The sequence below is a fragment of the Phocoena phocoena genome, chromosome 13 (genome assembly GCF_963924675.1).
Source record: "Phocoena phocoena chromosome 13, mPhoPho1.1, whole genome shotgun sequence".
NCBI classification, from domain to species: domain Eukaryota; kingdom Metazoa; phylum Chordata; class Mammalia; order Artiodactyla; family Phocoenidae; genus Phocoena; species Phocoena phocoena.
The window spans coordinates 76,288,385-76,431,977 of record NC_089231.1 but is presented as its reverse complement, the minus strand read 5'-3'; the positions used below and the strand labels follow the sequence as shown (position 1 = coordinate 76,431,977).

General features: G+C 48.4%; 1 protein-coding gene across 1 annotated transcript; it reads left to right on the top strand.

The window, feature by feature from the left end:
- The first annotated feature begins 41,013 nt into the window (after positions 1 to 41,013).
- On the top strand, positions 41,014 to 84,511 carry TBX5 (T-box transcription factor 5). Its single transcript, XM_065889875.1, has 8 exons — positions 41,014 to 41,160; positions 42,791 to 42,885; positions 45,005 to 45,124; positions 45,960 to 46,107; positions 49,657 to 49,809; positions 57,470 to 57,561; positions 73,954 to 74,180; positions 83,934 to 84,511. Exons 1-8 carry the CDS (start codon positions 41,014 to 41,016, stop codon positions 84,509 to 84,511), a joined length of 1,560 nt encoding a protein of 519 aa, XP_065745947.1.
- Positions 84,512 to 143,593: the final 59,082 nt, after the last annotated feature.

Sequence of the window (143,593 nt, the reverse complement as noted above, 5' to 3'; positions counted from 1 at the left end):
CTCCAATGATTCATCTGCAAAATGGGGAAAATAAGAGTTACCACCTTGTAGACTTTTTTTGAAGGATTAAAACACATAAGTGGTCAGTAAATGGTGGCTACTATATCATCGTTATGACTACGATCATTAAGACTACATAAGACCCAAGTTCAGCTTTCTCCTGAGAATCCTCTCCCAGCTCCCAAACTCTCCATTTTCCCAAAAAGAAAACAAATGAATCCATTAAACCGTATATGCCTCAGCCCTTCCAGAAAATAATCAGGAATACACAACAGTCCTGGATAAATTGGTTGGAAATTAACTCCTGGTAGATAGGAGAAGGAAGCGATATATCTATTCAATGTTGATTTGTCTGACCACCAAAAATATTCCTTTTTACGGACCTGCTGGAGCTTTATAGATTAACAGCCTTGGCCCAGCACTCAGGCACTCATCGCCCCGACCCCGGCAAAGCTCCCCAGTCCCCCGGAGAAGGTGTGACTTCAGACAAAATGGTAAGGATGAGGGGGTGGGGGGCGGAATGCAAGCCTGTGTGTGAGGTGATTGTAACCAGAAACACCTCGGCAGGCATCTCGCTGCGGTCCGGAGCGGCCGCTGGCAGGCAGCCGGGCCGGGAGCCGGGAGCCGGGAGCCGGCCCGAGGTGCCCTGGTTCGCCGCTGACCGCCCCTCCTAGGCCTGGACGGCGGATAGCTTATCGGGCCCACTCCGGGGGCGCCCGGTGCAACAACCGGAAACGCGGCTGGAGGCCAGGGGTTGCTGCATGGAGCGATTTGTGGTGCGGTGCGCGCGCGCCAGCGTTTAGGCTCCGAGCGCGGGCCTTCGTCCATCCACCCTCGGCCAGGTAAGGCATCAGGTGGGTGGGGAGAGACGGACGCGCCTCTGCTCTCAGGGAAGTGTTCACTTTGGGCCAGTAAAATGCTGGCAATTTAGGGGCATCGGGGAGGTGGGAAGGGGCTGTGGAGGTGGAGAGCCAAAGCAGGGATGCCAGAGGTCAGTGCAACCTCGGAGCATCTGGCCTTCAGGGTGGGGATGTCACGAACGCAAGGAGAGGAGAGACAGCGCTGGGACCCAGGCTGTGCACCCCAAGTTGTCAGTGACGGTGCGTCTGCTAGGTGCGCCTGACCTCCGATACGCTTTCGCACAGCTGGCCGGAGACTCTTGGGCTCAGGCAACAATGTTCTGTTCCGCTGCGCGCCAGCGTGCATTTGGGGGTACCCGTGTGTTGGGGTGGGAAGCCCTGAAGTAGAGGCTGATCGTGGTGCACTAGGAAACGCCAGGGATTTGGAGTCTGAAGCCCTGAGTGTGAGTCCAGGTTCTCCACGTTTTACTGTGCACTCTTGGGCTGACTGTTTAACCTCTCTGGGGTCCAGCCCCCTCATCTTGGAGGGAGACATTCTAAAGGCAACTAAGTGGGTTATTGGAGTTTAGTAAAATGATGATTTGGAAGATCGTTATAAAATAGAAAAAGCCTTATTTGGCATTGTCTATTATTATTCGAAATTTGGGGTACTGTCTAGAGAGGCTCTGGGATATGTGGTCCCCTGGAAGGAGGCCAGGGCAGGATCAAACAGGTTGAACCATAGCCTGCTTCTGCTCTGAGCAGGTGTCCCCAGACTCGACTCGCGGAAAGACGTTTGGGAGGAATGACGTTGGGAGGCAAGAGTTGCAGACTTCAACCAAGTGCATCTCCAGGCCTCTTAACTCCAGCACCCCTAACAAGTCGCTCGGGACTGGGCCCCTGGGAGATCGCGGCCAGAGCCCGGCCCCCAGCGCGTGGTCTCCAGGGTGCGCCCGGGCTCACCGCGCGCCCTCGCACCGGGCTAGCCGCGCGCTCCCGCAGCGCGTCGAGTTCACTCGGGACAGCCGGGGACCCGCGGGCAGACGCGCAGACAGACAGACGCCGCGGTGCCGGGCGGTCTCCGGCTGCGCCCGGGTCTGCGAATCAAAGGAGGGGCGGGCGTACTCCTCTCACCCTCTTACCCTGCTCCGCTCGCCGGGGAGCCCTGAGCGCGGCTCGCACGAGTCAGCTCACGTGGCCCCCGAGCCCCATGGCGTCCTGGGGTCCCTTCCTAGGGCACTGGTCAGGGTTTACGCTCCGTCTCTTCGCTTTAAGCAGGGGACTTTCACCTGCTCAGGGACTCCGAAAAATTGTATGCAAAATCGCCTATTTAAGTGCTGTTTTTTCTTTCTTTCTTGGTGCGGAGGAAGTCCATTTTTAAAATCTGCTTCTCAGTGGGATCCACATTCCCCCAAAGGTTAAGAACCACCTCGCCCCACCAGGAGCTCCCGATCTTATCCTGGATGCAAGGTGGAACATTCTAGATTTTGTGTTCTCCTACATATACCTTCAAAATCAGTTGGCTGTGAAAGAGAGTACACGAGTGCTCGCGCGTGCGCGCGCACACACACACATCTCAAAAATGTCTCTTCCAAAAGTTTAAAGGGAAACTGAGGCTCAGAGAAGATTTTCTGCTAGCTCAGGGTCAGACAGCCAGTTAGAGGCTGGAAGCAAAGCTCAGGCCCCTTGGATCTTAATCTAAAGCTCTAAGAATCCTGAGTGTCCTGAGTCCAATTGTTACTCTTTAATGGCGCAAGCTAACCTGGTTTGAAGGACAAAAACTTGTGGAGCGTGCGGCTACCAGCAGCACGGGGAAGGTGAAAGACCCAGCTTAGCTCTTTCCTTAATTAGAGGGTTTTTTACCTTCTGGATCCACCGAAAAGCTAATGAAAACTGAGTTTTCTCCAGAAAAATACACCAATGTCTATAATTTTGCAAATAGTATCCAGTGCTCTGCAGATCTTTGATGGTCACCCATGTAATCATGTTAAGAACCTTCATTTTAACTGATCCAAAGATCAGGCCTGGGGGAGAGGCCGACTTGGGGGGACCCCCTCTGCGCCCGCTCTCTCTGAAGAGGCTTGTCCCCGGGGATGTACTGGATACTCTACACACGTGTACACATAGACACAATCCATCAGCACACCCGCATGGGCACACGGCGCAACCATTGGCGTGGTCCCGCAGACCCCTGGCTACGCACCCACAGCCAAGCTGCGGGGCGCCAGGAAAAAAGTTCAAGTCCCCAGCCCACTGCCAGCTCAAGTGGTCTTTAGCACCCAGGCCCCTTTAGCCTCATTGTTTATCCATCTGAACGACTCCCCTTCCCGGCCCACTCCCACTCCCCCCCCCAACATTTTCCGAGGTCGACTATAAAAATAAACTATTTTTCCTTGTTAATAAATCTCCGCCCGGCGCCCTCTTTTAAAGAACTCAAAAAAAAAAAAAAAAATCACTGAGCCCAGCGCGAGCGAGCAGAGAGATTAATCTCGAAGCAGGATTTATGTGGCGCGGGCATCCTCAAACAATTGGAATCATAAAGTGAAATGAGATTCGGAGGCGGGTGGGGGAGGGGGAGGGCCTCAGGAACCACAAACACGTTTGTGTAGCTAAACAATGTGGAAACTCTTAAAGACCCTTTTCTGCAGACATCTTGCAGCAACGGCGCTTCCCTGTCAGCCCGCGGGAAAGGGAGAAAGATATATTAACTGAAGACACGATCTAAAATTACTTATGGGTTTTAAACATGCGGGCAATGGGGGCGGGGGTGCTGATAAACTGTTGTCCATATTTCCTTCTCTCAGTGTATTATTTCCAAGATATTTCCCCCCCCTTCACAATGTCCCCTCTCTCCCCGCCCCTTCTTTTCTCTCTCCATTCATTACGTTGACTAGTGTGCAGCGGCCGAAGCCTGGCGGGACTGGAGACCAGCCGGCAGGATCCTGGCGTGCGCCTATGTGCGGAGCGCAATTGCGCTTGTGCGTAAAGACGCGGGTGGGGCGCACGGCGCGAAAGCACAGGGGCTTAAATCGGTCACATCCGCCTCTGGGCTGACCTCTCTGCCGTTACCTGCGGACATTCTAGATTTGTAGGGGCTCTAGGAATTTCGAGCAGCATATTTAAGAGCGGCCTTGGGCAGGGGAGACTTGCCCTTCTCTCCTGAAGAGTAATGGCGCAGGAACACACGAATGCCCGAGCAGTTATGGGTCCCAGGCCTGATCTGTAAATTTAGAGCTGGCTACAGCTCTTCCAAGTTTCCAGTCTTAGTCTGACTGTACTGCTTAGCTTAAGGTGTTCAGCTAGGGGAGAGGCGGACCCTCCGTGTGGTTGGAAGGACTTGTGTAGAATTATAGTAAGTCCGAAGAAATGGGTGGCCACGGGCTCAGCACCCTGGAGCGATGCCCCAGAGCAAAGGACTCACACGGTCACCAGAGACCTGCATGAACCAGGCAGCCTGAGTTAATTAGCCTGTTTGAGCTCGTTTGCTCGTCTGTAAAATGGGGACATAACAGTACCTACCCCTAATAAATGAATATAAAGCTCGATGAAAAGAGTAGGTGGTCAATGAATGACAGATGTTTTTTGTTATGACTGAGTTTTTAACAATGACAGATGTCACTTGTTATGACCGAGTTGTGAGACCCTGGCGGGGACCACTAGGACTGCCCTGTTATTCTACAGAGGGGACGTGAGAGACATTCAGTTTCTGGGAGGGAATTATGATACACTTAAGATTGAAACCCTGATTTCTGGATTCATTCATTGATTCAATAAACATTCCATCAGTTTCAGCCTCCATTCTGGGCCCTGGGGGCCCAGCTGTGACCAGGATGGCCCTCTGTCCCATCCCGCAACCCACCGATCACTAGAAGAGACCGTTGAAACCCACAGTGTCTGATTTGGTGCTGAACTCTCGCCTGCGCATTTCCTTAACGCCTTTCTGGTCACAGCTGGGGCGCTGCAGACGGAGTCCTGCTCTCGTGGGGCACACAAACGTGGAAGTCACTCTCACACACACAAAGGTAAAAAGAAAAACCCGCAAAAGGCGGAGACGTTCTCCTCCACCGAGGACGCCACGGTGGCCGCCGCTCAGCGCCAGCCTGGGACCCCCGGAGCGCAGCTTCGCCCAGGCCGCCGGCTGCTGCTGTCGCCCTCGCGGGGCAGGCGTCCAGCAAAACATTTCTAAAAGTGTCTGGGCCCGATTCCGGAGTGTGAGGCAATCCCTCCGGCCCACGCTGCCGGAGGACCCTTTATTTAGGCTCATTTCAGCCGGGCAGCTCTCGTCAGCGCCACTTATGTCATCTTTTCTGGGTGCGCGCGGGCAACTTTTCTCCGCTTACGCCCAGCGACCTTCTCTGAGTGGCCCCCACTTCGGCCCTGCGGAGCCAGGGATTTGCTCCCGGGGAGCGGGGGGAGGGGTTGGCCGCGGAGAAAAAGTGGCCGCCGCGACCGGTGTTCTCAGTGCTTCGCGAGTGTGGCCGAGGAGGAAATTCCAACTGAAACCGAGCATTTTAAATTAAAACAGAACGAAAAACAACTACACTTTTTTTTTTTTTTTTTTTTTTTTTTTTACTGTGGCTCGAAATTGCCGCCTAGTTACAAATTCTCCCATCTTGTGTCTCTTGAATTATCCAGGCGAAATTGCCAAGTATCCAGATGTTATCCTGAATTTTCCAAAAGTTCCTGGATTTACCAGGCGGTCAAAATCTACTCTTATGCGGAGTAGACTGTATTAACAAGAGTAAAAGGTTCCATCCACCAGCTATGACTCTGAAGGATACACAGTCTCCTGAATTTCCCAGATACTTCGGGAGTGTCTTCCTTTGCCAAATTTCCCAGTGGCCCCGAGGTTGGGATGGAAGGAGAGAAAAATGGATGTGGTGTTGAGGGTGGTGAGCAGAGCTCAACTGGACCTCTTCTCAGAGCTTGTGAGTTTCAGGGTGCTTTCATGGCTTAGGGAAGAGCCTCAGCCTCAGCACCAGGTTTCCCAAATGGATGTTCAGCCCCCTCCCCATATGCACACGCAACTCCCCCACGCGCACACAGACATAGGAAATTAAAGCGCTCCTTCTGGCCGTGCAGACATTAATCCTCTAAAATTTCCCCAAATATCCAGAAAATTAAGTGTATACGGGAGAAGGCAAACTGAGGCCAGAACTTCGAGATAATTTTCTGATTTCCTTTCATCTCCATTCTCTCGAGGAAGGTGTAGAGACACGTTTTATCGTGAAAGGCAAAAGGCAAACCCCAAACCCCCGTGTTTGTCTGCTTTATGCAACTCCCTCCCAGCACTTAGCAGCCTCGAGTTCCTCAAACCCAGCCGAGGTGACTGGCTAGTGGGAGAGGCAGGTCAGGCTTGGGGATGACTTTGTCGACGTTTTCAGCTTCGCAAAAGACTGTCAGATCTCACCCGGAGCGGATGTGGCTTTGCAGCCGAGGCGCCTTCTGATTCTTCCGTTTCCTGGAGGGGCCCCCGCAGGGGAGAAGAGGGTTTCTTCGGCAACTCTGTCTGACACAGCCTAAGGATAGAGGCCGATGCTACACTAGCAAAGCACGAGGTTTCACCAACAATTTGGATATTTGGAACGGAAAACCCGCGGCCGGCTGGGGGGCGGGGGTGGAATAATCCGGGCGAGCTGGGTCTTGACTCCCCTCCCTGCCGTTCATCTGGAGGATGTAGATGTCTACTCGGAGGCAGGAAGGTCTGAAAGCCAAGACTTTTTAGAAGTCCCCTCCTCTGGGGCTCCTTGAGGATTGGGGTTAGTTATGGTCCTCCAGTTACGGGGGGACATTTTTGAGGGCACAGGGGTGCCTTGAATTTTGCAGCTGGAAAGAGGGGATTAAACAGTGTTCGTGGTTGTCCCCCTGGTTGTATGCTGCCGCCAGCAGCATACAAAGAGGAGGGAAGGTTAGGATATGTGAAGGGGCCATCCTCTGCTCTACTGTCCCCAGGGAGACTGTGATGGTTCACCCAAGTCACAGGTGAGGCCCCAGATCACAATCGTGGTTCCAGAGACTTTACCATCTGGGTTCATGGATCTCTGCCCCCTTAGAGAGAAGATGCTGCGTTTTTATTGCATCCCAAGGATATTCCTAGCCCCCAAATGTTAAGGATACTCTCACTAGAATCTGTTTCCCACCAGCGGTCCCCCACCTACCTATGGACTCCAATTGAAGTGAAACTCCTTGGTATGGGGTTGGGAATGCAGTTATCAAAATTCAGGGTTTTAGAGTCCCAATACCTGAACCGTATTACTCTCTTACTTGCTGAGTGACTGTGGGCAAGCTATTTAACCTCTCTGAACTCCTCATCTGTGAACCACGATAACAACGCTTCCTTCACGTGGCTGTTAGGAGGAACCAGCCGAGGAAGGGGGCAGGAGGAGGGGACAGCCATACCAAGGTCAGGTCTGATGACTGAGTTCTCAGCCAGAGGGCTGCAGAGCGCAGGCTAGCAGCGCTCATCTTGGCCGGATGGTGCCAACATAGTAAAATAATGATGGGCTATTCCAGAAACAGCAGTGTGTGGTGTGGGATATCTTCCTACCTCAGCTGAGTGGATGGATGTCCGCTTCTCACTGCCAAGCCCTAAGCTGTGGGTTCCAATCCAAGCCCCGTCCCTTTCTAGCTGGCTAACTTTGAGCAAGTGCCTTCCCCTCTCTGTGCCTCACCTGCGCAGCAGGGGTGAGTCCTCCCTCTGGGGTGGTTGGTTGTGTGGATCAAATAAGTAGGTGCCTGGCACATGGCAGATTGAGAGATACAATATCACAGCACGTCGTAACAAACATGTAAGCAAGCCTAACACAATGTACACATGCTAATGGAAGGTAAACGCGGTATAATATCCGATATTACGATGTGTTATATTGTATTATAATCCTGGGCACACGTGTGCGCGCTGGGAGGGACGGACCGCCTTAGCCAGGACATGCTTCGCCATTGCAGTGCCTGGGTGGGGGGACACTTGGGCTTGCTCTACCACCTTTTCTCCAGCGGTTGCCAGCTGGGGTTTCACAGCGCGCGCCAGCGCTTGGCAAAACGCAAGAACTTTCGTTTTCTCCGCGTGGCGCTGCTCTGAGCCGGCTTCACCCCACCCGCGACGGTTTTAGGAGGCGCCCGGACGCGGCGAACCCTTGGCTGGGTCCGGCCGTTCTGGGAGGTCTCCAGCAGTCCACGGGCACCAAGGAGACGGTGCGTCGGAGGAAATTCGTGCCTGAGCTCGGCGCAGTGCTATGCAAACACCCGCCGCTGCTTGGTTCGCGCCGACCTCCGGGAACAGGAAGCTTGGTGGAGGCCAAGAGAGGACCCGAAAACACCCACCGGTTCTTTCCACTCTCTGCTTTCCCGTCCACGCCGGGAGCGGGCAGAGCCCGCTTGGAGATGGCACGGTCGGAAGCAAGGCTATTTTTCTTTTACGCGCTGCTTCTCGGGACGTAGCCAGTCCCGCAGATGTGCACTCTGACCAACCATCGAGAAAAGATTTGGAGGAGCCCTTTCTTTGGCCCTGTAAAGGCAACACACACCCACACAACCGTTTGCAGCGCTAGAAGCATTGGCGAGAACACCAAATCGCTTGCATGCTGAACAATTTGCCCAAAGAATTAACACCCACATAGAGGTGGCTTGCGCACCCCAGATCCCAGATCGTCGGCACAGGGGCACGGGATTGTTTGCACATCGATGATCGTTTGCGTATGTTGTCTGCACTTTCTGGCACGGATATTTATATTCTATCTGTAGACAGAATCACCTTTTTGCACACACAATTATTTGCACGGGCGTTAGCGCGCATACACGTCATTATATTCACTCAAATCAGGACACACCCGCGGCCATCGCGCTTGTGCGCCGCCCTTGGCGCGCACACACGCGCAGACCTCAGGGTGTTAAGAGGGAGGTGAGGTCGAGGTCTCTTATCTTCTCGGGAAAGGCCCAGGGTTTGGAGGAAAAAACTCTCTCGGGTCTGCGTTGGCTCTTTGTTGTCCCTGTTCTTTTTTTTTTTTTTTTTCCGGACAGAGGTCGGAAGCCAGACAGTTTCCCCGCTAGGAAAGACGGGGGTGGGGGCGGGGTGGGGGACGGGACAAAGGCCAGGCAGCGGGTCACCAGTTTTGAATAGAGGTCCAGGAACGGTTCTAGGGTTACGGGCAGGGCTGTGAGCCCCGAGTCTTCGGAGCAGCCTCCCTGGCCTCCCCGGGGCCCGAGAGCCAGGTGGAGCCGGGAGGGACCCAAGGCCTGAGCTCAGAGGGCCGAGGAGCTGTGTTTATTTTCTAGTTATTCTTGGCCGCCTTCCACGCGATTATTTGTAGCAGCGCAGGGAACTTCAGGGAGAGCTGGGGCCTGGGCGGGGGTGGGGGGGCAGATAGAGGTGGAGGTCACTTTGCCAGGCCTCACGAGTTTTATGGCACCGAAGCTCACGCTCGGAGGGCGAAATTACAGGCGGCATCAAAATGTGTAAATTATAGGTTTGTGTTGTAAAGAGGCCTAAGCGCGGTCGCTGGAGAAAGGCGGGTTGTGGGTTCCAAGCCGACTCCCAGTCCGGCGCCGCGCGGGCCAATGCGCCGTGGGCGTTTGCGCACTCCGTTCCCAGGCGCGGCAGCCTGGGCGCCGGGCCGCTGGAAGAGACTGTGTCCCAAACCGGGTGGCCCCAGCAGCCGGAGAGAAAGAGACCAGGCCGATCTGCGGCGGCGCCCGAGGCCCTAAGGTGTCGCAGCCAGAATTGGGGGAATTGGGGCCCTGCCTCCCCCACGCACCCCGCACCCCCATCGTCACCGGAGACGCATTTTAGCCCGGCTTGCTAACTCTGTTTAATCAAAAATGGTTTTATACGCTTAGCCCTGGGCAAACGCTCATTCAAGAAGTTAGATGTCTGTGCGGCTACAAAAGTGGAGTGCGTTGGAGACGATTTCGGCAACATTTCAGTTACGGGCTGTCTTAACTTCATTTCTCATCACTTAGTTTTTCCTGGATCTCTTCTGTTTTCTTTTCTCCTTCATGTCTTAACTTTTTCCCCTTCTTCATCGCTTTTTCTTACGTTGCTTCCATTCCCTTTCTCTCCCCTTCTCCCCATCCCTCCTTGTCTCTCTGTCACCATCATTTTTTCTTTTCCTTCTATTTGTCCTCACCTTGGAGATATTTCGAGCCCCTCTTCTTTGTAATATCTTTTTCCTTATTTACACTATTTTGCATTTCCCTTTTATTCTCACCCCTTTCTCTTTTTATAGAATTACTTTTTTCCCCTTCTTTCCTTTTTCCTTTCTACTTGGGTTCTCCACTTTTTGGCACTGAATGTGCAGCAGTTGAACTTAAACTTTCTTGATTATAGAAAATCCGACTAAAGCAGGTCCCATTGGCCTGGAGAAAAGCAGAAAGGGGGAGACAAATAACCTGCAGAAGCCCTGCATTTGGTTAGCACCAGCCTCTTCAGGATCGGGTGTGTTGGAGAGGAGAAGTGGGTCGGAGGATGAGTAAGAACTCGAAAGTTCCATAGGCAACGGGACTGTCCACTTGGGTGGGGGTAGAATACCCAGTTATCAGCGGTCCACCCTGTGTGTTATCAACCACGTGTACATACCAAGGTCTGTGCACGTCTGCCGCCCATTCGATTCCCATCTTTGTCTGATCTGAGAACTCAAGAGAAAACCTTGCCAAGAGTTAGCAAGAATTTCAAGAAGAGAAACAAACCACCCACTGTTAAAACCCTTCTGAGACCACCTAGCTCCCTTCCTGGATGCCAGATTGCTATGTTTTTTTTCCCCCTGTGAGCCCAGGTCTCCCTCTTCTCAACAGCGATTCGTCCATTGTTATATTTATTAGGTAAATATAAACCCCATAAATATGCCTGAATGAAAACCTTCATGTTCCCTAATATGCCGTGCAGAGCCACCAGCATTCATCTTCCAACCATTTGACTCCTTTGGCTTGACAGAGAGGGTAGGAATTCTACACTCTCGCTCCTCGTCCTAAGCGATGAGAATATTAACATCTGACCATTGTGCCCCCATAAGTAGCCTCCACCCCATCTACCTTTCCAAGGCTTCCTTATTAAGAAGTCATTTCCTCCCAGGCCTTAAACTCAGCCTGCAATTCAGACCAGACAGGGAGAAAATGTTGACATCTCTGAGCCAGTGGCAACACCAGGGTGATTGTAGCCTCGTGCGAGGAGAGGCCCCCTGGGGACCCACGCTGGGAACTTGTGCTTCTAGGGATGGGGAGACACACACGTGTGCTCCTGTGTGGAGATCAAGGAGGTGACTTCCGGGAAGGAAGTACTGGTAGCAGGATGACTATTCATTTTCCTAAGCACATACTCTTTAAGTCTGGCCTTCTGGAATGACTGAAGCAGCTGGCTGGTGAGCCCTATTTCTGAAGTCATTGATTGCCTAGCACTCACGAAGCTGGAAACCAGTAAGAAGATTGGTGAAGATGAAAATGTTTAATTAACTCGCAATGCTAATGAGGATGTGGGAAACAGCCACTCTCGAACACGGATGGGGAGAGGATACATGGTTACAACCAGTATGGGGGCAATTGGGTATACCCATTAAAAATGGGAGCGCACGATCCTTTAACTCAGCCATTTTCTTCTGAGGTCTTGGTCCTACGGATGCAGTCATACATACGCAAGATGACACATGTATAAGGACAGTCAATGCAGCACTGCTGTAATAGCAGAATTTGGTAAGCGATCTGATAGATATTAACAGGGATCTGGTTAAACTAATGATGGTAAAAGGAGCATTAAAATATTATGCAGCTAGAGAAAAGACGGAGGGCTTTCTGTATGTCCCGATAAGAAAAGATCTCTAAGGAGCTTCCCTGGTGGCGCAGAGGTTAAGAATCCGCCTGCCAATGCAGGGGACACGGGTTCAAGCCCTGGTCGGGGAAGATCCCACATGTCGTGGAGCAACTAAGCCCGTGTGCCACAACTACTGAGCCCGCATGCCACAAGTAGTGAAGCCTGTGAGCCTAGAGTTCGTGCTCCGCAACAAGAGAAGCCACCGCAATAGAAGCCCGCGCACCGCAACGAAGAGTAGCCCCCACTCACAGCAACTAGAGGAAGCCCGCATGCAGCAACGAAGACCCAACGCAGCCACAAAATAAATAAATAAATAAAAAATTTAAAAAGGTCTCTGAGATGTAAGTAAAAAATGATTAAAAGCGAAGGGCAGAATGGTTTGTAAAGGATGTTTGTCATTTGTCAGAGGAAGTACAATTGCATGTGTGTGTACAATTGTGTGTGTTTAGGCTCTACAGAAGGGGATACAGGACCTTGTCACCCTGTCACCATAGTTACTCCCAGAGGCTAACTGCATGGTTGAGGGAGGAAAAGTTACTTCCGCCGTATAGTCTTTTCTACGTTTTCAGTTGTTTTGCCTTTTGCATGTCTGTACCCACAGTGACTTTTAAATGAATTGAAAAAATAATAAAAAGTGGCTGTTGTTCACATGGTCATTTTCCCAGTAGCCCCCATATTGCCATCTTCTGTCCTCCTTCCCCTTCCAGAATAATAGTCACCATCTGATGAACACTCGCCATGCGCAGAGGCTGGGCCAACCACTTTTAAAGCATTTCATTTCATCCTCACGTCCGTTCTCCCAAAGAGGCATCCTTAGCTCCATTTTACAGGTGGGTAAACTGAGGCTCTCAGAGACAAATCTCCTGCCCAAGGTCACACACTTAGTAAGATGCTTTCTATCCCAGAGAGCCTGTTTCCTAAGCCAAATAACTGCAGTCTGATCTCCTCTTTGTCCACTTTTTTCTTTTTCCAACTCTTCCAGTTCCTGTCCCGTCCCGTGATTCGCACCCCATCTCGCACCACTCACAAGTGGATGAGTGCAAATAAAATACTTGAAAGAGAACAAATAAGTCCAGACCAAGGCAGGTCAACTTGGTTCCAGTGTAAAACCAAAGATAATTTGCTAGAATACATGGCAGCAGATGGCATTGAGAGGTGAACTTGAACATGGAGACAGAGGCAAGTCAGACACATCCCTCAGCTCTTCACAGGAAACCTACTCGGTGCTTCAGGAGGACTTGGTCCCAAGTCCTGTCCTTTTCTCCAGTTCCTACAGCCGTTCCCATAAATCCTAGCTGGTCTTCATTCCTGGAGCCAGCTCTAAGCCCTGAGAGGTAATGGGGTGTGAGAATATGGCTTCGGAAAATTGCTCGGTTAATATCTGGATGTGGGGCTAAGATTCCTGTGGGGAGCCCTTTAACTTAGGAGCCGGGGCCCTTACCAAACTTCCTCTTATCTGAGGACTGGACTTCTGCATGTGATGCCTTTCAACTTCAAATGCATTCCTTTCCTACCAGAGCAATACCCCAGGAAGATACCAGGAATCCTATTTTTTGGCAGCTGGGACTAACTCATGGCCAAGTCAGCAAATAGCTCTTGAGCACCTAGGATGTCCAGGGTGCTTACTGCACACCCAAGATATTAACACGTGTGTTAGTTTCATATATACTTGCATATTATAAAAATTCAATTTGAGCTCTTTAAAAAGTTACACAGTGAAAATATGTCTCCATCTCAGCTCCTTCCGCAGTCTTCCAGTTTCCTTCTTTCCAGGCAATCCCAGCTGTGGCTCCTATCTTGTATATTTTCTGGACATAATCTATGCATGATTAATTTCTTCTTAATTGAAGCTTTTAGAGTCAATGAATAGCCATGGCCTACTGGGTAGGGGCCCAGGTGCCTGGGTGCACATACTGGGCTGTGACTTTTTTGTTCTGGACCTCTGGTAATTTCCTCGACTTCTCTGCCTTGGCTTTCTCATCTGTAAAATTGGGCTGATACCTGCCTTAAAGGTTTCCTATGAGGAGTAAATGTGACAAAACACGCCAAGCATCTAGGATTTTGCCTGCCACAAGGAAAACGTGCAATGAATATTAGCTTTTAATATTAGAATCAATAATAAATAATCGTGCTCCATTTGCAGCGTTTCTGCCCTATTCTCCTTCACTGGGTTCCTTTCTCACGTAGGTCATAGTGTCTTAGACCATAGCTGGAAAAATAACTGAGGAATTAAGTTTCTACCATCAGAGGAACAATCTTACAATTTGCAACATTTGAAAAAGGGGAAAGGATGCTTCTCTAATCCTGGCTTCTTCTAAATAGAGAGGTGGGATGGGGGGGTGTTTTACAAAGTAGAACTGGTATTTCCGTTACTACGTGTGTGTGTGTGTGTGTGTGTGTGTGTGTGTGTGTGTGTGTGATACCAAAAGTTGAAGGTAATGCCTGAACCCAGAATCTGGTCCCTTTGAATGTGGGTCAGATTCACTAAGGAGCGGAATCTGCATTAAACTTGAAAATGTTTGTGGTCATATTAAAAAGTAGAGTGGCATTTACAAATTTAAATAAATTTAAGGCTGAAACACACTATAAACTATCAACTTTTGAAATGAATTCTTCTGGATAAAAATTCATTCCCTTTCATAGGTGTGTTCCAGCATTGTTTACTTAAATTGAATCTTATCTCTGCACCGTGTTTTTTTGTGTGGCCATTGGAAGATGGTATTTCCCCTGTATCCCTTTGGGACAACTGGCAGGTTGGCAATGGAGGGCTTTCTCAGGCCAGGGTCTGCGGTTTAGGGCGTGGCTGGAAGTCTCTGTACCTTATAGAGACAAACAGTGAATGCTGGGTTCCTCCCTGGAGATGTGTTTTGAAAATGATTTCATAGTTCTTTGCGAAGACATTGTACCGTCGGATGGTAAATGATGCTTTTTTCTTTTTTGGTCATCAGTAAGTAAAATTTATCCCTCCTCCCTTCCAGGAAAGAAGCCAAAAACATAAGAGGACAGCAAGATCACAAATATGCTGAGTGTGAACTTCTTATAGCAGCATAAGCAAAAACTCTGTGTGCTTTTTCTTTGCACTTGGAAAAAATTCTTCAAATACATGGTGCATAGATTAATAGATCTAATTCCTGTGTACTTAACACCCAGAGAGAAAACTTCACATATTAACATGTGGTCATATTCATTTCAAGTCTTTTTTTTTTAATAGCACAAGTAAAATATTATAAAGTTGACGTGCTTTTCCCTTTTCTGATCTCATCTCCATATTTCTTCCTCTCCTTAGAGGTAACCATGACTGCAATTTTGGTAAATACCAGCAGTCCACATTTTTATACTTCTATAAAATATGCACTTCTCCAAAAGCACTACAAAAATTTGGTTTGTACTTTTTAAATTTGCATGAATCTCATATTCTGTACATAGTTCTCCAGTTTGCTTCTGTCACTCAATGTTATATTTCTTTCTTTTTAAAAAATGTTAATTTAATTTATTTATTTGGTTGTGCTGGGTCTTAGTTGTGGCCAGTAGGCTCCTTAGTTGCAGCACATGTGCTTCTTAATTGCGGTTCGTGGGCTCCTTCGTTGTGGCATGGGAACTCTTAGTTGCGGCATGCGTGTGGGATCTAGTTCCCTGACCAGGGATCGAACCTGGGCCCCATGCATTGGGAGAGTGGAGTCTTAACCACTGCGCCACCAGGGAAGTCCCATCAATGTTATATTTCTGAGTTTAATTTGTATTGGTAAATAGATATGACATGTAATTGCATATATTATATAAATATATAATCTTTAGTTGCTACATAGCAATTTATTTTAGAATAATAATTGCGGCTGACACATGCATAGCACTCTCCATGTGCCAAGCACTGTTCTAGCATTTTCTATAATGAATTCACTTAATCCTCACACCTATGAGATAGCTGCTATTATTATTCTCATTATCCAGATAAGAAAACTGAGGCATACAGGGTTAAGTAACTAGCCCAATGTCACTTTCTCTGTTGACGGATATGTAGATTTTTTTCCCTTTTTTCACCACTGTAAACAGTGATACAGTGAACATCTTTGTACCCGCTTCTTCTTGTATCCCAGTCATTTTTCTGTGCGCAAGAGTTTCTATCAAGTAGATACCCCAAAGAACTGCTGGGACTTGTACACTGCTGACTTCACGAAACATTTTCCGTGTCACATTTGCATATGTGACCTTGGGCAGCCCTTGCTTTACTGAGCCCCAGTTTCTTCCTTTGTAAAAAGGGGACGTAAGAGCTAACTTGTAGGGACTTCCCTGGTGGTCCATTGGTTAAGACTTGGCCTTCCAATACGGGGGTGGTGCAGGTTCAATCCCCGATCGGGGAGCTAAGATCCCACATGCCTCACGGCCAAGAAACCAAAACATAAAACAGAAGCAATATTGTAACAAATTCAATAAAGGCTTTAAAAATGGTCCGCATCAAAAAAAACCTTAAAAAAAAAGAGAGCTAGCTTGTAAAAGTTGAGGTGGGGATTAAAAGAGCTATACAGGTGGTAAACACTCAGTAACTAGTAGCCATGATAGTAGTAAGAATATTACTGCTGCATTAGACTATGGCATTGTTGGCCAGACTCTAATCAAGGATACACTTTCAAAAAAAAAAAAAACATTTTCCAAAGTTAAATGATCTCTAGGCCCAAACTGGACAATTCTTCTTAGTTGTTATCACTTTATAAGCTTGAAAATAAGCAATAGGAATTTCTGTTAAATTTATATATCAAACAACCCAGAGTGGGCAAAATGGAGCAGAACCTTGAACTACAGAACTGGGCCATTCTGGGCCAGACGATGACTGCTGTGTGACCCTAGGCAGATCACTCGACCTTTCTGGGTGTCTAGTTCTCCAGATCTCAAGGAAAAAATAATTTTACTTTTTAGCCTTGCAACCTAAGGCTGCTGTGAAGAAACATAGACGGATGGACGGAGGTGATTCCTTTTGAATTATTGAAAATAAAAGATCTGATGTATAAAGATATTATTTTCTGTACCTTATATTTGTCTGGACGTCCAGAAACCATTTTTCTGTTGCATACATATCCAAAACATTTCAGAAAAAGAAATCTTAACTTTTGAAATTGGTTTTCCTTAGGAGATAAAAGGAGCGCATTATAATGGTGTGTTAGGGAATTTTTCTCGTTACTGTGCCAATTTCTGGTATGCGAAAATGTTAAGACTTTGTTTTTCTACTTAAACTAATTTAGGTAGTAAAGAGATGAGAGGCAGAGGAAAATACACAGATGCAACTCAATCCAACGGTTGTTTTGCAAACAATTGGTTACTTGATGGAATTTAATTAGTTGTTTTCACAACATCTTGCCTGACCAAATTCATTCTTTCCTTTGCCTCTCTGCCCCACGGCCAAGATGTTATAACTCCAACTAGTTGTGTTTGAAATTTCTTCAATCAGTTGTCAGCTAAATTCGGCTTCTTTTTATATCAAGATAGCTCACTGGTAGCTTAAGTCAAACCAACTGGCTTCTCTTCAAAGTGGTTCGTCTGAGGCTTGAGGCCACCGGAAATGCTCTGGCCTTGCTCCTAGCTGAGACCCCACTGATGTCAGTTGGAGTTGGGCCATTTTCATTTGCTAATAAAGCCCCAGAATCCATGGTGAAGAACTGATGAAAGATGCTGGCTGCTGTTGGTTGCAGGGAAACAATGCAACATCTCCTCGGGGGAAGGGAAAAAAATCAGAAGTAAACGTAACCAATGGTCCAAACCTACTGTTTCAGCCGAGTCCTAATGGTATACTGGTTGGCTTAGTTTTCCAGAGATGATGTGGGGATAATAGGGTTGGGGAGAGAGCGCGCGTGAGAGAGAGATAGAGAGAGAGAAAGGGAGAGAGAGAGAGAGCCAGAGCAAGGGAGAGGGAGAAGGAGAGAGAGAAAGAGCGAAGGAAAAAGAGAGAGATTGAAAGCAAGGTCAGTGATGAAGTAGATGTTTTTTATTTGTGTAAATTAGCTAGGAGAAGAAAGGAGACTGGGCATTACTCAAAGACAGAAAAGGGAGTTTGTATCCCCTGGTGGGGTAAGAGTTAGCATGTTGTCAGCGGTGTGTGGGGTAGTTGTATCATGTCAGGCAGAAGAACTACTTTGTTGGTGTCGTTATTTGGGGATTAAATACAGTTTAATGAGATGTATGGGTGTCAAGCTGACAAGGAGTGGTGTGGGGACTTGGTACTGCGTTTGTGTGCATTTATATATTACAAAGGTCATTCCTTCCTCAAATCTGGTCCTTATCGAACTCACCTTATGATTTTAGCCTTATCCAAGCACTCTCTATTCTATTTTCTTTTTATTCACTTTTCTAGACCTGAATATCTACTTTGGGCTCATTCTGAGCCCATGAGTTCGGTGGGTTAGTCTTTTTCAAAAATAATATGCATGAAAATGAATATATAAATATTAACCTGTTTTTTTTTTCCTAAAGTTTATCTGGTTACACTTCAAAGCACCTTGAGAATGGCCAAAGTATGGGCCACTTGAGGGTGATGGTTAAAAACATAGGATTTAGAGGGCTTCCCTGGTGGCGCAGTGGTTGAGAGTCCGCCTGCCGATGCAGGGGACATAGGTTCGTGCCCCGGTCCGGGAAGATCCCACATGCCGCGGCGTGGCTGGGTCCATGAGCCATGGCCGCTGAGCCTGCGCGTCCGGAGCCTGTGCTCCGCAACGGGAGAGGCCACAACAGTGAGAGGCCCGTGTACCTCAAAAAACAAACAAAAAAAACCCCCAAAAACCACATAGGATTTAGTGTCAGACCTGATTGAAATCCCAGCTCGAACATTTAGCAGCTTGTGTAACTTCATTCAAGTTACTTAAGCATTTTGAACCTCAGTTTTCTCATCCTTAAAATGGGGATGATCGTGTCATCTTTATGGGGTTATTGTGAGAATTAAGTAAGATGAGGCATGTAAAGTGTCTGCACAGTGCCTGGCACCTCCTTCGGTCCTCAGCAGGTGAGTAAATGTGTGTTGTGGACTGAACTGTGTCCTTTAAAAATTCTTACGTTGACTTTCTAACCTCTGGTCCCTCAGAATGTGACTGTATTTGGAGGCAAGTCTTTTAAAGAGGTAACTAAGGTAAAATGAGGTCATACAGGTGGGCCCTAGTCCATTATGACTGGTGTCCCCACAGAAGGAGAGACTAGGACACACAAAAACACAGATAGAGGGAAAACCATGTGAAGACACAGGGAGAAGGTGGCCATCTATAAGCCAAGGAGAGGACCCAGAAGAAACCAGCCCCACCAACACCTTGATCTCAGACTTCCAGCCTCCAGAATGGTGAGGAAATCAATTTCTGCTGTTTAAGAGCCCCCCACCCCTCAGTCTGTGGTACTTTGCTATGGTAGCCTGAGCAAACTAATATAAAGCATATAGAATATCTATTCACGGAAGTCTCTACTTTATAATCCTGGTGATTAGTCATATACAGACATGGATTTAGGCTCTATTTAGAGCCAAGATGATGACACACAAACAACAAAAAAATAAGAGTGGAAACTGGTTTGAAGTACTGCCTTCTTGTTGCCTTCTTGGCAAATTCACAGCAATGCTGTCATCCAGAAATGTTATCACACGAGAAGGGTGACTAATCCCCAGTGATTCTAACTCATCATAATTTTAAGGTAAAGATTTTTGCATTCGGTGAAATGCAGTCATTTTTAATCAGGCTGAAATGTTCTAAAGAGCTTCTGGCCCAGATTCGTGGTTCAAGATTCAGTTCACGTTGTCAGATGTTTCTGATGGTTTCTCAGGCCTGAGAAATGCATGTTCATCTAAGAATCTTTTTTCAGCTACTCTCTCTTGGCAAATGTCATTAACCACCCCCCCCCCCCACTACCACATGCCCTTCCAATCACCAACTAGACTATTTATATGATTTAATGAATTCCAAAGCAGTTCTTAATTGTGATTACAGGCCAGTCTCTATACACTTTATTCCCATGAGCGATGAACAGATCTGGCAAAGTTGGACATGCAGTGTCATGCGTCATGGATGTTTGATGGTTTGAGCTTTCTGTAAACAGTGGTCAATGAAGGCTCATGAACGAGAGTGCTTGGGCTGACCCTTCCAGGCCAGAATGAGATGAGAATTTGGATAGGCAGAAAAAAAGAGGAGAGGCTATTTCAAGCAGAGAGGAGAGGTTGAGAAAAATCAGATGTCATCATATTGTAATCGTTTGTTACATGTCCATCTCCTTATTAGACCATGGTGAGGCCATTGAGAGTAGGGACTGGGTCTTATTTGTTTTCGTACACCTGTCGCCAAGCAGAGTGCTGGCAACCTAGTGGCCATGTAACATAGCAGTAATTGTCAGGACCCATGCAGTTCTCAACTTAGACCACTCAATGGACAGAAACACAATTCAAAGTGGCTTAAGTGAGAAAAGAAATCAAAAGGAGAGGGTTTTATTGCCTCTTTAAATTGGGAAGTCTAAGGGCGTGTGGGCTTCAGGCAAATTTGCATCAAGGACCTCAACAATGCCTCTTCATCTTTTGGCTCTGTTTCCTTCTCTGTGGGATTCATCATCAGATAAAGTCTTTCCACATAGTAGTTACTGGATGCTCTGGGTTTATAACCAACGAGTGCTCACTTTCTCTCTCTCCATATATATATACGGATACCTTTATATACACATGTAGATACGCACACATAATTTTTAATGAACGGTCTAAGTTAGAGACATTGTTTCTTTTATTCTCAATGCAACAGCAACCATTTACTAAAAACAAGGAGGTTCTCTTATGCAATCACAGCACGGTTACCAAAATCAGAAAATACAATATTGATTCAATACTATTACCAAATCCACACTTCACTTCCATCAGTTGCCCCAATAATGGTCTTCTTAGTCATCCCGTCTCCTCTGCCCCAACCAGTTCAAAATCCAACCCAGGATCATGCATTGTATTTAGTTGACATGTGCTGCTCTCTTTCAATCTGGAAGAATTTCTTAGCTTTTCTTTGTCTCTCTTGACCATGACATTTTTGAAGAGTACAGACCAGTTGTTTTGGAAAATGTCCCTCCATTTGGGTTTGTCTGATGTTTCCATTTATATTTTTGTGAACGTAATGTTTCTTTTTTTTTCTTTCTTCCTTTCCCTGCCACCATCCCCGGGACTGCGATGGTGGGAGGGAAATTATCCTTTGGATAGCGATGGCTTTTTCACTAGAGATCTAATATGGCATTACCCCAAACCTTTGGCTCCTGTGAGCTCCATGGAAGTGGGCTGCGAAGGAAGCCCGTCAAAGATTCCTGTGTTACTGGCTCATGGTTTCTTGAGGCTCGTTGGCCAAACTTTTATGGGTGCTGGGTTTTCAAAGACCATGGGACGTTTTGGAGCTACCTTAAGCCCACAGGCCATTTTAGGTCATCTTCATCTAGGTGTGTCTGCTTACAGGTTTGGGTTACTATTAAGATTTGTTCAGGAAGACAGCCTTCCTGTAAAAACATAAAGGTCTTTGGTTTCCTTTATTGAATCATTTACACTCAGACCATTTCCATTGCTTCATATTCCAACTTGTCTGAATTGACTTCGTACCCTCTAATCCATTCCCATAATTGAGGTTTTACTCACAGGCTGCCCTTACACCAATTATGGTGGAGTTCTGAAGCGATTCTTTATTAAATCACATCACTGTGATTTAATAGGAGCCTCAAGTGCTCCTATCCGTAAACAGGAGACAATAACAGTATCTATTTCCTAGGTTGCTGTGAGGATTAAATTTGAGTTAAAGCAAGTGCCACATTTAGTAAAATGCCTGATACAATGCCCATACTCAAATCCTTTTCTGTAGCTCGAGCTATGCATTTGTATGTGTATCTGTATCTCTATTTACCTCTCCGTAGGGGTAGATTCCACCCTTTACTCTGCAAGTAAAACCCCGCGTGATCCTTTCCAGAATTGCACTGGAGAGAAAACCAGGGAGGATGCAATTGATACAGAGTTGTCCAAGCCCCTTATTCATCTGTGGTTGAGCAGCATGACATTAGAATATGAGCTTCTTGAACGCAGAGATGTTTACTGATTTTGGTCACTGTTGCAACTTCAGCAGAAAGAATAGTTCTGGGCACACAGTAGACGCTACCAATATTTGTTGAAACTGCAAGCCCCTCCTTGGTAGCCTTGGAGGTTGGAATAAGATGGAGTTAGAGTATTAAATGAATTCCAGGTATAGCTCAGATCTCTTCCAGCGGGTCTGGAGAAAGGGGTGGAAAAGATGCTCTCAGCCTTAGACCTGTGAAGCATTAACTAAGTGCCAATATCTGAGCTGAAGCGGGGTGTAAAGGGAACCGCAGGGAACTAAAGCTCAGTAAATGCAGTCTCATGGGTGTCTTCATCTGATTCACCGCTTAGGATTGAAATTATGCTCGAGCCATTGTGTTTCTGCACTGTGCCAGCCATGCCACAGGCCTTACTTACAATCCTCAAAATCTCCCTGCAAGGTGGGTGTTCATAGTCTCAAGGCTTCAGATAAATCGGGAGGCAGAGGAACAATCTACTCAGGATTGGCTTTTTTTCCCTCCTGTTAAAAGGCCTGAACGCTTTGTTGTGGGTTAAAGGAAACAAGCTTTCTCAGTTCTACACATTCTACACATGGACCACAGAGAGGAAGAAGGATGATTTTATCACATCTGGTGGCCCTCTGTCAGTGGCGTGTTAAGTGATAAACATGAATATCTTACTTAATCCTCTTAGCAATCCTAGAAGAGAGGTGCAAGTATGTCCATTTTGTAGAAGAGGAAATGAGGCTCAGAGAAGTTTAGTAACTCACCCATAGTCACCCAAGTCCACTAATGCCCTTCACAGGGGAACCGGCTGCTGAGCTCCACTGGAAACGTGCTTCGTGGAATCCATGGGTGGTACGTGAACGAAGGCAACTGCCCAGGGCTACTGAGATGCCAAAACTGGGCAGTGGCTGATACGAGTGACCGCTGGTTCGACCCTCTGGCCATCTAGATCCAAGCAGACGGTAATGACTCTCAGCCAGAATGTGGGCAGAGAGATGAAAGGCCTTAGTTCAGATTTCCCAATCCTTAAGCCAGCCACCTTGACTTTAGAACCATTCTTTGAACCGTCTTCAAAATCCAGCGTGAGAGGAGCTGTAGAGCAAGACCACCCCCTATTACTGCTTAATAAGTTCCTGGGGGTCTCTTGGTATATTGCTTCCCCCCAATGGTTTGCTTTTCCTTTTAAGGGGTGTGAAAGGGGAAATAAGGCTTTGGTATAAATAAATGGATACTAATATTCTTGGGAAAAGAGGACGTAGTCCTCGTGACCCACGTGGGCTGTGCAAACATCTTCCTTCATTGAAATGTAAGTTGTTCCAGGTCAGTGACTGGGGTCTCGTGGCAGATGGTCAACACACATTCATTCAATGTCTTTTTATGTAAATTGAGTCGTAACTACCTGATGAGCTACAGGGGCGGGGGGCGGGTGTGTGGTGGGAAAACTGGACCGCAACAGCCTGTAGCCGTGTTGTCCCAAAACGGTGCCCAGGTATCTCCAGGTGTTTGAACCAACACCCTTGCTCTTGGCTGTTGAGATGCTGAGGACACAGTGCAATCTTAGCTTCATTCACTGCCACACTGCAGACGCTTCCTTGGGAACGCAGCGTGAGCCGGTGTCTCACCTGGAAGTTTCCTCTTTCCAAAGAAGCGTGCCCCGCCTTTCCCTAGAGATTTGAGTCAAGTGAGCTGAGGCAGAACTTTGGGGTGATGTACCTTGCTTGACAAGTCTCAGCTCCAAGACTGGCCTCCAGAACCGTGAGATAATATATTTCTGTTGTTTAAGCCCCTCAGTCCGTGGTACTTGGTTACAGCAGCCCTAGGAAATTAACACAGCCCCAGAGGAGAGGGAGACGGTGAGGACGGTCCTGAGAATAAATGTAACCCAAGCTCAACTGACCCTCTGCACACAGTACCTTCTGCGGTGGCCACATCTGTGCTTCTGGTGACTGGGGAGAGTTCAGGGTGGCTCATTTCAAACCTCCCCTCACAAGAGCGAGTCAAAGGACATGCCTGATTAAGATTAGGATTTTCTTTGCTTGGAAAGACCAGCTTGGAATTTTACTAGCTCATCTGGAAGTATATGCCATACAATATGTTTGCCGGCATCCATGTACACATGGAAAGCATCTGTTTATTTTTAGTTACAAGTTAAATATCAGATACAGATCTAGGCCGATGGTTACATCGAATTCATCACAATAGCTAACATTTACGGATCACTCGCCTGGTAGCTTTTCGTGTATTATCTCATTCAAACCCTCCTAATAATTCTAAGAGGGGACACAATTATTATCTCTTCTTACATGTGGGAATACTAAGTCCTAGGGATGTCAGACGCTTGTCCTTTTGGGCAGCTCTCCCTTGGCGGAGCGAGATGGTTATCAGCGGCACTAGGCTTTCCATCCTTAAAACTCTAAGTCCAGTAGACCGAGACCTTCTTTTTTTTTCTAATTGAAGTATAGTTGATTTACAATGTTTCAGGTGTACAGCAAATTGATTTAGGTATACATATATAATACATATAAATTCTTTATCGGATTCTTTTCCATTATAGGTTATTATAAACACTGAATATATCTGTGCTATATAGACAGAGATCTTCTTTTTCCAATATTTCTGGCAAAAGTCCCACAGTAGCCTCTGATTGGATAGGATTTGGACACATGCTCATTGTTGAACCAATCACTGTAGCTGGGGGATGGAATATGCTAATTAGCCACCTCTTGGGTAATTGAAGAATGGGTTGCTTCCCAGGGGGTATCAGAGTGCTGTATCCAGAGGAGGAAATGGACGTTGTCTACTCTGGCCTGATAATGTGTTCTACAGAAAAACCTGCTGTAGTGTTTCTCAGAAAGTGCTCACTCATCCTGCCTCACTAAACCCAGATCTATGTGTTTCAGATTAACCAGGAAATTGTTTCAATGTAGACCTGACTTTATAGGAACTCTCCCCGACTCCTTGTCTCCTCCAGTTTCCATGGTCTGAAGCCAGAAGCGCCAATCTATTTCTCATGCTTTAAATAACCAACCCTTGAAATTAAAGCCTGAGAATTTGCAGCTGGAACCTTAAAACGTCTTTCCTTAAAAACTGGAATGTGTGGATAGTCAGGGCTGGATTTGGCACAAGACCTCGTATCAGCTACCTACTGCCATGATAGTGCCGCGTAACAAATAAGCACTACCACCAGTGGCTTACAACAAAAACGTTTATTTTCGCTTATGAGTCTATGGGTTAGCTGCAAACGTCTGCCACTTGGTGCTTACTCAGATGCTTGTGGTCACCTTCAGTCAACAGGTGGTTTTCCTGATCTTGGCTGGTCTTTCTTATGTATCTATGGCCTTGGCTGGGACAACTGGGCTGGCTCATCTCTGAGTCTCATGCTCCAGCAGGCTAGCCCTGGCTTCACACGGAGAAGACAGAGGGACGGGATAGCAGAAATGTACAAGGTGTTTAGTCATCCCATTGGCCAAAGCATGTCACAGAGGCCAAGTTCAGTGTCAGTGTGGGAAGGGGTTACCCAAGGGTATGGGTATCAGGTGGTGGGCAATGTTTGGTCCACTACCAGGAAGTGACAGGGTCAGGATTTGAACCTGTGGCAACGCCTGGGAGCTGAGCCAGCCCACACAGCCAGCTTCCTCTCCAGGCGTTTTCTACCCCAGATATTTGCTCTCTCCTCAGTTCCTGGTCACACTTTGGGTCCAGATCTGCTCTAGAAATAGAAATAGAATACAAGAGTGCCCTCATCCGTGAGCCCAAAAGAGAGAAGTGGAGAGATAGTCTAGAAAAATCAGTTTGGGAAAAGCCCAGCAAATGTTCCTTTTAAGCTGACTCTTCACTCAGCTTCCTAAATCTCCCCTCTCACCAGAAGCCCAGTTGTCCTCCTCCCTGGCCCCTGGGAGCCTCCACCCAGGGAAAAACAGGAGGTCAGGGGGCGGGCGACAGGCCAGCAAGATCAGCGAGAAACAGCTCTTTTTTTTTTTCTGCCGGCGACGGGTCCACACCCAGGGTGCATAAATCCTTTCTTTTATTTTTATTATTATTACAGCTCAGGGTCTAGCATGGGCCATAAATGGATTTAAGAGGCTGCAAGAGTATAGAATTTAATACAGTTGGCACCATTAAATAGTGGCATTGCAAACCCACTTGGAGAAGTGCGAACCCTCCCTCACCACCACCCGCCCCCTTCCCCATCGCCTCTCACCTCCCTTCTGATCCCCAAAATCCTTCTGGCAAAGGTTCCCCCCCACCCCCCCACCCCCACCCCCCGGCAAAGGGGGAAGGGCAGAGGGGAACGGGGCAGACGCAAGGGCAGAGGCAAGCGGGGAGAGTGTCTGCAGCCCCAGTGGAGACGGCATTGGGCAAATGGCCAATTAGGGACATTGGGGAGATGGGACAGAGCTTTCTAGATAAGCATGGTTTTTTATCAGCCTATAAAAATACCACTTTCACTTATCTGCTGGCTGCTTGTCCAGGCTCCTGGGAACAGATGGAAGGGGGCACAAAAGAAAGGCCCAGAGGACATGGGAGGGACAGTCCAGGGTAGGGGGCATTTGGGGCAGGGAGAGAGGAAGCGGCTCCGAAAACCAAAAATATGCTGCAGGGACGTTTTCTTCCCTCCAAACTTACCACCATTCAGACTTCTATTCTTATTTTATTACATGGAGCAGGGAGAGTCCTACAGTCTTGTGCGTCCTGTGCATCTTATTGATTCCGTAGATACGCTTTGTCTATGTCTCCACATCATTGGGTCTGAGTCCATCTGTTACAATACCTTCATATATTCTAGTCAACTGATATTTATGTAGTGCCATGTCGAGGGGACAGATGCTGTGTTGAATAAGACAGTTGCAATCTCTGTCCTAGGCAGTTTAGAGCCTATGGTGGAGGCAGATAATAAACAAGCACATAACAAAGGTGATAGAAGGAGGCAGCCATGAGGAGAGCTGGGAGCAGAGGCAGTGGCACGTGCAGAGGTCCTGGGGTGGGAACAAGGGTTGGTGCAAATGAGGAACAGAGAAGGAAGCAGATGGAACGTGGAGGCACAAAGGGGGCGGGAGATGAGGTGGAAGGGGCAGGGAGGGGACAGCTCGTGCAAGGCCTTAAAGATACAGAAAGGAATTGGTTGGTGTTTTTTGTTTTTGGTTGTGCCATGCGGCTTGTGGGATCTTATTAATAGTTCCCCGACCAGGGATCGAACCCGAGCCTTTGGCAGTGAGAGCATGGAGTCCTAACCATTGGACCACCAGGGAATTCCTAAAGAACCATTGACTTTTTTTTTTTTTTTTTTGGCCGTGGCACAGCTTGCATGATCTTTGTTCCCTGACCAGGGATTGAACCCACACCCCCTGCAGTGGAATTGTGGAGTCAACCACTGGACTGCCAGGGAAGTCCAGGAGTTGGGATTTTATCATAAGCTCTTTGAGCTGCCCTTTGGAGGGTTGTAAGCAGGAATGAGATATGGTCTGATGACTCACTTTTGCTTATGGGCGGGTCGCTCAGGCATCCTTGGGCCAGGAGGTGGAAGGGTGGTGATGGCAGTGGTGGGTGGCGTGTCCAGTATCTTGCAGTGTGGTCTGCATGAGGGGCAGAGGATGGGGGCCCCAGTCCTAGCTCTGCTCCAAAATCCTTGGGAATTGTGTCTGTTTCCTTCCCGGTCTTTAGACCTGTGAACTGTGCCTCTAGACCTCAGTTTCCCGAGATGTAAAATCAAAGAGTTGGACTAGTTATTGCTGAGGGCTCCCTTGGGTCCCGCTCCCTAGATGAGTCTATGGCAGAGCGCCGGGACCTCTGTGGGCGGTTGACAGGCAGCTAGGGAAGAGGCAGGCTGCAGGGCTGAGGGCAGAGCTGGAGAGAGGCTTCTCCCTCGCCTGCTGCAAAACCCCATGTGTCCTTCCTCCTCCTGACCTGGAGAGCTCCTGCCTGGGTGGGGGAGTTGAATCAAGGGGTTCTCTCCAGAGGAACCCCCCGTGCCTTGGTGACGATCCCTGGTCGTGCCCACCCAATAACTGCCCGACTGGGCAGGGGCAGCCCGACTCTAATGGCACCGTGTGCAAGCCAGGCTGCAGGAGGGGAGAAGTGAGTGTCCAGGGTAGGGGTGGACACAGTGACTGAGTGCAAACCATGGATGAACGGATGTGAATGTGACTGTGTGTGATCGTGTGTGTGTGTGTGTGCGACTCAGAGTGAAGGACTGTGACTGTGTGTGTGGCTTTCTGTGCGTGACTGTGGGCCACTGTGATTGTGATAGTGACTGGGTTAACGTCCACATACGTGCAGGTGTGAGCCTGCGGTGTGTGTGCCCGTGATTGTGTGTCTGTGTGCGTCTGACTGTGAATGTGGGCCGGTCTTTGTGTGACGACGAGCATGAGAGTTTGTGTGTGTGACTAGACAGGTGTGTATTTGCCTGTGGGAGCTTGTATGAGACTGAGTCTGGGAGGGAGTCTGTGTATTCATGTGACAGAATCAGTGTGTGTGTGTGTGTGTGTGTGTAACAGAACTGCTGCCCCTGTACATGCAGTGGGTGGCCGTGCACGGCTGTGTGTGCTCCAAGTGACTCCCAAGTGGCTGGGTCTGGGGTACCTTGTTGCTTGATCCCTTGGGGACAGAGGGCTAGGACAGTGGCATCAGCGAGGGGCCGGGACACAGGGCTCAGACGGGCCAGCTCCCTCCCAGCACCGTTGTGGGACGGAAGTGGCTGGAGACCTCACTGCTTTCCATGCAGGGGTGATGGAAGCATGGGCTCAGTAACCCAGATGAGCGCTGTGCCCCAACCTGGGCCCCAGAAGGACTGGCTGCAAGTGTCTGTGGCCCTGGATGGATAGGGCTCCAGGGGCAGATCCATCAGGCCCACGGCCTTGGGGGACAAGGTAAAGGCCGCTTGGGAGGGGCGGGTCAGGCACTTGTTACAGGGGCAGCCGGGATGCAGCACGTCACGCCTTGAGACCAACTTCCGAGAAGGAAACATGGTTAGGACGTAGCGTCACCTCCCCTTCCTCTGGGACGGCGGAGGGCTCTGCAGGTGTGTGCGGGGCGCGTGTGCACACCTGGGTGTGGGCGAACGCTCTGGGCCAGGGGGTGGGGCGTGCTCGTGTATCAGCTGCCCCCCTCCTGAACTCTGCCTGCAGAGGAATTAACTACCCTGCCTGCTGTCCAGGTGTGTGGCCAGCCCATTTATTGCACCTGACATTTTCAACCTGCCAGGAGTGTGGGCCCTAAGCCCCCGGGTGGCAGGGTTGAGAGGGGACTTCATTTACAACACTGACCCTTCTACTCTCAGGCATCTTCCAGCCAATCCCCAGGAAGTGACTGTGGAATTTGTTTCCAAATATAGACTCTGGTGGCCCGGGCCGCCTGTACACGGCCCCTTTGGCCTCCTGGCTGAACAGCTGGGCTGTGACTGCCTTTCAGGAGACACAGGCGCGCAGACCTCCGCTTGGCGCTGTTGGTAAAAATAATAATCACACAAGTGGCCCATCAAAAAGGAGGGTAGCTGAACACTGGGTTATGAGCCCAGGACACCGGTTGCCCCGTGGTGATCTGTCGGTGGTGGCTACCCTGCAGGCTATACGCAGACACAAGGCATTCCACAAGGACACACGGACCCACACCAGCCTGCACCAGACACACTCGGGGCCCCAACACCGGGACTCACAAGTGTTTTCCCATAAGGAGATGCACAGAGAAAATATATATGTATTTTCAGTGTTCTCTCTAAAGGAAGGACACACGACAGCACACACACACACACACACACACACACACAAACACAACAGCAGAGAGACACACAAAGTCCCTCCTCAAAGGACACACAGTCATCCAGAGAGACTTAAGGATAATGTCATATCCTTAAGGAGGAGACACACAGCCCACCTCTCCAGGTGCGTAGTAGAATCTCCGGCTTTGTTACAAGATGGAAACTGGGCAGGAGGCTGGGGAGTGAGCTCGAGCCAGCCCTTGCCTGTGCTCACATTCAGGTGTTGTGGAGTCAGGGATCCACTCCTGGGTCCTGGGCACTCCCTAAGATGTACCAGGAGCCAGTCCTCCTGGGGGCAGCTGTTGTTGGAGGACTGGCATGGGAGAGGTCGGGGATAAAACCCCAAGAACCCAGCTGGTGTCTGTCCCCCGGGGTCCTGGTAGTGGGAGGTACGCAGGTGGTGTCGGAGATCCTGGAGATGGGACAGCCCGAGGGAGCGCGCATTTTGCATGGAGGAGGGAAGCATTGGTCCCTGAAGGCCATGGGGTCTGGCAGGTCCCGGGAGGAAGCTGGAGTGAGGATCACTTGCGCCTCCCTTTGGGGCGCTGTCCTGGGGTTTGCATCTCAGAGATCCTCACTTTCTAAAGGAGTCCCTCCCTTCCTAGCTTGGATTTGCGGCAGCCAATGCTGCGCCAGGAGCCGGTGTGGCAGAGGTGCGCTCCCGGGCACACGGGTGGCAGGAAGAAGGGTCTAGAAGTGGGAAGGCGAGGCAGGCGCGGCTGGGGAGGCTGCAGGACCGGTGCCAGGCACAGACTCCTCCGAATCCCAGGTCCGGAGCCCCTAAGAGGTCTGGGACCTCCCTGAGACCCCCACCACTGGCGCACTCTCTCCACCCCGAGCATGGAGTGTCTGGGAACTGCAGGCGGCTCCATGCCTTCAGCAGGCTGAGCCTACAGGCCCCGCACACTCCCAAGCGGCTAGGGTCCCCTTTCAGGCTCCTCCTGAAGGCGCAAAGCCTAGGGATGGGCACGGAGCTGGGTGAATTTCCAGCAGAGGCTGTGTGACTCTCCCCACCCTCTCTGAGCTTAATTATTTGTTTCAAGAAAAGGAGCCAGGCACACCTCCTCTCCTCCTCTACCCTACCCACCCTATTTCTCTCCCTCCAGGGGACAGCGTGTACTGGCTTGAAGCTGTGATAAATACGGGCCAGGGTTTGGGAACGGAACGCTGAGGTTTGGAGAGGAGGACTCAGCATCTCCCCATCTTCTGTCCCATCCTGCAAAGTGCTGTGGATCCGGGGCTGTGTGTTCACAGGCTCTCTTTTGGGTCCCCCTGCCTCCTCGGTGAGAGTGGGGAGAGGAGATGGTGACACGAAAAGAGATCTAAGCGTTTATCCCAAGACGGAAAGAGCAACTGCCTTCACCTTCAGACTGTGCTTTTAGGTGCTTACAAAGTGCCCTTCGCACCCCTCCCGCCCGCAATCCAGGAGAGCTCTTCCCATTCCTTCCCCTTCCCTGGCCTTGTCTCGTGAAAGAGGAGCTCCTGGCTTCTGGAGTCAGAGTGCCTGGGTTCAGGTCCCACCAGCATGTGACTGGCCAGGAGGCACCTTCTCATGGAGCTATTTAGAACTAGCTGAGCTGAGTGAAACCATGTTACGAGAGCTCCTGGCCTGCCATAAATGTTAGCTCTGATGGCACCTTGAAAGCTAGTGGACCTTTGAGCCTCTCTCCTTGTGGCTGTGTGGACACAAGCAGGACTCTTCTGCAAATACGAATGCAAAATGCTGGGGAGGAAAGAAATGGGAGCCTGAGTGTGCTAAGGGACCCCCTGCAGGTTGTCTTCCAGACTCAGACGGAAAAAGTGGGTAGCAACACTGCAAGCCCAGCCCAGAGTTTTTGGAGACGTCGGATGCCCCATTGGAAGTAGAGGGAGAGTAGTTTTGTCTTTCCTGACCAGCTGGGAGATGAATGAGGTCCACAGCAGAGAATGAAACGAGGCGGGGATGGACCCAGAACAGGAATTGCTCTTTCGGCTACCTCCATTCCGCCAAACCCGGCCGTCCAAGCTGGTCAGCAGCCTGGTTCTTTCTGAGGGCTTACTGCCTCCAAAATGAGAACAGAAAAGTTGTCCTGTATTGTCCATTGGCCACCCCACAGAGGGGCATTTCCCCCTGCAGGTTCAAGGAGAAAGCAATGCAACCCCCAAGTATTATTTAATGCTCTTTATAGTACGCCCACAATGCAACATTTTTCTCGCTTAAAGGAAGAGGAGTATAATTTATTTTTTCTCTCAATGAGATCTGGCAGACATTAATGCCATGAGTTTTAGCTCCTGGCTTTTTTCCTCCCACTTTGGAGACTTTTTCCAGGCAGGAGAAAGCATTGCCTGGACGGACGCGCGGGGAGTCTCAGGTGCCATGGGGGTGGGCAGTATGCGTGAAGAGAACCCCCTGGGATTCCTCAAGACCCAGGTCCCTAGCTGAGATGTGCCGGATGCAGGATGGGATGAAAGTATCCCACCTGCTGCGTGAGCGCACGTCTCCGAGGTCATCATTCGCCATTCAAAGTGGGGGCTTTTGCTGGAGACCCGAACCTACCCAGCAGACGTTCTACTAAGTCTCGATTTTCTCCCCCAGTTTATAAAAAGAGGGGAGTTTTTTCAATCCCTGCCGTGTTGAGCCCACTGAAGAGGCTCTGGGAAGCCAAGAGCGAAGCACGGAAGCGCCTTGCAGGCCTCAGGGCGCGCGGCAAAAGTGCGCGGCGATTGTCCTCCGGGCGCCTGGTGGTTGAGAGAGGTCGAGGGGACTCCAGGGTCGCCATGGCGACCAGGAAACCCCGGGCCCTTATGGAAACAATTGCCGGGAATGTTTCCACCGTGAACCTCTGTCAGTTGCACCCCACGGCCAGCCTCTGTCGGTTTCACCCCAGTGTTTTCCGGGTGTGATTACGGCTGCATCGGAGGAGCAAGGCGTTTGGGGTCCCCGCTTGCGAACCTTCTGTCGCTGTCGAGGCTGCCCCCAAAGGCCAGAAACCCAGTACAAGGAGCCCAGAGGCGACCCGCTGGGGCGCTCTCGGCCCGAGCTGAAAGGGAAGAAAAATTACAGGTCTCGACCAAGCAATCGTTTTGGTGATGGATCCTTCCAGTTTGGGGTTTGGCGGCCCTCGTCATCCACGCCCCCACCCATCTCCCTTCACCTCCTCGAGGTCATTACTAGAGTTTTCCCTCGCAGCTCCAGGCGGGGTGGCCTCCTCCACCCTCCACCCCTGCACCGGTGCAGAACTCCTTTCCGGCAAGTTTCTCCCAGAAAGAAAAGAGGAAGGGATGAGAGGTTTAGCCCTGCAGATGGATCTGCCCATTCCGTCGTCTACAAAACAGCCTCTAAGGTTCTCTTAAAACAGATAGGCCCAACGTCTGATCAGACCTTAGGGTTTTCCAAAATCACTGGCCTGGCTCACCCGGGCCATAGGGTGAGTGCTACCTGAATCACTGGGTTGACGGGGAGATAGCAAGCTGAACTTTCTTCAAGGAGGTCAGTATTCTCACAACTGCCATCTTCTGTGTTTTCTTTGCTGTTACGTGTTCTGCCTCTCCGCAGGTAGACGGAGAGAAACCATGCCCCTTCCCCCTTAAATAAAACGCTTTGTGAAACATCGGATCGAATTGTCTCCGGTGGGGATGCCATGCTCCGTGAGACCCGGGCTGTCTGGAAAGAGGCCCGCGGGCAGCCAGAACTAGAAGAGTCCGAGTTTCGTCTCCGTTTTGAATTCTGCCCTTTGAGCAAAGCTTAACACGTGTGGATTTAATTTCCCTTTCTTTCTTGCTTTCTTCCCCCCAGCCCGCCGCCCCACCTTGCGAGGAAACAAGAAAAATAGTCTGCCGTGTCGACAGCGCGACACCGTTCCCTTTGCCAAAGAAAATTTGTCTTTCCAGAGCCCCGGAGAGCAGCAGACTCCCAAGTTTCCACCGCACCCTCCAGCTGAGGGAGGGAGTGTCCAGACAGCCACCTCCCGCCCCCCATCCCGCCTGCATCCCAGACCTGGAGGTATTAGCCTAAATCTCTATCTTTCCAGGGTCAGAGCCCTGGAATGTAGTCTCTTCCCCACCCCCCACTCCTTTCGGGGCTGTGGGGACATTGTGACCCTGCAGACATGGTGACTAAATGAGGAGGCCTTTCTACAGGTTCTAGGCTACGGGTACGATCGGAGTTCTCAGGCTCAGAGCAGCCTACGGAATGGGGGGTGTGTGTGATCCAGGTTTTCTCAGCTCAAGACCCTCGCCCTTCTCTTCCACTGGGGACTTGCCAAGGCGGACGCAGCAGCAACGGGGGCTCCTTTGCATCCAAGTGCGGTGCTGCCTTCTCCGTTCTTCTGCACACCTCCAGCGCTGAGATGCTCCAGGCTGAGCCTCTCGAACGAAGTTCCCGCCCGTAGCCGTTTCCTGTTTCATTAACATGACTGGGGTGGTGGTGGCCGTGGGGAAATCTCGTCCACCAAACTTGGGGGAGTGGAGGGAGGGGAATATTTCCAAAGCACAGGGGGCAACGTCAACACACTTGATCAGTAAAGTAAGTAACAAAACTAATTCTTGGTGGAAATATTGGAGAAAAGTGGATATTGAAATAATCATAACCGCCAGTATTCCCGGATACTTCTGGTCAAAAGGGAGGAAACCAGGAACCGAGTAAAACATTGGGAAGGAAGATACTGCAGTCCTGGAAAAAAATACAACAGAGCCATATTTAACTAGGCAGCAGGGAAAGTGACCGCCTGAGAAACGAGGGAATTTCCCACCCTCAGTCTGACCCTCTCTTCTGCAAAACGAGTTGGTCAGAGTTTGCTTTCGCCATCATTTCTACTGTTGTTATAATTCTTCTTAATTTTCCCAGTCCCATCTGCACTTCTACCTACTTTTTGCCTTCGATAGAGATCCCAGTCAGGAGGGGACACATCTCGGAGAGAAACGGAAATGGGGTGAATTCTTAAGCGAGTTCTCTTTTGGGAGGAAAGAAATACGGTGGTTTGGAATGCGACTTTCTTCTCTTTTTTTGCGGTACACGGGCCTCTCACTGCTGTGGCCTCTCCCGTTGCGGAGCACAGGCTCCGGACACGCAGGCTCAGCGGCCATGGCTCACGGGCCCAGCCGCTCCGCGGCATGTGGGATTTTCCCGGACCGGGGCACGAACCCGCGTCCCCTGCATCGGCAGGCGGACTCTCAACCACTGCGCCACCAGGGAAGCCCCAGAATGCGACTTTCTTAAAAGTAGAAAGCAAGACTGAAGGAAAAAGATCAACAGCGGTCGCCCTTGCTTTTATTGTTTTCGATTTTTAACGTAGGAACCTCTGCTTCCCTATCCACTGCAATATTAAAATGAAGGCAGGAATTTTGCAAAATGAGGAAAATACATTTCGGGAGAAAACCGAGCGCGGGTGGGGGTGGAGATGGGGGTAGGGATGGGGGTGGCAGTTCGGGGAAAGCATCGGTCCTCCGAAAGAAGGAAGGGAGGTTGCTGATCGAAGCCTCTCTTTCAAGTTAACTGTCCAATGACTGGAGAAATAATGGAGATTCTCAAACCTAGTTGAGGTCTTCAGTTTATTCTACCAGCGGTGCGGCCTCCGGACCCTCTGGGATAGCGGGTCCGGAAGCTGAGCATACGGAATCCTTTGTGAGTCGGTCCGGGTCGTTGCGGGGCCCGCGCCAGGGATGCGAGAGAAAGGAGCGAAACGGAAAAGAGCTCGCCCCGCTCGGAGTTTCGCTTTCCCCTTCCAGTCTCGGCGGGGCCCAGGCCTCCGTTTCCGGCCCACCTCGGCCCAGAGGTCAAATAGAAACCCATCTCCAGGTTCTGGGCGAAGGATTTGGGGTTGCGCTCTCGGGCATCTGGGAACAAACGCTGCACCCAAAGGGCCTCGGAGTGGGTAAAAGATAACTATTAATAATTTGGGAAATGAAAGCGAAGCTCGGGAAAGTCACTGCGGCCTGGCCGAGAGGAGAGACACGGGTTCTGCTTGCTGGAAGCAGCAGAGTCTGCGGCCCGACTGGCCCGGGCGCCCGCGTCCGGCGCTGGAAACCACTGCCAGGTCTCCCCGCGGGCCAGACCTTAGCTCCAGAGACTGCCCGGTCGACTGCGTTCCTGCACTTTTTGTTGCTGCCCCAGCCCCAGACAGACGCGGCCTGGGGCCAAGCCGTGCTTCGGAAAGCCCGGGGGGTGGGGTGGGGCTGGGGGCACGCGCGCAACCCAGGCTCGAACCCCGAAGCTGCGGGCAAGTCCAGAGTCCGATGTCCGGCTCCTTCGGGGCCCCTAGGAGGGGAACTTACCCTTTCCAGAAGGCCGGGCGCTCGCTCGCTCGCTCCGTGCCGGGTAGGCCTAGCTCTCCTTTCAGCGCCGCCAGGGGCGTCTATGCGGTACGTTTCGCAACTGAACCTAGTGTGTTTCCAGTTGCGCGCAAAAGCTCGTGCGCGTCCGCCACGCGGCTGCTTAGAAGGTATGCCCCCTGACGAGACTAATATTAATAATAATAATCATCATTACAAAACAAAATAGAGCGCCTCGTCCCTCTGCAGGACCCGGCACTACAAGTTTTCTCTGCACAAATCACCCTCCCGCACCCCGCCCCCTCCGGGCCACGCTGGGACCAGTTGCATCCCCCGACCTAGCTAAAGGAGGATTCGCAGAATGGACTTCTTCTAAGCGAGAAACGCTGCGGACGACTCTCTCTTGCTCCAAACGTCTCTGTGTCTTTTCCCCTCCGCGATTAACCCAGTAATTACTTCTATGCACGCCGGCAAGCGGGCAGTGAGTTATCGCGTCCCAAACTTAATCAGCTAGAGAGGCGCCTCAATGGTCATATGCTGAGAGCTCCTCCTGGGAAAAAATTGTTTTTAAATAATGAGAAGACTCTTACCTCCTGCGAGAGACCTCGATTCCAACCCCCCCGCCCAGCCCCCGCCAACTCGGGTTTTTTCCAATCCATGGGCTGATGTGGGCTCCCACCTCCCTTCGCCAAAAGACCCCCTCCCTCTCCCTAAGCAAATCGATCTTGTCTCTATTTGTGGCTGATGTCCGCCACCCCCATTTCCCCAGAGAGCGTTGGATTTGTTTATTTCTTTATTTATTCCCGTGGCCCAGGCGTCTGAGACTTGTGGCTGCGCAGACCCGGGCGGGAGTGATAGGCGAAGACGGAGAGGACTCAACGTCCCGCCGCTGCCCCCCAGTCGAGCGTGACAGCGCGCGGGCCGGTTGCGTGACTCGTGACGTCTCCAAGTCTTATAGGTGCAGCGGCTGGTGAGATAGTCGGTATCGCCTGGTTGCCTCTTTATTTTATTGGGGTATGCCTGGTAATAAACAGTAATATTTAATTTGTCGAAGACCACAAACCAACTTCGAGCTGGGAGGTACGCACTACTCTTGAAAGACGCTGGAAGAAGGCTTGGCCTAAAAGGGGTCTCTTTTGAGGGGTCCTTTCCAAACTCTTCATCTCAACACACCCCTCCCAGCGAGGCGTTACTCTCGGCATCTGCGCTGGAAAGAAGAGGTAGGATTTTTGGAGGTGAGTGTCGCCCTGGAGAGCTCTGGGGTGGGGGGTAGAGGATTCTCTTAGCACTGGCCTGCCCACGGCCCCTTGGCTTCCCCCGCCAGCTCGGCCCTGATGAATCCACTCCACTCCCAGCCTTGCTTCTTTTTTTCACCGTGGAAATAAGCATGCACTCTCGCTCGCAAGAGTGTCACCTGGCAAGAATAGATTCGCCCTTGAGATTTCAAAATCCCAATTTAACTTGGTGGCCCGCAGACTCTGCACTTCACAAACTAAGTGAATCTGGGCCAGGCAATTACTTGGGGGAGTACAGATTCTCCCTCTCGGGAGGGACCCGCAGATTATTTATGGGAATTTATTTTATCCGCAAATCTCTGAGAATGTAAAGGGATTGGAGAGCTCTTTCTGGATTTCCCCTTCCTTTTTGCCAGAGATGCGGAGATGCAGGCTTTTCCTGAAGCCATGTTTGTTTTCCGTCGTTGGCCGGGGGTCGCCCCCTGAGCGAGCCCAAAGTCCTCTGAGCTGACATTTTGGAAGGGTGAGGGTGTTTTCACAAATAAATAAACTGTCTCAGCAAAAGGCTGTTTGAAAACAAACCTGGAAGGTGGAGTGAGAACTCTAGAGAATGCTTGGGTTGGTTTTCTCCCCAGTTGCTCCACTTTTAGGGTTGGACAATCCACTTAGGAATTTTGCAGCGATGCATCAGGCCTGCGCTGGGATTTTAGTTCCCGGGGCCATAGAGGATGGCACTGAGGCAGCCTCAGATCTCCCTAGCGGTTCTCCTCCCTCCATTCCTCTCCCCAGACCTTGGCCTGCAGGCTTGAATCTCTAGACAGAGGCTGAGAAAAGAACAGGCTGACAGAGACATGGGTGAGAAACAAAAACGGGGACCCTGACGTTTGTTCCAAGCACTAATTCTTGACTTTCCAAGCTGGGTCTGCTCAGGCTAAGACCTACTGACTGTGTTTACGCTTCTATTGACCTCTTCAACTCGACCCTCAAAATAATACATTTCAGATAGGGGGAGGGCAGGGAGAGGAGGCGAGTGGAGATGAAAACCCCAGCCAGCCCCCAGTGACTGTTTGATTATTTTAATAAAACTGGTCACTGCCTTGTGTACACCTCCAGCACGGGAGGTCTGGTGGCCCTGAGGGGGTGGGAGCGCAGGGCGATTTCTGGGCATCTTTGATCTTGGCCCCCATCCCCACGCACCTTCACCCTGCCTTCACCCCGGAGTCTCTCAGAGTCGGGGTGATGAGTGGGGATGGGGGGAGATATCAGGGCGGCTAGCGGCGGCAGGCTGGGCCGGGCGGGGTCAGGCAGTTCTCCGTCTTGAGGTCAGCAGTGGAGAGAGAACGCGGGCGAGGCTGCAGAGGAGGCTCCCAGCGCGTGTGTGCACGCCTCGTGCGTTCCTACTCCGTTCTCTGCACAGCCGCGTCACCCAGATTACTTCCCGGGCAGAAGCCGAGCGGGTTTGCGATGATTTGTGTAGGATTTTTTGCAGCCTCCGAGCCGCGCTCAGAGAAGCAGAGATGGATGGAGGTTGGAGAGCGGGTGGAGAGGAGGGGGTGATCTCGAGGTCTGGGTTTGAGAGTCGTGTTGTGATTTGAGTGTTCGGGAAATCTAATGGAAAAGGTGGTTGGGGGAGGGAGTGGGAAGGGAGAGGGAGGAGGGAGGAGGGGAGGGAGAGAGAGAGAGACAGACAGAGGCAGGCGGCGTGCAGTGGGAGCTAGTTGGATAGGCAATTTCAGTACTTTGTAAGCATCGAGGCAGCCCAACGTCACCGAGCTCAGCTGAGTCGGCTTGTATTTCTGAGAGAGAGAGAGAGAGACAGAGAGACACAGAGAGAGAGAGAGAGACAGAGAGAGAGAGAGAGGGAGAGAGACCACTCTTACCTCGGATTCCGGAACTTTAACCCTGAAAGCTGCGCTCAGAAAGGACGTCGACCATTCCCAGGCTCCCTCTTGTCTCCCAGTTTTCCCTCCCTGTGGGCACAAGGGAGAAGCAGGGCACTGAGATTATATTATTGGAGGTGCTCCCGGAGGCTGCTTGTTTTGCTTCCTTCGGAGCCCTTCTGGCGCCTGACGACTTGGAAGTCTTTAGGGAGCGCGAGCGCAAGCGGAGGAGGTGTGTGTTGAATTGTGGGCAGTCACTGCCGAGGCTCCCGCGGTGGGTCCTCCTTTGTAGGCAACGGTAGCCGCTGGTCTGGGGAAGCAGTCCCCCCCCCCCCATAGACCCCGGAGCCACCATGCCCGCGCCCCCGCCTCGCCGCCGGCTTCCCTGCTAGGAGCCAGAAGGGATGCAGTGAATGCACCGGCTTCACGGAGCGAGGTAACAGTTCCGCAGATGGCCCGGGAGGCTGGGGAGGGAGCCCGCCGGCCGAGCCGGCTCAGGGAGGCGCGGAATGCGGCACTCGGAAGCCTGGCCTCGGATTTTGCAGGGCCCGGCTCGCGGAGATTTTGCGCGGCCCGGAGCTGCCCGGTGTGTGGAGCCGAGGAGGCGGCCGGGGCTGGGGGAGAGGCGTTGAGGTTTGCAGGACGCGCGGCCCGGTTCTGTCAAGCCGCATCTCGTTCGGCCCCGCCAGCCCCGAGCTCCCCGGGACCCCTGCCAGGGCTCGCGGTGGGATTGTCCCTGCGGCCGGCGGTGAAATGGAAGCGCACGTGGGGCACGCCAGCCCCACTTTCTTTTGTTATGAGCAGGCTTCGGGGGCTCCTATCACCGCCTCCCCCAAACCCCAAGGGCGTGGTGCAAGAGGCAGCTTGGGTGGGAGTCGGGCCTCAGAAGCTCATCTTCTCCTCGGCACCATTTCTGGGTCTTCGGCCACTGCAGACCCGGGGTGGGATCCAGCCTTTTGCCCAAGCGGCTGCTAAGATTTGGGGGAGGGGGGATGCATTTCTTGCGCCTCCTTCCCAGTCTTCCCGGCTTTTGAGAGAGGAAATCCCTACTTGGGAACGTAGAGGATGTTGGAAGGAGATCAGAGCAGGAGGGAGGCTCCTCCAGGCTTGAACCGTTCTGCAGCTGTTATTTTGTGTGTTCCAACCTCACATGCCTGTAACCCCGGGCCATTCTGCAAGTTGTGTCGGACCTCAGTGGCCGGTTCAACGCCGGAAGCCCAGGATTTATCCGGGCACCACTCTGGCGTCGCCAACCCCGAGCTTGGGCCTGTAGTTCCAGCGAGCCAGGCCCGACGGAAGCTCGGAGAAGCTCCTCTCGGCCAGGCCGCTCGACAAAATGCCCGTCTCGGGCTGGAGAGCCGAGAAAACGAGAACGCGCCCCCAGCGCTGGCCTCCGGCACCCAGCCGCGCGCCGCCCTCCGAACCGCTGCGCCGCCGCTTTCCTGCCCTTTCTGTTTGGCTCCTTTCTACTTTTCACGTTGCTTACGGTTGGGGAAAAGGGGAGGACTCAATGTTAAAGGACTTTTCATTTCAAGGCCTGTGACTGATAGAAGATGAACGTGAATTCTCAAGACCTGGTTTCCGGATCTCCAGCTCTTTCCTTTCCTATGTTTTTGGTTTTTGCGAGAGGCGGGTTATTTCAGGCATTTTGCCTGCTGCAGAAAAATATTCCTCTTGTGAGTTTTCATAAACAGGGCTCTGCTGGCCTCTTGTAATTTGATGAAGAAAAAAAAAATCTCAGAAGGGCACCGGGTTTGTGTTTTGTTTTGTTTTTGGTTCGTACCCAATGGCTTCCAAAAATACCCAGGCCTTATCTTTATTGGCTCTCCCAGAAGTCCAGACAAATTTGACGGGCAGCTCGCTTATCGCGGGGGAGCCTGCGAAGGGGAGATGCGGGCCTCGCCTCCTCCCGCTGTGACGCGGGTCTTTCGCAAGAGGCTGTGCGTGGTCTTAAAGTAATAGTAATGATGATCATAACGGGACCTTCTGCAGCCTCCTTCAGCTGGGGACGGAGGCGCTGGTAGCTGGAAACTGCGGGTGGCAGCCTAGTCACTGCCCCCTCCTGTCACCAGAACTGTGCTTCCAACCTTCTCTATTTCTTCCTCTCCGCCCCCCCCCCCGCCCCCCCCCCCGCCACCCGTCCCCCGCCATCTGTCTTTCTCTTTCCTTCTCGTCCTCAGAGCAGGACCCCGAGCGGTCTCAGGGCCCCGGGCTCACCATGGCCGACGCAGACGAGGGCTTTGGCCTGGCTCACACACCCCTGGAACCAGACTCCAAGGATCTACCCTGTGACTCAAAACCCGAGAGCGCGCTAGGGGCCCCCAGCAAGTCTCCGTCGTCCCCGCAGGCCGCCTTCACCCAGCAGGTAAGAAGGGCCTCGGGGCCCTTTGCAGGAACCAAAGCCCCTCTTTCGAATGTTTGGGCAAGGGGGGCGGGCAGTGCCCATGATCTGCCCCTTTTCTTTTCATCCTTGCTCAATTCCACCCTTCCCTGCCGTGCCTCCCTAAATGCCAGTATAGTCCCATCCACTTTATTGTGACGATTATATCTTTACGGCCAGAGGATTTTTGAAAAACGTTGAAGTTGTTAGGGGAGCCTCAAAGATCCGGCTGTTTGGGGCCAGCGAACAATGGCCCAGATCATTTCTTTCCTGCTGCACTAGGTGTAAACTCGGCTTGAACGCCTCATTAAGGGTCGGGTCAGCGGCCGCTTCAGGCCGGCATGAGCGATGGCTTGACCCCTCTTCAGATCTTCCGTACCCTTCGCCTCCTCCCGCCTCCTCCGCGCCACCGCGCAACCTCGCGCGCTGCACCGTTTGTCTGGCGGCCGGGGCCTGGTGGGCTGGCTCCGCGGGGCCGGCGGCGGGGAGCACGCACGGCTGGGCCGGGAGGGCGCGGGGAGCCCGGGCTCGCCTGGCTGGAAGCTGGGCCCGAGCCGAGCATGAAGCCTCGCCTCTCGCCCTGTGCCCTTCACGCCCGGCGCCCTGGGCGCTCAAGGCGTCGTCCGCAGACCTTGATGGTTTTGGAATGGGGTGTCAGAGGGCTGGAAGCGGGGTGTCTTGACCAGAAAAGATATTTGCACACAGCTAAAACCCTTCTTTGGAATTTAGATGTCCTTCCTGGCCTTTTCAGTGTCTCTCTCCTTTGCCCTTCACACCTCAGGAAGATGCGCGTATATTTGTAGTGAGACAGTGGGCACGCATTTTCAGAAACTTAAGAGGTTTTCTTTCAGGGGAAAAGAAATGTACTTGTTAGACCTTTACAAATTATTGCGAAACGAAGACTTTGTATGTAATTTTTTTGGTATGGGTTTTGTAAAATGACCTGTAGTTGAAAGTAGAAATGTTAAATCGCTTTGCCCATAATCCAAACAACTTGAAATGAACGAAGCTGGATGTGAGGAAGGCCTAGGAGGTATGTTAATATAGACGTTTGAGAATTAATTTTTGTTTGGGATTGTGGAAACCTATTATATAAATATTTAGAATTTTATATTTCACCTGTGTCTACGTATGCACTGCCATGGTGAGAATAAACACGCATATATACACAGCACATCTGTCTATTTTCGTGTGGACATCTGGGTGTCTACATAAGAATATCCTAGGTGGGTTTTTCAAGATTGAGGTTGGGTTTCTTTTTTTCCTTTTAGCTGCCCCTTGGCTAAAGCGGATCGGGATTGGTCCCATTTTTTTCTCAGCCCCGTCCTCCCCATGCACATTCTGGAACACCCTGATGGCTGGGTTTTTTTTTTTTTCTCTAGCCTTGTGTTGGTGGCATTAGGAGGAGACAGCTCTGCACTGTGGGGTTAAGGCCTGCCCGGGAGAGAGCATACACAGGGCAGGGGCTGCTCCAGAGCCCAGACAGTGCTGCAGTGGGTTGGGGGCAGTTTTCAGCCTATGAGCCACTGGCTCGATGGGGAAGGAAGAGAAAGCTCTGTGTTTTGGGGGAGTTTGGGGAGGGAAGGCTCATTGACTTTTCCTCTCCTTCTTATAGGGCATGGAAGGGATCAAGGTGTTTCTCCATGAAAGAGAACTGTGGCTGAAATTCCACGAAGTGGGCACGGAAATGATCATAACCAAGGCTGGCAGGTGAGATGGTCACCTCTGTGGAGAAGGTACAGGGAACTTGTGGGAGAGACTAAGAAAGGTGTGGGAGACCAGTAAAAGGGGAGAATAGAAACAGAGAGGGAGGGGGAGAGAGACAGAGCGAGAGCGAGGGAATGTGAATATATTTCATTTGACCCTATTCTGGTTAAAGAGGAGAACGGTGAATTCCTCCAGTGATGTCCCATTGTGAGGGGAAAAGCCTGAAAGATTCAACTCAGGGACCTGGGCGTTTCTTCCACCTCGTATATAAGAAGAAGCAAGAGCTTGGGAGGCTGTGCTATCTGGATGGATTAGTAATAAGAGAAGGAGGGATGAGGTGGGAGAGCCAACGGGAGAAGAGAGTTGCAGAGACACACAGAGATGAGACGGGGTTTGGGTTTCATGGGATCTCAGACTTGATTCCTGGCCCAGACCCTCCTTCCCACCCTCCCTGACCTTGGAGCGGTTCCAGAGTCCCACCCGATCGCCAAACCCGGAATCGTTGAATGTATTCGCTACCTCTTTCATTGTTTATAGAAAGCAGGCGAAGCCTTTGAAAGGGAACCGGTCTACGCCGGGCTCTATATACAGACACCGATAAACACGGCCGTTTCATCAAGACACTCACCCCGGAGTTCCTCTTGAAAGCTCACAGTTTTAGCTAGAAATGCGAGACTTCTGGGGGAGGGGGTAGGAGGGTCGTGCAACTCGGTATCTCAGCGTCTGAGTGCGCCCGGGTGCGGGGACAACCCCGCCACGTCCCTACCTGTGCTGGACTGGCCCTCCGCGTCCCTGAGGGCAGAAAGTCCCAGTCTGCGCACAGCAGGCGAGTGAAGCCGAGCATCCGGTAGGCCGAAGCCACCGAGTGTGTGAAAGGGGCGGGTGGAGCCGCCTCGCCAGACGCCCACCGCTTCTGCAGCCCAAGCCTCTCGCAATAAACTGACAACAGTGACATTTATTATTATTTGAAATTAAACAATGTGTGCTCCCCCGCTCGGCCCGAGCGAACAGGAGGCGCGTTCTGTTTATACCAAAGAACTCAGGTCCTCTTCCCATTCCGCCGAGGAAGGAAAGGGCGGCCGGGGCCTCCTTTTTCCCTCTCAAGCCTGAGCCAACGGGATTTAACTATAAAAGGCCTGCGAAGCCTCCGGCGCCTCCGCCTCCAGGCGCGCTCGCTCGGGCAGATAAACACCGCGAGGCGAGGCTCCAAGGCCAGAGGGAGAGGTCTCCACTCACCCCTTCCCGCCATCCCTGAGCGAGCCAGGTTCCAGCAACTGGTCCTTGCGCCCCGGGCGGCCTTGGGAAGGCTTGCTTTCCGGGGCGCCCTCCTCCCGAGGCCGGATGGAGACGGGGGGGTGCGCCTGTGCGCGGAGAGGGAGCCGGGCACGGCACACGCGGGGCGGCGGAACCTCCTTCCAAGCATCAGATCCTCGCGCACGGCTCGGTTCCTTCCGAAACTAAATTTCTTTGAGGAGGGCCAAAGCGTTTGGACTCTCTAAGGCGGAGTGCCAGGCGCCTCGGAGATGCGGCGGGGGCATTTAGGGAGAAATTCCTGCGCGACACTCGTGTCAGAGGTCACGCACCGAGCTGTATCCTGGGGGCGGAGTGAAGCCGGGACGTGCCGTGGGCACCCACGCGCGGGCAGCCCCAGGGAGCACCCACTTGGGTGCCCACGTGACGCGCAGCGCTGCTCAGAGCGCCCAAAGCACCTGGCTGGGCGGAGGAAGCCAATTTTTTTCTTTTCCTTTTTTTTTTTTTTCTAACAAGCCTTTTCCTGCCCCCAAATTTAAAAAGTAGGTGTCTGGTTCTGAAAAGAGTCTTTAGCAAGAGTTGAAATGAGGGGTCCCTTTCAGGGCTTCCTCGAAACCAGTCTGTAGAAGTCCTCGCCTTCTGCTTTCTATTTCCTCTTGTAGATAGGTATAGTCCCAGCCTGCTTTCTCATCTCTTGGCCTTTCTCCTCCCCATAACTTGGAGGGAAACCTGGGATGGATCTTGGCAAGAGCGGAGCAGGGGCCGCGTTTCTCGTCCACGATCGATTCTTCCATTAAAATCTGTGGACGCGCTCTTCAGAATGTTTGCATTAATTCCCTCTGCCTCTGTGTCTCCTCCTCGTCTGTCCTAGGCGGATGTTTCCCAGTTACAAAGTGAAGGTGACCGGCCTTAATCCCAAAACGAAGTACATTCTTCTTATGGACATCGTTCCCGCCGACGACCACAGATACAAGTTCGCAGATAATAAATGGTAGGCACCGTAGCGGCTGGCGGGGAAGGCAGGGAGGACCGTGCAGACCAAACTTCCTTCTCTCCACTGAACCAATAAACATTGTTTTGAGCTCCTACTGTGTGCTAGAGGTTTTTGCTGCCCCTTCCGCTGCATCCTCCTGACCTCACCCTGAGAAAAAAAAGAGCAGCCATTAGCCCCCATTTTATAAACGAGAAAACTGAGGATCAGAGGAAGTAAAGTGCCGATGTCTGATGCTGCACTGGAGGGTTGTGGATTTTTAAAAAGGGCATTGTTACCAAGCGTTGGAGCTGTTTCTGGGGGCATAAACCATTAACAGTTATTTTTTATGAGTTACCTGCTTTGAACATGCCTTTTTTATGAAATTGCAAAATCAGTCCGGGGTATTTGAGTTAAACAGGCAAGAGAGGAGAGGCGCATTCCTTGGGTACGTTGCTCCCGCGGCTGCCAAGAGTGCAGAGGCTTGAAGGCGAAGCCCCTTTGGAAAGCCCTCAAGGAGTGTTCCCGAGACTTTTTTGCACATCCAGGCTTCCAGAACCCGCCAGTTGTTCATGGGCAGAGAGACGCTGCGAGGCTCCCCACGGCGCCCTCGGTGCTGGGGGAGGAATTAGGTGGAAGGAGAAAGAGCCGGGCGGCGGCGGTGGTGGTGGGAGCGCTCGCCTGGACACCAGCTCCAGGCTTTCTGCGCATCTGGCATTGCTGATGCCCAAGCAAGACCTGAGGGTCAGGCCATTTCCAGATCATTCTCGTAGTCAGCAGCCGTTGCTTTGCTCAAGAACCAGCCGGCACCGCGGTGCACTAAGTCTAGGGGGGGTGGCGCCTCTCCTTGGTCTAGGTCTGTGACGGGCAAAGCGGAGCCCGCCATGCCGGGCCGCCTCTACGTGCACCCGGACTCGCCGGCCACTGGGGCGCATTGGATGCGGCAGCTCGTCTCCTTCCAGAAACTCAAGCTCACCAACAACCACCTGGACCCATTTGGGCATGTGAGTACCTCGTGCAGCTCTTCCTTGTATCTTCAGGTTCACACCTTCTCTTCCTCACCTGACTCTCCTCTCCCTCTTCTCCAGGACTGTCTCTCTCTTCTTCGTTCCTCACGCCCACCCATGCTTCTTTCTTTGCTCCATTTCACCTGCCTTGGTCTTTTACTCTCTCTCCCTTCTTGACCTGGCCTTCCTTTCTCTTCCCCTTTCTCTCCTCTTTCTCATCTCTCTTTCCTTTTCTCTTATTTCTCACACCTTCTAATTCTTCCTGGCTGTCTCCACCTCTCTCCTACCCAGACATCTCCCCTTTGCAGTCCTCGCTGTGGTCCACTAGTCCACGCTCTGGGTGTGTCTTTCCTGGGTGGCTGGCGATCGAGCCCCCTAGGTCTCCTGGCCTGGGGCTCTCACCCTGCATCCCTGCTGCCAGTACCCAACCCACCTGCCTTTGCTGAGGGACAGGGGTCATGGGGTGACTAAGGCAGCTCATTCTGGGCCTGGAATTCCTGTTCGTTCACCCTCATCTGTGATTAGGGGTGGGGAGTAGTGTTTCAGCCCTGCAGAAAAACATGGGTCCTCTAGCTCGGCAGGTACTCAGCACAGACTGCAGAGGCTGGACCACGATGGGAGCTGTATACCTTACCTACCTCCTCGCAAATCCTGCCATATTATGGGGATGTTCCGGCTGAAAGGGAGACCTGAGGCCCCCTGCTTCCTCTTTTACAGATGGGGAAACCAACCCACCAGAGGCGAACTCCGGTACTCCTGCCCCTTTTAGCTCGACGCTCTTGGGTTTATCTGGTTTTTTTCCAACTTCCAGCTTTCCCCCCTCCTCCCACCATGCCCAGAGTGGGCCAACCAAGATCAGGGCCCTTCACCTGGAATCTGGACTGGCCCCGAGAGAGAGGGGCCTGATGAGCTCCCTGAAACTGCAGGATCTTGAGTGTGCAGTCCCCCACCCTCCAAGAGAATGCGTAGCTTCCAGTAGATTCTCTATAGGGTATCATCCTCTCTTCCTCCAAAGAAAAACAAATGAACAGAACACTGATTTGAGGGAAAATGTCCCTAAATCTCTTCATTGGAAATAATCACCGGGACAGAACGCAGTCTCTGAATTCAGAGTTTACAACTCTTAGTTTGATGATTCCACCAAACAAGGAGGCTGGCTCTCTTAGGGCATTTGATCCTCATAGCAGCCTAGAGAGGAGGGTGGAAATACACAGCCTTTATATGGAGTCCGGGGGAGGGGAGGTTACCTGCCTGAGGTCACACAGCTTGTATTTGGGAACGGGGATTTGAGGCCAGGTCTCTCTAATTGCAGAAGTGACCTGCATCCTGCCACTTTGGAGAATCAACACACAGCGTTCCCAGTTTGGGGACGTGAGGGGACGGGGTACAAATGCATTTGATCCGGAGGGAGGACAGTTTTTGAAGGTCCAGATGAGAAATCCGTTCTTGTGGGGCCTCAGGGCTGAAGCACTGAGTCTGTGGTGGGAAGGAGACCAGGGCCCTCCACTGATGGGCTCAATGCCACTGTACACGTGGTTGGTGTGAGATCGGACTGTTGACCACTGGAGAAGAGAGAAGGAAGGCCTATTCCCCTTCTACGCTGTAGGAAGGGAGAGGAAAGGGGTGTGGGGGGGGTGCGTTTCTAGGCAAAATGCCGGGCCTCCTTTGCGTTTAAACCAGGGTGTTTTGCCTGCAGCGGCCAGCTCGTGATGCATCCCAGCGCAGACGTGACCTCCACCTTGCGTGGGTGTTGGCTGGCTGACGGTGTACCTGCTGTCCCTGCGGATGCTTTAGGTTAAGCGCTGGGGAGAGAAGGGACCATTTTGTAAAGGTCTTGCGTGCATCTCCGAGGACCGCGTCCTTCTGGAGGCTGGGCCTCCGTGGCACCTTGGTCTGGGCTCCTTAACTTTCCCTTTGCGGCCCGGGTGTGCCTTTGGGGTGGACCCCCGGGGAAGGCGCGCGCACGGTCCCGAGCCCTGGGCGCCCCTGTGAGTTTCAAGTCCTTCCAGTTCCGCGGAGGAGGGCGCGGTGCTCTGAGCCGCTCCGGACTGACCAGTTGCCACCCATTCCCACCCCAAACTCCGGACTTTTGAGTCCAGAGCCGCCCTAATGAAATTAAGGGCCATTTAGATCGCCCTCGCGCTGATGTCTCCACACTGTCCCCAGCCGTCAAAGCAATTTGGCTAAGCCGGGATGGTGGCCGCGCCGGCCCGCAGGGCCCCGCTGCGTCTCTCTGTCGCCACGCCGCCCCGGCCGGCGTCGCTATCGGTCAGGGAGGCGGCCGGGCCGCGGCGGCGGCCGGTGATTAGAGCCGCGCGGCCCGGGGTCGGGGAGCCGCGGGGTCCCGAGCTTTTCGCCCCTCCCCCGGCCTAGTCGGGCCGCGCTCCCCTCCCCCTCCTCCAGGTCGGTTTCAAGGGTTGGCCCGAGAACCCTGCCCCAGGGTCATCCAATCAAAGACACTGAGACTACCTCCGCCGCTCAGTTTGCGGTCCTGGGGTAAAAGCAGGCCAGATTTTTCAGCTCGTGAAACGCGGCAGTTCGCCCATTCGGTGGGTATAGATCAGGACGTTTTGAGAGATATTAGCGTTACCAGCTTCCCGGGAGCATCAAAAGCACGGCGCCATCAGAACAACAAACTCAGTGGTTTTTAGTAAAGATGCGCATCTTCTCCGGAAAGTTCCGCTCCAGCAAGAGTGTGGTGACTGCACACCCCCTCCTAATATTCACAATGGTGGCTGTAAGAAGAGCTGCAACCGTGAGACCCCCGACTAGTCCCTGGGAACCTGCCCCCCCCAAAGACATGGAGAAGATCGAAAGGAAGGAGAGAAATATTCCCCCCAAAGCAGATGCCACAGTGCTGCCTGGGGCCAGGTCTGGGGATAATTCCGGTGGCGGATCCTGAAATACTGTGAAGTTGGAGACAGGGAATCTCAAGGGCAACCAGACCCCTGTTTGATGTTAGGGGTGGGGTGGGTGCTTCCCTCCCACCCAACTCACACCCTAGAGTCTCCCCCTTCCCACCATTTTCCTCTCTTTTTCCTCTGATATTTCTTCCAGTTCTGCAAATGCTTGGTCTCTTCCTTTGCATCTCTTTGAGCCTTTTTTTCTTGGGCGGGGGTAGTTATATATATATGTGTTTGTTTATTTGTTTCTGCTGTCCTTTCATTCCAAAATCGTTGCCCAGGCTTCCTTGAGGGGGGCACCAATTCCTTGCCCCAAACTTGCTTCACTCCCGCTGGGGGGGACATGCCCTACGCAGGGAGTTAATTTATTAAACTAACTTTATTAAGCATTCTGATTTACTGCTGTGTGTGCTCTGGGTAGATTCCTGGAATATTACCCTGGCTTTTTCATATGGAAATTGTCATTTTTGAAATGTTTCTTTTTAATGAAATCACTGGCTTCTTTTCAAAAACAGGAGAAAAAAATGGGACCTTTTCTCCGAGAGCCTATATAAGGAACGTAATTTTGGGGTGGAGAGGGGGGCTTTATGGAAACAAAGGGGTTTGATTTTTCTTACAATCTCGTTTTCTTTATTGTTTTTAGATTATTCTGAATTCCATGCACAAATACCAGCCAAGATTACACATCGTGAAAGCGGACGAAAATAATGGATTTGGCTCAAAAAATACTGCGTTCTGTACCCACGTCTTTCCTGAGACTGCGTTTATTGCGGTGACTTCCTACCAGAACCACAAGGTAAGCCCAGTACCCAGGAACCGGCGGGCCTGGGGCCGCCCGCTTGTTTGCATGAATCGCAGTGGCTTTTTGGGCACCTTTATTCCTCCGCACAGTGGGCACCAACTTCTACGTCAGTGGGCCGGGGCAGGGACAGAGCTCCAGCCTAAGGATCACAGCTGTTTGTACTATATTCACGCGGTTGGCACGAAAGTCACACACACACACACACACACACACAGCCCAGATAGAAACGAAATTGTCAAACCATAGATGACCACGTGGTATCAACGCTCGGTACTCAAATGTAACAAGGAGGCATCTCGCTGCAGTCGTGAAGTGATCAGTGAGAAGAAAGGTCCCCGTGTTGTCCGGCTCCGTGCTCTTGGGTGGGGACGTGGTGCCTCCCTTCCTGGGACCACTTTTTCTGTGGGGGGTCAGTCTCCTTCCCTCCTCCACTCTGCCTTTTAGATGCATTTCAATTCCAATCGGGGCAGGTGGCAAAGTTGCCGGAAACCTTGAGCTTGGGTTTTCCCAGATGCTTCCTTAATTGTTTCAGCGATTACTGACCCCTGGACCACATACTAAAGCAAGGTTGGCATTGCTTAAAACAAAAGCAAAAACTGAGTAACCTGTGTCACTAGCTGCCTGGATCAAAGCTCTGGGGACTTAAATATGATCCTGCAAAGATACAGCTTGGCGAGGGGAGCGTGCACGCGGCCAATGCATCATTTGGTGGCTGTAGTGTGGTATAGAGGTGGGACGTCGCAGGTGGATCGTGTCACTGTCCGACCTCCACGCCGTTCGAAATCCAGGCCCCGATTTGGGCCATTCAAGGCTTGACCGTGATGTTGGAACAGGGAGCCCCATCACCGCGGGTTGGGGGGGAGTATCTTCTATTCTTGCCCAGGAGAAAGGGCTTGTCTTGACTCGTCATGGTTCATGTCTGTTCTTGAGAAACCTGAGTGCACGTGGATTCATTTTATTGGGCGGGGGGAGGGCAGGACTGAATGATTCCTAAGCCTCATTACGGAAAGATCTGGAGTCAGGAAAGGCAAGATATAGGGGCTGGGGAGAGGCCGCTGCTGCTGTGGGATTGTGGACCGTTGGGAGTATTATGAAGTGATTTGGGGTTAGAGGGCTGTGGGAGGGGAAAGTAGGGGGTCCATATGGGATCAGTGAGGGCGGGTCATGTGGATGACTTACCCAGATGGATGTGGGGATGGGGGACCCCTCCCCCTCTACAGATCCTATCCCTCCCCAACCTGCGAGGGAAAAGTGGGGTGGAGGGAAGGTACAGGGACTGTGGAGCCAGGCAGGGGAGGCCAGGGTAGGGTGAGAGATGGGCTTAGCACCCTAAAGCCTCCAGTCACCTCTTGAAGGTCATTTCATGCAGTCTGTGTGTTGGTTAATCCCCCCACCCCGCCCCCTGCCCCCATGAAGCAAGGGCAGTAACGAAATGCTGTGGGTAATCTCCAAATTCAGATTGTCAATGACCAAGGCAAGCTGTGATGGATGGTCACTTCCAGGCCACACGGCCTGTCTGGGATCCCAGGCCTTGAGAGAGCTTCCTTTCAGCAGAAAACTCACTCACTCCCCTCCCCCCATGCCACGCAATTACTTTTTAAAGGGAAATTTTTTTTTTCTAAGTTTTTCCCACTCGTTGAACCAATAAGAGCGAAAAAGTAAGGTCAAGTGCCCTGAAAGTTCCAGCACTGTTTCAGGCTAATTTGAGATCGGCTGCTAGAGACCTGTCTCCTCCATGGCTGTTGTAAACCTATGTTTAGCTTTGTGGTGATGGCCACAGGGCAAAAAAAAAAAGGAAAACATAGCAACCAGGATGCTCAGTTCCTCATATATATGTATGCTTAGAGCCTGCTAGTCCCGACAGGGGGTCCAAAAATATGTGGGATCTTTTTTTTTTTTTTTTTCTGCCAAGGAAACCCATGTTCATCCACAGAGGACAGGAAGTGATAGACACATGAAAGTGATCTGCTAAAGAAACACGTGGGTGTTCAGGTCTTTTGGGGGAAATTCCTAAGTTCTATGTAGTAAAGATCTTAGGCGGGGTCCATCAGGAGTGGGTGGATCTGGGGGACCACGCATTCTTTCTCTGTTTATAGCTTTATCGAGGCATAACTCACACAGTAAACTGTACTATTTGATGTATTCGATTCGCTAAGCTTGACATATGTGTATATCCATGAAACTATCACTGTAGCCACATAGGAACGTACTCCACATCCCCTAGATTTCTGTTTAAAAAAAAAAGTCTTCTCCAGTGAATATATTTGGTGATCTGTGTGTGTGGAGTGCCTGTCCAATGGGGTGTGTATGTGTGAGTTTTGAACACAATCTAGGAGATGGTGTATCTAAACGCTCGTGGGTCTCCAAGTATGCATTTGGATATATGTATTTTGTTTTTGTTTTTTCTTCCAGTTTTATTGGGGTGTAATTGACATACGTACTGTGTGAGTTTCAGGTATATAGCATCATGCTTTGACTTACCTATATCATGAAATGATGACCATGGTCAGTTGAGTGATGGATATAATAGCTGTATTTGAGGATCGCACAGGAATTACTGATTTTCTTCATTGGGTGGGCCAGGAAGCCCGGTTGTGCCGTACATATAGGTCTTTTTAGCCAGCCTGACATCCAGAAGAGGGATTTCATAGGAGAGCACTTTCAGTCACTCTCCCCCATATGAGGTTTTCCCCAGTATTTAGTTATTGAGTACCAAAGACACCTATTTTCTTTGTCAGGAGGAAGTCTAAAGCAATGGATTTTTCCAGTAGAATCCAGGCCCTTGCAGACATTCCTCGCATGGATATATGATGTGTGACTTAAATAAGCAGGTCAGGTTGAGTGTGATTTGTGGACTCTGTTTTGTTACTTTATTGTCCCACCTGGACGGGATGTTGAGACTCCTGGCTTCATGGGTAGAAGCCACCTGAGCTGTCCCTCACCCTCCTGTAGGGTTAGGACGAGAATCTGCAGGCAGACTGCCTGGGTTCAAACCCATTTGACTTGGGCAAATGATTTAACTCAGTTTTCCCCGTCTATAAAATGGGGATAAGAAGAGAATTTATTTTTTGTTTTTTTGTTATTGTCTTTGTGGGGATTAAAATGAGGTAATCCGTGGAATGTGTTTTGTGTGGAACCTGGTACAGAATCAGCACAGTGTTACTGATGATTCCATTGATGGACTGCTTAGTTGATCTGTTTATTAATGGGGCAACTCCATCCAAAACACGCGTGTTAGAAAACTCTTTGCCTACCCTATTTTAGAATCTGAAAGACTGAGATTTTTAAATAACTTCTTATTACTGTGGTTGAAACACAACTACAAATGTTAGTCTTTGTGGTTTAGTTGCTTCATTCCGTGGTTGCATTTTCAACCCAAGGACTGTTTGCCCAGCGTTATGCTTTGGAGAATTGCGCAGGGAAAGAAAAGCAGTCTGTGAGATTAAATTGCCAGGATAATTTGGAAAAATACGAGCCACCAATTTTGGGTCCAAAGGGCTTAGTGCCTCCAGACTGATTTGGAGGCAGGTACCAGGTACCAGGTGGAGGCAGGTACGTGACCGGGTTCATTTCTTACACTGCTGTCACACACCTGTATACCATGGAGTTCCAATGACACGACATATTTCCTGAGCCCAGCTGTGATCCCAAGCTGGATTTGGGAGTTATTCCCTCAGGTGGTTGACAGCTTGAAAAAGATACTTAAACGCTCGACTCTTCCCCAGCGACTGTTCGCTCTGTGAAACATGTTTTTGGAAGGTTTGCGCTGCAGTTGTCAGCAGCTCCCAGAGCAATCCCTAGAAATATTTAGGTGTTAAAAAAAGATCACACGGGCATTTCATTTCACTGCTTTTGCAACAATGGCTTTGTATGCAAGCATGCCTCTCCCCCGATATTAACTTACTTTGCCATTAAAAGGCATTTTCCTCCTGCTTAAATCATTGTGTATGGAGCCTGTACTTATGAGGTATGAGCCTTCTGCTTGGGACCAGGAAATGAACCCCTAAGAGAGAGACATAATTAAGACTTTTGGCCCTCGAGAGGGCCAAAAGTGAGAATTTACAACAATTATTCTCATTAATTTTTACAACCTCTGTCTCACTGGTTGGAGCTGGTATTTATATTTGTTTCCCCCACCACCACCCATGCCCTTCCCCCGGATATCCGGTTTTATGCTGATTTTGGAGGGAGTACATTTGTATGACGAATGGAAGTCAATTTCAGCGGAGCCTTTGGGTAGAACTCAGACATCCAGGTGTATCGGTTTATGTGCCCGTGAGTGACTAGCTCTGTGTTAGGAAGGGAATATCATAGACAGGGTTATGGTAAGTGAGGGGACAAGTGTGAAATAAGTGTGAAATCAGATGGACATTTTTACCTGCACCTAAGCTTGCATGTTAACTTTTCTCAGGGGTAATTCTTATGTCCAATAGGCATCTACACTAAGACATAGGTAAGACCCACACACCTGAGTGTATATCTAGCAAACTGTGCGTATCCTTTGCCATCGTATTTTTGCACCTCTGTTTGAGGTGCAAGGAATGGGATTGAGCAGAAAATTTTTGCTGATAAAATACCAAAGCCACTCTTTTCTTTTTTTTCTCAGGGTAATTTTTTTATCCTGAGCTCTTGGTGGAACAGTGATGTCATGGAATAGGCATTAATTCAGCCCTGATGCCACACCTTCATTGTCTTACCGTCCTCGGTATATTCAGGGGCTGCCTTCTGTCACCGGGTGGGTGGGAGGTACAGAAGGCGAGATAAGGATTCCCTCCACCCCTTTTCAAAATGATCTAATTTTTACTTAACTTTTTGAGAATTCCCCTCTCCCCCTTTAAAAAATGATTTATGGTCAATTGGGTTGCATTTTATTGTCATAAAACCGGAGTGAGAAAGAAATCCCCACTAGGTGATGGGCTTTTGGACTCAGAAGTGGCTTGAGGAGTACACATGTTCAAGACTGTTTTCCAAAGAGATTTTTTATTGCAGTATCATTGATCTACAGTATTGTGCCAATCTCTGCTGTTTTCCAAAGAGATTTTACAGACGTTTCTACTCATTCTGAAGAGTTAATTCAAAATCAGAAAGTTGCAGGAATGGGTACAGTTAAAAAAAATGAAGGAGGAGGGAATGTGTATACATAGAAATACCCAGACATATTTAAAAAGTTTTACAATTGATTTTATTTTTTGGAGCAGTTTAAGGTTCATAGTAAAGTTGAGTGGAAAGTACAGAGAGTTCCTGTATACCCTCGGTCCCCCTGCATGTACAGCTTCTCCTGCTCCCAGCATCGCCCCCCAGAGTGGGACATTTATTACCGTTATTGAACCTACATTGACACATCATCACCCAGAGTTCGTAGTTTGCGTCAGGGTTCACTCTAGGAGTTGTAGACTCTGTGAGTTGTTTTTTTTTTTTGGCTGTGCCATGCAGCTTGTGGGATCTTATTTCCCTGACTAGGGATGGAACCTGTGCCCCCTGCAGTGGAAGCGTGGTGCAGTGGAAGCGTGGAGTCCTAAGCACTGGACCGCCAGGGCAGTCCCTAGACTCTGTGGGTGTAGATAAATGCATAATGACACGTCTTCACCATGATGTATCCTACATCATGAATCGTTTCACTGCCCTAAAAATCCTCTGCGCTTCTCTCGTTCATCCTTCCCTTCCTCCTAACCCCTGGCAACCACTGATCTTTATGCTGTTGCCATAGTTTTGCCTTTTCCAAGATGTCATATGGTTGGAATCACATAACATTTAAAAAATGTTAATTTTACATATATATTTTACTGTGAACACACACACATATGTAGTAATTTTATGTTCATGGTAGAGTCTTGGAGTTAGAAGGAAACTTTATAACACCACCTCTTCCAGAAAACTGAACAGACCAGAATGCTTGCCCCCAAATGGACAAGTTATGGGTGCGTTCATCGATGAAACCTAGTTTTGCAAAGCAACTACTTGGTTTCTCAAAGTCTATAACGATACTACTGGGGATAGAGGAGATGGTTTTGTGGGTACTTGAAGATGATGGGATCACAAAAAAAATTGTTCTTATTCCAATTATCTTTCTATTCATTTATCAGAGAGGAGTCTTATTTCAATACCAGTTTATGATAAATACTTCTCTAAAAGTGTCAAATTTTCCCTTGCCACAAAGAGAAGGCAGGCCTTAGGCTTGGAACTTTCCGGGGGTACCAGTAGAGGGAATTTTTTAAAAAATTAATTAATTAATTAATTTTTGGCTGCATTGGGTCTTAGTTGCGGCATGTGGGATCTTTTGTTGCAGCGCGCGGGCTCTCTAGTTGTGGTGTGCGGGCTTAGTTGCCCCGTGGCACGTGGGATCTTAGTTCCTTGACCAGCGATCGAGCTAGTTCCCCGACCAGGGATCGAACCTGTGTCCCCTGCATTGGAAGGTGGATTCTTAACCACTGGACCACCAGGGAAGTCCCAGTAGAGGGAATTTGATATACTTATTTTCTTTTTATTGACTAGCAAGTGATTCCACTTTGACGTATAGAGAAGTGATACAATTATTTTTATAATATAAATTTAAATCAAAAGTGGTTTGATTTAAATAAAAATATTAAGCAGACCAGTGAACAGGGACTGTATAGATACGATAATGATGGTGAAGGTGACCTTGGAATGACTGGCCTCTGAAGAAAGCTGCCCTGGTTTCCATGAAGTGATTATATATATAAAAATTCAGTTCACACACAGCTTTTAGGAAATACTTCTGGCAAACTCCATAGGGATGCACTCTTTTACCTAGACCTGCTACCGTATGCTCACGCTAACAGAATACGTGTTGATGGTTTCCATGAAGGTTCTGGACCTTGAACCAAAGACCCTGTTCCATCACTAAGCTTTGTATAGTGATAGAAAAAAATTTCCAAGAAGAGGGCTCTCTCTTCCTTACCTAGACATTTTTTTTTTTTTTTGGACTTACCGTGCGACATGTAGGGTCTTAGTTCCCCGACCAGGGATTGAACCCCACTGCCCCCTGCAGTGGAAGCGCGGAGACTTAACCACTGGACCGCCGGGGAAGTCCCCCTACCTAGACAATTAAAGAGTTTTGAAGCTGTTTGGTAGCTATCATATACGTTATAATTTTATATGTTGGTCTTTATTTAATTAGACACCGTTTTCCACCTGAGCTAGCAAACTGTATCTGTGAAACTATGAAATGAACGTGAAATGAGGTATAGTAGGATTTTGAGAGCAATGATCAAGACTTTCCCCATGGAGATCGCCACGCTGCAGGAAGTTGACACCGTGTCAACATGGTACAATTTTCCAAGGAGCAGGGGGTGTACCAAGTGTTGAGGCCAAGATTGTGTTTGAAACACAAAATGCTACGATTTAGGAAAAAAAAAAGAAAAGCCACTCCAGCCGGAATGATGCAGAGTAGGACTCCAATTAATGGGCAAACTGAAACCAGGTTTTCTTCCCCTTTTAAATACAATCTGATCTAGGACATTTTCCTCCTTTCGAATGAAGTGATGGGTCCCGTTGATGTGACGGGCTTCACTTGCTTCTTTGGGTTGCCAGAAGGTTGCGTTTCCATGACACTTATTATTAGCCGGGTCCCGAGGTAGTCTTATAACAATCAAGTGAAAACGGAACTCTCTCTCTCTCTCTCCCCTTCCTTCAGATCACCCAGTTAAAGATTGAAAATAATCCCTTTGCCAAAGGATTCCGGGGCAGCGATGACATGGAGCTGCATAGAATGTCGAGAATGCAAAGGTGAGAAAATGGTGTCCTCCGCTCCCCGCCTCTGCACTCCCCACCCCCACTAATAACACAGGTGAGCCAGCAACACCAGAAGTGCAGGCACAGAGAAATGGGGTCCTCTTTGCCATCAAGAAAAAGGAGAAAGAGCCTCTTCAATCCCACTTTCTGGTAACCCTCCAGAAAGGTGGTTTCCTCTATCAGGCAACATGGAGTGCGTAGCTTTAGGGGAGAGCATGTCAGAGGGCATGTGATGGTCTCCATCTGCCTCGGGAACAAAAGCTACAATCTTGTCCTATTTCTATGTTGTCTCTCTCCCTCAAGTGAAGTCTGCTCTCTCTTTCTTCCCGTAAGTTACAGCCGATGAATGATGTTCTTTTAGGCAACAGCTCTTGATAAATGAAAGGGAAGTTAATGGCTTGAGTTCCTGGGGGTGATATACAGACAAAGTTGACACCATGTGGTGTCCCAGGCATGGGGGATTGGAAGCTGGTGATAAAAATTGCTCGGTGTTTTTACATATCCTGTGGTCACGGTCGCTGATATGATGAATAGAAGGGGCTGTGGAGAATGGGAATTTGGTCTGATTTGAAAGGATTGTACAAGCGTTGCCAATTTTGTTAAATATTCTCTCTACCTCTTGGTAGGGTTCCAAAATAACTTACCATATGGCAAGAGAATTAGAAATATATCTTGATCCCTTTGACCAAGAAAGTTTTCTTCCTCTCTTTTTGGTGGGTTTAGTATTTCAAAATAAAATGAGGTCATTTAGGAAGCTTTTCCTTATCCCTTCTGGAAGACACGAAAAGGGAGAGTTGGGCAAATGGACAGATGTAGCCATTCAAAGGAGGACAAGAGACCTAAGAAAGAGAAAGAGAGAAAGGCCGCAGCTTTGTGGTTTGAACATTGGGTTTAGAAATGCATGCCGTGGAAATTGTTTTCAGATAGCGGGCTTACCAGACCTAATTGTGCATGCTTTTAAAAAATAAATATGCCATTATCCTCAGATGGGACACGTATACCACACTCATATGAATTCCTGCATTCATAACTGGTTTCCTTCACAATTGTGGATTTGTAAGGCGCTTTTTGTGGCGAAAATAACCAAGTTCTTAAATGATTATTTAGCAACACTTTTGGCTTTCCGTGTCTACATTTGGGAACTGGAGTTTGGTTTAATCTATGGCCGTTGGAAGAGTTGACAACAAATACCACTTAAAGGTGAAAGAGGCCAAACTATTTTCAGCCGTAGGCTCGGGGTGCCAAGTTTTTATTTCTATGGCGTCTAAACCCCCATCCTATCCTCATGGTCGTCTGTCATCACAGCAGCTTTGCCGTTGATGGACAGTCTCATCTTGGTCCTCCTGCAGGTAGGGGTCCAGGCTGTGCAGGTAGGGACTGATTCCAGCCTGCAACTGAATACCTTCTTCCCTCCCCCACTTCTTCCTTCCTTCCCACAAGGTCAAGAGCAGGTGGGATCATGGGTTTAAGGTGCTCGAATCGCCCCCTCAGTCTTACCCAGTCACCAGGTCCTGTTGATGCTACCTTCTTATCATATCTCTCAGGTCGCCTCCTCTTTCCATCCAGGCTGCCTATTCCAGCCGCCACCGACCTCGCCTGCTGCAGCCTCCTAACCTCTTTAGACCTGACGTCAGCTCTGTTCCCCTCCCGGGGGACGTGCTCCAGGCAGCTGCCAAAGACATCTTTGTACCACGCAAATCAGACACGCTTACCGCACAGCCTAGAACGCTCCCAGGCCTCCTATTGCTCTCAGTGTCAGGTCAAGACTCCTTGGTGTGGTTGACCACGCCCTTCCCGTCCAGCCTTGCCACGCCCCCTAGCTTTGTTCCTCACCAGCGTCCCCTCTCCCTTTCAATCATGCTGAAGGAGCTGCTCCAAGTCTGTCTTCTTTCCATTAGTTTTGGCCCTTTGAACAGCACAGTTGGTCTGGCTCTGTCTTTCTCTCCTCCTTTTCCATCTCCTGCCCATCACTAAAGCCTCCCTGTAGCTACTTCTTCCTCCAAGAAGCTTCCCCTGGCCACAGACTGCGTAGTCAGGGCGTGTCTATTCCCAAGAGCCCTCACTGCTTTCCTTTGTCAGGCCGGGGCCCCTGTGCTCTGGAAACTGGTTGGGCAGACGATGGACGTCAGAGGAAAGGCAGGTGGGGAGGGACAGGTGTTTGAGAGCTCACATGTCAGCGATCCTGGGGACTCTCTGTTACAGCTCTGAACAACACGGCTGGTTAGATATTTAGGCAGATGACTGTACTTTGGTCTGAACGGGCTGCCCTAACCGTCCCCTAGTTACTGCAGATTGGCTGAGGTGTCCTTTCCAGGTAGGCCCTTGGAGATGGAAGGAAGGCAAGGCATTTGGTCCTCAGAAGTCAGTGATTGACGTGTTGGATCGAAACTCTCAGCCTCCGAGCCACGTGTGTCTTTGTGGCCGCATTAGGAGTTGTACTGGGGAACAGGGTGTGGACAGGGTCATGCGCCCAGTTCTCTAGAGATGGCCCCTGGGGAGGAGAGGGAGCGGAGAGGCTCCAATAGGCTTTGGAGTCAGACAAACCTGGGTTCAATCCTTGCTCTGCGTTTATCGGCATGTGACCTCAGGCAAGCAGTTTCACCCCACGGAGCCTCAGTATCCTCATCTGTAAAATGGGCATAAATAAATATAGCTTCCCCTTTCTGGGGTTCTTGCAAGAATGCCTGAAGAGTGCTTGGTTCCTAGACCACGCTCCAAAAAATGATCCAAGCTGGGGAAAACTCCTCATGCCTCCCAGTTTTACCCTTGTTCAGAATTTATTCTGGGCTGTGGTCCCAACTCCCAGCTCGCAGTAGGTAGTGACAAGTGGGGAAGATGGCTCTCCGGAGACGGCTGTGATAACAGCCTGGCTGGAACGGCAGGCTCACTGTTGATCTTGTAATCCTGTTTCCTGTCCCCCACACACCCGGTGACAGCTGGCTCAGGGAGCAAAGCGGGAGGAATGAAATTTCCTCTAATTCCAACAGTCGGACGAAGGGAGAAGGGTGGGGTTAAGGAGGGTTGAGCCTTCACTCGCAGTGATCCCACATAAATAACGTTTGGATTAGCTTGGCCAATGTCTGGGCACTCACCGCCCTCTCCTCTCTCTTCACCCAGCAGTCTGCGTTTGGAACATCCGGAGGGTGTCTTAGTTTTCCAACACTGAGGTGCGGTTTCTAGTTACCGAAGTAGTAACTGCTTATTCTGAAAGTCGGGGCGCGAAGGGAGAGCACAAAGAAGAGAATAAAATCATCCCACAAATCCTGCCTCTAGCCGGCTGATTAAAATACATGCCAAGGTTATTTTGAAAGGTTAGTCTGTGGCTTAAAAACTTCTTATCCCTAAAAACCAGTATTTCCCAAATTGCAGTGCCCCCTCCCCTGGTGAGAGATGAGATGATATTAGAGGGCGCCCACAGACACACAGTTGCATCAGGCTGATTTCATAGACAGTATTGTTTAGAACGCGACTACGTTTGGTTTTTTTTGGCTACACTGTGAGGCATGTAGGATCTCAGTTCCCCGATCAGGGATTGAACCTGCGCCCACTAAGCGCAGAGTCTTAACCACTGGATCGCCAGGGAAGTCCCCGAGACTAAGTTCTAAGGAAGGAAGGGAAGAAGGAAAGGAAAGAGGGAGGGAGGGAGGGAGGGAGGAAGGAAGGAGAGTTAAGGCTGATTATTTAAGGAAAATATTAACTAAATGGCAGGACAGCTGGTGGACATTGTCAAGGTGATGTGCACATCGCAGACATCTGGGAGTTGCACCTAAATAAATGCTCACCTTAATGGGAAAGTGTGGGAGCTTCACTGTCAAAGGTGAACAGGAACTTCCTTGGCCTGTGGGGCCGAGGCCAGGGCCCTGGGGTTGGGGAGGGCACCTTTATGGAGAGAATGGGATCCAGGCATTGCCCCAGCAATGGGATTTGAAACTGTTGGGAGGAAGGGCTTTCTGCGTTGGATCAGGGATCTACCTGTCTTGGGCTCTGGAGGAGGCGTCAGACTCTAAAGATCTCTGGAAGCCGGCTGGCGTGGCACTGTGGCAGGGAACACTGTTCCTTAGAAGCGTGGGGTCCTAGAGGTAGAAGGGATCCCGGGAGGTGGCATCTGGTCCAACCATCTTCCTTTTGCGGAAGGGGAAACTGTGGCCCAGACACTCTTTTATTCAGTTTTTGATCTGTTGCCTGCTTCCTCAGCTGACACATTCGTTCAGGGCTTATCTATGCCAGGTCCCGGGGATGCAAAGGTGAATCCTTGCATCGAGGGGCAGGGTCCACGGATGGAAAGGCAGGCTCTGGAGCTGGGGTCCAGGCTATCACGCTGATTAGCCCCGGGACTCCCCTGCTCCATGGGGCTTCTATCTCCTCATCTGTAAAATGGGAGATAATTATAGAACCTACCTCCACTGCTGTTGCGAGGATGAGGTGAGGTAATGCGGGTGTCCTAATTACTATTGCTACGAAACGAATTCCTGCTAAGTTTCACGCGGACCGGCTGCGAAGCCCTGCGCTCTGAGCTGTGCCATCAGCTGTGTGTGTGTGAGACTAAATCCGGGACTGCCAGAGCTGTAGCACTTAGCTTCCGACGCCTCCGCGGCCCACTCAAGGGGGAGGAGGTACAGGCAGCCTCGGTCCTTCGGTGGGGACGTCCCAGATGACACACCCCACGACCAGCGATTGACTCTGGCTTTCGGCTGGGAGCCCACCTGGGTTGTCCACTGGACTGTGTGCGTGTGACCCGTCCGGCATGGTGCACTCAGGGGAGTTAGACTCCCTCCGTGGTGTCAGGCTGCCCCTGGAGAACCACAGGGTCTTTGCTCACTAGACCTTGGGAAGCTGTAGTGTCTTTTCTGCTGCGTTCTGTTGGTTGAACGGGACTCACTGAGATGGGCCCAGATTCCAGGAGGAAGGGCAGGGATCCTTCCTCGCGATAGAAGGAGGGTCAACGAGTGTGCGCCCATGTTTTAACACTGCCCCGGTGTGCCCAGGAGTGCCTGTCACGGTCCCTGGCCTGGAGTGACCCTGGGTCATGTTAGGTGCTGAGATGGGGTCCTTCCCCTTGTGAAGCCAGAGGCCAGGTTGACTGCCGGTTAAGGTACAGAGGCCTGGCCGTGAGCTTTGTTTCTTTCGGATGGAGAGAATCCCCCCTCCGCCCTGCCAGGCCGCCACTGGTCTTTTTGGAATGACAAACCCCAGAATCTGAACGAGCAGCAGCAAAGCGCTTCCTTGGACACTTCTTGATTTAATGCACACGGAGTGGCCCTGAGCAGCGCCTGGTCTCTGCACCATGCACAGCATTTACTGGATATTATTGGGAGGCTAGCAGAGTGCAGCAGTGGTGGCTTCAGAGCCCTTCGTGGGAGAATTGCGGTTGCCTCTACTTCCTCGGGTTTTCACTGGACTGCCGATACCTTGGCAGGAAGTCATCTCCAGAGCTGGGGTACTTGGAGTCTCTGTTTGGCTGGCCTGGATTTTGAGCCCCTCAACCAGAGAGCGGACAGAAAAGCTTAGAGCCCAGGATGTCCCAGGTAGAGCCGATAGGTTGGTTTTGTCAGCCGCAGGCCGTCGACGTCTCTCCACCGTCGTGAGAAATCCACCACTGTCCCCCACCTCTGCACTGCATGTCACCTCCTCCTCTTCTACCTTTAGGGCGGGGCTTCTTAATCAGAATCTAAGATCCCATTGGAAAATCCGATTAGCAAGGAATGCTGAAAAACTCAAAATATATAAATAGAAAAAAATGTCAAAGAATTTCAAGGGATTCATGGGGTCCGGGACCCTTCAAAGGTTAAAATCCTTCTACTGGAGCCGTCCCTCCTTTTCCAGCCCTTCCTTCCTGATTTCAAATGAATGTTCAGCTCCCTAACCTCAGATGGCCTTTTTCAAATGAAAGGCTCAGCGCTCTTGTATTCTCATGCTTGTGGTTAAAGGTGATGGGGAAGTCCAATTAATGAGGCGTGATTTCCAAGACAGCGTCCTGGAGATGGCGTTAAATCCCCACTTCTTGCTGTACTTTTGGCTAGGCACGTGGCTTCTCTCAGGAAATTGTGAAGTTATGTAAAACAAGAGGGGGGTTATGTTTGGGAGGCCAAGCCAGCCTAACTTGTGAATGGAGGTTTGTCCCAAGGGGTCCCATCCTGAGTCCTGGTTGTCCATCATGTCCACCGTCGTTTAAGGTTTCCCATTCGTCTGCAACATTGTACCCACCTCTGTCCTCCCCAGCCCCTGCCCCAGCGAACCTGCTCTTCAGGGATAGTGTCTAAGGGCAAACCACATTGAAGCAGTGTTTCTCAAAGTTTTGGCAGACATCGCATTAGCTGGGGATGGGGAGGCTCGTGAAAAAAGCAGATTTCTGGGTCTCACCTCAGAGGTTCTGAATCAGTGGCTCTAGGGAAGGGGTCCGAAACTGCCCTTTAACAAGTTATCTGATGGAAGGGTCCCCTGGTCACACCTGGATAATTTGTTTTGGCCCTACAGAATGAGCAAAGACATGCAGGTAATGTGTGATCTTACTTTCTGGAAATAGAGCTCTTGTGCTGGGCTGTTTTATAAAAAAGAATCCTTTTCTCTACTCCTAATAAGGAGTTCCTGGAGGGTGTCCCAGTGTTTCATTATGAAACATGTAAGACGTATAGAAAACATGGAAGAACTATCTGGTGACCACCCATATGCCCACTGATTAGGGTCTGCAGTTAACATTTTGCTATATGTTTGCTCTATCACACCTCCATCCACCAATCTGTCCATCTGTCCATCCATCCATACACCTACCGATCTATCCATTTATCTATCCATCTATCAATTCATACATACATTTATTCTTCCGCCAGTCTGTCCATTCACCAATCCATCCATCCATCCACCCATATCATTTGTTTTCTGGATGCATTTCAGACTCAGTTGCAGACATGAGTACCTTCCATCCTTGTGTGCTTCAGCGTGCATACCATTAACTAGGATTCAGTTTTTGTTCGTGATTGTCTATTTCAGGTAAAATTTACATACTGTGAAACGCACAGCTAAGTGCGCCATTCACATCCTGACAAATACCCGTACCCGGGAAACCCAAGCCCATATCATGCTATAGAACCTTCCTTCACCCCAGAAAGTTCCCTCAGGCCCCTCCCCTGTTAATTCCTCCTCCATTTTCCCACCAGAAACAGTCAATACTCTGATTTTTTTAAACTGTAGGTTAGGTTTGTCTGTGATAGAATTTTATATAAAAGGAATCGTACAGTGTTTACCCTTTTGCTTAAGGCTTTTTCCTCCTGGGTAGCTTTTTTTTTTTTTTTTTTTTTTTTTATGCGTTACGCGGGCCTCCCACTGTCGCGGCCCCCCCCGTTGCGGAGGACAGGCTCCGGACGCGCAGGCTCAGCGGCCATGGCTCACGGGCCCAGCCGCTCCGCGGCATGTGGGATCCTCCCAGACCGGGGCACGAACCCGTGTCCCCTGCATCGGCAGGCGGACTCTCAACCACTGCGCCACCAGGGAAGCCCCTGGGTAGCTTTTTAAAACTCCCAATGTCCAGGCTGCACCGCAGAGCAATGACATCAGTATTTAAAACAACATTCCCCAGGTGACTGCAGGGTGCAACCAGGTTTGAAACTCACTTCTCTGGAGAGATTTCCCTATCTCTACCCATCCCCACCTTAAGCCCTGTCTCTCACCTGTCCCATCATAGCGGTTAACGTCCTCACGTTAGGAATTTGTTTTCCTAGAGACCCATTCCGCCATAGGTGTTTTTTGGTTGGTTGGTCTTTTTTTAAGGGGGAGAGGCAGACTTTTTTTTTTTTTTTAACATCTTTATTGGAGTGTAATTGCTTTACAATGGTGTGTTAGTTTCTACTTTATAACAAAGTGAATCCGTTATACATATACATATGTTCCCATAGCTCTTCCCTCTTGCATCTCCCTCCCTCCCACCCTCCCTATCCCACCCCTCTAGGTGGTCACAAAGCACCGAGCTGATCTCCCTGTGCTATGCGGCTGCTTCCCACTAGCTATCTATTTTACGTTTGGTAGCGTATATATGTCCATGCCACTCTCTCACTTTGTCACAGCTTCCCCTTCCCCTTCCCCATATCCTCAAGTCCATGCTCTAGTAGGTCTGTGTCTTTATTCCCGTCTTACCCGTAGGTTCTTCATGACCTTTTTTTTTTTTCCTTAGATTCCATATATATGTGTTAGCAAGAGACAGACTTTTATATTAGTCCACAGAACATTTAGTATTCTTGCAGAAGTGGCTGCTTTGGGGTGACTTTAAGGTCACCATTTCACTGACGGTCATTCTGCATATGACCAAGGGGCCCCTGTGCTTCCTTTCGGAACACAGGAGGCCTTAACACAACCCCTTGAGTACAGGAAGCAGTTTCAGAAAGGTCCCTGTGCCAGGTTAGTCCCGGTCCCTCTGCACTCTGGCTTCCAGAAGCACCGAGGCCCAGCCTCAGAAGGCATCCCTCTACCTTCTCATCCTCCCTCCAAAATCATTAAAAACAAAACAAAACAAAACTAAAACTAAAATCGGTAAAGTCTTAAGCTCTTCAATTTAGTACTAGATACCTGGGGATACTATCTGATGTGCTATTACTAAGAGCCCGCCCCAGGTTTAGTTTGCTTTGATCTTTCATGACTGTAGCTTCACATCCAGCTTTTACCTTGGGACTCACAACTCATCTGTGACGGGGGCCTTGCTATCCCCATCTGCAAAGGGAGAAACTGAGGCAGAGGGAGATATCCTGAATCATCCACATAACTGGTCCAGGACTTTTCTCTTGATTCTGGAGCTGCTTCTGTAGTGTTACTCAAAACCTTTTTGTGAATCTCAGACCCCTTCAGAGTAACCGATGCAAGTATGGACCTCTCCCTAGAAAAAACTGACAAGCTCTACTCATCTGATATTAGGGGTTGGGGGGGAGCGATTCATAGATCAGTTGAAGCCCTTGCAAGGTAAGAACTTCTGCTTCAAAACATAATTGTGCGGTTTCTAAGCTCGTGTTTATCGAGCAGTGTGTCCCAAATATATGCTAAGCCTTTCCAAACATTGTATCATTTGACCATCCTGAGAGGCGGTGAATCTGATATTCCCATTTTACAGACAAGAGACTGAGGCTCAGAGAAAGGAAGAACTTAGCCAGCCCCACAGTGGCCAAGTTGGTGGCTGGGTACCAAAGGAAGGTACATCCACACAGCCTGACTTCAGAGCTGCAACTTGAAATGACCACCCTGGTATGAACTTATATATATGAGATTTAAGAGGTTGCCAACCAAAGTTGTCATAAATGGTGGGTGCTCATGGCTAGAGAGGGCAGTGTCTTTGAGTCTCTCTCTCTTTTTTTTTTTGGCGCGGCACGTGGCATGCAGGATCTTAGTGCCCCCTGCAGTGGAAGCGCAGAGTCTTAACCACTGGACCGCCAGGGAAGTCCCAGTCTTTGAGTCTCTTGCTGTCGCTTACATCAGACAGCCCTGGTTGAATCAATGGTGGGAAATTCCCTTTACTTCTTTGTGTCCCCGTGGCCTCGCCCGCGAGTTGGAGCAGCGTCCACCGTGCTTTTCTCCAGCTCAGTGGTGTGGTGAGATCCGAGTCATAAAGCGGTCGTGAAGCACTTTGTAGACGAGGAGGGAGCGATTCGTTATTTGCAGAGCAAAAACCCACTTGGGGTGAGCTGCCTCCTGTCCCTTGAGTGTCCACACACGTTAGATCAGAATTGCTTCCCCAAGCGTATCAGAAAGTTAATAAACCGGGAAGGCTCTCATGGGACTTTGGGGCCCCCCTTTTCATTTTAATAGCAGATTGAAGTGCTAGTGAGAGGAGGAATTTGCTCTTCGAGAACAGAGATTTTACAGTCCCCAGCCTCGCCCCAGTGCGCTGCTTTAGTCGTTTGAGAAAGGCTGCCAGAAACTGAGTAAGCATCGCCAGGGGAAAACAACAGAAACCTCCCAGCACCCCAGAACCTCTGCCACCTGCTCCCGTGAAAAGGCCAATTCAGTCGGCTGCAGTGGAAAACATTCTCGGGCCGTTCGTTAGCGGGCTGCGACGCCGTTTGGCCTTGGATTTCAATATTCCCTTGTAACGTTTTACAACCCAGACCCGGCGACAATGGTGTCATTCATTGCATCCGCTCACGTGGAACAGAATGTGGGAGGGAGGCGGAGCTGGGGAGAAGCTGGTCTGCAGCCCTGACACCCAGAGTGAGCTGAGGGACTCAGGACCCTGGTTGGTGTCCAGACTGGGCAGAGCGCGTCTGTGTCTGCAGGAGACAGCGGAGAGCAGCGGGATTTGACCCTTGGTAAAGCAGGATTGATTGACAGTTTGACCGGTAAAGGTTGCTGTTGCCTGGTGTAGCCAATATCTAACTCTGGCATCACAGAGGAGGATGCGCTATGTAACAGAATGGTTGTGTCATCCCAGCAGTGATGGGAAGGCAGCAGTTCCCCTGGCAAGCGCTTTGGAACAGCCCTGACCTGGAGTGTAGCTCGGCTTTACCTCTTCTTAGCTGGGTGATCCGGAGCAAGTTGCTGAGCCTTTCTGAGCCTCATTTTCTCTATCTCTAAAGTAAAGCTAATCATCGTGATGAAATGGGATTCTTGCCAGGATCAAATGAGGGAAAGCACGTAAGTCAGCCAGTACAGTAGCTGGGACGTTAGGACGCACAGAGAGAACAACGTGGACGATAAAGAGGAAGACGAGGATGAGGGTGGTGGAAAAACAGTCCCCAGTTGCTGCCCTCTTCCCAGACGCACGAGGGCTTTTCAACTTTCACTTTAATTCTCTGGTGTCCTGGATTCTTCAATGACGCTCTCAAACTGTGGAGGAAAATAGTTTATCTTCTCATCATAGGGACTTTAGAGGCTTTTGCTATGTTGCTACTCACTGAGTTCCTTTGATTGGTCCGGGAAAAACAATCCCGGGAATTCCCTGGCGGTCCAGTGGTTAGCAGTGGGCGCTTTCAATGCCAAGGGCATGGGTTCGATTCCTGGTCAGGGAACTGAGATCCCGAAAGCATTGTGGTCAAAAAAAAAAGATGCCAATGTTGTTTGTTGGTACCGTTTTCTCCTCTTTGCCTCCGTAGCTCCATCCTGATTGAGAAGTCATTGTACTCTTCCATGCCTCAATCTTGACACCTGTCAGATGGATTTGGGGATGTTGCCTTTCAGGCATCAAGAAAGATGTGCGTGATTGGTGGTGGGAATGATATCTCAAGTCTTCAGAGAGGAACAAACTGAGAGGGACAAGTGGTTATTGGGATAATAGGCCTTTCCCACTTCTGTGAGTGGTAGTAATCAAAAGCAGAATTTGGCCTTTCCAGGGAGTAATTTTGCAATTTGGCAGTGCTGGAAGGGAGAATTCCACGGAGTCCATTGATACATTCTCTTGTAAATTCCCTCAGCCAACATTTTTTAAGACTTATTTTCTTTAATTAAAAAAATAACGCTCTCCATTAAGAATATCAAACGAAAAGAGGTTCCCCCCTTCCTGTTGGATCTCTGACAGTCCAGTACTTGAACTAAGCAAGACCTAAATAGAATTACCAGTGAGATCTGACAACGTTTATGTTTTATTATTATTATAATTTTCCTTTCTCCTCTTCTTCTTCTTCTTTTTTTTCTTTCCATTTTGTAGCTTCGGCAGCCAAGGGAGAACTGTAAAGCTGATTTCATTCCTTTCAGCCTCCTGGCCCCAGGAGGAGAGTCTGAGCAGTGACGCTGCTCAGGATGGCTCCATCTTTAGTTCTGAGATGACACAGGCCACGGGAAAGCTGGGCTAGGAGACCCCCTGGGTGTCATGAGGGTGTCTGTAGCCTCATGGAAACTTGGCAGATACTCCGTTGTCCCCTGCCTGGTTACTCTGACGTACTTTCAGATGACAAAGGCGGGGGCCCAGGATGGAGATGGTCGTCCCCCTGAGGGATGGGAGAAGTGAGAGAGGAGTCTTGGGCCCCAAACACCCGCACCCCCAAAAGCATATTATGTTTTAAAATTGAAAGAAGTCAGTAGGAGATTGGCTAGAAGTAATTCGGGGACAGCTGGGTTAGAAATCTGGTGGTGTCTCTTTGTAGCTCTGTGATCCTGGGCAAGTTATTTAATCTGCCTGGGCCTCAGTTTTCTAATCTGTAAAATGGGGACTAAAGCAGTACCCACTTCATAGGGTCATGGAGAGGATGAAGTGGGCGGATGCAGCATTCTTCAAAATGTGCTAGGTGTAGTGCTCTTCGTAAGATGATTTCAGGTGTACCTTTTTTTTTTTTTTGGCGGTACGCGGCCTCTCACCGTTGTGGCCTCTCCCGTTGCGGAGCACAGGCTCCGGACGCGCAGGCTCAGCGGCCATGGCTCACGGGCCCAGCCGCTCCGCGGCATGTGGGATCTTCCCGGACCGGGGCACGAACCTGTGTCCCCTGCATCGGCAGGCGGACTCTCAACCACTGCGCCACCAGGGAAGCCCCAGGTGTACCTTTTGATTTTAATAGGTATTTACTTTAAATTGCATTAGGGAAACTAACTAGTACCAAAACCCCCTAATTTCATGTATATTACTACTCAGAGTGAGGCAAAACATATTTAGATAAAGAATTCATTTTAAAAATGGAATCAGTTAAAGTATAGTTGGTTCATGGCAAAAATCACAGCTAAGTTCGAGATTTCCTGATACATATTTCTTCTAGAGAGGCGTTCTTACTCTGTTTCAGGCCATGGGCCTCTCTGGCAGTCTGGTGAAGCTTAGGGATCACTTCTTAGAATAATCTGATTAAATGTGTAAAATAACATGCATTGATTGCCAAGGAAGCCGGTTATATTAAAATATAGTTGTCAGAATCTTTTCTAAATGGTGATATAGTAATATGCGCACTTTATGAACGTCTTAAGTAACAGGATCTGGTGCAGGTCAAAAACGACTGTATTTTTGTAGTCATCACGAGCATAAATGGTGTCTGGAGACACGTACCGCTGCAACGGGATGTGAAGCTATTTTGTTTCTGTTGATGACAGTCGCTAGGGCTGCTAACTGAACCGTGGCGTGTTGCTGACACCCAAACAGAAAGAAATACTAAATTCCAATTCAAGATTAGTGAAAACAAAGACATCATTTTGAAAATCTAAGTTTACACCCCTAAGTGTTTCCCCAAAGTTAAGATCTCCAAGTTAAGGAGACAGACAGGCTTATGGCACTGCTCCCTCCCGAGAAATTTTATGGGCTGAAAGCACGAGTCATTTTGTAACGGCAGTCACGATAGTTTCTACTATGTGCCAGACATTTTCTAGAGTGTATCGTTGGGTAATTTCAACAATCTTGGGAGGTAACTGACGCACGCTCAGAGATATTGTGTCTTGTCCAAGATCACATAGCTGTTAGATGGTACGTCTGGTATAGAACATATATTTTCCTGAATTGAACACCTTTATTCTTCCCACTATACCCTGATTCTTAGATACCCAAGTAAAAACCACAGTCCAGTGGGTTATCAGGGAAGGGAAGGTGTCCGGAGGACTCAGGGCTGACTGCTGTGGTTTCTCCAAAGTATCTCCGTATTTCTCCCATTTTGCAGATGAGGAAACTGAGGCTTAGCTAGGTCACCTGCCAACTCTATGACCTTTAGCTGAGCTCTGTGCTACAGACTTAGTGGATTGGAGAACTCATTTCTGTGGGTTGCGTGAAGAAGGGACATTTCCTGAGGGGTATTGCTAGCAGCTTTGCTGGATCCGCAGATGACCGGAGATCGGATTCAAATCCTGTTCTGTCCCTCTCACTTCTAGGGACCTGTCTTGAGGGAAATGCGGGGGAAGCTTTGAGTATCTTCAACTTCATTTTCATTTTGCTTTCCAGCCAAGCAGGTCCTCCCCTGGGAATTTCAGCTCTGTTTCCATTGCGTTTTGCCAGGCGCGGTGGTGCGGTGGGTGGGGCTGGGGGGAGGATGGATGGAGAGCCTGGAGGGTCACACGTCGCTCCGGACGACTGTATGCGCTTCCTTTATTTGTGTATTCCTCCTAAACTAGTCCTCCTGCTACACTATAATAATAATTCACATATTAATTCTGTTAATAATTGGTAATAGTAATTATTGTTTTCAACATGGAAGTATTCATCTAAACTTCGTAAGCACTCACTGTAAAAAGAGCCAAGCCGTGCAGATGTACAGAAAGTAATAAGTTGATCTAGAAAGTCTCCCAGGGCTTCCCTGGTGGCGTAGTGGTTGAGAGTCCGCCTGCCGATGCAGGGGACACGGGTTCGTGCCCCGGTCCGGGAAGATCCCACATGCCGCGGAGCAGCTGGGACCGTGAGCCATGGCCACTGAGCCTGCGGGTCCAGATCCTGTGCTCCGCAACAGGAGAGGCCACAACAGTGAGAGGCCCGCGTACTGCAAAAAAAAAAAATAAATAAATAAAATAAATAAAAAAATAAAAAGTCTCCCGTAACCCCAACTTCTGGAGGGAACCTCTGGGATTCATTTCATAATCTAGACCGTGTTGTTTCCCCCTTCTTTAACTTAATTCAGCTCACACAGATTTCTGAATTTGTGCATATCCAGCCTTCTCATCCTTTTCAAGGCTGCATAATATTCCATCGTTTAGCTCTATCAAAGCTGACGCTACCATTAATGAGGACATTTAGGTTATTTCTGGTTTTTTCCCTTGTTACAGACAGTGCTGCAGAGAAAATCCTCATACTTACATCTTTGGGTACTGACCTGATGGCTTCTTGGGAAAATCCTTCGTAATGGGATTGCTTGCTCCATGTTATTGTATATTATTATTATTGTTTTGGCCATGCCTTATGGCAAACGGGATCTTAGTTTCTTGACCAGGGATGGAACCCGTGCCCCCTGCATTGGGAGTGTGGAGTTTTAACCACTGGACCACCAGGGAAGTCCCTGTATATTTTTAAAAATGGATGCTCTTGGGAATTCCCTGGTGGTCCAGTGGTTAGGACTTGGGGATTTCACCACCGTGGTCCCAGGTTCAATCCCTGGTCGGGGAACTAAGATCCCACAAGCCATGTGGCGTGGCCAAAAAAAAAAAAAAAAAAAGGGGTGATATCATGTTGCCTTCCAGAAAAGATGGGCAAATCACCCTTCCATCAGCCTACACACTGTACTAGTTACTCTCCTGAGCAAGATTTCCTTCCCCCATCCCAAACGTTGGCGGCCGCCTCCTCTTTGTGCATATGGGAATATTATGGGTCGGGCCGTTCTCTTCTTACACACCCCAGATGTTTCTCTCAATTCTACCTGTTATCTTTGAGCTGTCCCTCCTCTCAGCTCCTTTGCAAACTCTCACTCTGATCCCTCCCCCACCCACCTGGCTTCCTTTGGGACTCTTGTGATGCCCAGCACCTCTTTCTTCCTTTCCAGGAGAGGTTTCGGTTGAATTTCTCAAACTCGTATGTGGAAAAAAATGGTCTGAAAGCTGAAGGGAAGGGAATGTGGAGGACGGATCCTATGAGTGTGAGGGACCAGATTTTGAGCACTTTGGAGGAGGCTGTACCTATGGCGTCACAAACTGAGGCTCAGAAAGGTGGTGGCCCAGAAGCCTGTGAGTGGAGGAGGTGGGACCTGAATTTGGATCTGCCTGGTCTTAGCCTCCATGCTCTTTTCTCTATCTCCCTTGTCCTCCTTTTTCTTCTCCTTTTCCTTCCCCCTCTCTCTCCCTCTACTCTGCCTCCAAAACTGTGACAGTCCTTCTGATGGCTACCATCTGTTGTGCCAAACACTGTTTTAAGCCTTTCACGTGTATTAACTAATTTCCTCTCTCAATAACCCTTTGAACCTGGGGTTTTTCATTATCCCTTTTTTACAGATAGGAAAACCGAGGCGCGGAAAAGTTAAGTGTTATGTCATTGGTGACAAGTACGGCACTCAAAAGGAAAGTCTAAGGCACGAGGAGCAAACTATTCGAGTTAGGGTCACCTAGGTTCTTACGTGGCTACCCCAGGTGGTCACCTACCATTCTTTACTAATGTTGGGCAAAGGCCACAGCCCCATTTTAAAGATGGAGATCCAGAAGTTAAGTCTCAGTGAGCTCTCAGCTCTTTAGCTTTTGAATTAGGGAATTCAAAGACGTCTAGAATAGGTTGAAATATTTCACCTGCCATGTGTGTTTATTGTTGAGAGGGGTCTCAACTGGGGGTGCTCATTTACCTTTCTGCATATGTATAGAGCTATTCATAAATCTACTCGCCTAATGTATAAGACATGAAAAGTGGTGACTAAATATATACGTATAGGATAGGATGCATTGGATGCACTTGAGTATAACTGGATCTATTCATTCATCAAAGATCCCTTTGTTTCTTATTCTGTGAGTTTTCTGGAAGAGTCTTTGACCCTGTGGTTCAGCCAGCGGGAGGATCTCTGTCAGGCCACTGATCAGTGTTACTTCGCATCTTCTGTCTTTCAGTAAAGAATATCCCGTGGTTCCCAGGAGCACAGTGAGACAGAAAGTGGCCTCCAACCACAGTCCTTTCAGCAGTGAGCCTCGAGCTCTCTCCGCCTCGTCCAACTTGGGGTCCCAGTACCAGTGTGAGAATGGTGTGTCTGGCCCTTCCCAGGACCTCCTACCCCCACCCAACCCGTACCCGCTGCCCCAGGAGCACGGCCAAATTTACCACTGCACCAAGAGGAAAGGTGAGTGTGGCAGCCCTGCCGTCCTGGCCACTCTCTGTACTTCTTCCTTCTTTTCCTTGAAAAGATAAGTACACATAACTACGTGTATTTATTTTTAAAATGTAAGCAGTGCAAAACTACAAAGAGATTGTAAGAAATTCAAACCATTCAAGTAAAGCTACAGATTCCTTTGACGCGTACCCCCCCTTCCTTGGGGAAAACTTATTTGAAATGTTCAGACCCATTTATTTATTTACACTTGCACACACCCACAAATACAAAGAGTTTTGCTTTTAGTTTTAACAGTTGATATCATACCGCATCTATTTTGCAATTTGCATTCTTTTAAACTTTAGAATGCATCGTAGATACCTTTTTGTGAACTTAGAGTGGCCTCATTCTTTTCAGCTGCTGAAGAGGAAGTATTGCCCCAAAAGGATAAAGCTGAGTTTATGTTGCCACTAGTCGTCAGGGAGTGTGCTTCCAGGGAACCTCCTTGGAATTAGATGTGCCCTTTAGTTCACGTGCAGGGTTTCTCCCAGGTGGATTCTGAGCTCTTCTTTCCTTTCCAGATCAAATCAATAGCGAAAAAGGCGGGGAGGGAGAGAACAAAATCACAATAGATTTTTCTCTCCTGTGCATCCCCTCTTTAAATCTACTAGGCTGCGGTCTGAGACACAACCTCGTTTCCTTTGCCAAATGAGAAATGGATGATTTTTTTCCTAAGTTATCTGAGTCCAGAGTGGAGGTTAAGGAAGGAAATTTCTGGTGGCAGTTTTTCGAGGCAGAATCGAAGGCGTTGATGCGGGCAGTGGGACCAGAGAAACAGATTTGAGTCTCAGCTCTGCCACCAGCTTCCTGTGTGACCTCAGGCAGGCGTCCTAGCCCTGCTGTGTGTCACTTTCTCCCTTTGTAAGTGATGCTAAGTTCCCTAGAGCAGTTGGTACTTGGTAAGCTGGGTGACAGCTATGAAGGAATAAGTGGCAGGTATCCCTCCAGAAAGTGAGTCCTGGGAGGAAGTGAAGAGAAGGCTGCTTATCTAGGTGAAGGTTTGGGATAACAGACATAAGGGGAGGGGGCCATGTAGCCTCGTGCTTACGCCTGTGGTCTTCAGAGTCAGAAAAGCAAGATGAATCCTACCTTTGCCGTTTTCAAGTGTTTATGATTAGGTGCGAGTTACTTAGCAAACATCACTAAAAGTTACTCTAAACATCACTAAAAGTCATCTATAGGTTCGGGCCCGTGATTGGACCTGTCTCATAGACTCGGTGTGAAGATGACATGAAATCATGCTTGTTCAGCACAGGGTTGACTTAATAAACCGGCCCTGTTTTGCTCCAGCAGGCCCACGGCTCCATCTCTAGAGTGGCCCTGTTGGGCCTCACAGCCCTAGCAGCCAACACGACGCCTGTCAAAGCCCAGTGCCTGGTGCCTGGACCCTTTTTTTTTTTTCTCTCTTTTTTGGGGCTGTGCTCATGGCATGTGGGACCTTACTTCCCCGGCCAGGGATCGAACCCGGACCCCCTGCAGTGGAAGCACGGAGTCTTAACCATTGGACCGCCAGGGCAGTCCCCATGGGTTTTCTTTAAAAAAACAAACAAACAAAACCCAACAACTCACTAACCAGAACCAATGGAAAAGGATGCTTTTGCAGTTTTCTCTGGAACAGGGGTGACATGAGGAAAGGATCACGGTTTGGTGATTTGACATTTACCAAAATCACGTTTTGAAAGAGGGAAGAGCTATCACGGCTCCAAGCCTGGGGCTGGGGAGCTGACTTGGGTGAGACTGAGCTTTCCAGACTTACCTGAAGCCCATCCAAGCTCCTTGGATCTGGAAGTCCTGCACAATATCACCCCATCAGGCCCCCTGGCCCAACTCCCAACACGACCGCTGCCAGATGAGCTGGAGACCAGATGCCTGCAAACATGCCTCTTCAGGCACAAGCAGGGGTTAAGAATGTCCCATGAAACACAGGTCCCTGCACAGAGATTCTGTTTTATATTATATTTAAGGGTGCCCTGCCTAGGTTCCAGACCACAGCCTTTTCAAGAAAGTTATTAAGTAGGTACTCTTATTAACCCACTTCACAAACGGGGAAACTGAGGCCCACAGAGGGAAAATTGTGAGCTAATGGTTCTTGAAGGCAGCATCTGAACCCAAGCCTGGTCTGCAGACTCTGCCTGGGCCCTGAACCACCGCCCTATCTGCCTCCACTACCTTTGCTTATGGGCTACGGTCTCCAAATTTCATCGTCCACCAGAGATCTGCTCTTGAGGCTGGGTCAAACACGCTGATTAAGAGCTCACCAGGTTTGAATTAAAGAGTTCTTTCGATTAAATTAATGCCAGACCAGCAGAAGAGAAGGAAGTTACAAAGAATCAGGGCGCTGTTTTGAGTTCAGTATTTACAGCAGCATCCTTGTAAATGCACTCCTGGAGGATGCAGGGTGGACGCTTTGAATGCAAGCCTGATGGACCCTCTTTGGGTGATGTGAGGACTTGGTATGCGTGGGGGTGTTGTGCGGGATCCTCGAGTGAACTTGGGATCAACTTGAGGCGGCCCCTGGGGAAGCTAGAGTCAGTGGCTGGTCCGTTGCAGTACGTTCCAGAGGCTGACACTTTGCAGCAGTGTGACCATGGGTCAGTTGCTCCAGCTTTCTCAACTACCTTTTCTGCAGAATGGGAACGACAGTAGCACCTACCCTGCAGGATCGTTAGGCGATGAAATGAGATGATCCAGGTAGAGCACCTAAAAGAGTGCCTGGTACCTGTAAGTCCTCTATTGAACGTGAGCTAGCCCTGCCCTTGGGAAACTCACACGGTTGCAGGCAGCTCACACATTCAATGACTCATTATAGATTTGTTTGATGACAGTGGCGATCGAATGCTCGAATGCTCTCACGGAGATACGGAAAGTGTTAACGAAAAGCCAAGTGGGGTATCGATTGGACTAGGGTAGGGCATCAGGGGAGAATTTCAGCTGAGGTCTGTGGAGAGTGGGAGTTGGATAGGAGATTGGGGTGCCGAGTGGGTGTCCAGGCGTTGAGAAGAGCACGCGTGCAGCCCCTCGGAAGATGGGGAGCCCGCTCCCACTGGGGCAGTGGACGGGAGGCCAGGGTGGCTGGAGCACAGAGCAGGGGGAAGTGACGGGAGGGGAGGTTGCCAAGGAAGGCAGGGGCTAGCACGACGCCGGCCCTTGTGAGCCATTTTGGGGAGTTCGGATTTTAGCCTAACACCGATGGGCGGCCATTGGAGGCGTCTGAACCCCTGAGTGGCGGGATTCGGGTTGTGCTTTGAGGCGGTCACTTTGCTGTGATAGAACTGATGCCAGGGCCCCATTCAGAGGCTGTTGCAGGCTCTGAGGTGTGAGATGACGGTCGCTCAGGCCGGGGTGTGCGGAGAAGAGCTGGCCATGTCGGGAGAGTCAGGACCTCGTGACTGGTTGAAGATAACAAGGTGAAGAATTGCCCCTCGTTCACGGATGCGTACACTGGGGCTCAGAGAGATTGAGAAACTTGCCCAGAGTCACCCAGCTAGTGAGCCGCTCCGCCCCAAATTCCTACATACTGAGGTCTGTGCACTCGGGGTGCCAGGCTCTTTTCACCTCTGCAGAAACCTCTGCCCTTCTCACCTCCCTCCACCCCCCAAAAGGGAGCTCCCAGAGACAGAGAACATTCCAGCCAAGCTCGGTCTGTCCTGCCTGCCTGCCTCGGAGACGACAAAAAGCAATTCATCATCAGCCTCCATTGTAAAGTGATAAGGAATCAGCCGAGGTTTCCTTCCAGTTTGGGACTCCCGTTAAGTGATAACTCCATGGGTGGCTTCCCCCGACCCCGGCCCCTGACTGCCCCACTATCTGACTTCCCCTCATTGTCTGTCTCCTTTCCAACCAGCCCAGGAGGCAGCCCCAATGAAATGTCAAAGGGCCAGGCCGGCCAGAGGGCCCCTTGTGTTTGGACCCAGCTGTCTCCAAACTATCTCTCTCGATGGTTGGAGCCAAAAAAGCTGGGAAGGTCTTTTATCAATACCACTCAATCAAATCCAGGACCCCAGGGCCTGGGAGAGCACTTGTCTGTCTTTCTTTCCCCCTCCCACCCTGACTACCCTCCCCACAATTAGAAACCAAAGGCAACCCAAATAAAGGTTTTAGCAAAGCCATTTTCTGCACTGGTACGGAGAGGGAATTGGATAGAGTAAAGGGTTTTGCATCTTCTCGGTCTCCGTAGTTTGTAGAGCGATTCTACCTCCTTTTCTTCACTGGATCCTCACTGCAGTCTTTGAGCCATGGGAGATGCCCTCCCATCCCCATTTTGCAGGGGGGAAAATAGAGGACTAAGAGCTTGGATTCCCAAGGTTATGTGGCTGGTGAGTGGCCGATCCGGGATGCGTTCATCAAGTAGATATTAACGGTACACTTACTGTGTACTGGGCACTGTGCTATGTGCTGAAGACAAGGGGAGAGCACAATGGAAAAGGTCCCTGATCCCAGGAAACTTGTATTCTCGCTGCGGGAGACAGATAGTAAGCAAGTCAGTACATTTCATGGCTTCAGATAGCGGCTGAGATCTGAACTGGGGTCTTTTGATTCCCAATCTAGGATCTGCCCACAATACCATCCTAGTTCTTTGCACTTTAAAGTTAAGAGCTAACGGCGTGGGGACAAACACACACACAGATCCATCCATCCATCCGTAAGTGTCAAGGTTACCACCTTGTCATACTCTCTGAACACAGTGGCTTGCATGAAGGCTGAAAGGTTGGGGCCGTCTAGCCGAAGGAGCACTGTTTGAGGAGTCCAAAGGCCTGAATTAGAGTCCTGCTTCTGACTTGCTGAAGGTCACTTAGCTGAGGAGTGTCTGCTCACTGCTCTACCTCCAGGGTCTCTGTCTGTGAAGACTCCACCACGGTCTTTCATCTGAATGAACTCCATCAGCAAGGGAAATGACCCATTTGGGGATGGTGACAATATTTACTCAATGGCATCAGTGATTTGCAAGCAGCTCTGTGAGTTTTCTAGCTCTGGAATCCACCCGAACACCTTCAAGTATCGGATGACCTTCACAGAGCCATCTGTCCAATCTTCCAAGGGGGAAAACAGAGTCGACCCACATTACTTGGGCAGATAAGATTTGAATACTTACTTTAGGCACGAGGAAGATAGAAACTGGACTGCGCTGTTCTTATGTCAATTCCTACATGAAATGTAGGAATTATCCCCACGTACAAACAAGAACTGAGACTGGGATGGTCCAATGGTTCGCCCGAGGTCACGTAGCCAGTGAGTCAGAGACATAACTGTGCCCTAAGATCTGTGTTCTGGATTAATCATTAAAGTCACCTTATCCAGAATCGACAGCATCCAGAAACACGCAAGGCACCAGGGTTTTTCACACTGCTACATGGTGATCCGTGGTCAGAATCACGAAGAGGTTTACTATCGTCCAAGAGACTCCTCTGGGCTCGGGACATTATATCAGTATAATTGACCACCCTTACGCAACTTTCTGAAACCAAGCCGTGGACTCATCTGATTGAGGACTTGACCCTTGACTACAGCCCATTCCCCAACCGTGGAAGAGAAACAGGACTCGTCTGGGACAGAGGTCTTTGCTGTTGATCAGTTATCAGGCTCCCAATAAAAAGATAGAAACCAAACCATCACGAAAATAAACACAGAGATTACATCCCAAGCATTTATCGCGACCGACGTGAAATTTGGATCCTGGCTTTGGAATTTCTTTACAGTGAGTTGAGAACCAAGAGGCACTGGAGAATGCTCACGTCCTGTTTCCATCAATAAGCCAGCATTGGGTTTTTCTTAGGACTCTGCATCAGATCTTTGGGGTATTAAGGATTGGAATGTGTAATTTTACGATTTTCCAAAATGTGCTCTGGCCTTTTTCATATTATTCTTCCTTCTTTACTTGTAACCAGTCTGGAAGGGGATCAGAAACTCGGGAATGGTTAGTTTGCCTCTTTTTTTTTTCTCTTGCCAGGGTACCCTGCAGCTGTACTTTCTATTATTGAAGAGAGGAACGCCCTGGTTAAATGGAAAATCCAAAGGTTATGAGTCCAGCAACAATGGAAACATTCAGATTTATGGATCTTGGGGGGGTGGGTGGAAGGCAGAATAGAGGGAAGGGATCAAGGGAGGAGGTGGCCAGGACAAAAAAAGAAATAAGTCAAGAGAAGCAGTGTCTTTAAGACGCCCTCAAAACGCCCGGTTGAAAAGTGAAAAAATGTGGACACTTGCTCATCTGAATGTCTTCAAACATCTGGATGGTTGGCATCATGTAGCTAGAACACCTGGAAGAGTGATGACTGCATTTTTCACTTTTTTTTTTAGACCGATGTTTGGGCATCCTACGGGTCCCAGATATGTCACAGAAAGAGTCTAGTTAAAAATAAGTTTGCTTGGGCTTCCCTGGTGGCGCAGTGGTTGAGAGTCCGCCTGCCGATGCAGGGGACACGGGTTCGTGCCCCGGTCTGGGAAGATCCCACATGCCGCGGCGCGGCTGGGCCCGTGAGCCATGGCCGCTGAGCCTGCGCGTCCGGAGCCTGTGCTCTGCAACGGGAGAGGCCACAACAGTGAGAGGCCCACGTACCACAAAAAAACAAAAACAAAAACAAAAAAGAAAAAATAAGTTTGCTTGCTGTTAGGTGGGTACAACCTTTGTGTAGATACGTGTTATTTGGGGAGATTTTTGACTTACCTGGGGGTATCATTCGGAGAATGATGCGAGTGGAGGGGTTTGGTGGAACCCACACCTGTTGGTTTATAGTCCAGTGGGAAGCCGTAGGACTTCCTGTGGGGAGAATGACTGACTTGGAGCTTTACATCCAAGGAGCACCTGCTCTTCACAGTGTCAGCCTCCTGCCCTTACAGGTCCTGCCCTTGTTCAGGGGAGGATGGAGAGGGGCCAAGGATGTGTGTGGAGCAGGACCACAGCTACCAGTTGACCAGTACCTGGCACTTGGTAGAGGCTCAGTGAGTATCTGTTGGATAACTTGAGTGAGTGGCGTTGCGTAGTAGAAATCGAGAGAGCTTGGAGGCAAGGTGTGGTCGGCAAGGTGAAGCAGACCCAGCTTTGATTCCAGCCTCTGCTCCTTCCCAGCTTCGTGGCCTTGAGCAAGTCACTTCTCTGAGCTTCAGTTTTTGCCTCTAAGAGATGAGAACGAGAGCAGCCGCCTTGAGGAATGACTCTAGAAGATTAGAGTCGGGTCACTTAGTAGGTGCTTAATAAATCATGGCTCTTCTTTCTTCCCTTACTTAGTCCTGCGTCCTGCCCACATGCCATGAACCATCACAGTGGTGACAGTTGTGGGAGTGTCCCAGTGTTTCATTTTTCTTCATACTTGCCAAACTCAGGCATATTTCTTTTCTTTTCTTTTTTTTAAAATAAATTTATTTATTTTAGGCTGTGTTGGGTCTTCGTTGCTGCACACGGGCTTTCTCTAGTTGCGGCGAGCGGGGGCTACTCTTCGTTGCGGTGCACGGGTTTCTCATTGCGGTGGCTTCTCTTGCTGTGGAGCACGGGCTCTAGGCACGTGGGCTTCAGTAGTTGTGGCTCGCGGGCTCTAGAGCACAGGCTCAGTAGTTGTGGCGCACGGGCTGAGTTGCTCTGCGGCATGTGGGATTTTCCCGGACTAGGGCTCGAACCCGTGTCCTGTGCATTGGCAGGCGGATTCTTAACCATTGCGCCACCAGGGAAGACCAGGCATATTTCTTTCTTTTTTTTTTTATAAATTTATGTATTTATTTATTTTGGCTGCATTGGGTCTCTGTTGCTGCGTGCAGGCTTTCTCTGGTTGTGGCGAGCGGGGGCCACTCTTCGTTGCGGTGCGTGGGCTTCTCTTGTAGCAGAGCACGGGCTCTAGGTGCACGGGCTTCAGTAGTTGCAGCATGTGGGCTCAGTAGTTGTGGCTCGCGGGCTCTAGAGCGCAGGCTCAGTAGTTGTGGCGCACGGGCTTAGTTGCTCCGCGGCATGTGGGATCTTCCCGGACCAGGGCTCGAACCCGTGTCCCCTGCATTGGCAGGTGGATTCTTAACCACTGCACCACCAGGGAAGCCCAACCAGGCATATTTCTTAACGTTATTCATTAGAAAGAGGTTGGAAGTGAGGAAAGAAAAATTTCCAGTTTGGGGAGTAAAATTCCAGCCAAGGAATGAATCTGTATGAGGTTTACATCTTGGTAGAAACTCCCAAGTATTGCTTCCCTTGAAGGAAACACCTGGAGGTGTGTTATTACAGACGAGGTCTGCCATGACACAGGTGGTGTTACCCTGGTAACAAGAGCTGCCCTTGGTGATGGGTATCAGGAGATTTACATGCTCGATTTCATTCCTTAGCTGCCCAGTGAGGTAAGTATTGCTAACTCTGATTCAAAGGTGATAAAAATGAGTCCCAGAGATGGCAGATGCCTTGCTAGTGTCACACTGACATTAAGTAAAAGAGCCCGATGCAGACTCACGCATGTCTAAGTTTCTTAACCTAAGGTCTGCATTTTAGGGAGTCCTTGAGCCCCCTGAAGTTGTGTGCATCACTTTGGTCTATACATACAGTTCTCAAAACTTCGTGTTTCAGTTTATTTTTCTAGGAGAGAAAAGAGCCCAGCTCTTCTGTTAGTCCCCAGAGGGGTCGGTGACCCCAAAGTGGTTAAGGAAGACCCTCTTTCAGAGACAGAACTCTCTCTACTGCTCTCCACTAGGGATTAATCAGCGCTTACAGAAGGGAAGTGACTTGTTCAGCGATGAAACAGCGACACATGCATTGGTACCAACTCAACAGATCATAACTGGGTCCTTGTTCACATAAGGCATCAGGAAAGGATTTGGGGATCCATTCGGGCTCCCATCCATTTATCCACTTGTCCATCCACTGTTCCATCCATTGCACGAGTATTTGCTGCGTGTCTTTCTGTCTAGCATGGCATGGAAGAACAGGAATTTTGTCACGAGATTCCTAGGATTCTAATCTTAGCTCCACCGTTTATCAGCCATATAAGACCTTGGGCACGCGTTTCCTGACCTCTGTGTGTCTCCTTTCATCTGTAAAATGAGGAGACTGAGAGAACCCACCTCGTGGGGTTGTTGAGAAGATTAAACGGGTGACCTCGTGGAGAGTACTCAGAACAGTGCCAGGCAGAGTAAATGCTGTATGTGTTGTTACTGTTACTGTTGATGCTGTTGTTATTATTTTTGTCGCTAGGTACGTCCCAGGTTCTGGGAATACAGTGATGGGTAATCCAGACCATGTCTTGCCTTCGTGAAGTTCACATGCTGGAGAGGATGGAAGATAATAATAATAATTGTTATTTATTGAGTGTTCCCTTGTACCAAGCTCTGGACTAAGTACTTAATCTATATGTTCCCATTTCATTGTCAACACTTCCCTTTCTAGAAGGTGCTGTCATGACCCTTTCCATTTTACAGATGAAGAAACTGAGCTCAATTTCCCCAGTTTACTAGAAACTATACAAAGCATCTTTTCTAATGATTGCATTAATGTTCTATTGAGGGAATATACTGAAAATTATTTTTTAAAAAAAAAAAAAAGGAAACTGAGCTTGGAAAGGTCAAACTGTTTGCTTAGAACTCCGTAGCCCAAAGTCTTAGCTGTGACAGTCCACCCTCTTTTTATCAGAATGGAGGTTGGAGCTAACCATCTTCCGGACTTAATTCTTCCGTCCTTGGGCCAGATGGCTGTCTCTGCCTTGAGCTATGGGGTAGCTGATCGTGGCCTCACGGGTGTCTGTCCTCCTATCTCAGCAGATGAAGAATGTTCCACCACAGACCATCCCTATAAGAAGCCCTACATGGAGACATCGCCCAGTGAAGAGGACCCGTTCTACCGCTCCGGCTACCCCCAGCAGCAGGGCCTGGGTGCCTCCTATAGGACAGAGTCAGCCCAGCGGCAGGCCTGCATGTATGCCAGCTCCGTGCCGCCCAGCGAGCCCGTGCCCAGCCTGGAGGACATTAGCTGCAACGCCTGGCCCAGCATGTCCTCGTACAGCAGCTGTACGGTCACCACCGTGCAGCCCATGGACAGGCTACCCTACCAGCACTTCTCTGCTCACTTCACCTCGGGGCCCCTGGTCCCCCGGCTGGCTGGCGTGGCGAACCACGGCTCCCCGCAGCTTGGAGAGGGAATGTTCCAGCACCAGACCTCCATGGCCCACCAGCCTGTGGTCAGGCAGTGTGGGCCTCAGACTGGCCTCCAGTCCCCCGGCAGCCTTCAAGCGTCGGAGTTCCTGTACTCTCACGGCGTGCCAAGGACCCTGTCCCCGCATCAGTACCACTCGGCCGTGCATGGAGTCGGCATGGTTCCAGAGTGGAATGACAGCAGCTAAGGCGAGGGCTACTCCTTCACTGCCATTTCCGGAGGGAGGGGAGAGAGGGAGAGGGAGAGTCGCAGGGAGAACCCCAAGGACGAGACGTCTCATTTCACCCCATGTTCACGTCTGCACTTGAGAACCCCCCACCCTGCCCCAACACTGATGTAATCAGTCGAATTGAAACCACAATTCAAAAAATGTGACTTTGTTTTGTCTCAAAACTTAAAAAACCGCCAAGAGGAGATGAGTCTCTGCCTCCCCCGCCCCTCCCCCCACCACACTCATCAACCGGCCACATTCACACCACCTCCAGATGCCCTCCTTGATTTCTTTTCTTTCGGTCTCCAGAAAGTCCTGCCTCCTGGAGTGTTTGATCCTCATGCGTAGTTAGAGTCCTTCCCTGTCTTGGTGTTAATGTTGACGTTGTTATATAATAAATAATAATATATTTTTTTTCTTTCCATTTTCTTAACGGGACCCAGTCCCTTATTTTGGGGGAGGTCTGAGGCAAGTATGTTTCAAAATACGTATTTGTGCGGTTGCCCTCGAATACTCCTCCACCCCCAAACCTAAATCCGCAACCCTCCGCCTTGACTAAGAAATTACCTACCTCTGCCATGTGGTGTCTCCGATTTTGTCCTCCCTTCCCCATCCTCACGAAGTCCAGTTTCGCCTGCAACCAACCAGTGGAGTCAGGGTAACACCAGACTCCATCTGGCATCCTATCTTACTCGACCCTCCCTGTGTTCCCGGCTCCGTGTTTTTCCTGCCCGCTAAAACGTGGCCTATAGCTTCCCGACCGGAAAGCTTGCTTTGAAAACTTAAAAAGCCCCGGTTTGCATGCGGGCAGAACTGTGATAAGCAAGGCGCAAGCTCTGTGCTGACAAGAGTCGTGAAAAAGCCAAAATAAATATTCGTCTTGATAAAAAGACAAAGCCAGCCCCCAGCTTCCAAACCTCCATCACTGACGACCCAATCTGGATACAAAGGCAAAAGCCACCATCCTAAAGAAGCAGCCAGACGTGCTCACTGAGGAACGTTCTCCAAAGACATCACACCAGCACCAAATGCAGGCCCAAACTGTGGTTACTGAAAGCAGAAAACAGAATGAAAACAAGCATGTAAGTAAAATGTTATTGCAGGGTTCTTCAGATGTAATAGTTTACTGGTACTATTTATTTATAAATGGGAGTTCTAATTAAGTAATAACCTGAAATGAAATCCAGCATGGGATCTGGCCCAAAGCTTTTAATTTTATTGATACTCAAAACCAAGTTTGCATTGTTTTTTTTTTTTTTTTTCCTTTCAAATGTGCTTTGCTTTCTTGATTAAAAAAGTTTTGTTTTGTGTTTTTTTTAACTGACCCTAATAAAGAGAACAGGGTAATATGTGAGACTGCGTATGTTCAAGTACGTGAGAGTGTGTGTCTGTGTGTCATGTGAGTGTCTTTATGCGATGATGTCTTTTTATGTTGCTAAGGCGGGTGGGGGGGGTGAGAATTAAGTACTCGTTTCGTGTATTTGTGTGCCAGTTAAAGCCTAATAAATACCATGTGCTTAAAAAAGTACAGGGACTTGAACACCCGTTTTTTCTCCCCCGTTCTTTCCATGGACTGATTTGAGAGGAAATTTGGTGGAGGAAACTGCTCTCTCCGGTTGTTCTCAGGGGTATTTGGAATCCTATACTTGAGTGTAATGGAGCTGAGTATGTTTACCACTGGTTTAGGTCTCTGGAATGGAGATATCTGTTTTAACTGAATTTGGGTCAGCATCGGAAAGGAAAAATCATCAGGAATCCCAGCTGATCAAAAAATGATATCGGCCATACTATACATAACACCTAATCCTTGGTTTTCTGAAGGATCTCCTTCTTTGAGTTAATTTACTGCAATCAAGGGTTTTGGAGGTCCCGATATAAGCAACTTTACAGACCTTCAATGGATATTTACTTAAAACCCACGAATTTAGGCTGTGTGAGTTTGTCCTATCTAACACGTGTAGGGCAGAACAGAGCAGCAAATTGATAAGTAAATCAGTGCTGCAATTTTTTTCCTATTTTTATAATTTCAGCTCCCACACCTTTGAAATGATCTAGAACCACTGAATATGTCACATCCCCTTAAAACAGGAACAACTGGCTTGTTAATTCCAAATTGTTCACTTCATCAGGTCCCCCTGGACTTTTCCTAGGCAAAGAACTCCCAGGAAGTGTGAATTAATTATACAGAAATGACGATTCAGCTTCTTTCAAGTACAATGGAGAAACTAGGTCAATGGCCTTTCTGTCCCCACAGAGAATGCATGAGGAAAGTTTCACTGGATAAGTTCTGACTATACTCTAAACAGATACATACTTTGATGGGTTAAAAAAAATCTTTGAAAAAATTACCTTCTAAACTAATTTACCAACTATACAAGATAGGCAGTCTTACTCTTTCTCTTTCTGTCGTAAGAATAAGGAATTCATGTCCCCATCCCCAGCACTCAAACAATTGCCCCATAGGAAAAAATCATTAAAAGCACGTCCAGGGCTTCCCTGGTGGCGCAGCGGTTGAGAGTCCGCCTGCCGATGCAGGGGACACAGGTTCGTGCCCCGGTCCGGGAAGATCCCACATGCCGCGGAGCAGCTGGGCCCGTGAGCCATGGCCTCTGAGCCTGCACATCCGGAGCCTGTGCTCTGCAACGGGAGAGGCCACAATGGGGAGAGGCCCGCGTACCGCAAAAAAAAAAAAAAAAAGCATGTCCACAGCAAGTTTCATAAATCAAAAAAGGGACACTGTCCTCCCATAACAGATGCAGGCTGACCTCTTTGTGCTCCAGACAGTGGTAATAAAGGAGCTTTTCAGGGAATTGGTAGGTTTAAGGATGTCATATCCAAAGATTCATGTGGTTTTCTCGTCGTTTAGATGTCAAAAGACACAACACAAATTACTGTATTTCTATAATATGTTTAGTGGATGTTTGCTCTGGACTGGACATGTGATAATTACTGAGGACACAGAGATAGAGGTTGTGTCCTCCTGGAGCTTATGGTTTACTGAGAAAAACAGCCATTAGGTAATCATCTGCGTAAGTAAAGGATTGCAGAGGCGGGGAGAACTATGAAAGCAGCGTTCTTGACGTCATAAAGAGATAGGACATGGAGTCCTAACCTGGGTTAGAGGAGCTGAGTCCTGAGTGATGAGCAGGGATTAGCCAGGTGAAAAGTTGGGAGGGAAACATCTCAGGCAGAGGGAACAGCTTGTGCAAAGGTGCTGAGGCAGAAATGGTGATGGAGAAATGAGAAAACAGATTCATGGATGGGTAGTAATCACTGAGTCTGCATTCATTCATTTGTTCAACAAGCATGTGTTGGAGTCCCAGCCTGTGTGACAGATAGACACCCTTACTTGCTGAGGACCTACTAATGGTGTTGAGGTCTTTCCCAGTTTGTTCCCACTGCTGCATATGGCGGACTGGATTTGTGAGCCAGTAGGCTTCTTTGTATAATACCCGGGAGAGGAGTGTTATAGCATTCTTCTGGCTGCCTTGCCCAACACTGAGTACTCAAGTGCGTGACTCAAAATTATGGGGCAGAGGATCACCAGAGCCATCAGAGTCTCTGATCATTAGTATTCTTGAGCTCAGAGAGGTTGGGAACACCCATAACATCACACAGCTGGTGTGTGGCAGAGCTCAGCACGGAACCTAAGTTTGTCCAAGCCTTAGCTTCCTTGGTTACTAAAAGGAGTTATTTTACCTGCTTCAAAGAACTGTCATGAGGTTTAAATGAGATAATATCTCTGGAAATGTCCAGTTAAGTACCTAACACAGTACGTGCTCAATAAACACTTAAAAAGAAAGACTTAGATCCATGAAATGCAAGTTACATAAAACTTTGTATTCATTGATTTAGCAAATCCGTATTTAAAAAATAGTAATACAGGGAATTCCCTGGCGGTCCAGTGGTTAGGTCATGGAGCTTTCCCTGCCGAGGGCCCAGGTTCAATCCCTGGTCGGGGAACTAGTATCCCACAAGCTGCTTGGCATGGCCAAAAAAAAAGAGAATAATACATGTTGCTAATGAGGAAATAGGAAATTTCATAAACTCCTGGCTGGAATGAAGATAGATAAACTCTTCGGGAGGAGACTTTAGCAAAACAGATGAAAAGTCTTAAAAAGGTGCCAATCATTTAATTGGACTATTCTGCTTTAAGGAATTGGTCCTAAGGTCATAATCTGGGGTGTGCATAAATATTTATTTTCTGGGACGTTCATCATGATTTTTTTTTATCATGTTTTTTTAATCATACAAAACTGGAGACAGCCTTATTATACAATATGGAGTTGGGGTAAATAATTTAATGTCTGCCCATACAGTGTAATATCACTTTGCCATTGAAAACCACATTTGTGAAGACGATCTGAAAGTGTCAAGATCCATTGCGAGTGAAAGAACGGCTTACAAGAAGCATGCCCACCAGCATCTCAGTTTTATTAAATACAACAGCATTCATTCATGCTCAGAGGGAAAAAAAAAAAAAAAACAACAGGATGTGTAACCCAATAATAATAGCGGTGGGAATTGTGAGCGTTTAAAATTTCTTTGTGTATTTGAATATTTTCCATCTTTCTGTGATGAAGATGAATTCTCTTTATAATTAGGAATAGAATTAGTAAAATAAAATCTAGTTTATCTTTTGGTTGTTGACCCAGTCGAGTTTGTGAGGAAGGTGAGGCAGCGGTGTCTGCTTTGAGGATGAAAGGTTGGAGACTCCATCAGGGGTGATATTGGCCTCGGCAGCGACAGAGCTGGGTACCAGTACCAGTCAGCCGCCGGCTCAGCGTGGAATGTTCTCCTTGGCAGAAACAAGGACGCATCTGGATGTATCTCTGGCTCCGTTTTCTGGGATTGATTTTTGCAGGCTTGGTCCTCTTATGGGGCTGAACTATTGTCCTGGGAAAAGTGTCCTTCTCTTGTTAACAAATACACACCCACATATACACACACCCACACAGACACACAAGCACACACATACATACATACACACACACAAGCACACACACACACACACACACGTACGTTGAATCAGGCAGTTGTAAGAATCTCACCTTTGTTCTCTACCTGACCCGGCTTATAAAATTCACCTTACCGCTTAGTGCTTCTGCGACCTTGGGCAAGTCACTTAACCTCTTAGACCCTCCATTTAATCATCTATGAATCAAGGACAATAAGAGTACTTCTAAAAGAGTTGTTCTTGAAAGGATTCAATGAGACATGAGTGTAAAGAGCTGAGCACAGGGCCTGGTGTAGAGGAAATACTCAATAACTTTTAGCTAATAAGAGTATTAATTATTATTATTATTATCACCATTGTTAGGAGTCCTTCTCCTCCGCCCCTTCTTCCTCCTCTTGCTGGGAAATCTACCCTTATGTTCTTCTATTTTTATAGTAGACTTAAGCTCACTAGGGGTTAGGAAGGCATCACCACCACCATCACCATCATCACCATCATCACCTTCAACAATAATTAAAACATAGCTTTCCCGAGCAGGCTCCATATTGCAGACTATCTAAATAGCTAGCTTTGTAAGTGGCTTATCAACCCTGAATCTTCCGTGGCAACAAAGAAGGAAAAGACGTTTCTACATCTTAGAAGGCTGACAAGCCAGCACCTTTTCTGACCTCAGAATGCATTCTTATACCTCCTCAAAAAGCAGTCAGGCATGTTAATGCTACCGAAGATACGAATTTAAGAATGCTTGGTCCCTGCTCCTGGAACTGTAAGGGCTGAGGGTGAGAGATAGCCTGGAGAGTAGATTGAGGGTTATTCCTGACAGAATTTTAATATCTGACTGACACCCCTGCTACTGTTGATACTAGTACCAGTGATAGTAAGAGTGGCTTTCATTTAATGACCATAGAGTAAATGCCAGTTCCTGTACCAAGCAGCATACCTATATGGCCCCATAACTGAGATTGTAGGGGCCAATCTGATTCCTGTTTTACAGATGAGAAAGCACCTTAGCAGAGACTTCAGGTGACATGTCCAAGGTCACTCCGCTTATGACTGACCATTACATGCTGCCAGACTCCCTTATGTGGTGGTTGGATCCAAGCCACCTCTGCAGGACCTGCAGGAACAGGAGAAGATGGGCAGCTGGAGTGTGCCAGGGCGCGTGTGCCTTCAGGTGGCGTGTCCTTGGAGCCTTCAACCTCAGGGAAAGTAAAGGAGGTTTTGTGACTTGGTGGCTTCCTGGTCTCGGATGCCCAGCTAATCCTCTGGTTTGTGAGCAAGTTGTACTCACTTCTCCAAGCCTCAGTCTACACCTCTGTAAAATGGGGGCAATCAGATCTGCCTCCAGGCTTGGGGTAGGGGTTAAATGAGAGAGTTTAATGTGTTTATAGGAGAGACACACTAGGAGAGACTTCTTTCTTTAACTTTCATCACAGTTTACCCTTCTTCCTTCGTTCACTGCAGGCTTTCTCTCCTGGGGTCAGGAGAGCTTTGGGAGGGCAGGAATATTCCAGGCTCGTCTGATTGTATTTTCATTTAGAAGGTGTTCGTCGTCTGTGTCCTGAGTGAATTAATGAATGACTCAACAGATGTGCATCTCGGAGGACAGCACGTCAAGGACTCTGTGGTGGTGATTCTCGTGCCTGCTTTTGCATCCTCTCTGCCCACCTCAAGTTGCCGATGCAGTGAAGGGGGACAGCTGAGTACACGCTGACAGCGTGCCACCTCAAACATCCCCTGAGATCTGTAGCCACAATCAAGGAAGCAGGACAATCAGCCACAAAACCTCAGAGGCATGTGTGGAAAAACATTTATTTTTGCTCATGAACTAAGTGAGCAACTGAGTTCTTCTGTTGAATCAGCTGAGCGGTTCTGTGGATCATGGCCAAGTTCCGCTAGTCTTGGCTGGGCTTGTGTGCCGTGATCAGCCGATGGTTTGGCGGAGGGCAGGTTGGTCTAGGTTGTCCTTGGATGGGTGACTCGGTTCTGCTCCAAAGCCAGGAGTGTGTATGCTGTGCCTATAAGTCATTTACAGGCCTCCCCTTAACAGTTCTATAGCCGGGCTTCAACCAGAGAGGCAGAACCGGTAAGAGATGTACAGATATGTATTAAGAGCCTTATTGAAAGGAATTGGCTCACGTTTGTGGGAGCTGGTAGGTAAGTCTGAAATCCATAGGGCAGGCCATTAGGAAGGGCAGTGCAACTGAGTGGCTTAAATGACAGAAATTTATTTTCTCACGCTTCTGGTGGCTGGGAAGACCAAGAACATGGTGTGCTTTGTATTATAACCCCAGCTCACTACCCGGAGAACCCCATTTTAAAAAATCTTATTTATTTATTTTTAATTGAAGTAGAGTTGGTTTACAACGTTGTGTTGGTTTCAGGTGTACAGCAAAGTGATTCTATATATATAGACTATATATTCTCTCTATATAATCATATATATGTATTATTTTTCATATTCTTTTCCAGAGAAGCCCCATTTTTTTTAAACATCTTTTCTGGAGTATAATTGCTTTACAATGGTGTGTTAGTTCCTGCTGTACAACAAAGCGAATCAGCTGTACACATACATACATCCCCATATCTCCTCTCTCTTGCTTCTCCCTCCCACCCCCCTAGGTGGTCACAAAGCACCGAGCTGATCTCCCTGTGCTATGCGGCTGCTTCCCACTAACTATCTATTTTACATTTGGTAGTGTATATATGTCCATGCCACTCTCTCGCTTCGTCCCAGCTTACCCTTCCCCCTCCCTGTGTCCTCAAGTCCATTCTCTATGTCTGTGTCTTTATTCCTGTCCTGCCCCTAGGTTCTTCAGAACCATTTTTTTTTAAACATCTTTATTGGTGTATAACTGCTTTACAATGGTGTGTTAGTTTCTACTGTATAACAAAGTGAATCAGCTTTACGTATACATGTATCCCCATATCTCCTCCCTCTTGCGTCTCCCTCCCACACCCCCCATCCCACCCCGTCTAGGTGGTCACAAAGCACCGAGGAGCCCCATTTTTACCCTGAGTTTAAGGGTCCTGGAAATGTGAGATATTAATACTCTACAGACCTTTAGAGAAGAGGAAAATGAGGCCTTGGTAACTCCAAAGTGGAGGCGGTGACTTGCTGGAGGCCGGGAGGCTACTTAATGGCGAAGGTGGGGCAGCACCCGGACAAAGCCGCATGTGTTCTGGATTCCTTGTGTGATGAGTATTTGGTATTCTGTGACCTTCCTGCATCGGTCTTCCTTCTTTGGGAGATGGCACCCCGGTTCTTTGGGATGGTTTATATGGTTCTCGTTGTGTGTGGACAGAGCAGATGCTGTCAGGGCCCAGCCCTGTCTCCTGGGCCCATCCTCCGGGTCACCTGCAGCTTGGGTGAATGGTTCTCAGACACCAGTGACTGTCTGCTTCCTGCCTCGGGGTCTCTTTGCTTGATGCCTTTCTCTGGCCTTAGGTATGTGCCTGGCCAGGGAATTAAGTAATGAGGGACCGGAGTACCAACTTGTAAATATCCCAGCTTTCTGTCCCCTTGGCGGGACTCTTTTTGAGTATGTTTTGCAGTCTCTTACGGGGTCCCTAGCAGGACTGAGTCCCAGTGGCTCACAGAGGTGACCTGCTCGTTACCACGCCCTTCATTGGTTTCCTTTCCTGCCTTATCTCGCTTCTCACACCCTCACTCAAATAGACCACTGCACTCAAATCCTTTTTTTAGGGTCTGCTTGGAGGAAACTTACCCTAGGAGAGGAACACTTTAATCCAGAGCTCTCCCCGGCCTTAGACAAGAGGGTGGGAGCCCTTGACCCAAGCAAGGCTTATTGCCTCTCTCTCCCTCCTTCTCCCAGAAAGAGAATCTCGAGTGGAGAAATAAACAGACTGAAACTACTAGCGTACACTCAGTTTAGTCCCTAACAAAACTCTTTTTTAGTTCTTTCCACCTTGATCCCCCAGATTGTCCCTTTATTATAATTATGATTTTCCAATATTCCCTTCACCTCCGTTAGTTCCCTTTCAAAGCTGCCACCCACTCTTGTAAAGATTGATCAGGGAACACCCCTCAGAGCACGTCATTCACGTTGATAGTCTAGCCAAATGGGGCCACCTGAAGCTGTGCAGTGCACACCTGCCCAACTGTTCATGGTGGCCCTGTACCACTGATACTTTCAATACATGCTTTTCTTTAATATTGTACCATAGCGGATAAAACCTTGATATGGAAGTAGCCTTCTGTCTTCAGGTAAGTGAATGTCTAAACTATGGGCATGAGATAGTTGAAACAGCATTCAGGTATTCTTCAGGCTAAAGTTTGTCTCTAAAACAAGAGTCCAGAGGAGAAAGAACCAGGTGTCACAAGGGAAACTGGGGATAGAAGATTTGACTTTGCTTTCCCAATACCGACTGTATTCAGGGAGTGGGCCTTATTTCTGTTACTTTCATGAAGTTGAAATAACCAGCCCGAAGCCCAGCTGTTGCCAGCAGCCTTTCCCAACTCTGCCTGGTATCTACTTCCTTTCTCTGGAAAAAACATTTGTAGGAAAAGAAGGGGAGACAGAGAGAATGACAGAGAGACAGACAGAGACAGAGAGAGATAAAGGAACCTGAGAAAAGTTTTTACATTACTCTAATTTCTGAAACATAAAAACTATTCTTTTAGAGTAAATCCATTGTTTTCCCTGTGGCATTGAGGATAGAGAAATTCCTGGGAAAATAATTTGTCAAGTCCCCACTGATCAAAGATACATATGAAAGGAGCTCACCTTTTTTCCTTCCCAAGGAAAAAACCAGCCCCATCTAAGCTCCGAATGAATTGGCAATTCATTTACTGACTGTCAGATAAAGTAGCACAATCTCCACCACATCTTTAACTGGGACAGGACCAGAAGGAAGCAATTCTGTGCCCACCGAATGAACAAGCTGGGGGTATGTTAGTGATTAAGGACTCCTGGCCTAGGGGGAGGCAGAGAGATATGACTCAGATTCGAAAATGCACCATAAATCTCTCTCTTTTATTCAAAATGTGTGTTTTATAGTCGTTTCCTGGCCAATTCCTGCCTTGAATAAATATATAACATATCTGGATTTAGCTTTTAGGCCCAGAGCTGGGGTTTGTCTTGAGGGCCAAGTATTCTCGATATTTCCAAGAACTTAGCAAAGAGCAAATAATGAAGCTCTCCTTTCTTTCTGACTCACCAGCCACATCCTACACGGAAAATAAAAATAAGAGGTCAGTGCTAATTGGGCAGAGAGATATAAAGCAACACCTGGTCAGCTGGGCTAATTTCCTGTATTCTCCAAACAGGCTGCCACTTTACCCTCTCCCCCGACACTTCTCAGCCAGGTACACCCCCAGTGAAGTTACCAGCTCCGAGCCATTGACAGCATTTCGTTAGATCGACACATACTAACTCAGACATTTGGTGGAAAACTTTGGTTTGGAGGATTAAGGTTTATAAAAAGGTTTTTAGGAGATTTCCATTTGATTGCATCCATTCTCTTGTTCCCTCTTGTTATCAACTTCAGTTGAGTTTGGAGTTCAAGCCCCAGAGTGCTTTACAGTCCCGATTATTGAGGGTTCATTATACACTCAGCATTTTACATGAGTACCATGCGTAGGGTCCAAACTTGCTATGGAGCGTTTTAGAAGTCAAGACCAAAAGGGAGACCTACTCACTCACAAGATTCCCGATATAGCCCTGGGAGGTGTGCAGGGACCATTCTTAGTCCCATTTTACAGGTGAACAAATAGGGGCTCCGAGGGGCTGTCGCTCGCCCAAGTTTTCATAGCTGGACTAGACAAACACTTCTACTTCCTCCAGCCCCGATGCCGGGCACTTGCCGTGTACCTACTGCAAAGCCCAAATGGCACGGTCCCTGCCCTTCAAGAGATCTCAGTCAAGTGTGACATTAAATGTCTTGTGCCCAGATTCCTGAGAGTTAGCTCAGAGCCTGGCAAGAAGTGGGTGCTTAGACTTTCTGCCAAATTCCCCAATTCCCGACAGCCTGGCTGATCTAACTTGGAGAGAATGTTAATCTTGATATATATGCAGAAGTCGTTGAATACTCTCTTATTTCTCAGAGAAAGCTGCACTTGAGAACGCTCGGTGGTCAGAGGAGACATTTGAGGGAGGACAGAGCTGAATCTTGTAGAGCCTTCATGCTACAATACCATGTCAGGATCTTGGTGTGCGATGAGGTTCAAAAGGCTGAACATGGAGGCACGTGGGGTGACTCTACCTGTTACAGCTGAGTCAGACTGCCCAGAATGGAACCCCACCTCTGCCACTTCTCCACCATGCCAGATCTGGTAAACCTCTTTAATTTCCTGCGCTCTGGTTTCTCTACTTGTAAAATATTGATAAGAGGATTGTTTGTGAATTAAAGCAGTGAAGGCATAAGGAAGGATCTGTTTACACGGCTCTCAGCACAGAACAAACACTCAGAAAACGGCATTGATGACAGGCATTGTCTATCTCCTGCCTATTTCCATCAAGAATCTTTGACTGCAAAAATGCATGCAATCCACAGGTGGCAAATAATAAAATAATGAGGCCAAGAGTGATTAGTATATGTCAGTGAGTTCCATTTGGTCGCGTGTGATAGACTATATTTTCCAAAAGTGGCCACCACAATATTTTTGTCCCACGCTGTCTTCCAGGGCCATGATGCTTCTCCCATCAAGAGATGGAGTCTGGGCTGATTCATTTCGTTGTGCAGTGGAGGCTAACACACATTGTAAGGCAACCGTACTCCAATAAAAATTAATTAAAAAAAAAAAAAGAGATGGAGTCTGATTCTCCCCTTGACTTTGGGCTGGACTGACTTCTGGCAATAGAATGTGATGGTGGTGGGGTAATGTTCCCCAGCACTAAGGACTGAGCTAAACACAGGCCAGGCCCAGGGTAGGCGACAGGTGATGACCCCTTCAGTTGGAAGACCTCCCAAGGCTAGGTCATAAAAGCTGATACAATTTCTGCCTAACTTGCCCCTGCACTGGGACACTCACTCTTGAAACCCAGCTGCCGTGCTGTGAGGAAGCCCAAATGAGCTTATCGGGAGAGCCCACGAGGAGCAGCCCATGTGGAGAAGAGCTGAAGCCCCAAGCCTACGGCCAGCACCCAGCCCCAGACGTGCGAGCGAAGAGCCTTCAGATCATTCTGCCCTCAGCTCCCGGCACCGTGGTACCGAGACTGCCCTGTGCCGTGCCCTGTCTGAATCACTGACCCACGGGATCCGGGAACGTCAGCAAAGGTTGTTTTACGTCACTAAGTTTTAGGATATGTCGCTTCTCGGCCTTCGGAACTGGAACATCCTGTGTAGTTAAGAGAAATATATTTGGCACTGAGTCTTCGAGCTGCCAAAAACGAGGAGGGAAGTATAGTTAGTTACGAGAGCCCTAAGAGTTCATAAAAGACAAACACATCGAGATGTTTGCTAAACACCAGGAGGGAGATTTCCCTTGGGTCCTCATAAAGATGATGTAGCGCTGTGTAGTTTTGTGATTTTCTTGAGGGTACCATCGTGTTAATGAAGCCCAGTAGCAAATATTACAGGACTGTCTCTCTTGGGTTCCTTGGATGTGCTACCACCCTAAATCACAGTTTGACAAAATCAAGTGGTACAGAGGCCAAAATGATAAAATCTGGTCATTAATGGCTCTGCAGGTCTGGCTTAATGTAGAGGGATATGTTGTAGAGGTCAGTAAGCCCTTGGGGTCATGTCTTTATTGTCAGTACCCAGAGCAGAATCTAGCACCAAGGCGATAAAAGTATTTGTTGAATGAAAAGAGAACAAATCCTTCATCCAGAGGAGTTGCAAGAAATACCCTGGTTAAAGAGGTAAGACGTCAGCTTTGGAGCCGAGAGAAATCCACGTTCAAATTCCCCCGACACCTCTGATTAGCGGTGTGGCCCTCGGTGAGTTACTTAATGTCTCTGAGCCTGGCTTCCTTATCTCTGAGACAGGGAGAGTCATAGCCCCCATTTCACAGGGTAGTAAGAGCCACAGCTGGTTGTTAAAGGATCATGGGGCCGGATGGCTGAGGTCCCTTTGAACAGCAGCAAACAGCTTTTCTCTTCTGCTCACTCTCTCTTTCCTGGATTTCACACTCTCCCCCAGCCACTTGAGAGAGACAAGTTTCAGTTTCAAGTGGTTCCCCTGGGAACGGGGCCCAGGTAGGGAGCCAGTGCTGAGCTAAAAACAGGCCTGGCCTAGGGTGGGGTGACCTTCCCCCTCTGCGAGCTGCGTGTTGCTCTTCGGGGAAGCTGGCCGCCAGGGTGCCCGGTCCTAAATGCCTCACTCACTTCCTCCCCTCCCCCAGCATCGCCTGGTTAGCACTCCTCTCCAGGAGGGGCTGTAAGTACTTTAGACAACGGGCTGATAGTGTCCAGGAGATAGATGGGGCCGCCGCTTATCTTGCTTAAAGAGACACAGCTGGCTGGGTCTGTTGCTTCTCCCCTTCCTCTTCCTCCCCAGCCTGTGAATTTAATTTTCTTACACACACACGCACACATACATGCACACACACAGGCAAGCACATGCAAGCGTACATGCACACAGCCTCTGGGAATCTTCTTTCTGTTTCTTAGGACCACTTGCCTTGTCTTCCTCCCTCTCGTCCATCCTTTTCATGACCTATAAAACTCAGAGAGCCACCCGGACACAGACCGTGGTCTTCAAAAGCCTGAAAAGTATAGGCTGGAAATTTGAGGTGGGCACGGGGATGAGAGAAGTATCCTCCCCTCCCCTCAGCAGAACTGCCTTAAAAGAGAAAAGGAGGGGCTTCCCTGGTGGCGCAGTGGTTGGGAGTCCGCCTGCCGATGCAGGGGACACGGGTTCGTGCCCCGGTCCGGGAAGATCCCACGTGCCGCGGAGCGGCTGGGCCCGTGAGCCATGGCTGCTGAGCCTCTGCGCGTCCGGAGCCTGTGCTCCGCAACGGGAGAGGCCACAACCGTGAGAGGCCGCGTACCGCAAAAAAACCCAAAAAAACAATAAAAGAGAAAAGGAGAAGGAAGGAGGGAAGGAGGGAAGGAGGGAGGAAGGAAGGAGGGAAGGAAGGAGGGAAGGAGGGAGGAAGGAAGGAGGGAAGGAAGAAGGAAAGATATACAGAAAATAAAGAAATCGGTTCCTTCTCACCCTTATTTGATAGTCCCTTCTACTCCAGACCTCTGGGCTCATATTCTAGATTCTAGAATTGTGTTCCAAACATGATAGGATTCCTGGGCTTTGGGGCTGCAGGAGGTATTTGAAGGGAGAGATGCTCAGGGTTCAAGCCCAAATTCTAAGTCCAGACTCACAGAGACAAAGGGGCAGGCTGTTGGCTGGCAGGATATTCCTGGAAAATTAGACATTGTGAATTAGTGCCGGAACTTTAGAGCCATGTGAACTCCAAGAAAAAGTATATATCCTCTGTAACCCTTCCCTTCTGGGTTCCCGCCCCTTCTGGGTTCCCACCCCAGAGCAGTTGTTCTCAGCCAGGGGCGATCTGGATCCCCAAGGGATATTTAGCAGTATCTGGAGACGTTTTTGATTGGCGTGATGTCCTGGTGTCTAGGGGGTGGGGGCCAGGGATGTCGCTCAACATCCTCCAGTGCACAGGACAGCATCTCACCCCAACCAAGAATTACCCAGCCCAAACGTCAACCGTGCAGAGGCTGAGAAACCCTGTCCTGGAAAAATACCAGCACAGATGCATAAGAGAGGATGTACAAAGAAGTGCCCAGAAGGCTTTTTTTAAATCAGCAAAGGGCTTGGAAATAGCTTAAATATGGCATGAATAGGCGACTAGCTAAATGAATCAATCTTGACTCTGGTTGCAAGTTAACATCGCTGGAATTGTAACATTCTGATACCTAGTTCCTGCCTTTACATCTCATTCAATTTGTCTGGGGTGGGGCCCAGGCAATCATAATATAAAAGACTCCCCCCAACACACAGACCTTGGTATTTTAACATGCAGCTAGCGTTGAATAAACTAGGTTCTCTCCACCTTCAGGAGTGCTATGCAGCAGTGAAAAAGAGTGAGGTTGATGTGTTTGCAGCTCTATGGCAAGATTCCCAGAAACGTCACTAAATGAAAAAAAAAAACCAGTTAGAGAATCATAGGTTCAACGTGCTGCCCTTCAGAAAAAAACAAAATACAGCAGATCAACACACCCCACTGGAAAAGTCTACATACCAGTAATATATACACATGCAAACTAAGGCTACCTATTGTATGACGTATAGGGTATAACAAGCATCCAATGAGTTTTAGAAAGATACATACATCCTGAAATGTGGTCCAAGGTTACTTCCTGGGAGATGCTGAATGGACCAAGATGAGGGTGAGGTCCATGTGACCTGATCTGCAAGGTGAATTTTTTTCAACAAGGAGAACGTATTCATGACTGTGTAAGTAAAACTTCATTAATAATAGGAAATCAGAGGAGAAAATTGGGTTTATAGTCACTTAAGACCATCGAAATCCAGAGAGGTCCAATATTGCCAAGGGCATCGGGCCTTTCTCAGTTGTAGCCTGGGCTTATTTATGTATTTGATATCTGGAGGCAGCGGCTTCTCCCCAGCTCCCCTTCCTCTATCCCCAGCTTTGCGGCTGTCCAGAGCCTCCGCATCTGCCCCAAGCAACGGACAGCTGATAGGAGCAGAGGCTGAGAGCTGCTCGTTTTATTAAGTGTCATGTCCAGGGAGCTTAAATTGCTGGATTTCTGTCTCTCTCTCTCTCTCTCTCTCTTCCTAGAAGGCACCTGTCAGCGATCAAAGCTGTTCTGCCTCTCTGGGCAAAGTGGGAAAGATCAGAGGGGGCTGGGGAGGCTGCCCTACCGCAAGGAGCGGAAGAGCTCCACCTGGATTCGAGAAGGAAGAAGGGAAGGGCTTGAAACGGCAGTGGCAGGCAGTGGGGATGACTAGGAATTTCTTGCACACCTACTAAGCGCCAGGTCCCGTGCAGAGTGATGAAGATTAAAAAAACGAAAAGGCATATAATCATCTCTGCCTTTTGGGAGATGAATAAACATTCATTTCTCTCCTTAACAAGTATTTGTCGTGCACCTACTGTGTGCCAGCCTTTGCTAGGTACTGGGGATCCACATTCCCATTACTCTAATAGCAATACTTATATTACACAATACTTAATACACAATATGCCAGGCACTGTGCTCAGCTTTTAATATATGTTATCATTTAATCTTTAAGACAAACTTATGAAGCAGATTTTATTCTTATCCTTATGTACATGAAGAAAAGGAGGCACAGAGAGGTTAAGGAACTTGCTCAAGGTCACACAGCTGATATGTGGAAGAGCTGTGATTTAAATCCATGTAGCTTGGCTCTTCACTCCATTATGATTTTGGTAGGGAATGTGGACACCATCCCTGGCCCTCTTGGAGCTGAAAGACAAGTGTATGTGTGCTGGGAAGTGGGAAAGTTAGATAGACTCAGATTAACCACCTGGAAAAAATGTTAATTTATGTCATGGTGTGGGGACCGGAGCAAAGGATGCTCTGAGGAAGTTTGTTCAGCTGCAATCTGAAAGGTAAGTAGGACTTAACTAGCAAAATAGGGGGACAATTGTTCTCTAGGCAGAGGGAACAACAGCATGTGCAAAGGTCCTGAGGTGGGACTGAGCTTAATCAATTCTTGGAACAGGAAGAAAAAGTCAGTGCAGCTGGAGTATAGGGGGCCTGCAGGCAGGGTAAGGAATTTGGTCTTTACTCTTCAGAAAATGGAGAAACATGGCAGGGTTTCCAGCAGGGGAGCTTTATGAAAAGCTCACTCTGGCTCTAGTGAGGAGGGCATGGGGCATTTCAGTACAGTAAATGAGAAGGCGGCTACAGAAGGAGGGGACCCTTCACCCATCGGGCTCTCCTTTCTCTTCCTGCTCCTTCCTTTCCAGCTGCCACCTCTGACTGCCCCCCCCCACTACCGCACCATTCCCCAAATGCTGCTGGAATATCTACATCCACTCAGCACACAGGTGTTCTGTTTTTGCCCTGTTTACTGATATGTGCCCACATGTGGCCTCAAGTTGTTTCATGCATGGCAGCCTTGTCTCTCTGAGTAGATTGGGGTATGGATGACCGGATACCCACCTTTGAGGCCTCTCAGGCAAACGCTGTCATTCCTTGCCTTTTTTTTTTTTCACCCTGATCAAGGCAGCAATATGCCCATGGCAATCCCATTCTTTTTTTGCTCAAGTACTAGCTTTCCCAGCTTCCCTTGCAGCAAGAAGTGGCCACGTGATTCAGTCCTGGCCAAAAAGTCGTGGAGGAACCCTGTTCGGGGTGCTGCTAAAGAAAAATTTCCTTCTTTTTAAAAGGAAACACTTTGCTGTTGGCCCGTTCCTCTCTGAGTCAGACACTGGAGTGAAGTGTGATATTTGGTGCTCTGGCAGCTATCATGTGACCACGAGACAACAAGGATGAGATTGAAAGCCAACATGTTAAATATGGTGAAGAGAAAGGATTGAAAAAGTCTGTAGCTTTGATAAAATTATTGAGCAGCTACAACAGCTCTGGAAAGTTTTACCTTCAGATTTCTTGTTAAGTGACATTGTAATATACAATATATTTTAATGCTGTTATGGTTTATTTGTCTGTTACCTGCAGCTGAACATATCCCGAATGACAGAGCATGATAGGAAAGATAGGAGCCTCAGAGACCATCTCATTCAATTGTCATCTTGGACACAGGAGAAAACTAAGGTTCAGAGAGGGGGAGGGGCTGGTACAGGTCACACAGCAAATCACCGGCAGAGCCGAAGGCCAGAACTTCTGCCTCACTGGTCCAAAAGGAAACCTAAGATATCCCAGCCTGGCACTCTTGTTTGTGATTCCATGGGAAGGTCTCAGTGGATGACAGGAACACTCAGGAAATGTACACTCTCACTCCATTTCCCATTTACAGAGACGTCAGGTACATTAGGGAAGAAGCCAGAGGTGTCTCAGGTTTCTTGTTGTCATTGACATAGGGGAAATAAAAAGTCTTTAAAACAACCATGTATATTAGCTTAAGCCTATGGGCCAGGGATTGAGAAACATTAGATCTGGGTGTAAATACATCAGGCAGTAAGGAAGGAAGTGTTGTCAATCAACCATCTAAGTCGATACACATTCATCCATGCCTCCAATGAAGTTCTAAGAAAGGTTCAGCAAAGCCAGTGGGGAGTCTGTGAATGAAGCCATTCATCCGAGGAATCCCACATCTCCCAGGAACACATCTGCCTTAGTATCTCCGCTGTGCTCAGTCCTTGGAGAAGCAGCTCAAGGGAAGTGTCGCTTTGGTGCAAATCTGGTGATGGATTTCAAAGTGCAGCGGCTGGAACCCTTGGTCAATTACTCTCCCTGTAGTTTGGGGGTATGTGAGGTATATTCTCATGGCTACCACAGCATCATTTCATTCAATTCTCCTATCTCCCCTCTGAAGTGGCAACCTAAACTGATTTAGTTAGAATGCATTAGGCTGTCCTAAAGAAAACTTGTCCCATAGCGGTCTCAAGGCAGGGCAGCACCGGGGCTGATTAAATCAGTGACGTCAGTCCAATCGAGGATCCATTGTGGGTGCCAGCTGACTTCAGCAGTTACAGTTTCTACAATGAGTCAACAATGTCCAGGGTAAGCAGAGCAGGAGCTGCCCCTCCTGTGTCCATTTCCTAGAAGCCCTGACACACACCTCAAATCTCACTGGTCAGAATTGGCTAAGGAGTCTCTTCCTAAAAGGATCACTGGCAAGAAGAGGATTTTCATAATAGGCTTAGTCTAAGCAGGATGCAGCCCAGGGGCTGAGATCTGCCTCCCCAGAAGCACAGGGTCCCTTGGAGGAGGATCAAATCAACAAAATCAGGGTTTTGTCAACAAAGTGGAGAAGGGAACACACGGGTACTGGATAGATGTCACAGGTTGGATTCCCAGAAGCAGAGCCTGAGATGGGGTTTAGTGTGCAAGAAGTTTATTAGGGGGACTTCCCTGGTGGCGCAGCGGTTAAGAATCCGCCTGCCAATGCAGGGGACCGGGGTTCGAGCCCTGGTCCAGGATGATCCCACACGCCACGGAGCAACTAAGCCTGTGTGCCACAACTACTGAGCCTGCGTTCTAGAGCCCGTGAGCCACAACTACTGTGCCCACGTGCCACAACTCCTGAAGCCCGTGTACCTAGAGCCCGTGCTCCGCAACAAGAGAAGCCACCGCAAGGAGAAGCCCGCGCACCGCAACAAAGAGTAGCCCCGGCTCGCCGCGACTAGAGAAAGCCTGCGTGCAGCAACGAAGACCCAATGAAGCCAAAAATAAAAATGACCGTACAGAGAACCTCGTACTAGTTATAAATTTAGCAGCTTAGAGTAGCCCATGTTTAGTATCTCACCATTTCCTTGGGTCAGGAGTCCAAGCACAGCTTTACTTGTCCTCTGATTCGAGGTCTCTTGCACGGTCAAAATCAAGATGCTGGACAGGGTTGCGGTCTCATCTCAAGGCTCAGCTGGGGAAAGATCCACTTCTAAGGTCACGTGGCTGTTGGCAGAATTCGGTTTCTTGCAGGTTGTAGGACTGAGGGCCTCAGTTTCTCGTGGGCTGTTGGCAGGAGGACACGTTTGGTTCTTTGCCGTGTGGGCACCCCCCCCCCCCACCATGGCCATTTGCTTCATCAAAGCCAACAAGGGAGAGAGTCTGCTAGCAAAACAGATGTTGCAATCTTATGTGATGTAATTGAGCAAGTGACATTATGTCACCTTTGCTACGTTCTATTGTTAGAAGCAAGTTACAGGTTCTACCCATGCTCACGGAGAGGGGATTGTACAAGAACGTGAGGACCCAGAGGCAGGAATGATGGGAAAACCATCTCAGAGTCTGTCCACCACAAACTCTGAAGCTGGGCTGGCCCTTCAGAGTTGTCCTGAGTTGGGTCAAGGGGGTCAGGTCTTTCTGTTTCCCCACGGACCTGTCATTGGACGTAGGCTGTCCCAGGAGAGGGTCGTGACCTCGGATGAGATGGTTTTCTGCTGATGACACAACTCCTGACAGCTGAGGGCTATCAGCTGGCGATCTTTCCAGTGGGGAGTCCGAAGGGGGCACGGAGAAGCCACAGCAACCACGACAGCACACAGCCGACAGGATGTGCTGCAAACATTACCACTATTTACAAGTGAGGAAGTGAACGTTAAGACTTGACCAGGTCCACACGTTAGCATGTAATTAAACCACATTCTAACTCAAATCTGCCTGCCTCGAGAGCCCATATGCTAACCCGTTTTATGGTTTATTCCCTGACGGAACTTAAAATCTAGTTGTGGAGCAAACTGATAGCCTGATTTGCAATTAGCTAGGTATAATCCCAACAGTCGATGTTCCTTGCCACCAGGTATAGCGTACCGCTAATCACAGCATCTGTGGCATTTACAAGTAAAAGTGAGCTAGGGAAGGTGACACCTAAGTGGGTTGCAGTTATATTTCGAAAGCTAATAGACTTTTCTGAATCTAATTGCGTTAGTCAGGGTAGGCTAAGTAATGCTGCAGTAACAAACTCTCCAAGCTCAGTGGCTTAATTCTCTCACTTGTATCAGAGTCTAGTATGCGTTGAGCATTTTCGGCTGTTCTCCTCCAAGTGGTCATTCAGGGATGCAGGTTCCTTCCATCTTAAATACATAGTCTCCTAGGTGACCAAAGAAAGAGCAGAAGGTTATAGATATGCAGGAAGTGTCGTGGCTGAACCTGGAAGCAGTAGATATACATCTACCTCCCTCCCATTGGTCTGGACCTAGTCACATGTCTTTAACCTAACAAGGGATCCCGGGAAATAAAAGATTGAAATGGCATTTTCTGAATACATAGCATTATCTCTGCTACACCCGTCTATGTGTCCAAAAAGGAGGCAGACAATGTGAAATGTGAACTCTCTAAAGCTAACTAATATTTACAATTGTGTTTGGAAGGCCCATCCCTTTAAGTCCATATGGAATATGGAATATTTGCTGGTGGAAAAAAGTCAAATGGCCTATATTTACCAAGCCTTTGGGCATTGATAAAGACCATCGTCTCATGCCTTCTGAGTCGGTTTGACCCTCTCCCGGGTTTCCTGACGTTCTCTGCAGTCTGTGGATCCCGAGAGCCTCAGGTTGGAACCAAGAGACCCTGGGAAGGAAGAAAAGCTACCTGGCTTTAAACTATTTCCAGACGAAGGGGCTCTCAGCACCTAAGCCTCAAGGGAAGAGACACTCGCCTTGAGAGACTGTCTGAGCCAACACCTGGAAGAGATTGATTGAGAGACAGTTACCACGGCTGCATGATTTATGAGGAGGAGACATTGTAGCCAAGGTGCGCGGGCAGGGGGCTGGGCAGGGTGAGTACAAGCGATGCTGGGTACTTACTGCTGGGTCAGGAAACACTTGATAGTGTTCTACAGTGGGAGTGGGGCTCGTGGCTGAGGGAGGCGGAAGGGCCAGACAGCTGGCTCCAAAGCCAAGTGCGGAGGGGGCTGTGGGATGTGGAGCGCTTCTCCCAGGGATGCTGGTTTCGGTGGGACCCAGGGCTCAGCCTTGCTGCCTCAACATTCATCATGTGGATGAATGGTCCCGCGTGAAATATCACATCTGTCAGGGGCCCTCCGCACTTGCTGGCATCCATCGCTCCAGCTCCAGCTCGCGTCCATCCAATGTCTACTTAGTGCCAAGGGCTCATTCACAGTGTCTGAAACCACACATCTCCGGGAGAAGGGGTGTTCCTCCGGCTTGCTGCCCTCTGCATCTCGCTCTCTCTTTCTGAATTAGTAAGAGTGTTCTCTTCCAGGAGCTTAGCTGATCCTGTGGCCTTTGGCTGGATTGGTGACTTCTTGTGAATTTCCTAGTAATTGTCCACCTTGAGTTCCCATCTGGAAAGTGGGGAGGAGTGGGTCTTCTTTGCTTGCCTCACTTGCAAGGATATAAGCAGAATACTAGTTTAATGCTTAAGGCCAAGGGTTTTAGACATGAGTCGGAGCGCTGGCTCCACTACCTGCTAGCTGTGTAGCCTTGAGAAAGTTGCTTGACCTCTCTGAGAGAGTCTCTGCTTAATTACCTATGAAATCAGTGACAGCTACCTCTTAATGTCCTACAGAATTGATATGATGATACAGGCAAGTTGCTTACCTCAGGAGCTGGTACACAGCATGAAGTCAACAAATGAGACATCAAATAATGACTACTGATAATATTAATATTAAGGTTGGCTAAAGGGCGTGCACGAGAAAGTGTTTACAAACACGTTGTTACCGTTGGTTACACACCCAAGGATCGTGCCCAGCTCTGTCAAAGAGGTAAGTTCTAGGATCTCGGCAAACGTTCGTATGGCTCCCTTTAGCAGGCTTCACACATTTTGGCCAAACTCCTATCAGCCGGTTGGAGAACTGAGCCTGAATAAATCCATATTGAATTTCTATTGTCTAGAGGATAGCCTTCGGGAAACTGCCATCATATATGTCTTTATAGGTCAGTGGAGGAGAGGTTTAAATAAACAAATGAACAAAAATATAGTCTGATAAGGGCTCCTCATGGACTCAGTACAATGAGGAATGGAGGTAACCCTGAAAACAGTGATCAGTGAGTCATTTTCTGGAATGATCCAAGAAAAAAATTCCAGAAGGTTGTGACATTAGAGCTGGGTTTGCAAGGATAATAGGAGCTTGCCAGGCACTTTTTTTTTTTTAGGTTTCTGCTTATTGAATCTTTTCTGTCGGTGGATGAACAGGACGCCTCTAAAATCTCTTGGCTGATAGCATCATTTATACCTTCAGGGAGGACGAAAGGGTCCCCAGAGAAGCCCAAGCGCTGGCAAGCATGGGTGATGGAAAGAAGTAACTAAATAAAGTGGTGAGCTGGACATTTTTTGCACAATCTCTTCGTAGTACCTCTCTTATGGTTTTTGCTGTCCCACATTCCTTCTGTTTTTTTCTGGCAGAATCATCATCTCCTTTTCCCTTTGTAGAACCACTTATCCTCTGATCCCATTGTGACTGAGCTGGAGTTGATCACGTTCTCTGGTTCCCAGGGTGTAGACATGTCCCAGCCCTGAGCACTCAGAGAACTCCATTCCTAACAGTGATTGGTTTAGGGATGGTCATGTGACTTTCAGCCAGGCCAATAAGGGTCAGCTTTGGCACCTTTATTGATACTGTTGGGAAATCGAGGCTCTCTGTTTCTGCAGGTCTGGAACTCGGGTGGATGTCAGCCTGGAGTTCTAGGAGGCCACTCTGGGAAGAAGGTTGGACTGGGAAGAAAGCTAATAAGGAAGAGAACAGAGCTGAGCGAAGGAGTGAGAGATCAAGTTCTGATGGCATCAACATGCCTTGGCTTTTTGGATACTTGAGTTATACGTCTGTAAGGTTACTTCGGCCAGTTTGAATGGGGTTTCTGTTGCTTGCAATCACAGCAATCCTAATACATCATTTATTCTGCAGCTACTGATTGACCTTGACTACATGCTAGGCACTGCATTATTACTATGATTATTAAAGTAGCTAAATAATAACACATCTAAAACATTTATATAACACTTATACCTACTAAAACAGTGATGATACATTTAAGACATTAAAACATTTAGTGATAATAATTATTATTACAATTACTGAGCTTGGCCTAGGCTATACATAGCTGCCTCATTCACTCTTCACATTGATTCTACAAGGAAAGTTCTACTCTGATCCTCGTTTTCTGATGAGGGCGCTGAGCTTTAGAGTCAATGGTCAAATACCTTACTTGCTTATCCTAGGCTAGAAAGTCAGGGCATCCAAGGCATGAGGAAGTGAGATTTAAATCCAGAAAGTCAGTTGCTCCAGCTCTGCTCTTACCCCACGAGGTGCCTGGCCCAGTTCTGGCACTGGGGATAAAAGCCAAAGGGATTAACATATACACACTACTGATATGTGTATATGTATGACTGATGTACTTTGCTGTACACCTGAAACTAACACAACACTGTAAATCAACTATATTCCAACAAAAACTTTTTTTAAAAAGCTATGTTTGGAAAAAGTTCAAAGAGAAAAAAAACCATATACACACTACTATATATAAAATAGATAACCAACAAGGACCTACTGTATAGCACAGGGAACTACACTCAATATTTTGTGATAATTTATGAGGGAGAAGAATCTGAAAAAGTATATATATATATATATATATATGTATGTTTAATTGAATCACTTTGCTGTACACCTGAAACTAACACAACATTGTAAATCAACTATACTTCAATAAAAAAAAATATATATATATTCCTTTTAAAAAAAAGCCAGAGGAAACAATGGCCCTTGTTTACAGAAGCTCTGCGTCTGCAGGACTGACTGCCCCATAGAGAGAGAGAAAAGGACCAGATGGTATGTAAAGAAGCAAGGAAGGTTCTGGAAGCTCACTAGACTGCTGGCCTGTCGATTTTGCTTTGCCTTCACCAGCCCAATGGCAGCAGGTACTCATCTCCCATCTCTCGTTTAGGCAGTTTTTCACTTGTTGAATTCATTCATTCAACAAATCTTGTTTATAAGCCAAGTGTTGTTCTAGATTCTGGAAACACAGAAGTCAATGAGACCGAAAAGGAATCTGCCCTCTTGTGGCTTTTATTCTAGTGGGGGGACACTGGCAATAAGCCAGCAAACAACTAAACAAAGAAGGTAATTTCTCACGGTGAAAAGGAAATAAACTGGTTGATGCGATAGAGCATACCTGCGGAGAGCCTCCTTTAGGTCGGATGGTCAGGGACGGCTTCTCAGAGGAGGTGACAACTGGGTTGAGATTTGATGGTTGAGAAGGAGGCACCTGTGTGAAGGTCTGGTGGAGCCTTCTGGCTGCAAGACCACCCATTTTCCATGTCTTCCTTGTGGGAGGGAAATATGAAAGAATCGTGCTGCTAGCTTCCAGCTGAGCACGCTAAGGGGAGAGACTTTATTGACTGGGCCAAGAGCACAGGAGATTGGATCTGCCTAGGCGGGGCCCAGGGAGCTCTTTCCAGCTGGGCATTTGAACCTCTGTCCACCGGTTCTTCCAGAGGTCAGCCTATAGATGCTCAGAGGATCCTGGGGGACATGCCAGCCCTGGAGCCAAGGTTGGAGGCGGCCCATGCCCACCCTCCACTGGGCTTAAGAGAATTCACTTGTCAATCACCCATCCTGGGGTCTTACACAGAGGAACAGCTAAACCAGCTGGATCCCGAGGGTGTTACCGTAAGATTTTCCTTGCCTCCATATAATAAAGACAGCTGCTTTAGAACCAATTTGGCTCCTCTGTTTTTATAGAGGAATGAGCTTGCTCGTAGCTGCAAGGGACTAGAATGTCATGGAAAGGCACAGATGCTGTATTATTAGTTCCCGGGTGAGGCTGATGATAACACACACGGAGCCCTGGTTACCGCCTGTTTGGGCCGCGGGGGCTGGTAGTTACTAGGGTAATCTAATCTTATAATAAAAATAATAGAAGGAAAGGAAAAACCCCAACCAGCCCAATGGTACTGTTCATGCTTTATGGGTGTTTTTATTGGATCCTTGGTCACTATGGCAACAGCTCTGAGTGGCGGTTTGTTGCAGTGATTAAGGTTTTGAGTCCCGTTGACTTAGGTTCAAGTCCCGGCTCCAGCTCTTACTACTATATAACCTTGATTAGGATTATGCAACCTGTCTGAACCTCAGTTTCTTCATCTGAGAAATGGGGATGCTGATGATGCCCTGCATCTCAGAGGGTTGTTGGAGGCGGATGAAGCAAAGCGCTTGGGACGTAATAACCGAGAGTTGTTACTCTTACTCTAATTATTAATGGTCATAATTGTCTTGTCATCAGTACTCAGAATTAGTAACAGTAGGCTATGTCATATTTCCCCATGAGGAAACTGAGGCACTCTTACTCTACTTACTCTTACTCTAATTATTAATTAGAGTATGATGATAATTGTCTTGTCATCAGTACTCAGAATTAGTAACAGTAGGCTATGTCATATTTCCCCATGAGGAAACTGAGGCACTCTTACTCTACTTACTCTTACTCTAATTATTAATTAGAGTATGATGATAATTGTCTTATCATCAGTACTCAGAATTAGTAACAGTAGGCTATGTCATATTTCCCCATGAGGAAACTGAGGCACTGACTGATATGGTAACTTGTTTTAGTCAAACCTTCCCATCTTTCGTATCAATAATGGACTTTACAGACCCGAAGAGTAGGATTTTAAAAGTCTTCCCCATAAATAAATGGGAAGAGAGCAATCTCTTGGCCCTGGAGACAACCTTCTAGCCTAGGATAAGCAAGTAAGATATTTACAACACAGCCTCAATAGAGGGGGTATTGTTCTGGGTGGATCAGAGGGCACACCTAAAACTCTTCCATTTTTTTTTTTTTTTTTGCTGGGGTGGTCTTTTTCCTAAAGAAAGATCTTATTGCCTCGCATAGAGGCCACTGGGATAATTCCAGGTGGTAGCTCTGGGGAAATCCCAGGAGAATATTCAAGCGAGGAAGGATTTGGGAGGGGAGCAAGATGAATTACCTACTCTGGTTTGCAAGGAAAGGAGAGGAAAACATAAAGATGGAATTAAGCTTAGTAAGGGAAATCAGCCAAGGGCCTTTTGGGGAGCTATTAATAACAGGAGCAGCAATAAAGTTTGGCAATTATGAAGCACCTACTGTGTGCTATGCTGTCACTGGCCCTTGATTTTCGTTTTCTCATTTGGTCCTTCAAAACATCAGGCAAGAAAGATAGTAATTTCCTATTTTACGGATGATCAAAGTGAGTCCTAGAGAAGTTATTTTCTACTGAGCCCTAGATTCCAGTTTAATCCCGGTGAGCTGCTTTCAAAGCCCACTTCCACTCCCCACCCCTGCAGCAGCTATCAAATTGCCAAGCCAGGATGAAGAATGCAGACCGTCAAGATCTATCCTAAGGAAAGGGAGGCCCAGCCTCGTGGGGGGGCAGGCGGTGCGTTCTTGACTTATCCTGATGTCTTGGGCCCCTTGCTGGATGGAGAAATTCTGGCCTCTGCAATAGCCCTCTTCTCTTGCCAAGAGGCCAGAGGCTGCAGCCTTGCTACCTCTCCCTCCTCCTGCCACCCACATACCCACGAGTCACGTGCAAGGGTGGAGAAGCCTTGTAAGTTGGCGGTGGCGCTGTGGAAGGTGAGAGTGTAGGGGAACCGTGGAAGAGGTGAACACGGGGCCAGCAGATAAGCTACCTAAACAACCACGAGCGCCCTCCCAGTCGCAGAATGAGGAATTTCCGAGGTCCTCGCCTGGGTTTTGCTTAGTCTAGTTTTTAGAGCCATAAAAGATGATGCTCCCAAACCCAGCTGAGCCAGAAACGGAAGGCAGTGTGGGCTCAGCAGTTGTCGAGGAGCTTTCCTCAGGGCTAGAGCTCTGGTTTGCTTGTCCCCGTGGCTGACTCGCCATGGCTTCCTCTCTCTCTGTCTCCGCGTTGAGTAAATCAACCCGGGGCCCACAGAGTCCTGGAAGGTACAATTTATGTGAACATACATTTTTCTCTTGAGAGTATCCAGAACTTGCATCAGAGCCTCAGTGATCCCTTTCTGGAATTTTTTGGAATAGATGAATGAAAAAATGTAAGCTGTTAGCAAGTTGGTGGAGAATGCAAACTGTATTTTTGTTAATAACATTCTTCTATTGTCTTAGGTGGAGATGCCCCAGAAGCAGACCCTGAGATGAGGATCTGAGTGCCAGTAATTTTTGTTTTGCTTTTGGAGGTGATCCCAGTAAGCACCAGGAAGGGTGTAGAGAAGTTTGAAGGAAAGCGGTCAATACAGAAGGTATTCATGAGCAGGTTACTGCTGTGGGAAACTGAGGTTCAGTCCTGCTGGGGACCTCTGAGAAATAATGCAGAACTTGCCTCATCGGGGGGAAAAGAAGCTGGCATGTATAACTTCCAACTCCAGCCTGTCACTGTCTGAGGGCTACTCCTAGACTTCTGGTCTACCCTGTGAGCTAAGGCCAGTGGATGCTGTCAGGTGGAGAGTTGCAAATTCTTGCTCTAAGAAGCCATCAGCTTGCATAGGAAGGGTGTGGGCTGAGAGCATGTGGGTGAACTCCCCGCGGCATCTACTACATCCATAAATTCACATTCACTTGTTTCATTGCTCATTGCAATTTTCTACTCGTGGGAGACACAGCTCTGAAGATGACAAGCTTGGATTTTGTAGTAAATTAGGAACGGGGCTCATGTAATATTAATGATATAAGTATTTACATAAATGCTGTGGGCTTATAGGTGAGCTTCTGGGATGAAGCACCATAAAACATTTCTTTGCATGGAAAATAAATACGTACAAATGTGGCAGAAGACCTAAAGGAAATGTGAAATTAAGGAACAATAAAGTCTTATGAGGTTTCTGTAGCTACCCTAAAAGTTAAGAGTCTGGGTTCAGGATTCAGATGGTTCAGGTTCTAGGTCTGACACCTAGGACTGTGTGACCTCCAATAAGTTACTTAACCTCTGAGATTCAGTTTTTGTCTTTTCTTTTTTAACCTGTCAAATGAATGCTGGTTTAATCTTTTTTTTAATTTAACCTGTCAAATGATATGAATATTGATCACATACAGCTGTCATGAAAATTAAGTGAGGTAGTGCCTATAGACAATAGTTATAGGTTATATTATTTGTTAAGTATTCTTTCTTTTTCCCCCACCCTTGCCATGGTTTACTGTGTCAGGGGTATACTTCCTGTCCCATTGACTTAAGACTTGGCCATATGGCTTACTTTGGCAAACGGATGTGAGCAGAGGTAACATATGCTCCATCTGAGTGGAGACTTTAAATGTGCTTATATAGTTTTGATTTACTCTTTTGTATTCCTGCCTGGAACCATGAGAAGATCATGCCTTAGGTCGTTAATGAAGCTTTAACTTGGATTCTCGAACTATAGACACATAGAGCAGAATTGAACTCAATCTACAGCCTGAGGCAAACCAGCTAATCACAGACCAATGAGTGAAAAAGAATATTATTCATGTGAGCCATTGAGCTTTTTGTGGTTGTTTGTTATGCAGCATTATCACAATAATAGCTGACTGTTACACAATGTAAAGCATCTGGGAAGAGGCCTTGTCACGTACTAAGAATTTTACACGTACCATCTCACTTCATTCTCCCTTCAATGCCACAAGGCAAGTGCTTTGTTAGCCCCACTTTCTAGAGGGGGAAAGTGAGATTTGGAGAAACTGAATGGACTTGCCAAAGGCTACCCAGTTAATAAGGATGGCGCCATCACGCAAACACAAATCTGTCTGATGCTAGTTGGCTGTAAGCATTAAGCTCTACTGCCTGTTGACTTAGAGAAGAGACTGGAAGGTGAACAATTCATTTTTCATCCTTTTATCCCTGCCACACCAAGGGAAGCGCGTGATAGTGGAACTAAACCATCCAGGCATATGCTAGGATGGAGAAGTAGTCAGGCAAGAGGTAGATCAGCATAAGAAAGGAAGCTGTCTTGGGAACCAGAGAATCAACAGATTATCTGCCATGATCAGTGTCTTGCCCAGGGTCACCTAGCCAAGTAGAGTCAAAGTGGAGATGAGAACCTGGGCCTTCTGACTCCCAATTTAGTACTTATTTGAAGCAGAGCCAATAGCCATGCTTCCTTTTTCCCTTTAATAAAAGTCCCTTATGTTGTTGGGAGCAGCATTATGCCAAGATGAAAAGAAATTATAGCTTGAAGAACCCCTTGCAGATAGGGGTGGTAAATGAGATAGATTTTAGCAGAAGTTATTGACTGGAGTTTCCAGAGAATTCTCGGACTTTCTTCTTTCCTTCCTCTTCCCAGTATGATAGCTTGGAGCTCCAGCAGCACCTGTGATTATGAGGCAACTTTAATGATGAAGGCCAGTGCTAAGCATGGTAGGGCAGAGAGACACAAGTAACCTGAGGTACTGATGACATCATGGAGTCACTAACAGCCCTGGTTGCTTGACCCCAGTGGGTGCCATTCACTGTTGACGCTGTGAGTCATGGTCCCTGGAGTTATGCAACATGGTGACCTTAGCTTCCTATGGCTTTTTTCTTTTTTTCCATGAGAGAAGATAAATGTCTGTCTTGCTTATTCCATATCTCTTTGACTAGCAGCTGAATGCAATTCAGATGGATATGTCGTTCCACCAGGTTCATATGCTAGGTATCTTCCTGTATAGACCCCATCAATGGACTCCTTATCTCTGGCTTCCAACTGGATTCAGACAATGGGAGGTACCAGTAGGAGATGCAAGGGATGGAGGACAGTGAAGCTGCGGTCTTGATTCCCCTGTCTCCATCCCTGCCATGTCATCTAGGGCTGGCAGTGTCTTGGCCAAAATCTCAGCTTTCATCAGAAGCCCTCTCTTTGCTCTTTGTCTCTGGGTTCTGATGACGTTCCCTCCTTTTGCTCCTTCAGGACTGGTGATAGTAACAGCTCCCCGATGTCACTAGACCCTGGGTGCTTCCCATCCGTTGCTGGTTTCCTTAATCCTGCCCACATCTTAATAAATATCACCTTTACTCAACTCTCCCAGTTACTCCATTTGAGTGGGCCACCTGTTTCCTGCCAGGGAATGTCACTGGAACCCTGACTGGTACAGTTTCCTAGCCCATCTTGGCTGGGACATCCCTTTCAATTCTCCGTTGCAGCTTGTCTCTCCAGCTAGACATTCCTGAGTCTCTACTCTTCCCTCTCTTACTATCCTAGCACGTTTTCTACTCTTACATGTGCCCAGGTTTATTATTATTATCGTAAAAGGCATCATTCAAGGAGTGCTCACTACATGCTAGCCACCCCCACAGGACACTTTATGTATACCATCTTGTTTAACCCCCACAACAACGCAGTGAAGTAGGTCTTATGCCCATTCTATGCCCAGGTGAAGTGACCTACCCAAGGCCACACAGCTCAGGGAGTGGTAGACCTGGGACTTGAACTCAGGGTCATCCAATTCTAAAGCTAGTGTTCACGCCAAGGACGATGCTGTCTTGTCTCTGGCTTGAATATAGAGATAACCGTGACTCTGGTTGTCATGACTAGCTCAGTGTCTATTAGGATATTCTCAGATGTTCTAGTGCCCACAGGAGACCAGTGGCATCTCCTAAGTGTTCACAAGAGATCTGGCATCTCTTTTACCCCAAATTGTGAGTACTAACCCTTCAACACACTCACATTTAAACACAAACGTGCACACACACTCAATATGTTCACACACGCACACTGTCTCACAAACAACTCGGACATGTTCACACGCTGTCACATACACACTCACACACACTTATATTCACACACACTCACACCTCTACACGTCTTCGGTGACACCAGGAGACTTCTGGGCATCCTTGGCAAATGAAGGCAACTAAACTCGATTCTACAGCAGGTGAGAACATCTCTGCTCAAGGCTCTTTTTGACTTATGACTTAAAAATAACCCCACCAGCTTTAGACACCTTGGCTTTGCTGGTCTCCCCAAACTTCACACCCTGATGGGTTCCAAAGAAAACTTCACCAGGGCCCAGGGAAGCCAGAATATCTGCTTTGTCACCTGCGGGGAAGATGGAGACATGCCCTGTGTGTTTCACCAGAACCGCTGTGTCTGAGGCCTTGACTGGCACCTGCCTGACCCAGGTAAGCAGAGTTGAGGTGTGAGGGGTTCTTTCTCTTTCCTCAAACTTGGAAGGGTGCCAGAGTAACGAACCCATTAATATGGACACTTTCGTGTGGGGCTAGCAAAGGGCTGAAAATCCAGTGGGCGAGACAGACCCCAAGTTGCTTCAAAACTTGACCTTTGGAATCAGACCCATCTAGAATCAACATTGGCACTAAAGTTGGGTAGCCTTGGCATGGCACTTACCCTGTTAAAGCTTCAATCTCCTGATCAAGTTATAAGAATAGTCATAGAAGTTTCTTAGAGTTTCTTTGAGCATAACTGAGGTAACGAACATAAAAACTTGAGCCCAGTGCCTGTCCCAGAGTTAGTTCTGAGGGAAAAGGGGGAGTTTATTTCTAGAAGAAGTTAGGCAAGAAGAAGAAGAACTTAAAGTTCTGAGTACAGAATGCATATGACTTTAATCTCTCTCACGCCTTGAAAACTGAGAAAGTGTGCAAATCTCAGCGTACGGCTGCTTTTTGCATTCTGGGAATTTGCCTCTGAGAAGCTGCCATAGGGGTGTAAAAGACAAGTCATACCACCTGTTTAATCAGAATGATACAGGAAAGCACGTAAAAGCTCAGACACCACAATTCCGGATGTCCTAGCACCCCTTCTTAGCAATGACGAATTGGGGACCACGGCACATTGCCTTAGCTCATATTTTCTCTGTTTGAATCCAACGTAAGTCAGATGAGGGAACTTAGGTAAGGTCCTTTCCCTATCTGGGCCTCAGTTTCTTCATCTGTGAAACGGGTGTCACACTATTTACCTCACAGAGTAAAGGAGCAAAATACCCAGCACATAATAGGTGCTCAGTGATTAGTTCCCATTCATATAAAGGTGGCTTGGGACTAGAGGAAAAACTAATGGTCAGCTTGGAGAAGGGATTTCTACATTATAAAGATTTCCTCCAATTGTTCAAAGAAGTACACTCTTTGTGGACTTGGCCAGAAGTCTCCAAACTTTTAAAATTAAAAAAAAAAAAAGAGGACGGATTATATCCATACTTATCCATATACCATATATCCATGTAATATTAGCATATTATAAATATTATAACTATATGCAAAAATTAGAAATGAGAGAGAGATGAGCTAACAAATGAATAAGCATAGATGTTCTGATATTTCCCCCCAAATCCCAAAGTATCACTCAGTGCACCCTACTTTGTATACCACAGTCTAGGTCCTTGCTATTTAAAGTGGAGTTCCTGGACCAGCAGTGACAGCATCACCTGGGAGCTGCTTAGAGATGCAGAATGTCAGACCTCACCACAGACCGGCTGTAACCAAATCTGCATTTTAACAGGATTCCCAGGGGATTGAGCGCACACTGAAGCTGGGGAACCACTGCTTCCCTCAATTTCAGTTTCCTTATCAGTCTTGGACCTTCTCCTTATTACCTGAGGTTGAATGAGCTCTTCTCATTGCCTTCAGTTCAACTGGCATCTAGGGAATTCGCTGGCCCCCTGTGACATGGCACCAAGTTCTGTAAACCTTAGAATAGATTGTCCCAAGCCAAGCCTGCTGAATGTGTCTCATTTAGCCTATATTTAGTAATGCCAGCCAATTTGGAGACATCCTCAAAGAAAGGGCTGCTGGTCTCCATAGTATGAAACATGACTGCCGAACGATTCCATAAATCTGCTTAGGAAAGGCCTGGCAATATTTTTGGAGGTAAAAAAGCTAACAAAACTAATCCCTCGCTGTTCTTGAAGTGGACTCAGATGGAAATAAAATCTTTCCACAAAGTGAGCTTTGGCCTCACTTCCTCATTTCGGGTCCAAGAATGACTTTCAGAGAGCATGTTAGCAAGAGCTCTGGCTGGAACACAGAAAGGCAGGCCTGCGGCAGAGAGGCGGAGGGGCCCCGTCACCAGAGAAGCATGCTAATGGGTCGGGCTGCAGAAACATTATTTTTTTCATTCTGAGGGTAGAAGCAACTGTTGGAGAATTCATCAAACTCTAGACAGGGAAAGGGCTTGGTTCCTGCTACCCTGGCACTTCCCCGAGCTCAGAGTGGAGTTGAGTCACCTCTAGTCGTCGGGGACACAGCCAAAGCCAGGTCTTTGGTTACCAGCTGGCCCAGTGGACTTTACGGGAGTAGTGGAAGGGGGCGTGGTGACCAGGCCAATGGCTCAGAATGAAGACTGTGAAAGGGACGACAGCGTGACTGTCTGGTGGAGGGCAGGATTGGACGGCCCAGTGGCAGAATGCACTTGTTTCTTTCTCCATCTCAGTTTGCCCCTTTGGCTGCCGTGTTGGAAGCCAACAGGGTGTTAAGAGGGCCAGCAGATGGCTGGTGAAAACTACAATTCCCAGTGCCCTTTGCTTCTGGTTAGGTTCAGCCAATGGGAACGTCCAGTGGGGGGATGGCGGGTTGGTGGATGGGATGATGGGAGATGCTAAGGTCATTCTCCCACACTCCATGCTCTCTCTGATTTGAGGGACCTCTCTGGGTTTAGTGGTGACTCTAGCAGTGGCTGTGTTTCTCTGTGTCCCTCCATGGTCCCAACTCCCTGCATGGTAGCAACAGCTCCCAGGTTCTGGCGACGCCCCCTCCTCCCTTGGTCCTTCCTGTCCCAGATGTTAATGACTTACTGCTTCTTGCTAATCTGAGTTGTCTCCCATGCCCTGTTTGCCCTTTTAGCTCTTCCGACACCTTTGCCACTAGTGACCTATATTAAATCCTTTCTCTTGAACTGCCTGATGGGGTGGCTTCGTCTTCCAGACTAGAGACTACCAAAAAACGTTGAGACTCGGCAGCAGCAGCTTGAATGCTGTCAAATGAATAACTATTCAGAGACTACTCCCGGACTCGATGACTCAGGCTAACCTAAACAATGTATGACAAGGACACAGGTTCTTCCTGTGATTTGAAAGCAAAACAGAACAAGAGACCCACAACGAATAGAAAGCATGAAGTTTCCAATCTCTAGGGAGCAGGAACTAATAGGACAGTCTCCTTAGGATGCAACCTTTGAGATAAATCAGCTCCAACTGCTTTCCTGGCACTCATGACTCATTGCTTGGAAGAGAGAGGCCCTCATGGCCTTAGCTTGGGTCCCATGGCCACTGGTTGACCAGAAAGCCCAGGGCACTGTGACTGACGGTCCCAGCAAAACTGCAAACAACTGGGAGAGGAACTTGTATTCACTGGGGAGCCATGTGATCTTGTGGGGGACACAAACGTTCAGTCTGAAGCAGTTACCTTCCTTCCTTAATTGAATAGTAAGGGTGTCCTACATGAAACTACAAACCCAGAGTACCTTGAACATAGTAGGTGCTTTTAGTGGACTGTGTTGATCTGTATGCTCACCATGTCCTTCAGATAGCAGCACCTCGGTTTTTCTTTGAATAACATCTGTGGTTAGAATGCTGGTTTCCCCCCCAGTATCTGTTCTCTCCCTCTTCCACAGCAAGGAAACAAATATGTCTGTAAGAAATCTGTAGTTATAGAGAATAGAGAGAAGAACAGGGTAAGGAAATAAAGAGTGACAAGGTGCCGTCAAGGGCAGTCTGTCTAGAAAGGTGAATTTCAGCAAAGACGGGAATGATTTAAGTGAATGAGCCATGCAGATATCCTGGGCGGAGCATATTAGGCTGAGCAAACAGCAGGTGCAAAGGCCCTGGGGTAGGAATATGATTTACATGCTGGAGGAAAAGCAGAGGCCAGTGTGCCTGGAGTGGAGTGAATGGTGGGAGCCAAGGGGGGCGCAGGTGGTGTACAGGCTGAGGATCATGGTTGGGACTCTGGATTTTACTCTGAGTGAGCTGAGAGCCATTGAAGGTTTTGAGTAGAAGAGAGATGGGACAGGATATGTTTTATCCCCCGCATCAGCCAGAAGGTGAGCGAATGTGAGAAGATAAAAGAAAGAACGGATATTGAAAGTTAAACAAAAAGAGATTTAAGTAAGAGTTCCAGACAAGACTGGAAGGGTCACTGCAGGCCCGGGCATGAGTCGTTGCCAAATGCAGGGAGTAGACAGGATTTACTCTGGGAAATCTGAGGTGGGAGCAAACACTTCAACCTGTGGAGAGAAGAAAAGGTGTTATGAAGGAGGTGGGGTTTGAGCACGGCTTGAAAGATGAGGTGGACAAACTCTAGTCCTTGCCACCACAGGAGTTCACGAGCAGAGGAAAAGCTTGGGCCACGTGGGTCTGCCAGTTATTTTCTGGCCAACCAGGATTATTAATCCATCCAGCTGTCATGGGTGGGAGAGTGATGGATGGCTCTTGACTCTACTAGCATTTCCTGGGTCTCTGTCTCTTCCGCTCAAGGCTCTGAATTCAGCCTCTCTGGCTGGCAGAGTCTGGGCTTCTAAATGGAAGATGAGTGGGTGAGGTAGAGGGGTCTACAAGGATGAATAAAACACACCAGCCCCCTCCTCAGGGAGCTTATAGACAAGTAGAGGATTGCAATGTTAAGTAAGTAAAAAGGAGAACTATTTCATTACAAGTATTGGTGAATCTGATGAGGGAGAGGAGGGGCAGAGGGAAGTCTTCTCCGGGGAAAGGGACATTTGGGTTGAACCTGAAGGAGTCTCAGCTTTCGTGCAAAACTGGAAGGAATAGCATCAGTGGCAGAGGGAACAGTGGGTGCTAAGAGTTCAGGGCAAGAGGGAGCTTCCTGGAATCAGGGAAACGTGCGCAAGTGAGTATGGTGGGGACAGAGTGTACGAAAGGAGTCATACAAGATGAAGATTCTCCAGCTGTTCTTTACTTTCCATTTATTTGGAGGAAAGGCAGAGAAGGATGTACAGGCAAGAGCATGGGGTTCCTGGGGATATTTTCTTGCAAAGAATGATCTCTTGTATCTGGAATAATGCCAGATGGGGATGTGAGCTGCTGATTGTTGATGACAGTCGTCACCGTACTGATTTCCAGTATTCTCATCAAGAAGTAATCTCTTCCCAGACTGACTACGGCATGAAAACCCACTTTAAAACTTTATTTGGCCAAGTACAGAGTTCTGTCTTCCTGGCTCGACGATCTGACTTGCTCTATTGGAGAGTGTTTTATCCCCAAGGCTTCAGTGGTCTAGACTGTTTGTTTTGTTGCCACTGAATGTCAGTTAAGGAGGAGTCTTTTTCAAATGCAGTGGGGCTGCCCTATGGCTTATTCCAGGTTGCCAAAAACAAAGACAAAAACAAAAACGATACAAACAAAACCAATGCCAGCTACTTACTGAAAAGTGCCTGCGGTCAGCTCTGGAACAGACCTTAACGTTTAAAAAAACCATTTGTTGTCAGGACCCGGCCAATATCGCAGCTGAGTCCTTTCTCATTCCAAAGCCATTTCGTGTTCCAGGGGATTTTCATTTGTGTGATTCCGATTCATTTGCACGCAACTCATCAAAACAGATTTGTTTGGTTTCAAAAGCTGCACGGCATCCTTAGATACCCAAGAAACTTCGCCATCTTTGCAGCCTCACCAGCCAGCGGTGTCCTGCCAGTTCCCAACGGGCTCCAGAATGAAGTTGGAGCCCTGTAGTCAGAAGCCTTGTCAATTGTTGGCAGCTGTCTTCTTTGTTTTTTATTTTGTTTCCAATTTGGGAAGAGGATGGGTCCCTGGACAGTATTTTAAAGAGGTTCTCCCAACCTCTCCATTCTCTGTGACGAGGATGGTCACTCATTCATTCACCAAGCATTTAGCAAGTGCTTACTGTGTTCCAGGCACTGAGCTAGAACTGGGGAAACAATACACAGCACGGCTATGACTCATGCCCTGCCCTGAAAGGAATTCCTAAATGGAATTTGCAGCAAACCGTAATGACTCATAAAGTAGTTGTTGTTTTTTTTAAAAATCTATTTAGTTATTTTTGGCTGCATTGGGTCTTCGTTGCTGCGTGTGGGCTTTGTCTAGTTTCGGTGAGCAGTGACTACTCTTTGTCGCGGTGTGCGGGCTTCTCGTTGCAGTGGCTTCTCTTGTTGCGGAGCATGGGCTCTAGGCATGCGGGCTTCAGTAGTTGTGGCACGCGGGCTCAGTAGTTGTGGCTCGCGGGCTTAGTTGCTCCGCGGCATGTAGGATCTTCCCGGACCAGGGCTTGAAACCGTGTCCCCTGTATTGGCAGGTGGATTCTTAACCACTGCGCCACCAGGGAAGTCCCTCATAAAGTAGTTTAATTGCAAATGCAATTTTTCAACCATCAACAAATGTCTGTAGAGTATCTCTGCGTGCTAGACACCATTCGGCAGTGAACAAAACAGACACAGCCAAAATGGGGATATTAGCAGTATTGGGGTTGAAATGAGATCAGGCACTGTTATTATGAGTTTACCTACCTGGTTTTAAATCTTCAATGACTCCCCAGGGCTTAGAGGGTAATAATGTTCCATCTCTTTGGGCTATGAACAGCTGGGCTTTTTTTCTTTACCAAATCAGTCCAACCCTGGTTTCACCACTTAGTAGCTGTGCAACTGTGCGGAAGTCATGTGTACTTCTCAGAGCCTCAGTTTCCTCTTCTGTAGAATGGGGGTAATGGAATCTATCTCAAAGGATGGTTGTGAGGATTCAAAGACAAGAGTAAACACTCAATGAATGTTAGCTATTGTTATTGAAATTATTGTTTTTAAAACTATTGCTACTTGTGGCAGAGAGTCTTAATTATTTGATTTCTCCATTTCATGATAGCAATAGAATCTTTAGCTGGACACACGGCTACTCAGCATAAAAATACATTTCCCAGACTCCTTTGCAGTTAAATGTGGCCATGTGACTTAAGTCCTGGCCAATGGGGTGCGAGCAGAAGTAATTTGTGTAATTTTCTCTTTGTGCCCTTAAAGGGGATGGATACACCCTAATTTGGCACCTACTGGGTACTAGGTGCTGTTTTGGGTTCTTTGGATCCAAAAGAGAAGAGTAGATGGTCTCTGTTTTCAAGGAGCTCTCAATCTTCCATCCATTGTTTCATTCAACAAATACTTTATGGCCCCTATGTGTCAGGGACAGGACTAGGCTCTGGGATTCAATGGTGAACAGAACAGAGAGGTCCCTGCCCTCGAGGAACTTAAGTTCCAGAACATCCACTTACGTTCTGGTTGAGGGGCGGGGCAGAGCACAAGCACATAAATAAAAGGGCAAGGCAACTCCACGATACAATAATATGATACAAAGTGAAGGTGGGAATGCAAGTCTAGAAATGATCACCAGAGGAGGCTTCTCTGAGGAGCAGACACTGGAGCTAAGGCATATGTGATGGGAGGAACCATTCATGGGAAGGTCTGGGGAGATGCATGTCCCAGGCAGACGAAGAGCAAGTGCAAAGGCCCTGGGGTAGGAATGAACTTGGTGTGTTCTGAGTCATGGCAAGAAAGGCAGCAGATTGGAGCAAGGCTGAGAGGGCAGGAGATGATGTTGGACAGGTGGGCAGAGACCCGACCACAGGGGGCATCCTTGTGGCCAGAGTAAGGAGTTTAGATATTCTTAATGCAAAGGGAAGCCACTGGGATTTAAGTAGAGGAGTGATATAATGAGATTTGTACATTTAACCTGATTGTGGATCACACGGGGAAAGAGGAGGGTCTGGGAAACCACTTAGGAGCCTATTGTAGTCATCCAGGCAAGAGAGGAGAGAGTGGCTCAGGTCATAGAAATGCAGAGAAGTAGAGGGATAAGGGATATATTATATAGAGAGAACTGACAGCACATTACAAAGATACCTAGGGCTCATCTGCTGGTCTCAAGCAGCTCACAATTCTGTGAGGGAGACAGATACCTAAACAGATAAATATCATACAATATATTGCCCGTGATGAGAAAGCTTCACTTTCAGACCTATTTCATAACTGAAATTGCCCTTGACCTTGTCACAAACTGAGCTCTCGTTTCCCATATAAAGTTAAAGTTCCTTGATTCCTCTTTGCGTCACTGACAGCTCTCGGTCCACGGCACTGCCTGTGGGGATTGCACCACAGGTATTTGTTGGATGCCTTGAGGGTTAAATCAACCTACACCATTAATCATTCATATCAGTAGAATGACAGTTAATATTTACTAAGGATGAAGATCACAGACCAGGCTCTGCACTTGGCGCTTCACATTTATTATCTCAAATCATCCCTACGATGACCCTTTAGGGTAGATTTTATTGTTTCCCCCATTTCACAGCAGAGGGAATTGAGGTTCAGAGAGGGAAGGCAATGTGTTCCTGATCACAGCTTGTCCATAAATGGTGGCATCGGGATTCACACCCAGTTCTGCGTGACTCCAGAGCCCAGGCTTTAACCGCAAAATTGTATCTGTTCCTCCTTTATGGATAACCGGGCCTCAACTCCATCTTTTGTAGGAGTAGATGGGTGTGCCCTGGCCTGTTTCTACATGGGCTCTGTCACGTGCTCCCACTTGAGTTAGAGACTCTGTAAAATTTGGTGGCTTGAGGTGAAGAGATGGTCCCACATCACAGGGGCCTGATGTTCCTCTGCAGGCCTGGAGTATGACGGATGGAGACTCTAGTTGTGGTCAGATGGGTCAGCTCTGCCGTGCTTTGGCTGTGTGGGCTTAGGCAAGTTACTTTGCCTCTCTGAGCTTCATCTGTAAAATGGGAACGATGGTGACAGATCTCCTTCAGTGGGTTTCTAGAAGGATTCAACGTGCCCATAGCAAGCACCCAAAGCATGCTGGTTGTTATCATTGCCATCCTAGAGGTGCAGGTTCAAGGTTAACAAGACAGAGGAGGAGTTACTTCAAGGACCTCTTTCTAAAGTTACAGAAGGAGGGACTTCCCTGGCGGTCCAGTGGTTAGGACTCGGCGCTCTCGTTGCCAGCGCCAGGGTTCGATCCCTGGTCAGGGGAACAAGATCCCCACAAGCCGTGCGGCAGGCCCCCCAAAATTAAAAAAAAATTAAAAACATGAAGTTACAGAAGGATGTAACTGAATTCCTTGCAGCACGAATTATTTGCAAGTCCAGTGTCCTCTTGGCCTGCCCCTCCCTTCCAGGACTCCCCTCCCTTCCTCTCCTGTGTTTTGAGGATTCTGAACCCAGGGATTTTGGCCTGGGAGCCAGAAGCCCAGAAGCACTTTGGAACTATAAGAGTTAAGCGTATCCGTCCAGCTCACAAACGCAGAAAACCTCCACCAATACGCGGGGGAAATATTTCCATCTCTGATAAGGAGTAAAAACCGAGCAACTCATTCCATATGGGCCGGTGAGAGGGGCGGGCAGGGGCGGGTGGGGTCCGTAGTGGGCAGGGCTGCGCGGGTCTGATGAATGACCCACCAGCCGGGACAGGCAGACTGGCCTCCACTTTGGAGGGACCAGGAGAGAGCGGGGACAGAGGGAGAGGATCTGAGTCCTGGACGACAAGGGGGTGGGCGTCACAGGAGTCATCCCCGTTTTTCTTGTGGGTGGCAGCAAGAATGTGTGTCAACATCAGTCATTTCGAAAGAAACGGCGGCTTTAACTAGAGAGGGGTTTGGGGAGGGCAGCATTCGGTGTCATTCAGCTTTGAGTCCATCCGGGTTAAGATCTGGATGGATTTTAGAGAAAAATCACCCAGTATGTCTTGGGGGGCTGTTTGGCAAAACCAAAGAATGTCATTTTCCTTCCAGTGGGTGCCTAAAAGATAAATACTGCTTGAGATGAGTTTTGGTTAACGGGCTGTTTGGCTGGAGGCAGCCGGCTGATGTGGGTTACAGTCTGTGCGGTTCTGTGTTTGTCTTCTGGGCCATTACCCAGGCTGTGTCCTCTGCCTAGCGTGCTGTTTCCCCTCACTTTTTTTACCTGGAAATTTACTAACAATGACCTAATACTGTTTCCAGGCCAGACGTTTTCTAAGTGCTTTCTAAAATATTAATGTCCTTCTAAAACATCAACTTCTTTAATTCTTCCAATAAAGCTATCCGGTCGGTACTATGATTATTCCAGTTATGCTAAAGGGGAAGCTGAAATGACCAACCCACTCCACTCAGCTCATAGGTGGCAGATTCAGGATTTGAACCAGGGAAGTGTAGCTCCAAATGCTACGTGCTTAACTGCTAAGCTAGAGAATTCTTATACTTTTGTTGTACCTTCAGCTCTCTACTTAGGTTTTCCTGACCAGAGATGCATGCTCTCAGCCTCAAATGCCAGATGACTTGATTCTCTTCTGATCTCTTTAGTACCACTTAATTGTCCTCATTAGGGTGTGAGAGAGTCACAGGGTGCCGGGTTCAGATTTCCCTTGCCAAAGACCTCCCTGTTCCAAGGCACGAAGCATGCTAGCCCACAGCCTCCAACTGTGGCATCTTCAGGATCCACCTTGGCTCAGCTGAGGCCACATCTGCAGCCCCAGCATATGACTGTGACAGAGGTCCTGGGGCCTGGCCGTTTTTGTCCAGCGGTATCTGCTCTGGAGCGCCCCCTGTGTTGACCGGGACTGTCGGATTAGAGTCGCATTTGTAACGCCCACCCTGCCCCCACCACTCTGCTTCCTTCTGTATTCTTTTTTTTTTTTTTTTTTTTTTTTTTTTGCGGTACGCGGGCCTCCCACCGTTGCGGCTTTCCCCGTCGTGGAGCACAGGCTCCGGACGCGCAGGCTCAGCGGCCATGGCTCACGGGCCCAGCCGCTCCGTGGCATGTGGGATCTTCCCAGACCGGGGCACGAACCTGCGTCCCCTGCATCGGCAGGCGGACTCTCAACCACTGCGCCACCAGGGAAGCCCCCTTCTGTATTCTTTTACCCTGGCCTCATGAGGGTGAGGCCTGGTCCACGTGCCTGTTGTGTTTCTAGTCCCAAGTTCTCTGTGCCTGGTAAGATGCTCTATACTTGTGGTGGGGGAATATTTTTAAAACGCGAAGTGAAATTTTTTTTGGTATTTTGCTGTTTAATGTTATGCTTCAGGCTGTGCCTGCTCCCCCGTTTGGCCACTCCCTACCCCCAGTTTGAGCAAAGTTCTGGGTACGCATTGTCTCGGGGAAAAGCTGGAACAGCGGAAAACAAAATTGAGTCTCATCCTGGGTTTTGAAATTCAAAATCCTACACCCTATGACCCAGGTCATAGGCTGTGTATTTGGTATTTATTGTGAATAATAGTATGCTTTCATTCCCCCTGAGTTAGAAAAGGATGCCCAGGCTGGGAGGGAGAGGAAAAGCTGGAGATGATTTGAGGAGGGAAAGAGAGAAGGGGGCTGAGGGGAGAATACCCAGCTTGAAGAGGTTGAACAGATACAAGGGGCTGTATCAGCTTCCTCCTGAAGGTGCCTCCACAAGCCAGGTAGGATCTGAGCAGTATGAAATTGTCCAGTCTCTGCTCCAGTGAATGCTGGGGACCACATGGCTGTTCTTCCTGGTGATGTCTGGCTAGGACCTCCTCTCAACCACAGCCAGCAGGCCCCGTGTTGAACATCTGTCCACAAGGCCCTGAGACTGGGCCGGATCACGGTGTGACTTTCTCCTCTGAACAACCTCTCCTTCCATTGTCCCAGACAATGCAGGGTGATGGAGGCGGAGGTTGGGGCCCTGAACATCACCGAGGTGGGTGGCCATCCAGAGGACCAGAAAGCCACCTACAAGCTGTGCCTGGGTGGGGCTGAACAGGACCAGCTCAAGCTGGTCACTGAGCTGCGGCAGTTGTAAAAGATTCTCCTGGCCTCTGACCTTCTAGCTTTATTTAGATCTTGGTTCAAATGTCACTCTTCAGAAAGGTCTTGCCTGACTTTGGGTCAAAGGCTCAATGATTCTCCTACTTGCGAATCTATTTCTTCCCTTTTATCACCATCAGAAATTGTCTTCCTTGTTTATATACAAGTTTAGCATCTCTGTCCTTCCAGGAACCCCACAACTGTAGAGCCAAGTGGGCTTGTTCATGGTCCCATACCCAGTGCTTAGTCCGGGGCCAGGCCCACCTCCATTCTGTGCAAGGTACTCGACGCTCTGGAAAGAACAAGCAAACTCCTCCTTGTCTTCAGAATAAAGTCTGGGATGTGCTGTGCTACTGCAGACCTCTTATTGGCAAATGGATGAATGGAACCGTTTAGAGGAATATGAAATGCAAGGGTGGGAATAACCCCTGAAATTATTGGCTGGGGTCATACCAGTCACAGGAACGGGGAGAAGACCATCTCAGCCGGAGCCAGGGGCTGTGCGGGTGGACTTGAGAGATGGCAACGGTCCACGTGCATATCTCTCGCTTGAGGTACAGGAGGATGCCAATGTACTGCGAGGTGGACCTAGGCCAAGTTTGAAGGTAGAGCTTCCTTCCCCCGACGTTCATTTCGATCGGATGAAATTCCTGATCGCTTGGTTTATGGTCTTTGAAAAGCCTCCCGGCCAGAGCCACAAATCTTTCAAGGGCCAGCCCAAATGGGGAACGCCACTGGCCTGCCTTCTGCATGGGCCCTTGGTGGGCAGTAAATCATTCCCCTCGGTTCCCTCCGTCCTTGGAGCCAAAGATAGGAGCTGCTTGCCAGAGTTAGTCAACAGGCCAGAGGTGCTCTGGAGAGGTGGATCTCCTCCGCAGAAAGTGGAGGGGGCACTTAGGGTCCGCTGAGGGAGATCTGTGTTCTCTATTTGGTTTAAGGACACGGGGCTTTCTCCAATCCCCAGGACTTGGTCAAGGGAAGGAGGAGAGGCCGGTCAGAACCTGGGGGCTGGTCTGCCCTGGCAAATTAGGGAAAGACAAAGAGCCTAAGAACGGTAAAGGCGAGCATCGTTAATGGGAATTCAGGGGACCTTAATGAAAGTATATTTGGAACCCTATATATTCTTGAAGTAATCCATGTTTTTGTTTTTTGTTTGTTTGTTTTGTGTTTTTTTTTTTTGCGGTACGCCGGCCTCTCGCTGCTGTGGCCTCTCCCGCTGCGGAGCACAGGCTCCGGACGCGCGGGCTCAGCGGCCATGGCTCACGGACCCAGCCGCTCTGCGGCATGTGGGATCCTCCCGGACCAGGGCACGAACCCGTGTGCCCTGCATCGGCAGGCGGACCCTCAACCACTGCGCCACCAGGGAAGCCCTGCATATTTCTTTAGAATAAATTAATTTAACTGGAATTGCTAGGTCAAGGACATGCACATTTTAAATGATTTTTTGGTATATGCTGCCAGGAAGACTTTCTAAAAATGTTTATCAATTAAATTCTCATGAGAAGTATTTATGAGAAGATGCCTTGATAGAAATAACTTCTAAAGCAATATATGCTTGTAAAAAAATACAGAAATGTAAACTGAAAGCTGCTTCTTTAATTCTCCTTCCTAGAAAAGATCATATTTTTACTGCACTGATATCAGGTCCCAATTTCCATTCGATCTTGATCCTGCCAGACTAATTCCACCCTCTTCATAAGATTTGCTTCTGGACTCTTAAGTTCTGGGAGGGTCGAGTCTATATTTGTTTTGTCATTTTTGCATGCTAGTGTCTATATCAGGGGCCTGGCACACAGTGGATGTTTATTGTATTAGTTATCAATTGCTGTGTACCAAATTACCCCCAAACTTAGCAGTTTAAAGCAATAAACATTTATTGCGTCACACAGTCTCTGTGGGTCAGAAATCTGGGAGGTGCATAACTGGGTGGGTCTGGCTCAGGGCCTCTCCTGAGAATGTGCTTAGGATGTTGCCTGGGGCTCTGGACTCATCTGAAGACTTGCCTGGGCCTGGAGGATCCACTTCCCAGGTGCTTGACTCACATGGCTGGCAAGGCATGCTTGTTGTTAGCCATGTGGATTTTCCACAAGGCTGCTTGAGTGTCCTCACAACATGGCTTCCCTCAGAGAAGCGATCCAAAAGAGGGGGCGAGGTGGAAGTTGTAGTATCTTTCATGACCTAGCCTAAGAAGTCACACGTTGTTATTTCTCATCAAATTTTATTTCTGTTATTAATTCAGCAATACAGACAGACCTCAGAGATATTGTGGGTGGGGTTCCAGACCACCACAATAAAGCGAATATTGCAATCAACAAGTCACAGGAATTTTTTTGTTTCCCAGGGCATATAAAAGTTATGTTTACACGATACCGTAGTCTATTAAGTGTGCGATAGCATGATATCTAAAAAAAACACACACACACCTTAATTAAAAAGCACTCCAGGGACTTCCCTGGAGGTCCAGTGGTTAAGACTCCACACTTCCAATGCAGGGGGCGTGGTTTTGATCCCTGGTCAGGGAACCAGTGATCACAGGTAACTATAACAAATATGAGAATTATGAAAAATTTGAAATAATGCAAGAATTACCCAACTGTGACACAGAGACATGAAGTGAACAGATGCTGTTGGCAGAATGGCACCGATAGACTTGCTTGACTCAGGGTTGCCACAAGCCTTCAGTTTGTAAAAAAAAGAAATATCTACAAAGTGCAGTGCAACAAGGTACGCCTGCATTTTACTGGTTACCAAGGTCAGCTCTGTTTTGTGTGGGAGGGTCCTACAGAAGGGCATTAGTTCCAGGCGGCAGGGATCACTGGGGACCGTGTTGGACGCAGGCCATCACATTTATTAAAATAAGCTGAAAACATGATTAAGAAAATGAATGATTGCCTTGGATTAGAAGAGGCTAATGGCCTTTTCCTTGCTCTCCAGACTGTACTGTGTCAGCGATGGGATAATTATCAAAGAACTGAGTTCAGACTAAGCTGTGTATTTGTTGTAGAAGCTGCTGGTCTGAACTATCTTTGTCTTGAGTCAGGATAGGCAAGTGAGGGCGTACAACTCCCAAAGACAGCTGGGAAATTCCCAGAGGAATTGGGGTCCTGAGGTTCAGACCACAGGCCCAGAGGAAGGCTCGTTCTTGCAGCTCTAAGGAATGTCAGGCCTGTTTGTCAATCAAGGCAGGGTGGGTCATGTGGCCAAAGGGAGGTCACGCTCATCATTGAAATACTCAGTAGTTTATGACCTCCACAAAGCTATTAGCCCCGGGAGATGAGGGGACGTGGTCACCAGCACCCTTTGCCTCTCTTGGGTCCATTAACATTAGGGTTGTAAACTCCGTCTTAGGCCATGGGTGACTGGTTTTATTATCAATCACTTACTGTGCTTGTCAGCAAGTCCCAAGCATCCTGCCAGCACGAATGCTGGCCCAGATAACTGTGGGCAACGCCGGGCAATTCACCTCCACGCTCTGTGCCTCAGTTTCCCCATCTGTAAATAGTTGGACTAGATCAGAGGTTCCCACACTTCTCACTACCAAAGTCTACTTCCTTTATTTTACTTCGATTGTGTTTATCTCATGTTTCAAAACGATTTCCCCAGCAGCTGGCATTCCTTAAACACCTATTTCTCTTCCCCACTAGTATTATTAGAGACAATTATCTTTATATAGAAAGGAATACACAGGGAAGTCCCTGGCTGTCCAGTGGTCTAGTTCAATCCCTGGCTGGGGAACTAAGATCCCGCAAGCCATGAGGCATGAACAAAAATAAATAAATAAAAAGGAATCCACAGCTGGAGATGAAAAATTCTGAACACCCCAGGTAGGGCTGCACCCAGAGTATATGGGGCCCTGGGCAAATACTATTTTGCAGGTCCCTGTCTGTATAAACAATCTGAGTTACCTGAAATCAACATGTCAGGACCATTCTCGTGGCGTGATTCCATGAAAGAAATACCACGCAGGCCCGTGGGAGTGATCTGTACTCCAGGCTGCCCTCCTAGAACAGGGACCAGCCATGGGGCCCTGTGACAACTTCAGAGGCGCAAGTTCTGGGGTCCCTCAAGGTATCTGCTTGACCTCACACATGGGTTCAAGGATCAGAGAAAGCCACAAAGGGGAGTGTCAGGGACCAGTACCCATGTGGGTCCCATCCAGATTCAGAGTGTTCTGCTCAGAAAGCAGAGCCAAACCTGGCTGGTCCCACGCACCAGAGGGGACTTAGAATATTTCAAGGAAGGTGGTCCAAAGTGGGGGGCCTGGGTTAGGGTTCCCTCTTGATTAGAACTAAGAACCATACTGATCATGGGATCATCAATGTTTCCGTGATGACTTGTAAATATTCTGTCCCACAGGGAAATAAACACATTTTTGTTAACCTGTGAAGCCAGATCACTGGTAAATGAACAATTCTGTTCTTCTATTGGAAATACGGAACAAAAGTTGAGGCTCAATCTCGGTACCTTCCTAGACTTACAGGGGACAAAGGCTCTAGTCTTCATACTCACTTATTATACTCATTTATTGAGCAGCTAGTATGCCCAAGACCTTTTACACATACTATTTCCTTAATCTTTATAAGAATCCTGTAAGGAATCCCTCTATACAGATGCATAAACTGAGATTCACAACACTTCCTTCTGGCTAAGAACTGCACGAGTAATCCGTCTCCAAGAAATATTCTCTAATAATTTCATCCAGCACTTATTAAAGGTTTTCTACGTAACAGGCATTGCTTGAGCATTTCAGTCCTCAGAGCTTATACTTTGAGGTAAGAACTGCCACCACCCCCCATTTTACAGATGGGTAGATGAGGCTCAGAGAGGTTACATCACAGGCCAGTGTCGCAGAGTTTATACATGATGACCGTGGTATTGAAACTCAGGCTGTCTAGCACCAGGGCTGAGTTCTTTCTCTGACCTCACTTTCCCAAGATTCTACCTGAAGGAGCATCTGTTGAGCAGGTCTTCTGGAAGAAATGTGCTCGGGCAGCCAAGTTTGGAAGTAGAAAACGAACTCTGAATCCTTGAGGATAACTCGTTCCACCTCTCTGAGCCTCAGTTTCTTCCTCGGTAGGATATGGGGATAATCTCATCTTGCGGGAGGCTGCCGTGGAGATAAAATAAGATCAGCTGTGCAAGGTGCTGGGTTAATAAGGACTTGCTAGTGTTTCTATTCTTAGCCCAAACTGCCCGAGGAAGTAATGCCTGACGTGACAATGGTGATCTTTCTGGCACGTGCAAGGTGGAATTACGCTCCCGGGTAAATGGGTGGAGGATGCGTACTCATGTCAAAGGAAATAGGGGCACCTCGTTTGGCAGGAGTGGGGTGGGTTGGAGATTGGAAGAACTTAAGCATCTGTGTCTCATGGGTATTCTGGAAGCAGGCACTGAGTGGCCTGTATCAGGCCACACTGGCCAGGCATTTATAATTTTCATCTTCCTCAGTCGTGGCAGTAAGCTGTCCCTAGAAGGGCGTGGCTTTGGGCGAGGCGGCAGCTGAGAGAGACCTGAGGGGGCTGGCCGCTGGGGGTCATCTGTTGACCACATTCCCTACAGCTGGACAGCAAGTCCTTCCTTGAAGAAGGATCTGGAAGGCGCATCTCCTTGTCTACCAAGCCTGCTAGGCTGGTGGCGCCAAGGGCATGGGGAGGGGGGTGATGAGGTCATTGGGCTGAGCAGAGAAACCACGTGTTTAGACTACTTCTGCTCCCCTCTGACTCCCCCTATATTGGGTCTCGTTGTCCAAGTCCTACCTGACCGTCAAGAATGCTCAACGACGCCTCCCCAGGTGGCTGCCAATGTGCTCTCATCTCCATGAAAACCCTGGTGCTGGTGAAATCGTCATCGCGGGGCCAAACTGGAGATTCTGGGAGTCCTCGACTAGCCTCCACGTGGCCCAGAGGCTTGAAATGGAAGCTTCTGAGGCTCTTTGTCGTTCAGTCCTCAACATCTGAGCGCATAAGAGGCCAACCCATGGCTGAATAAGGCTTGCAAAGCACGCTGTTTCTGGGGAGCCACAGAGTAGGAAGGGCTGAACCCAAGGACTTCAGGGACACCTACAGGAACTCAGGCTGCTGGCTGATGGAGAAGTCAGCTGAGGTCCTGCTAAGTTCTGCCCGTCCGTTTCCTCAGGCTGTTGAAGGACATCAGCGTACCTGGCAGACTCAATGGATTTCTGGAACATCTTAAGAAAAACAACTCAGCCTTGGAACCCAGAAAATAAACTGGTGATGGAGGCAGATTCAAAACTGAGAATGGCAGAAACTGTGGAGGCAGCCATCACGTGAGCTGGAATTGTATGATTCAAGAGTGTGACTGGTAATTACACTGTACCCATACGTAAATCAATGAACGATTTATTATTGCAATCAAGTATTTCTGTAATTAAACAGTTGCATAAGTATATATATAGCAATTCATTATTATTATGGTTGACATTCGTTGAACGCTGCTGGGTGCATTGTCTGCATTATCTCATTTCATCTCCCGATAACCCCATAAGGAAGACGCTATTATCATTCCCATTGTACAGATGGGGAAATTTAGTCTCAGAAAAATTAACTCACTTGCCAAGTTCATGTCAATAATAAACCGTGGAGCCAGTTGGAGCAAGTAGTAGGCTTACTAGAACAGCATGGCGTGGCTTGGCTTTTAAGGATACAAACTCTAGAGCCAGATCGTTGGGGTTTGATTCCTAGCTGTACCGCCTATGAGCTGTGTGACCCTGGACAAATTACTTAGCCTCTCTGTTCCTTGGTTTCTCATTTGTAAAAAAGGGTTGATAATAAATACCACGGAGAGGTGTGGAGAGGACTAAATGAGTCAGCACGGGTGACGTTCTTAGAACAGTACTGGCACGCAGTAGGTATTTCATAACTGACAGCCTTGATTGTTGTTTTGTACAAATGTCTTCATACAATGGATCCCAAAGCTCCCACCCATTTGAGTCTCACCGTGATGATGACAACCGTGGTATCCTTTGGCCACTGAACACAGAACAGTCTGTACAAGTGTCATAAATAGTGACTTAGAGGTTTACAACAGCCATTTACTGAGCTTGTGATTCTGCGAGTCGGAAGGGTTCAGCCAGCCAGAGGTTTTCTGGCCTCTCTCATGCATCCGCTGTGACCTACAGGTTGACTGGGGGCTGATGGGTCTAGGATGACTCCCACTGGCTTCTTTACACTTCATGTAGTCTCTCCTCCAGCCAGCTAGCCTGGGATTGGCCTCAGAGCAGCTGGGCAGGTTCTCAGAGGAGGAGAAGAGGCTGCAAGGCATCTTGAAGCTCTGGCTCAGAACGAATATCGCATTGCCTCCGCCACGTGCTATTGGTTAAAGCAAGTCACGTGACCAGCTCCTATTCAAGGGGTGGAGACTAGGTTCTGCCTTTTCACTGGGGGAGCTGAAAAGTCACATTGCAAAGGAGGGGATAAAAGCATCCATCTTTGCAAAGAAACTACCGGTTACTATAAAACCTACATTTGGGGTTGGTCCCCGTTTCAAATATTCTGCGTCACTGTCAGCACAGACCGCCGACACGGTCTAGAAATGCCAACCCTCTGGCATTCACCTTTATCCATCTGTCTCTTGTCCTCTGCAGTGAAACAAAACTCTTTTTCATTTTATAGGGCCCAAACTACAGCTAGGAATGTATATCTGTCAGTGGAGTATTTAACTTGCAACTTGGGGGTCTAAGACCTGGATTCAAATCCAGGCTCTGCCAGGTATTTGCTATGTGACCATGGGCGAGCCACTTCCCCTCTCTGAACCTCTGTTTCCTCCTCTGTAAAGCAGGGCTCATAATAGTTTCTATGTCACAGGGCTATTGTAAGAATGAAGGGAGACAGCAGGTGTGAAGCAGTTGTCACCTGACCTGGTACCTGGCTCCATGAGTGCTGGTTTCCTTAACTAATATTATCCTTATTCTTATCCCCCCACTATGACAAAAGAAACGATTTTTTTCCTTCCCTGCTCTGCAACTTATAGAGGCAAGGAGTGACAGTGATGCATTGCAACCTGTAATCCATGTGATGAGCCATAAACAGCCATTTCCAATCCCATTTCCTCCTGCTGGGAGGATAAACTAAGACACTTGCCTTCTCAAAGCCAGAAAAACAAGACAAAATAAATAATAACCAAGTGCAGTATTTAACCTCGCGATGCCCCTGAGAGGGGAGGCCGGCAAGAAGGATTAGACAGCAGTTCAGAAATCTGGAGTATACTGTCTACAGCCAACTTCTTTGGCCGGCTTTTTTCTTTTTCTTCCCCCATGCAGACCTCAACAGTGAGAGAGCCAGACCACAGGGTCTTAAAGTACCACAGCCACATCTGAGGTTTTGCCCAGGATTAAAGAAAGGCTGATCCGGCTGGAGAAGCTTGTGCCTGAAGGCCGTCCAGCCCAGCTCTGTGGCTCTGACATGTGAGGATATGACTCTGATCAACACTCCGGCTTGGAGTCGTGTAGCACGGCTCTGGATCGAGGTGTGCTGATCATGGGGCCTGACGGGTGCTTGGATTGGGGGGAGATGGTGGGGCGGGGGAGACTGGGATGCAGATTTCTACTGGCCAAGACTCTTTGGCTGAGTTTGGAAAATGTGCCAATTCTCAAGATCCCTCCCGAAATTCCTGATCTTTCCCAATTTGTTCTCTGCAGTCTGAAGCCTGGGGCGTAGCACCAACTTCCCTTCTTGGACAGGACCAAGGCCAGTACCTTTGGGGCAGGGAAGTGGCTGGAAAGAATTTGGCCTTCTGAGTTGACAGCGCAGGCTCTGTGGCTGGCTGGTTGTGTGCTCTGAAGCCCTCTGAACCGCATCTGATCCTTTCCACTCAGACGGGTGGAAGCAGCTTTATTCTTTCCTTTTGCCAAATGGAAGCACTAAGCTCACGCTGACGGCGCTGCTTGCTGAGCACTTTCTACGTGCGGGGCAACATGCTAAGTGCTTCAGGTGCTTTGTCTCCTTCAAGCCCATTCATTTTTTCACATTTTACTAATGAGCTCGCCGAAGCCCAGCAAAGTGAGTCCACATGTTCAAGGCCACACAGCTGGTAAACAGCACAACGAATGTGCTGTGCTATTATTCACAATCGCGAGCATTCTTTGTAAACCTTCGGCACTAGAGGTTCTGATTACTCAGTGAGAACGCTATCCCGCCCTCCAACTGCGCGCCCACGTAGCTTAGACTAGCAAGGACTCCAAATGTTTTTTTTTTTCTTTTAAATAAACTGTACCAGTGATCTGCTGTTGTCTAAAAAGCTACCCCCGATCTTCCCCAAGTAAAACAACCATTTTCTTATTCTCATGATTTTGTGGGTCAGAAATTCGGTCGTGGCAGAGTAAGGAGGGCTCACTCATGTTCCAAAACAACTGAGGTCTTAGCTGAGGTGACTCAGATCCCAAAATGGCTGGGATCGTTTGCCTGGAGCCATATGTCTGGGGCTTTGGTTGTGGCTGTCATCTTGGTTTCTTGTTTCTTCTCTCCATATGGCTTCTATTGGGGCTGGAAAATCTGAGATGCTTTTTTCATGTCACGTTGTCTAGGCTAGTGTGTCTGGAACAGTTGAGGCTGTTGCCTACACGTCTCTCTCTCCCTCCATGTGCCCCTGCACATGGCTAACTTGGGCTTCCCCACAGCATGGTGATCTCAGGGTAGCCAGACTTCTTACACGGAAGCTCAGGTCTCCAAGAGCCCTTGTTCCAAGAGGCCCAGGCAGAAACTACAAGGATCCTTATGACCTGGCCTTGGAAATCCCAGAAGGTCAGCCAAGGTCCTCAGCCTAGCAGCCACGGAGATGTGCCACTTGGAACTCCCTTCGAGGAAGAATTTGTCCTTCTGCTGGAAGCAGTATCTCCTACGGCAGCCTCCAGCCGCGGTGCATAAAGGACCTACTGCAGCATTCCAGCTAAGGGGGTGTCCTGCCAGTGACTGAGCAGGGCTGGGGTTCTAGGGCCTGACCATTTTCAGGCAAAACCAGACTCTTCTAACAGGTGATCTTTGCTCTGGAACTCCACGTTGAGTCACTCAAGACGTTATCAGATCAGGTGCAAGGGATGAGGCATTAGAGCCCACGGTTCTGTGGCAGGAGTAGCAAAGCCTGTGCCGCACTCTTTCATCTACCACATCAACTCTCTTTATCAGTGCTCGCCGATACATATATATAAAGAAACGTTCACATGGCACAAATGTATACCTCAGTGAGCTATCACAAAGTAGACTCACCCAAGCATTTACCATCCAGATGAAGAAATAAAACTTTACTAGCACCTCGGATGCTCTGCCAGCGTCCCTCTTGCCAGTTTCCACCCACCTTCCTGAAAAAGCCAACCATTATCCCAACTCCTAACACTAGAATTTCATTTGGGCTGTTTTCGTACGTCATATAAGTGGAATCATAGAGCATACACTATTTTGTGTCTGGCCTGTTTTTCCCTCATATTATGTTTGACATTCATCCACGTTGTGGAGTGACAGTATTTATTAATTTTCATAGTATTCTGTTGTATGAATATGTTGCAATCCATCCGTTCTATTATTGATATTTCCACTTTTTGATTATGTACCTTATCATTAAGAAATCTTCGAACATGCCCTATATAGAATATATATTACATATAGAACCGTATATGCACTGCTGTAGTAGTAAACTTGGTATACGTTGAAAAACATCTAGAAATAGGTAGTAATTTTGAAAGATGAGCTAATCTAGAAGTTTTCATATTTTCTTTCAGCATCCTAGTGGATCACGCACGCCCCGCCCCCTACTTTGTTGGCTCCTGGCTTGAGGGGCAGAATTCTCATAACATACGTATAGACTTAAATAAGAGGTCATGTGACATAGGGGGATGACCATAGGCTTGAAATCAGATCTGGATTTGTCTGTGTTTACTAGCTGAGTGATTCTAAATAAACAATGCCATGTCCTTGTTTATGGAGGGTGGTGTCTCTGCCTTGCTTTCATCCAGGAAATATTTCATGTGCACGTATTATGTGCCAGGCACAGTTCTAGGCACTGGGAGGACGGCAGAGACCTGCAAAACCACACAGCAAAGGGCATCGCTATGTAATTCTGATTCTGGGAGAGAGTGGAGAATTGGACGTGATCGTCCTCTCGCCTGGACAGGCCAAAGGGACCAGGGTGTTTTGGTAATTCTTGGAAAAGCCCTGTGTGGGAAGCAGACAGCATAGCCTGCCCTTCTCTGATTTTCCCTGCGCTGGTCCCTCCAGTGCGGTGTTCTCTCCACTCCAGGCCTCTCCCCTCGGCCCCGCCCCGCCTCCCCTCCATTGTGTGGTAGGAGGGGGCTGTCCCTGGTGGCAGTGGGAGGGAGTCAGAGGGGATAGGGGAGGCAGGGATGGAAGGGCAAAGGGCAGAGCGGTGGAGATTTCAGAGCCCCCGTGGTTCCATCAAACACCCCCTCCACACACGCCCACCTAATACTGCCCTGCCTCTCCCTCCCTCTCCCCGGCTTATCTGGACGGGGTGTCTAATTGAAATTGAAGACCTGTTTAGCTGTGTGCCTACACAGTCTGCTCTCAAATGTGGGCTACCACAAAGTATGCACTGGTGTTTCATGTTCTCAGGAATCTGACAAAGTGATGGATGCCCAGCGAAGCTATTTCTTCAGAGGTCTGGAGGCCGTCTCTTGTTTTAAGCTGGGCAATTGAAGATTCATCCAACACACCAGTCTTGTGCTAACGAACCCAATATGACTGAAGAGAAACGGGTGACTGGACAGCCCTGAGAAACACCGAAAGGCTTGGTTCTGGGCTGTAAGGCTGCCTTGCAGAGAAGCCCTGAGATTTTTACCAGCCCAGAAAAACTGCAAGAGAACTGAAACTCGCTTGGGAACGATTATATGCAAACACCTTCTCATGCGCGTGATCAGGGTGGGTCCAAATTGGGGGACCGCTGTCTCAAAAGAGAAGGGATCTTTTTTTATTTCATCACAAATCCCTTGGAAAATCTGATAAAAGGTATGGATCTTTAACCAGGAAAAAATGCACCCACATGGATGCATAAGATTGCACATGTCATTTTAGCAATGAAAATAAATAAAACATAAAACAGCAGAGGTACTGAGGTACTGTTCTATGCTCATTCAATCCTTATTGAACCTCATAGGTAAATACTCTTTATTACTGTGCCTGTTTACCCAAGGTCACCCAGGTGCTCCGTGGGGCGGCTAGGACATGAACCTGCGAGTCTGAGGTCAATGGTCCTGTTTCTTGTCATTACCTCACACTGCCATGCAGGGACTCTGGAGGGAGTGACCTGATGATAATTCATTGTGAGAGTAATGATAACATCTCACACTTGATAGAAAGAAATTCACATTTTACACATTCAGGTGGATGGACACCTGTTGGTTTTGCCTGTCTGATGTCTTTTCTTTTCCTTTTGTGGAGCACCTCCCTAACCTTCCCCCACCCCCATCTCAGTCCTGGTTGCTCACATAGGGTCAGCTGCAACCACTGTCTCCCAGGATGGGAAGGTGTGTGTCCTGGACCTGGCTAATGAGAGCCAACATTCCCCTGGCCATGGAGATTGGTTTCAGAGGTTAGTTCGTGAAGTTTTGATGGAGCTACCAGGAAAGAGAAAGTCTCTTTTCTGCTGATGTTTCTAACAGGGAAGCATTAACATTTTAGAGTGATCAAAGGAATGAGTCTGCTTGAGAAGGAAACTAAAACAAAGGAAAACAGAGGCTAGAGATAGAGTTCTCCATAGATGAATGGATAAGGAAGCTGTGGTATATTTATATAATGGAATACTACTCAACTATAAAAAAGAATGGAATAATGCCATTTGCAGCAACATGGATAGACCTAGAGATTATCATAGTAAGTGAATAAGTCAGACAGAGAAAGACAAATATCATATGATATTGCTTATATGTGGAATCTAAAAACAGTGATACATAGGAACTTATATACAAAACAGGAATAGACCCACAGACACAGAAAACAAACTTATAGTTACCAAAGGGGAAAGCGGGGAGGGTTAAATTGGGGAGTTTGGAATTAACAGATACACACTACTATATATATAAAATAGATAACCAACAAGGGCCTACTGTATAGCACAGGGAACTATACTCAATATTTTATAATAACCTATAAGGGAAAAGAATCTGAAAAAAATAGATATATATGTGTGTATAACTGAATCACTTTGCTGTACACCTGAAACTAACACAAAATTGTAGATCAACTATACTTCAATTAAAAAAAAAAGAGAGAGTTAGAATCTAGATGATCACAGTTCAGTGATCAGATGATCACCTTGATCCATCCATGCCTGATATCCTCTTGTCTGGAAATAGTATTGTATAAGACAATGTTGTTTTTGAGGGGAGGGGTGGTGGATTTCTGTTATGTGCAACTGAAAGGGTTGTGATAAATATACAGACATTTTATCATCCTCCCCCTCTTTCCATCTCCAAAGACAGTTTCTCTCCATGATACAGATGACAACAGAGTACAGCACTGTGGTTCAGTGATGACCACATAGCTTCATATCCTGCTCACTGGCTATGAAGACTGGAGACGCCTTGCCCCCTCAGTTATATTTCAGACCCTTGGAGTGGTATTAAGTCTCAAATACCTCTTCCCTACGTGCTCAGCATGCACAGATTCTTAAATAGTAGGTGCTCCATAATTGCTCACCAGTGTAATGGGATTATAAATAAGGATTTCTCTATCTTGGAATTTGAGCTGAACTTCAGAGCTGAAAACAGTAATGGCTGTTGAGTGCTCACACATTCTAAAGAAAGGGGTTGGACCCTACTGACAGGATGTGCAACAGGAGGCCTAAAACTGGTTCTTGTCACCCACAACAGATGGTGATGAACACGGAGGGAAAACAAGAGTGTGAGAATTTCCTTAAAGAAGGTTGTTAGCAATTGTATCTTTCTCCTCATGCTGTTCCCTCTTCTGGGATTACACTCACCCCTTTACACGAGAGATGAATTCCAGTTATCCTTTAAAATTCAACTTAAGTGTTGCCTCCTCTAGGAAGCCCTCCATGGTTTCTATAGCTAGAGCTGTTGTTCCTGTCCTCTGACCTTCATCCCAGAGCCCGTAATAGTTACTTAGGTTCTAGTACTTGAAAATACACACTAATAGTGTAATAGTGTGACATGGGTCATCTCTCTGTTAGACGAAGAGTGCCAGCCTGGCACAGATCTCTACTATTATTCATCTCCTGACCCTTGAAAGAGGGGAACAGGGTTGACTGTATGTGACTCTAGCGGCCATCCTGCTAAATTAAAGGCTTTTTGCCTTGCTTAGCGCTTTCACAACTTTGGATATGCAGAAATGGAGCTGGATCTGAATATGGGAGTAAAGCTAGAGAGAACGGGATCCTCTGTGAAACGGAGTACGCAGAATTTGGAGCTCCAGGAGGTGGAGCCTAGAGGTGGGGTGGGGTAGGGATGAGAAGAAGAGATGGAAGGGGAAACAGAGGGAGGACCTGGGGGAAGGCTGTGAGGACAGGCTGCCACATAGAGTGGAGGGCCAGTGAAGCAATCTCCCAGCGCGGGGGTGGTCAGAGACTTTGGACAACAGGGATGTCTAGTATCAATTTGAAATGTTTTACATGTTTGCAATGTAAATCCCCTTGGTATCTTTTAGTCTTAGATAAAAGCTTGAATATAACCAGAAATCTTATGAGATTATTTTTGTTTTTATTTTGCTTGATCTGAAATAAGGAAAAGGGCAAAATTCATAAATGGGTGGACAGTATGAAAAAAAAAAAACCAACTTAGTGATTAACAAACAGAACAAGTTAAACAATCCCTGACATTCAAGGTGAAAGGTTGCAATGAGATCGTAAGTCCCCTGGAAGTGGCAGACATCCTGGGTAGGGCTTTGAGTTTCTATAAGGCACGGAATGGGGACTTTGAGCCAGTCCTGTATAGAACTTATGGGGCAAGCAGATTCCAGGTGACACTGTTTTCCACGTTCCTGGCACAGTTGTTCTCAAAGTATGGTTTGAAGCCGCACCTGGGAATTTGTTAGAAATGCAAATTCTTGGGCTCCACCCCAAACCCACTGAGTCAGAAACTCTTGACAGTGGGGCCCAGCAACCTGCGATTGACAAACCCTCCCTGTGATTCTGATGCGCGCTAAATTTGCAAATGGCATGTTAAGCCCTCAGTAGCTTTGCGTGAAATTAACGAATAAAAAACTTGTGGAAACGCAGTGCCCTCATGGTAAACCTCTGTTTTTATGTCTTTGGAAAAAATTTTAACTCTGTGCTAAATCACAATCCAGACTGGCTTTCTCTCTAACAACCTCACATCAGACCAACTCGCATCCCAGGGTACAGGTTGAGTGTGGCTGCCTTTGGGTCATGCAATGAAAGTGGATATTCTGAGGCTCCCTGGGCCCACGGCCCCATGGCAGACTGCCCACCGGACCCCCAAATTCTTTTTCTGTTCTTTGATGGGTAAGGAGAGGATAAACATGTCCAGGGACTTAAAAAAAAAATCATCCACCCTGGCAGATTCTCCCAAAGAGGTACAGTTCCTTGCTTGTCAAGCTAGGATATTAAATTAAGCAATTTTCATCAGATAACACATCTTCTGGTTCATGTAAACGTCCCACAAATCGCTGAGCTCGTAACTCAGCCTGATTGAAAGGGAGCCACTAATCCATTTCCCTTTGTAGATGGGTTGTGAGCTAGCTGGGGGCTTGTCCCTTGACCAAGAGCCTTGTGACAACCATGCTAAGTCACCCTCCCCCTTCCCCCTTTCTCTGTCCGACTAGGCATCCAGTCTCCCTGGCCTTCAGACCACGTGACCACAGGAGACCTGCTCCCTGACCTCGTAGAGGACAAAGTGCCCAGTGCCCACTTCAGGACATGCTCGAAGTTATGTTGTGATGTGGATGACGTTTGCCATGATGTCCTCCACCTCCTTTCTTACAGTCTTCCTAAGGTCAAGC

What these genes read in the sequence shown, in the direction of transcription:
- TBX5 (XM_065889875.1), top strand. Translation starts at nt 41,014, where the DNA reads ATGGCCGACGCAGACGAGGGCTTTGGCCTGGCTCACACACCCCTGGAA. An exon ending in CTTCCTACCAGAACCACAAG is followed by an intron (nt 49,810 to 57,469) that starts GTAAGCCCAGTA and finishes CCCTTCCTTCAG; the next exon opens with ATCACCCAGTTAAAGATTGA. An exon ending in AGAATGTCGAGAATGCAAAG is followed by an intron (nt 57,562 to 73,953) that starts GTGAGAAAATGG and finishes TCTGTCTTTCAG; the next exon opens with TAAAGAATATCCCGTGGTTC.